The following is a 144,179-nucleotide window of genomic DNA, read 5'->3' on the forward strand; positions in this document are numbered from 1 at the left end:
TCTGTAAAATGGAGAGAATAGTATTTCCCTGCCTCACAGGGATGTTGACAAGAAATGCATTAAAAATTGTGAGGCACTCAGATACCCCCTCCCCTCCTGTTACCACAGTATCTTAAATCAGTGGAAACTAGCACAGCACCACTGTGCTGTAGAGGGTAAGCACATTTCCCAGTCCATCCAGAGAATCAATACTACGACTCCTCTGTTGCCGATGCCAGGGTAGAGTTTCTAATTCCTCCTATCTTGTCAGACCTGTAGAAGGGCCTTTTTGTCCCCATAATCTGATATTGGACGCTATTTACTTTACAACCCCTTACAGGAAAGCCATACTGATAGTTTGGATTCTTAATGTTACCATATGTATCTTCCAATTTACTTTTACCCTGCTTTGGATGAACAATGGAGGCAGTGTGGTCTACATACTAACTGAGTTTGTAAAAGGCAACATAAACTCACCAGGACAGGGTAGAAATGGAGTTATATTCAGCTACTCAGCATTCCATTGGGAACTATTGCCAACTGGAACAATTCAGAGCAGCTCTCGGGCTGCTCTTACCTACTGGACAGAGAATCTGAGAACCATAACCAGCTCCTCCTTCATGCCACCCCTTCCTGCTTTGCCACAATCTCAGCAAACCAGAGAATCAGCTTTGGATCTGGACATAGTTGAGGACAGGGAAATAAACATGGGATCCCAAGCTGTCATTTTTACTAACAGCAGGCACCTCAAGGTCAGCCTGATGTTTGGAAGAACTCAAGTTGGATTCTTTCTACATCCTACATCAGTCTCAAGCAATAAAGGTTTGGAAAGTAGAATATACAGGAAGATAATATGGCCAGGCAGACTAGAACTGATTTTTTTTTTTTTTTTTTTAACTACTACAGCTCTATAGTCTCCACAGTACTGATTGTAGTAAAAAAAACAAATCCTTTTAATCTATCAGCCACCAAAAGAGATGACTCAGAAGACACTTTGGGAGCAGATCTGGACAGTAACAAGGGGCTGTTGTCACAGCGTTAGTTTTCTGAGCATAACTACTCTTTAAATTCTTAACTGGACTGATAGAGTTAGCTGTCACTTTTAACATTAAAGCTGTACTCTGTTTCTTAAAACTGCCTCTCTCTGCACACATACACAACACAATTTCAGGGAGTTCTCCAACTTCTTAGCATTTTTCTGACCCCTGGTGACAAGAAGAGGGCATTACAACACCTAAATGAAAAAACTTTTTTCATAAGAAAGCGAGCTACATTTCTTAGACTTCTATTTTGCTACTCCTATTTACCTTTACAGATGGAGTGAGGAAACATACTAAATCCCAGCACTCAAACAAGTGTTACCTTCACAAACTCTGTTTCTATGATCTCCACAGAAGAGGCCTGACATGAAGCAAAGGCTGAATATGAGAAAAGTCTTCCTAACAGTGGGATCTATTAGATTGCGTTGTGGTCTCCCAAGGGAAGCAGAAGTCTTGTCCAGTTTTAAATGAATCAAATGACATTTTTTCTTCAGTCCAGGGAACAAAGATGAACTATATGACCTAGTGGACGTTTACTCTGGCTTGGCTCATCCTCATAAGATTTCAAAACTAAATTTTCGAGTCTAAGACAGCAACACCCCGGCTAGTCTATGAGCCAGGGTTATCTAGAGGAGGTGGGAGAGGAAGGCAGACTTGTTGATCTCACCAACAGGCATTCCTACACAACTCACTTTACCTTTGGGAAACCCCTAACAGTAGCCAACACCACCTCCACCCACATTCGTATGTTGATCAATGGAGCCCAAAAAGGGGGAAGATGGGGATAATACACCCTGATTTTACAAATATCTTTTGTACAAAACGGAAAGTATACCAAACTGAGAGTGGCATTTTGTGGGCAGCAAAGACTGAATGGAGGGCACCAAATTCATTCTCATGCCAAGTCTTGGAAATGTGGGTGTTCTAGAAAAGACCCATTGAAACATGTTATCCGTGCCCTGCCTGGGTAGGAATGGCCCTTTACGTATAGTCTCAGGTGTGCTGAAATCGTGCTTTCTCCACTTCCTTCGGAAAACTACTCCACCATTGAAAAGCAGTTCCCCTTCTTCACCCTCCCCTCCACCCCCACCAATGTTCAGTCTAGATTCCTTGGCTTCATTTCATCTTCTTACTCTTTATTATATCCCTTTTACAGCCCTAATCAATTCCTCTCCACCCTTGGTGTTAACATCCTCTATGCACTTGCAGCTGTATTCCCCTTTAACACAATATATTAAATCTAGTTTTGCCCAGGGGAAAGACAAATTGATTCTGTGACCCCCTGCACTGCCAAGCCCCCCTGTCTGAAATTAACACTCACATTGTGTGAGTTGACTAGAGAAGTCCCCGTTTGTATGGGTCTCCAAGCTGTTTTATTCATTGCTCTGACCTGAATCCTGAGTCCTCAATGACTTTGGTGAAGTGACTTGACAAAAGAGTGCCTCACAGGGAAAATTAACAATTCATCTCTGTTTATCTGGCCCCTTGGTCAATGTAAAGTTGTCACAACTCCCATAAATCCCCAAAGCTAAAGAAGTCCTCCAATTAAACCTATTATATCCCAGTTACAAATACAAGCAGAGGGGTCAAAGGTAAATGCACCTGGAGACTAAGCTACCCACACCTCTAACAGTAGCCCCTCCAAGTTGGTATTGAGGTATATTAGGGGAAGCTTGTATCTTTGCTGCCCATGCTGTGCCTTAACTCCGATGGCCTTAATTCCATTCTATGGACATTGATTATTTGAAAGGTCCTAATGTAGCAATAACTTTTGAAAATGCATGTGCGCACACATACAGTTCTTGAGACTCTAGAGGTTGTTTATCCCCCTGACTAAAAGCTCTCTTCTCCCCTCAACATGTGAGCTGCAGTCCCTCAAATGGACAAACCAAAAGCAGAATAGAGTCCTAAAAATCAACCCTTTCCTCCCACCCAGAAACGCATTCCCCCTCTGTGCAGAGAATAGCCCCACTGCCCTCACTGCCTCAGCTAGCTCAAGGCCGGTGATTGAAGCAAAGTTATTATTATTCCACCTCACAAAATGGAGGGAATTTGAAGGGGGTTTTGGTAAACAAACACCATCTACTAGGAAAAGAATGATACTGTTCAAACAAGGAGAACAGTTTATTCAAATTTGAACAGCAAAATACTCCATGTGATTCTTAAACCAGGATTACAGATGAAAAGTGGGTAACTGATAATCTTAAATATCGGGACCTTTTTCCTGCAGGAGTCACAAATGTCATTCACCAGGAAGAGAGGTGAGCCAGGCATGTCCATTTTAATTAAAGTATTTGATTTCAAATACAATTTACAGTTCATCCCCAGTAGAAAGTGCATGTCACCTCACCTTGGGAGCTTTCACAATGGGGAGCTAAGCTAAACTAGTATAATGTAAAGTCCTTCCCCTGTTCGGAGCTTCATTGGAATGCAGTGTGAAATATTCAGGGATACTGATGTTCACAATAACTCATTCACCCTTTCAGGTCTGGCAGATGTCAACATCAGTGAGTATGGACCATGTTACAACATCAGAGGAGGGGATCCTGTGGGAAACTGGCAGAAGTTCTATCCCTATAGCAACAGCAGCATCAATTGTATATTACTTACGGTTTGAACTAGTGAAAATTGTTATTTTCATCAGCACTTGGGACTATGTTATGCCAGACAGGGGCAGGCCTGTTGGATGCCAGGGGGAGCTCCGGGAGGCATTGTGCATCAACCTTTCCTTTGGATTTCCAGCCATGAAGGTATTGGTAGATACTAGACAGAATTGTCAGTAATAATGCAGAAGAGGCAGACATGTTCAATAAATATTTCTGTTCTGTATTTGGGAAAAAGGCAAATGTATTCCTATCACGTGATGAAATACTTTCCATTCCAACAGTAACTCAGGGAGATATTAAACAGCAGGTGCAGATAACTTGCTGTCAAAAGTTTTTAAAAAAAACTGACCAAGGAGCTCTCTGGACAACTAGTCCAGATTTTCAGTAAGTCTTGCAATGCTAGGGAAGTTCCAGAGAACTGGACAAAAGCTAATGTTGTACCAATATTTTAAAAGGGTAAGATAGCATGGCCCAGGTAATTATAGACTTGTCAACCTGACATAAAAACCAGGCAAAATGATACTACAGCTGCTATAGGACTCTGTAGGAGTGTAACTCACCTCATAATTGGGCATGATGTAGCCGGCTGTCCTCCAACACCCACTGAGAGCAGCCCTTCCAGCCTTGCAGTGCTCTGCTTCTTCTCATGATGCAGTCCTCCATCCAGGTCACATTCACTCCCACCTCTTCTGAGGTGACAGAGTCCCCTGAATTATAGTCCAGTGATCTTTTCACCAGGTCTTCAGCCCTCAGCTCTGGGCCCAGTCATCATTACACCCCTTGTCTCTGAGCTTTCAGTAGTCCTGACCCCTTGTAACAAGGTGTTTCACACCACCCTCCTCAGTGGCCATTAGGGAAAGCCAAGCCCTCCCTGTACTCAGGTTCCCAGTCCAGGGACGAGTAGCTAAGGTCTGTTTCCTCAGACTCCTTGCTGCTTTGCTGGACTACTTCCTACCTAGCCTTGTCTCTAGGCCCTTTTCCCCAGACCCTTTGTGGGCTCTTGCAGCAAGCACCATTGCCCAGGACTTTCTTCCTGGAGAACCCAGTTCCTGACTTTTTAATCAAGGTTCACCCCCAGGAGCTTACTCTACCCCTATGACTTCTTAGTTTGTTTCCTAAACTTTTACCAGAGTTCCCCCCTTGGGAGAGCATCCCTAACCCTACTCTCCCCTGAACTTCCTGCTTCTTTAAGATAAGGGAAGGGCTTCAAGGCAGAGTTACCCAGCTGGGTCTCATTCTTAGTTGAGCCTGACATGCCCTGTAGTTGCCACCAGGTGCCCTACCTGAGTGCTCCAGCTTCATTTAACCCTTTCAGTGTCAGTGTGGACATGCACCCCATCACAGACTCAATAAGAAGGGTAATATAATTAATCCCATTCAGCATGGATTTATGGCAAATAGGTCTTATCAACCTAACATCCCAACACGATGCTGTGGCCAAAAGAGCTAATGTAATTCCTGGATGTATAAGCAGGGGAACATTGAGTAGGAAGGTTATTTTAGCTCTATATTTGTCACTGGTGTGACCACTACTGGAGTACTGTGTCCAGCTAGGGTGCTGGAACAGGAAGGGGGGCTGGGGGCCATGGTTCCATCCTGTTTTACCTGCCTTAATGGCAAGTGACAGGAGGGAGGGGGCAGAGAGGAGTGGGTGGGGCCTCAGGGAAAGAGGCATGGTGGGGGCAGGACCTGGGGGGGCGGGGGTAGGGGCAGAGTAGGCTCAGGGAAAGAGGCAGAACAGAGGCGGGTCCTTGGGAGGAAGGGGTGGAGTGGGAGGGCAGGGCCCCAGTTCAGGTGATCATGGCCCCTCCCGCTTCTAAGGAGTGTCCAGTTCTGGTGTCCACAATTTGAGAAGAAGCCACACCACAAATTAATGAGCCTCCTGTAAACAGTAAATTGTGCAGGAGAGGGAGGCAGGTGGAAGAGGTGAGAAGGAAGAAGGTTAAATGTAGTCCAGCGTGACTAAATCAGTGTCTGAAGAATGGCTGAGGAGTTGTACGTAGTCCAGAAATGTGCTGAGAGCAGCGGGGGAATAACTGTGTTCCTTGACAGTCTGTATTATCGTGAGTGTTTGTATGTAGACCAGGGTAGGCAAACTACGGCCCACCAGCCGATTTAATCCAGCCCTCGAGCTCCCGTTGGGGAACGGGGTCTGGGGCTTGCCCTGCTCCCACACTCCAGCTGGGTAGCGGGAGCAGGATCCACTCTGTGCGGCTCCTGGAGGAGGTGGCATTTCCTCCCCTCTGGCTCCTACGCATGGGGCAGCCAGAGGGCTCCACACGCTGCCCCCATCCCAAGTGCCACCCGCGCAGTACCCAGTGGCCAGGAACCACAGCCAATTGGAGCTGTGGGGGTGGCGCCTGCGAATAGGGCAGCAAGCAGAGCCTCCTGGCCACACCTCCATGTAGAAGCCGGAGGGGGGATATGCCGCTGCTTCCAGGAGCTGCTTGAGGTAAGCACTGCCCAGAGGCTGCAACCCGAGACCAGCCCCTGCCCCAACTCCCTGCCCCAGCTCTGCTCCCCCTCCTATCCTCCAAATCCCTTGATCCCAGCTGAGAGCCCCCTCCTACATCCCAAGCCCCTCATCCCTAGCCCCACCCCAGAGCCCACATCTCCAGTCAGAGCCCTCCTCACCCCTCCAGCACCCCAACCTCCTACCCCAGCCCGGAGCCCCCTCCTGCACCCTAAATTTCTCATTTCTGGCCCCACCCCAACCCCAATTTCGTGAGCATTCTTGGCCCACCAAACAATTTCCATACCCAGCTGTGGCCCTCAGGCCAAAACATTTACCCACCCCTTACGTAGATGCAGTCAGAGCAGTCTGTGGCAGGAGATGTAGGAAGACAGTAATCCATGCAGACACTAACTCAGCATCCCATTGATTTCCCCATGAATTCTGCCCCACTTCTAGCTGCTGGCAGCCACAAACTTTCCCCATAGAAGGAACTGCAGATCAGGTAAGGGTGTATTTTCCAAGCCCATCTCATAGACTCAGACTTTAAGGCCAGAAGGGACCATCGTCATCATCTAGTCTGACCTCCTGCACACTGCAGGCCACAGAACCTCACCCACCCACTCCTGTAATAGACCCACAACCTCTGGCTGACTTACAAAAGTCCTCAAATCATGATTTAAAGACTTGAAGTTACAGAGAATCTACCATTTACATTAGTTTAAACCTGCAAGTCACCTGTGCCCCATGCTGCAGACTAAGACTAAAAACCCCTATAGGGCAACAGCTCACTCCACTGGCCATAAGTTTGAAAACCTCTGTGGCACATGTGAATGGTGTGCCAGCGGAAACCTGCAGTAAAATATGCCATATCAATTCTAAGGTTCCTGAATGGCCACGTCCTCCAGAATGTGAAATGCCTGAAAATATGGAGAAAGCTTTGGTAATAAGTTTGCCCCTGCCAGAGATTTACCCCTCAGCAAAGCTGGTCTTCAATTTTAAAACAAAGCAATGATACATTTTAAACTTAATATTTTTGTGCATTCTTTTCACTGTGGTTAGCTCAGGTGCATCCACAGAGCTGCTGGGAACTGAAGCATTCCTCTCAGAGTACCCTGAAGCTCAGTTTTATGGTATCATTTTTTTGGCCTTGAGATTCCCCCAAGGCACTTTTGCCTGCAGATGCACAGACCTGTTTTGAAGTAATTGAGACACTAATGCATTGTTTGTTTGATGTCTGCATTTAGGCCTTTTGACCTCAGCAGCATCAGCACACGCCAGCAGGTCCCTCGGATTCAGAACTGTTACGAACCGGTCCTAGTAGAAGTGTTTCCATTATGAACTTCTGGTAGGGTTACCATATTTTGAGTGTCCAAAAAGAGGACACTCCACAGGGGCCCATGCCCCCACCCCAACTCCACCCACTCCCCTGCTTCCCACGAACATTTGATTCGCAGGAAGCCTGAAGCAGGTAAGCGGAGGGAGGAGGTGCGGCCCAGTCTGGGCCCCCCCCAACCGAGCAGCTCCCTCCGGCCCCGCACCCCGGGCCAGCTCCCGGCCGAGCAGCCCTGGCCCAGCACCTCCAGCCCCTGGTCCAGCCCCCGTGCCGGCCCCGGCCCAGCACCTCCCTATTTTCCTGGACATGTTTGGCTTTTTGGGATTTCCCCCCGGACGGGGATTTGAGTCCCAAAAAGCCAGACATGTCCGGGAAAATCTGGCTGTATGGTAACCCTAACTTCTGGGGGACATTCTGGACAGGGCCAACAGGCAGCTGCAATACGAGAGGGAGAAGGATTTGTGGGCCATGGAAAGGCAGAAACAGGCTGCAGAGCAAGACGATGGAAGTGCAGCGCACGAGGGGAGGCTTGTAGTGCAGTTTCTGGAGCAGGAACATTAGTTGAGAGAGGGAGATAAAGCGCAGCAGAAAGATCTGTTTGAGAAGCTGCTTACACTTATGGCCGCCAGAGTTCTGGCTCCTACTGCACCTACACCATGGCCTGACTCCCAACCATGGTATCATGGGCTGCAGCCCAGGAATACTCCGAACAATTCCATGGTTGGGTGGCCTATGCAACTGAGACTTAGCACCTGGACAGGGCAAATATACCCCATGCAGTCCTCCAGCCCAGTGCAGGCCCTCACGCATGTGGAGTGGCACTATTTATAATAAACGTGCAAGGAAGAGAAAGGAGAATGGGGGACACACAAACATTAGGGGATGGATTTGTTGGCACTCTTCAATGTTTGATTTATGCACTTTGTTTTATTAATGGTTTTGATGTTGATTTCTTACTGGTGTTTGGGTGTGGCAATGGTAGCTGGCCTATGTGGCCATGGTTTAATGTTGGGTTTTTTTTTTTAAATATATCCATGTTCACAAATAAAGACTTATTTTATTAAAGATGTTTATCATCATCACATCACAATGTGTATTTCAAATAATAAACATACAGTAAGGGACAACTGGGACGAAATAGCCAAACAATTTCTGAGTACTTTTATCTAAAATCAATAGTGTAAATCCACAGGTTTTGCCACATGTCCTCCTCCCCCCTGCATAAGGGATTGTTATCCACAATGACAATGGATGGTAATAAGCCCCCCTCCATACACATGTTTATAAGTAGTCATATCTATAAGTATAATGCATGGCAGTCAACTCTCCCCACCCATTTTATTGCATGATCTGGCCTCAGTTACTATAAACATTGCAGTAACAATCATAAACATAGTATTCTCCCTCTACTATTGGTCAATGCAACTCCATAATGTGGGAGCACAGAGCATCCCTGATTTATGTTGCCCACGTGTATCCTGCCCCAGCTGTGAGGGGTGCACTTTCTGGCTGAGCGTACTGGTTCAGCAATCCTTTGCTGTCATAGCTCCATTTCAGGGGCAAATGACTCACCTTTGGATTCACAAAGATTGTAAAGAGCACAGCAAGCCACAATAATACAGACGGCATTGATGACACCAACCCAAATGAGTGCATAAACAGCACCATTCTGAACCTACTGTGAGTGTAATTGCACCTCTTGAGATCAGGATATGGTTTTATTAGCCAATATGAAAGGAGGTACATGGGGTCCCTCAGGATAACAATGGGGATAGTAACTCTGTTTATGACAAGGTCCTATGGTGGGACGTGTCCCTGCCTAGGAATGTAGACAAACCATCAGAAAGCCCCTAGCATCATGAACATTTCCAGTGCAGCCCACATTGGTATCCATAAATCAGCCTGTGAATAACAATGGAGTAGTGTCATTTGTGGTTCATGTACTCATGCTCCGATGCAGTTGGAAACCCCATTCTCTCAAAACCAGCAGTTACTTCAAGGCTGTTGTTTATGCCCACCATCTTTGGTGGAATCACACACCTGATTGCCTGAGAAACCTCCCCCACCATCTTACCCTCAGCTGACTTTCCAATGCCAAACTGGTTAGCAAGAGGCTCTTAGCAGTCCGGGGTAGACAATTTCTAGACAACGATAGAAACCCACTTCTGGACCAATATGGCTGCCCTCATGTGTGTCCTGATGCTGGAAAGTCAGGGCAAGCTGGTCACAAAGGTCCAGAAATGTGGCTTTCCTCATGCAAAAGTTTTGGAGCCACTGCTGGTCGCTCCAGGTCCACATGATGATGTGATCCCACCAGTCTGTGCGTGTGGCCCCGCTACAGAAGCACCAGTCTACATCTGGGGCATCAGCAGTTATACCAAGAGTTACAAACAGCATCAGCCAGTTCAAGTCTTCCATGCCTGTATTATCCTCATCCTCTGTCAGGAACCTTTGGTAGATCAGAGAAGGCCACTGGAATGTCCACCAGCATCTCATGGATGATCTGCCCATTTCCTGAAACAGAAGTGGAAAGCCCAAGCAAGAGACGCCCTCAAGTGGTGACTTCTCCACGTTGCTGGCTCTGGTAGCCACAAGCATGCAGACTCAAGAGGGCTCGGCACGATGTGTTGGCAGCTTGCAACAATTTCCTGTAACATGCAGGATGGAGAGTCAAGTTTTCCTACACTGTACCACGAGCCAAGGCCTACTGCGACCACAGCAGGGGAGAATGCTAGGAAGCCTAGGATATGGTAATTTGACTTGGATCTGCATGGGGATGCTGGAGCCCAGGTTTGGGGGCCAGGTCCAGAAACTGTAAACCTTTGGTCACCTATGGGTGGAGATGCTCCAGCCCTAGGCTTACAAACTCAGTCTGCATACTTGAGTCTCACTAACCCTGACATACCCACAGATGCCCCAACTCGTCTTTGTCAGAAGTTCCTTTGCATTTTTCACAAGAGCCAGATTTTAGCTTTGGTCAAATCCATTTTGTTTCAAACTACCATCTAATAGGATATTGTATTCTTTATTTCCTGCCTACATCATCATATAACATTGCTTTATCCAGTCAAACACTTGCAGCATTATACACCAGGAATGACTGCATTTCAGTAGTGGGTGATGTAATGATTAACTCAAGCTCTACTTTTTCCAACACACACACACACACACACACACAAGTTTACTTGGAGGGTAGGGAAGTGTTTTAAGTTGTCCCAGCATGTTGTTTTAGAAAAACTGCGCAGTAAGTATACACAGAGCTGTACATAACACTCCAAGACTGTTATTTTTATTTTTATTTCATTAGAGCCTTTGTGGCGTCAGCAACATTGAGTTAGAATAACTTGCCAAACGAACAGATTGTGAGACTCTTGTGTGTAGATCTGCCAAAACAAGAGCATTTGAGGTTGCCATGAAGGATCTGTTGAGATCACTAGTGGGATGAAGTTGAGTGCATATAATTTCAGTCTCTATTGGTGATAGAAGTGAATGCCTTATGGATGTGTGTTATTCACCCTGCAGACTCTTCCCTTAACTTATTTACATGTTTTTAAAGAGGTTGGGTAGGTTGGCCCCTACTGCCATCTGAACCCTCCCCCCTGAAGTTTTCATGTGTGTTAATTTTCAGAAACTGTATTGTGCAATCCCAGGAGGGAAGGGTAAATAAGATGTTATCACACCATCTCGTGATCAGTCGAACAACCCTCTTATGTAATCAAATGTATCCCCACCAGCAACTGTACATGTAAGCTTTCTATTTTAATCATTATCCTGTTCTTGCTTCAGCAAGGCGCCTGGGATGACAGAAACGGTTAGTCTCCATCTGAGAAAGGAAAGGTGGACACAGACCGTTGATGCTTCTGCATAAAACAGATGCAAATACAGAGCAATTTTAGCATACTTCAATAGACAGCCAATAGGTCCTGCTGTGTCCATGACAGAGTGCGGCAGAAAACAAGCAATCTCTGCCCTTTGATTCTACTATTGGTAAATCATTAGGACCTGGGCAACAGTTACAGCTGTTTGTAGTGGGTGGATTTAAAACACTTGCCACGCCTCCTCTCTCCCCCCTCCCCTCCGCCTTACCATCTGCAAGAAGAGCTCAGACACAAGCTGTGCCTCTGCCTGTTGCTCATCTGGTCTTTTGTATATATACACACATGCATTTGCTGCATCTGAATACCAGTTACTGAGTCCACAGGCAATCTACAGCCATGGTAAGTCACGGCTTCAAAGGCCAGACTTTGCTTTGCAAGTAACAGCTATGCTATTTGGAAAGGCAGAAAGGTTTAAGCCAGCTGCTCTATTGTACAAGAGGAGGGAGAAAAGAACAAAGCTTTAGTCTTTAGTAATGACTAACCCAGGCAAACCTATAGGCAGCTACTCCAGTCCTAAGTGGGTGTTCACCAATGGGAATCTCTCGGGGGGTGTTGTTGGGCTTCCCTTTCTGCAAAGCAGTTACAAATATGAATAGTCCCCATTAACACTCCATCAGAGATGCAACATCCACTGCAATCACTCTATCTTGTGAACCACATTGGTACAAATTTATAACACCGCTTGGTTCACTATATAGTCCCACTGACTCTTGCATCTGGAAAAAAATGCAAAAGGTTTTCTATGCATAGGGCCAGGGCTCTGGTACAGCTAAAGCAGGGATGCTGCAGGTTGGACTTGTATCTTATTAACAGAGCTCCATGGGATCCCAGGCTTAGAATAACAGAAATTGCAGATCAGGGCTAAGGGGAATAGGCAGAGCACAACAATAGCAGAGGATGCTGCATGTCAGGGTTGAGATGCACTGCTTTGGTCACATTGGTCATTTGCAGCCCTGCTTGCAATATATCTACCTCTAGCCAATAATAGCGGCTTCTCACTTTCATAAGCACCAAGCAAACTCTAAAAGGAAATTGCTGGATTTGTGTATGTCGATTTTTTTTTTTTTTATGGTTCAGATGAAATTGCAAAGACTAGTCGAGTTGGTTTCTGTGCACCATTGTGTGGCAAGTCTGCTGTTTCGGACAGGAACAAACAACAACATGGCTGCTGGAAAATCCAGCAAAACATTTTAAGATTTATTAAATTAGCTGTAATGGGAAACATGTTTTAACCAGTGAGAGCATGTGGAAGGCATTAGCTGGCAGTACTGACAAAGAAGCAGCCTTGTGGGGCCAGACTTCAGGACAGAAAACTAGGACACTTCTCTCTAATACTGTCCAAGGGGGAGAGGAGGCTGCACAGGAGCATTTGGGTTTAGAGAACTCAGGCAGCTTTGGTAACTGGGAGGAGGGCAAGTTTGTGTGCCTGTCATGACGGGAGGCAGCAAGAGGATTCAGAAGCTAAAGATTACTGGGACTGACGTAAGGCTATGCCCTATCCTATAGCAAGTTCGAGCCTTGATGAGGGAGACTGGCTTTACTGTTTTGCCTCTTTGCCCAAACCTGCTATGGCCCCTCATGCTGGTTTTGAGCTACTCGGGCATGCAATTGTGTCTGGGGTACTCCCACTTGTGAAGCTGGGATTTAGAAAATCCCATGGCTTCATTACACTCTTAATTCAATAGGGAAGTGAAGCTCCAGTGCAAAAGCAGCTTGAGCCAGAGTCACAGGTGGAGGGAGAACGGCCATGGGAAAGTCAGCCAATCATGTTGGAACAGGACCACGGTTCATTGCAGTATAGGCAGCTAGGACGTACCTGCAGAACTGAGGGCCTGTCATCCTACAGCCACCACAGTGCATTTTATGGTGATGCAGTTTCTGTTACAACAGCTGCTGTTTTGTAAGAGACCGTTGCACAGTGGGGGAGGGGACGCATGGGTGAGGAGACCGTAAGGGTCATGTTCCCATAATAAAGGGGAAAGTACACCTGTCCCCTGCTTAGTCATCACTAGCTTATCTTGTTTTCATCAGTGTCCCTCCCCCCCGTACTGCTTGCCTAGAAGCCTGACGCACTTCCATCGTGACAGAGTGGCTGGACTATTAACCTGTTCAGGCATTCAGGTGGCTCTAGCCATTTTATAGCACACCAAGAGGAAAGCAATAGCCCCATCAGAGCCACACACTGGCCAGACTGTTCTTCCTCTGCTGTTGCAAGTCAATTTGGAGGAATCGTACTTGCACTCTTGCATGGCAGCCTGGAGCCCTAACCTCTAGGTTACCGGGCAGCCAGAAAACATTTCAAAGTGTTGAAATAACCTAAGTGATTCTCCCCCCGCCTCACTCACAAACATGCAGCATATGGGGTGTGTTAACAGCTTTTCCCTTCTAGCTAGTGTCTATGCCGCACAGGAGAAAGTGTCTGGTTCTGATGGCGTTATGGTAAGTAAGCTTCCACCCCGCTTTATCCTGGTTGCTAAGATACCTAGAATAAGCTTATCTAGAGATCACACAAAGGGCATTGGCTGAGGTTTTACTGTGCTGAGCAGTGTTTACACTGCATCTTTAATAAAAAAAAAAATCTCTGCCTCAGATCACACAACAAAGCAGCCTGATGGGGGACAGGGCTGAAGTGAGCAACAGAAATACAGGGATACCATTAAAAAGTAATACTTCTGTGAGCAGGGAGGATGTTTAGAATTAGCTTATTGGTAGACAGGTACAAGGAATGCTTTCACAAAATACACTTTGAATGAATCACACACCTTAAATTATACCTGACATGGATCTGTATCTCAAGAGAAAAATTCAGTAGCATCACATTTAACCTAGTGTTTCATCTTGCATTCTCTCGGATACAGTTTATCCAGAGCCCATCCACTGGTTTTAACTTAAGTTTGGGTGTCACTATAGGGCACACATACCTGTACCTCATCATAACTGGTTAGTGGGTACATTTATGATAAATCCTGTCTAGCAGAGGATTATAGTGTGCCTTTGCCTACAGGTGTAATTATAATCCAGTGTGCTTAAAGATGGGCATTCAGAGTTTCCATACAGAATGGCTTGTGGAGCACAACCCCCACAATCCCCCAAAACACACCCAAAAAGAGAAACCCACAATACTAGAGAAATAGTATCTGCTCAGTGACCAGCCTTTTGGGCTCTGCATCCTCAGACTACCTGAATCAGAGAAAACCATGGTTCTATTTCTTTGTCCAGATGTTTCAGAAAATAAATACTAGTATAACTGACCAAAGACTAAGATGACAGAGGGGAGTTTAGATTGAATAACACGCTCAAAGTAGCACCACACAAAATGCATCGTTTTAAGCAGCTATCAAAAGTTTGAGACTTCCAAGGCATCCTGTCTATTCACCATTTAAGATTCCACATAAGTGTGTGTGTATGCAATTCCAAAAATACATCAACTTCAGCCCCAGTGAAGCTAGGATTTTTAAAAGGCCCATTATAAAACAGAGCGTCATCTAATCTGCAAGGATTTGGGTTGCTGAAATAAGGCTCTGACACCAGCTCACCTATTGCTCCTGCCCTCTTCAATAGGCCCAGGATAGGTGCTATTGGGCAACTCCCACTTATCCAGTTATGCTCATCTTAAACTGAATCATGCTCCAGTTTATCTTGGCTGACTTACTCCACCCAAGCGTGATGTGTTGTAAAACTGAGTCATGAAGAATGGCAGTATTATTCTAAAAAACTATAACAGGAACAGCTCTAGCCAACAATAATGAAAGACAATGCAAAATAATCACTCCTCCCTCTCAATTTTGGGTCACAAATAGCCTCCCTTTATTTAGTGGTTAGATGGAAGAGGTGTTCTGAAACTTCTGCTGTAATGTAGGCGCATAATATGGAAAAGTTTAAGCACTGGTTTAATCTGACCAATCGCAAAATGTTCCTCCCAAGATCCAAAGACATCCAGGGACAGCAAAGTGGGGAAAGCAGTTGCTTAAACATTAACAGAGCAATAAATCTGTTACTATGAAATGGTTTGTCCATTCATGCAACTTTTCCTATACCCTCCTGGAAGGAAAACACTGCAGTTTGGGTAGGATGGCATATTGCAGTCAGCTTTCAAAGTAAATAAATCTTGGTTAATTTGAGGATTCCCTCCCCTAACTTTGAAAGGGGCATTCCGTACCAAAGCTGTAGTCCAGATAGCTCCTTTTGTGGAGAATGCTGGATTGCCCTTTTCTTGCCTTCTGGAAATGTTTCAGTTACACAGAACTCGTAAATATCTATCCCTCTGAATAATTTAGTTTTAGTATTAGCTGAAGTTTAAAGTATACTTGTTTGGGAGCTTCTCAGCAGTACATAGCAGAGATGGTTCACATCATACAGCCATCACTCATTTTAGCCCAGTTTGTAGTACATGGTGAAGGCAAGCACAGCCCTGGAGTGCTGCAGGTTGTGACCAATAAGCATTGGTAACCGTAAAATAGCCTAAGGGGCTTAAGTTACTAGGTGGGTGCTTCAGCTCATGACAGAAGTAAGGAAAGCCTCACTGCATGTATACTTTATCTGTGCCTCACTGATTTGAGCACCCACTTTCTATTTACTCAGAGAAAGGAAGCATTACCTCTGCTCAAGCAAATGTCAACAGCTTGTGTCTTCTTGGTCCATTCTTCTACTTTTTATTTCTCTCCTAGGCAGGAAAAGCCCACAGGTTGAGCACTGATGAGAGGGAGCAACTGCTGCCAAACCTGAAAGCTGTAGGATGGAATGAGGTGGAAGGGAGAGATGCCATCTTCAAAGAGTTCCATTTCAAGGACTTCAGTCGGGTACAGAAACTGACACCTACGTCCATACTGCCAGTGGTCTGCATGTCAGTTTAGGGATCCCACCCAGGAAGTTAATGCTTATTTTAAACAAACTGTTTTCCTCTGTTCATAGATGTTTAGATCAGAAGGGACCATTCTCATCTGTTCTGAATACTTGGATAACACAGGCCATAGAATCTAACCCAGTAACTCCTGCAACCAGTTCATAAGCTTCTGGCTGAGTAAGAGCATCGATTACTGAAGACATCCAACTACTCAACCAGTCAGTCAGTGTTTTTTGTAGAACTTTTCCCACACAGAGAGGTGGACGTCTGTGGAAATCTTAGGCAAAGACAATGTAGTGTTAGGCAAGTTTTGTGTTTGCCTGGATTCCCAAAAAGGAAAGGAAGTTAATTCCATCAAGGACATGCCAACCATAAATAATTGTGAGCCACCATTACAGTTGGCTTACAACTAACTTGTCTTTTGTTCCTTCTGGGCAGGCCTTTGGGTTCATGACCAGAGTCGCTTTGCAGGCAGAAAAACTGGACCACCACCCTGAATGGTTCAACGTTTACAGCAAGGTAAAGGATGGCAGTGGGCGATTAAATCTCATAACATGGAAGGTGCTTCAGGTTTGACAACGGATAAACAGTATAACATTTTCTGTTTGTAGGGCACTTAGGACGATGGGATGCTGGGCCATGACTCAGGCCCTTAGGTGCTATGGCAGTACAAATAGATAACGCTTAGCAGTTCCTTCTGTTAAGAGTGAGGAGGTTGTTTACATGTTGCGAGGCAAGACATTTTTGCACTCTGTCAGACAATTGTATAAATCATGCCTATCCCCATTAATAGTATTGTAGCATCACAATGAAGCTCTAGTAGTGGATCCAACTCACAAAAGTTGGAGTGCCATGAAGTTTGCACCCATCTCTTGTTTCTGCTGTCCCACTATTAGAGATTTTATGGGTACTGCTGGGGGAAAAGTAATGGAAGTACTTAACACTACTTCAGATATATCAACATTGTAAATGGTTGTCTAAGTTTAGAATATGGCTGCTCTTTCCATCAACTGCAAGTATTTTTGTTTTGTTTTAGGTTCACATTATCCTGAGCACACACGAGTGTGCAGGCTTATCCGAGCGGGATATCAATTTGGCCAGTTTCATAGAGCAAGTTGCAGCTTCTCTGTCTTGAACGAGGCTGGGAGTACATAAGCCTGAATTGGCTGAACAGCCACCGTCTCCTCTCTCATTCTTAAAACTGTAGTTAGAACCATTTGCTGGTTCCATGCAGTTCCTGATCCAGGCAGAAGACAATGCTATGCTCGGCTCCTCTTCCACCACAGCTCAAAGTTTCAGAGGGAATAAGCTGCCCTAGCGTAAACATATTTCCTACTTTTCAGTCACCAGGATGAAAGCTGCCTTATTTTTTGGTCCAGTGACTACCAGTGTAAAATTGCTTGACCTCTGGCACTTTTGGTATATCTGGCCTTTAGCGGAAGAGAGTAATATTATACAACTGTCAGTGCAAGCAGTTTGAGTTTATTGTTACCCAGACAGTTGTGTGCTTGCTTCTTACTTTACAATTATACTGTTTTGTCTACAGTGAAGCCTATGTCCCCTGGTCTCTTCTGTTAGCAGACCAGTATCTGTGATGTGCAGTTTGGTTACATTTGTAAGCTTTGTTCAAATAGTATTATATCAGTTACGTGGGATTACCTGTGTTGCAACTGGCCATAATACAGAGCTGGGAGCCAGGAATGTCAGCTGAAAATATCTAAGTGTTTACAATAAAGTTCTCATAACATACCAGTTGTCAGTTTGAAGGGAGCATTCACTGCAGAGTTTTGACTGAACAAACTAAGTTGAAAAAACTAAGCAAAGTTATTCATATTTACTCTCTCCTCCCATTCCTCCTGTAATTCACTCCACATGTCTCCAGGTCATTGCATGGGGAAGCCTTCCTGAGGCATAACTAACTTCTGGAGCAGTTGCATGTGCTTTTAAACGTCTCTACCTCAAAGAGAAGTGGTCAAAAAACAGGGTCCAGAAGGGGACATCCATGAAACGGAGCTGGTAAAGCTAGTAATAATAAATATCCAATAATTCTAAATAGGGAAAGGTATCCTTGGCTCACAGGGTTTGAAGAGTCAGTATTCAAGATTGTACTGTAGGTATGGTAGGACTTTGAAAAACAGGAGAACATGTAAAAGAGCATAGTGCAGTGTTAAGTAGAAAGGCACTCTGCCTTTAAGCCAGAGTATGATGAAAGCAGTTTGACTCTAAGGGTACGTCTACACAGCAGTTAAATCCCGTGGCTGGCCCGGCTCAGCTGACTCAGGCTGGTGGGGCTCTGGCTGCAGGGCTGTAAAACTGCTGTGTAGATGATCGCGTTCAGGTGCTGCTGTCCAAGCTCTGGGACCCTGTGAGTGGGGGAGAGTCTTTTATTCCAGCAGAGACTTCCCCTAAAAGATATTTTGGCACTGTAGTACTGTCACCTCTCATGGATGCAATAACATGGGTATCTGATTTTGTCAGGGCAAAAACCACAAGACCAATATTCTAAGAGGAGCTCTACAAGTGGCTGACTCAGGTCTAACCCTTATATTTGTCCAACGCCAGAATTCACTATAGAAAATCCACAGCTCCTTAATATAGCCTTCCTTTAATACCCTTAAACACCACACGTTAAGAGCAGTCAGAGGCAATGCCCTTATCTGGGCAGCAGGAAGAAAAGCAGTTGAAAAGCTGTAATTCACATTAATGAACAGGAAACCACACCAACGCACAAGCCAGGAGCAGTGGCCTAGGCTACGTACCAGCATTGAAAAGACACCACCTCCCTGCAAAATCATGGCTGGATCACCAAGGATTCCAGCTAGTGGTTTAGAAAACCCTTCTTCAATAAATACAGTGGGCTTGGATAATTAAGTGAACCATTTTAATACAAAAAGGACTCTCCACTACAGCATTTTACCATCTCTTCAATAATTTCAGTCTACAGAGTTTTAACCAGTAATAAGCGAGAGTGAATGTTACAGAATATCACCATCAGAGCAAATCCTGCCCTGGAGGCCCCTTAAAAACAATGGGTGCACATGTAATGTGTGTCATAGTCTCATTATATGCATCTTAATCTTCTTGAAAGCATCAAGAAAGCGCAGATGGAATCAATGGCTCAGCAGTATCCACTGCACCCTGACACTTTACATAGGATATAGTGTTCCATTTGGCAAATAAAGGTCAAACATCTGCAAGCAGCTACCTTCCTTGTGAGCCCTTCACAGGCACATTAATTCCTTTCCACCCTGAAACATTGCCAGTGTTTAAATACCTTGTTTGAAAAACTCTTACAGGAAGATAGAATTTGATATTTTGAGAACCTCCTGCCCCTAGAAAAGTACCATCAAGTTTCAGATTACAATCCACCCTGTAGAGTTTAAAACCCAGTAAATAATGTATTAATGTCACCATTTTTCTAAAAACAGTATGCATGATAAAGCAGATACAGATTCTATATTAAAATGGCAAAGGCAAATAAAAACTGCATACTAGTAACATACAGTGTGCAGAACAGATTACATTTACAGTATAGATCAAATGTACATAAAACATAATCAAAGAGACACAAGCATCAACAGTACATGAAGCCCAGAATGGAGTACACAGAGACAAATACCTCTTCAAGTACATGTAAAAAAAAAAAAAAAAAAAAGTGAATTGAAACACTGATTTGTTAGCCCCATGTAATTCCTGGGGAAGAAGGTAAGGAGAATTGGAGAGGGTTTTTTAGAACTGTTTTTCCCTTTTTTTAGGTCTGGGTTGGAAGTCAACTATCAAAATAGCCAGGAATTTATATAGAAGATCCTTTTCCAAAGCACAGTATACTGTGAGAGATGTAGTGATCCTCAGATGGCAGGATGCGAATGATTAGGTCCAATACATGTTGGCTAAGTCAGCAAGACACAAATGGAGTATCTGGCAATTTGAATTAAATGTTTCAAGAAGAGGGCTGAAAAGAATTCTTTGAGTAAGTAGACATGTGCCCACCTTATCTTACTGAAATCTATAAGATGGCTACGCTGTATTGACTCAGAGTTCAGAATAGTAGATATATTTTAAAAAAGAGAATATCCTCTTCCACAGACTTTGAACCCAGCACTAAGCTTGCTTTAGCAATGGCTCGTAATTCACTCTCACTTTGCATAGCTACTGTGCAAGTGTGCGTTTCAGACATGTTGAGTCACTCAGGAGCAGTCTGGATGCAAGCAAATCCAGTACTGGAGGTGAAGGGGGCCCTCCTTTAAGATTTACAGCATTCCCCCCCCCCTCCAGGAAGCATTGCATAATGCAACCACCTCTTGTGAGAGCTGTTTGCATTTGAAGTGTCTAGTAGTTTGCAGAAATGGATCAAAAGAACGAGTATTGGAAAACGCACTCCACCCTAATTATAAGGCTCTACAGGGCTAACTACACCAATGATTAGCATCAAAAGCTTTTCTAGTTTGTTTAGGGGGCTGCAACCATTTTACAAGTCTACTCAATGCAGTCTGCATAAAGGACAAAGTAAGCTAATTCTTGATAGAGACCCCCCTCCTCAGAACCAAGACCTTCATATTTTCAATATTAATTAGATCCCACCATAACACCTCACGCTCAGCACTATATCAACACCTTTATAACACTGAAAACACTTGGCTCAATAAGACTATTACATTGAGGGTGGAGTGTACTGTACCTGAGTCCAATTTGCTATGGATTATTTTCAACATAGTACCATAAGGAGATGACCATGGCCACATCACAGTCAGCAGCTGATCCATCATACTCTTCCTGACGTCTCAGGAAAAGCTGGAGCAGTGTCAAGGCACACTGGTGAATGCCCTTTGAAAATGTGCCTTAAAAGAGTCAGTGCAAAGAGCAGACAGAAACCACTACTTTCTTTTACAAAAGTCATCTCTTCATATTAAACGACTGTGTAAAAAAAGTTAACTTTGGTGCCATATGTTTGCACAAATCCCAAGCCATTACACAGAGCAAGGCTCAACTGACTTCACTGCAGCATTTTAGGATAGTGCAAAACCTTCAAGTTACATACAATAAAATAATCATTTTGCTCTCCTCCAGAGTTGTGCAAGATACAACAGCATTATGGGTGGTAATGTAAAAGTTCTAGAACAAGAGGCAGGAAAGCAATGATACTGCATAAAGAGTGGTTCTTGCCAAGTACCTTCAGACTCTTTCCCCTATCCTACCCGTTTGGTTTAAAATTAATTTTCTACTTCTATTGCAATTTATACAAAGCTCAGGAAGAGTTGCTTACATTAAGAAAGTCATCCAAAGAAATTACTATCTATAAATTGACAACTGTATCTAACTGGATCTCCATATGTAGAGAATTCAAAGACTGGATTGGTGAATCAATAAAGGAAAGACTATCATGTTCAGAGTTAGCAAGATATAATCCCCCCCATCACACAATTTGTTAAACACGGTTTCCTACAGTAGTTAGCAGTATCGTTGGAGGAGTCACTGAATACTTGTGTTCAATTCACTTTCTACCTCCAACTTCTGGGGAGGTTGCCTCAATGTCTATGTTTCAGACAATTACAGAGAACCCAAATCCTAGTGGGGCATTCACTAAATAAAAGATCCACAGCTTTTCTTCCAGGAAAAAAAAAATAGTACAGAATAAACAAAGACAGAATACCTGAGGAGTTAGGGGGTTGTGGAATGGACATTCAATTGCCATAACAATGCCATTCCACCCAAGACTTTTAGGACTAGTCTTGGTAGCTAACTACGGTGATACAATAGAAAAATTAAAACTAAACCAACTATTGAGAAGTGACAAAGACAGCTGAAATTACTCAAAAGTTGATTTCAGAAAGAGGAATGAGACAAAGAGAAAGGGGAGGAAAGTTCTGTAGATAAAGCTGCCGCCTGCATTTGCAGGATCAAAGACAGTAGCTTAGTATGATCTCCTTCCTCCAGGAATTCAGAATACCACCTCAGAGCTGGCTGGCAAAGTACCAGTTACTACATTCAGGAGTGTCCAGGAGAACCGTTCATGTGTTTGTCACTGGAAGGGATGTCTGTGCTATAGAGGCAGTCCAAGTATGCATGAGAAATCTCTGATACCATGTTCCTGTCTGGGATGGACTGCGCCATTCCATAGATGGCACCCTATGGTTAAAAAATAAATAAGTTATTATGCAGGAAAACTCTATCTCAACAGGGATGTGTGAATTTAGAGATTTAATCATTTCAATACAACTTCACTCTTATTGTACAGGGTCTCCTTACCATGCCGGTGGTCTTGGCTTTAGGGTCCTTCATGATCTCTAAGACACAGTCTCTGACATCCTCCAAGAATTGTTCTGCAATGCCAGGTTTTGTGTGCAACAGCGTAATGCAGAGATGGATGCTACAAGCAAAGGGGAGAGGAAAGATAAGCCATTTCACAATGGAAAGGGCAGAAAACTATTCCTTACATTTTCAGAGTAATTAGGAGGGTTTAAGTCATGCCACTCCCCTTGACTGATGAGGCCCCTTTGAAAATTTAAGATATAACACGTTGGGCCTGCCAGCACCCATATGTAGGTGTTCTAAAGAATAATCAGATTGATTGATTTTCAAAAAGGAAAAGCAGATAACTCACTGCTATTGCCCCTTCAAATACAATAAATCCAGGGAGAATACACATTAAACAGTGTTTCCCAGACATTTGAAAGCGGAGCCCTTCTTTACAGAAATGGCAGTCACACCTCCCTCTGTAACCTCACCACATGTTAAAGACCCACGCATCTTAATACATGTAACTGCAACATCCCACCCTTCTCTAGTTAATCTTTCATCCTTCCCCTCAACACATACACACTTTAGGAAATGCTTGTGTGGATCTTCATAATATACTTCCCTCTACTTTCTTACATGCTTTGAAATATTTTAAAATCTCAACTCTGATAACTATTATTAGTATCTGAGCTAGCACCTATTGAAATGAATGGAGCAGCTCACACCTCAGAGCTATTGTTTCAGCTTCTCTACAAACTCACCTCTACCTTAGCCTCATGTTTTGAAGGTTTTCTTTAAAAGCGATTTTTTTTTTAATTGCAAACTGAGAATCTGGAGAACAAGTGAGAGGTCTGTCCTTGCCTCCCCACTGAGGTACTGCTTCACATCCTTGAGGGGCATGTGCCCCATCCTTTGGGAAATACTCACCAAGTTCTAGCAGATTGTTGTATGTAATCAACTTTTAACACAAGCACCCTCAAATGCTCTGTAATTAGTGTGCATTTTCACTAGGAAGTGTGTACTTACTTTGTGTTGGCCAACACATGTTAACTAACGTGAGATAGAATACTAGCAAGGACAAGGCAGTTTGTAGTTTTCACACATTAGCAGGCTGAGGTGGAGAGTAATAGGAAGCCCAGCGTTTACCTTGACCTAACTCATGTTCAAGCTATGAACTGCCTTGTCTTCCTTAAGATTTTAATGTCCATGCTTTGATGAACAGTGAGGACAAGGCCTAAATGCAAGTTGTTAGCAGATGTGCATAACCAACTCTTGACAAAGCAAGAGGGGCCATTTCATACATAGGACATAAAAAGCAACCATTTTGTTTAGTCAGGCTATGCAGACAGCTCACACACAGTAGGCTAAATGGGAATATTTACATATTGTAGAAACCCACAAAATTTTGCACCATTCTAGGCTTCCAGAAAACTCTAGGAACTAGCATAATTTAGGTTCCCCTCCAACTTTGCACCTCAGTGAGTTTTTTTCTCTGTGTTGTGCAGTTTGTTTGGTTGTGGTTGTTTTTTTATGAACACATTTTAGAAGTCTACTTTCAGAGACGCTTGGCTAAGAACTGTAGACAACTACAATCTCCTGAAAACCAGAGATCTATCTCGACAGATAGTCAACATGGTGTAGAGACACATAGATGTGACTGGGTTTCAGGAACTCAAATTCTAATCCAGACTGCCACCTGACTCACTGTGTGGCCTTGGGTAGCCACATCACCTCTCTGACTTGATTCCCTCCATCTGTAAAGTGAGGGTGCTACTTATCTACCTCCTGCACAGGGATGTTGGGAGAACTGGCTATAAGAAGTGCTGTAAAGTTGCTCTTCCTGGATCTAAAGGCATTTCTTGACCACAGGTGTATTTGTCCATCTGCTAGGCTACAATTGGCCTAAATTAATAGTTCCCATTTTGGCAGTCAACTCACCTTGATGGGTACTGCAGGACATTTAAGTTCCATCCTCTAGTGCTTAACAAATTTGACAGCCGATAGATATCAAAAACATCTGATCCGATAGAGATGACAGACACCTCAGGTTTCCCAAAGATTTGGATGTTGTCAATTTTCCGCAACCTTGAAACAGTTAAGTCATTTATTTTCTCAATAGTAATAGAAGATAACTATTTTGTGGGCCTTCTCAGGCCCAAGGGAGGGAATTCCATAGCACTGGAGCATAGAGTGAAAGATACAGACAGTATCCATGGCACCAAAATCCCTCAAGAATGGGTAACAGTTCAGGGAGTCAGTATGTAACTAGGACACAGCCTGTTAGCCTAAACTTAACCCATGCCCACAAAAGGTAGATTTAGTGATCTACATTATCAAGTGCTCCTAATAAATCCAACAGAATAGAACCAAGATTATCCAAACCCCACTTACCCAAAACAATCATGTTTCCCAAGAGTCTCAGGTACATAAGGATGACGATCTCCCTGCCACTTCTTGTGGGGGAAATGAACTTGTGTATTTACAATGTTTACTGAAGGGCAGACATTTCCTCCCCACCCCGCCCTCAAGCCTTCTTATTGGGGAGCCAATTCACTATGGAAGTTGCATGTTATGGAGAGTCAGGAACAACTTGGTCACTCACGAGACACCCATGGGATGCGTTACTGGTGCAAGACATTAGTTTCTGGAAAATTTAAACCTTTCATTTAAAAAAGAAGTTTAGCTCAAATGGTTAACAGCAACCTGCTGAACAAAGATGCCATGTTATTTTCCTGTTGTAAGTCTACAGACAGCTTTAATGCCTGTGCTTGCTGCTCATCGCGCTGCCAAAAGCATCAGTACAAATCCTATGGTAGCAACAAAACTGTCTAGAATTACACTGCTGCAGCTGCAGCTAACCACTCAGGAAAGCTATGAGACCAACAATCAAGAGTGCTCAGACAAATAGAGGCTGTGAAGAGAGTGAGGTAGCAAAGAGCACAAGCCCTTTGGGGCCAAAAAGCACCAAGGTTGTCTTCAAAGAGAACAGCTGCTCCTTCTTTCAGCCAGTGGAGTGGAAAGTTTCACATTTCATAACCCATTAGCTAGTGGCTGATACAAAATACAACACCCCCAAAGCAAGGTTCAGGGACAGCAGTGTGGTAGAAATTCCTACACCTTTTCCCCTCCCCCCACCCCAAACTGTAAATTGCAGGGAAGGGTTGGGTTTGAACCAAGGCATTATTGCTAACTTCGTGGTCAGAGACCTGGTCCCCTCCTCACCCTCATCCTTTGCACGAACTTATGGCTAGTCGGTGTTTGGATAAGCCCATAGCATATCGAGTAACACTGGACTTTGGGCTCTAGCTTCTTCAGTTTGGAGGGTGGGAGCTAAGGAATTTTGGGAGGGGTTCTATGTTTAAGCTCCAGAAAGGCTCAAGAGGGATGACAAAAATAAAGCCAAAAAACATACCCTGATTCAATGAACCGTGCAGTACTAATGATCTTCTTAGTAGCCTCAACATAACCATCTTCTCCCATGTACATCAGGGTTGCCCAGCAAGCTGCAATGATGCCACCAGGTCTGGAGCCAGCAATGGTGGGGGAGGCATAGATGCCCCCTTGCCAGTCAGGTGCAACAAAGAACTGATAGTGCCTGTATTTCTTGTCACTGTACAATACCACTGAAGAGCCTTTTGGGGCATAGCCATACTGCAAGACAGACACGACGACAGGCAAAGGGTATGTATGAGCACGTACACAGGTAAAAGACTACAGATAAATTGAAGTTCACATTGGATAAGCACTGCTGGCATCCACATTCCCACCCTTTCTCATGTTCTGAAGTATCCAAATATAGAAATAGTTCATTTTAACATCTCCCCTTCCCCTGCCTTTCCTGGATATTAATGCTACTTTATGGTACAGTGGTGGCACCAGAAAAATTTTGACAAGCTCTGGCAGAGATCCAATCACTCAGGCTGCCTGGGGAAAAATGCCAAAGCATAGCAGGAAGGAATCAACTTATTCTCTGAACCATGATGTTGTATATTCCCCTTATTTAGTACATAACTATAGTATTATGGGTCATAAAATTGTCCATTCTCGTTCTACCTGTTGAATTTACAAGATATGACAATATACAAAAATATACTAATTACAAGTACTAGATACATGTATTTTCAGAGGACAAAGAAGAGTTCAAATCCAGCTTCAAACACAAAGTACACCGAATGATGAAAGACTGCATAAAGCAGAATTTCCTCTCTTTATCCTAAATGGACTGCCCTTTATTTTCATTGATAGTTTCTTTTTGTGTAAAGGAACAAGGCTGAAAAGGGGGCTAAATACTTACTGTACCCATCATGAAGCACATATTTTCTGAACTGCAGCAGTGAATCTGAGATGTTCTTACCTGCTTTGGAATTTGGGTCCATAAGAAAAAGGGGACGTTTAAATACATACTGTTGCAACACAGTACGATTGGACCACACCCAGGCAGAAAAATGTTACTCCAGATGCCTAAAATCAACCCCTAATGCCAGCAAGAATACAGAGCACTAAGGTGTTCATTCATGTGCATTGGTTCCCTGGCAGTTCCCACAGCCACACGCAATTTTATTCCTGTTGTATTTCTGCCACATCCTCCTCCTAGCTCAATTCTAGTGGAATGCAATGGAAGCAATACAAAGTGCTATAGGAATGCCAAGGACAGGGTTGACATTAGAACTCTTCCTTGAATGTCCATTATGGCAGGCCTGGCTACTCCACTTTTAAACTGTAACCGACTCTTATAATTTCTTAAAGAAAGTGGATCTGGTGCAAGCAATACCATTTAATTAGATAGATATCCCCAACGGCTTCTCCTTCTCACCTTGTGGGTATCTGCAGAAATGCTAGTCACACCTTCCACACGGAAGTCAAATGGACGCTGTAGCGGAAACCCTGCCTTCTCCATGAAAGCAATGAGGAAGCCACCCAGACAGGCATCCACATGGAAGGGGATTCTATACTTCAGTGCCAGCTAAACAGAGACAAGAGGTCCTAGTTAGTTACTCAAGCAAAACCAAAAAAGTAAGTTTATTAGAGTTCTTGGGACAGCTGAGTTAATTTTGTATTTCACATTTGAGACAACGTTTGGAATCTCCAGAAGGGTCCAAAAAGCATTACTGCATCAATTCTCAAGCAGTGGAGCACTTGGTGGGGGGTCCAGAAGATCTGGCTGATCATATGATGTTGTTTCTTCTTGCTTCTAGATTTAAAAATCCACTATGAGACTGCTAAAAATGTATTATTTGTCCTGTTATTGACATAGGAACGTAACATGACTTTAATGGGAGGAGGTGTCCACGATACACTACTATGGCGTGGTCCATGTTAAGAAAAAAAAAAAAAAAATTAGAGTCCCCCTGATTTGTAACATAAAAAATAAAGTGAAATATAAATCAAAAATGTATCCAATATTCTCTCCTCCCACCACTCCAGTTATGAACCCACATAAAGGTATTTCTAAACCCTTTGATTTTCCCCAAGTAGTTTTCTAATCATATTTGTTTAAATGAAACTGTTCCTCCTCCAACTCCCCACCCTAGCTCAACCTCCTGCTGCTCTCCCCAGACTTGGCCCTGCAGTGAAGAAGTCTAGTGCCAAACAATTGTGAAATAGCCTGACAATAAAGCATCTTCAGCAACAGAAGAAGGAAGATACAAGAGACTGGCAGTGTATTCCACTTTTGAAGACAGAAGCATGCATTTAAAATTTGCCATTTTGCAAGAATCCTCATCAGCATGACATATCACTGTATGAAACAGTTCAAGTTGTCATTTGAAATACTTAAATCTTGCACTATTGGGGCAAATTTTAAACTAATCTGTAATAAATTATACCAAAACCTGAGAATCCTATACTCCCGCCCCCCGACTGCTTCCCAACCTCATCACTGTTGATTAGCAGCTGATCTGCTTCAAAACAGTTGCTCTATTTCCCACTAGCTTGTTCCTCCTTCTACCAGATTCATTCAGCAGTGTCACAATTCTGCATTTACATCCTTTTCTACAAAGGAAACACTTGCCCAGAATATTCAAGTTTTTTTAATCCCTCTTCCCTTCCAACCTCATACTTCAAGGGGCACTCTACCTTTGCCACCTCCTCAATTGGATCCATAACTCCATGGGGGAACTGGGGAGCTGAACAGGTCAGCATCGCAGTGTTCTTTGAAATAGCCCTTTTCATTGCCTGAAGATTTAAAGACAGAAGATAATCACATGCCATTTTCCAATTTCCACCCTGCCAAAAAATGAAGCTACTAGATTTAAGATAAACCAAAACACAAGAGCTTATGAACAGTGTATATAGGAAGACCTTTGTTCACAGGCTGTAGATGGGTGTTCATTTCTACTTTCTGTAAGAACTCTAACTACAGTAGTCTGTATCCTGTCACTTCAATTTCATAGCTGTTGTAATGAAGTAGCACACTCAGCACTTCAATTATAGACATAAGAGACCAATTAAATCCATTAACCCAGCCCCTGTCAGTTCAAGATTATATCCCAGGTTTTCTAATATTTTGTCTGAAACCCAATTGAAAGTGCTTCTGCAATGCCTAGACACAAGGATATATTCAATTCTAAATTAATGTGCTAGGCCAAAGGGAACAGTTTAAATCTAAATTGTTTACAGCATGGCCCAGTGTAGAATGCAACAATTATTTTTGCTACAGTTTTATTTGCTGTTTCTGATAAGCACTAATCATCACCACCATGTCTACCTATCAACCCATCCCTGATGGGCAGACGACTGCTATTTCAGGAACATTATTGAAAGTTTCCCACAGAAGAGGTGTCTAGTGCTGTCTAAGAGCAATACCTGAACATCCACTTGCATGGTCTTGGTCAACGGTATGTGCACAATCTTCAGTCCAAAATAATGAGCTGCTTTATCGAATGCTGCGTGAACACTCATTGGAACCAGTCTGAAAAGAAGGAAAGGCAATACTTCAACCAAGGAATGTTTAGGCTGAATTTGAATACCTATCCAGGTGCAAGCCAAAATTCATACCGCAGGCATTTGTACACCTTATCCCTTGCAGGCAGGATACTCAGCCTATTGGCACGATTTATTTAAAAAAAACAAACAAACAAAAACAAAACAAAACAGGAAATGCGGGCCAAAGCTTATTTTGGGCTCACAGGCCCTGTGCTTTTCTGAACTAAAATATACAATGTTCCACCATTCACTTCAAACTTCAAAGGGATAGTTAGAGGAAACTGCTTCAAAAAGACTATTTCTTTGTATTGACTTATATGAAGTAAATACAAAACTCATCATTCTCCAGCTCTTTAAAATAAAGTTCTCTCATCTCTTCCAAAATGAAGTCCTGTTTATAAAAAAAGTGTTGAAAATTGTGCAATGTCACTGAGGTTTGCTCTGCAGGAGCACATCAGAATACAAACACGTGGGGATGCAAGTACACCAAAGGAAAGTAACATGCAATCTACAGTAAATCCAATAGATGGCAGTGACTGAAGGCTCAGAAAGATTAACCAAAGATGAATTAACTTGGATTCATGATGCTTCACAGTTGTTCAGCAGTCTGCAACAATGTTAGGAAGAGAGCTCCTTCCTTCAGGCTTAGAAATTTGGAATCAGACAAAAGAACACTGTTCTTATCTCTATTATAATATTTCCTCCACAAGCAATTTACCAAAGAAACGCTTACTGTTGCTTCATGAGCTTTAAAAGAGTACACACTGTATGAAGAAGAAATCACTGGAGCTTGATGATGTAGTGCTCAATACAATAGCCTTTCAAACTCCAGCTCAAAATCATATGCAAGAAGTATTTTGGTAATCTTAGTCTAGCCCTCCTATTTGAGCAAATCAAAACTCCAACACATTTTAAACTCTGCTCCAGAGAGGTCCAAAGCTGAAATGGTCTGGGTTTTGTAGGCGAGCATTTAGGTATTGGCAAAGCTTTTGGGGCTTGGAAGTGGAGATGCTTCTCACCTATCTCTAATTTTAGATTCAAGTGTGCCTATGCCCCGAACATATACACTCAAATTCAAATTAGAAGGGATGAATCATGAGCAATGCTGTTCATGTTAATGTCATCTCAGACTGTTGAAAGCCTGCTGTACTATTTTGCATTATTTCTTTCAGTTTGGGTTTTTGTCCTAGGTTTGGCCCTCAAAGTTAACAAATGAATGGAGGGGGACGTAAGAGATTAAGAGAAATGAGAGAAGAATGCAGCACACCACCTGCCCCAAGCCAGGGCTGTGAGGTGATCATTTTTCAGGAACAATAAAATCAGACAAATCATTGAAAGAAAAAACAAGCCATGGAGGTAGTTACATACATTTCTGGGTGCTTGATTCCTCTCTCGTAGGCTAGATCCCTGTAGGCTTTACAGGCCATCAAAATGCTCTCAGTCCCACCAGAGGTCATCTATTGTGAATAGAAGAAACAAATGAAACAAAGTACATTTGCAGAAATAGGGGTGGGAAGGGAAGGGAGGAGTTGAGAGGTTAACATGCCAATGCTCTGAGTGAGGTTTCAGGCCAGAGCGTCATAAGAAAGGCTCAGTTCTACAAGTGAACTGGAAACCAAAGAAAAGATTAAAGTAGCTTTCTAGTGCTTGAGGACCATCACAACACAAAATGTGTATCTAAAACACAAGTTGTCTTCATTCTGAAGACAGGTGGCAGAATAGGTTGCTCATTCACAAGTTGGTAGAGATGGTTTTATCACAAATGAAACTACAAAGGGCAATAGCGCACCTGAGTGGTGCTTTTTCGATCACAATACAGGAAAGCAAAAATCTACAGACTTCTGATCTTCATATCACCAACACCAATGCCACAAAGAGCTTTTTAGAGTGCTTCAGTTATTTACAAAGGAGAAAGAGCTAATCATATGGGAAAAGTGTTTAATACAGACCAGTAATTGTTGTATAACTACAGCTATCTATACAGTTGATTCTGCCTCCATTAACTTTGGAGCATAGAGGCATAGGTATGAGAGAGCAAAAGCATAGACAAAGCTTTAAAGAGAACATTCCAGGGTGCTCTTGTGGGAAAAACTAACCATTTAATTTTCATATTAGTCATCTTAGACTGTAAGCGGTTATTTGCTGATCACCTGCTGCATATAAAGTCACTGCTACCCTGGGTCAGGGGTGGCCTAAAGGTTCCAGTTAACTGGGCTAGATGTTCATAATTAATTTGCCTTTGGAGAGCTTTATATTTGGATCATCAGCCCTGCTTGCCAATCCAAGCACCACTAACATAAGGTAAATCAGAAAAAAGGTAACGGTCAATGTTTTTATGCCTTAAGATGTATTGCTGGTCTGCTACAAAAGCACAAAAAGCAACATCTGCAAAACTAAGTGGAAGTGCGAATGTGTGACAGTGACTAAACACATACAGATATCATGAATAAAGGTCACAAACAAAAAATCCCTCTGTATTTATTCCTACTGCTCTTTGTGCCAAGCAGCAACAGCTGCTTCAGGCCGTATCCACACCAGGGATCTGAAAACAAACTGTGCTCTTCATAATTTGCAAAAGCAGCAACCAAAAGGCTTGAGGTAACAGAGCTTCAAATCGGGAGGGGGAAACCGCTGTATTTATTGTTAAGCAAGCAGGTGGTGGCAGGAATATTATAAACATGTTTTATAAGCCACGCCAGTCATTCCCAAATTCTTCTCCAAGCCCTTAACCTTTTTTTTTTTGTAGGGGGGTGGAGAGGTGGGAGAAGCGGGGACTGCTGACACATTTGGAGACCTCCCTACTTAATGTAGTATAATACTAACAGAATTGTTCCTCTTTATTATTAGTTGGTAGTATTTAAATGAACATGACTTATTTATTGAAACACCTACATTCTGCTACTTATTTACCACAATCTTCCATTTATATTATTAGATGCTAAGTGGTTTACACTACCAGATCCTGGTGCTTCGCTGAGGAACTCCCAATCTTGCTTCAGCCTCTCCTTCACCTTCGGGACAACACCCCCACTGACAAACTGAGCAGATACCTATTTGCTGTGAAGTTTAGCTTGTTGCACCCGATAATGCCAGCCACAAAGTCCTTAAGATTTCTGTCAGCATAGCTAGTCAGATATGGGTGTTAAAGGTTTTCTATGATCCTAACCAACATAGCTATACCAGCAGAAGACCTAGTGTAGATGCAGATATACCAGTGAGAACATCCTTTTGCCAATAAAGCTTATTTTGTTTGGGGAACTGTTATAAACTAAATCAGCAAAAGCACTTTTTTGCTGGTATAAGCTGTGCCTCCACTAGGAGGATATGCCAGTATATAGTTATATTGGCAGACCGTTTCTTGTGTACACAAGACCTGAATCATGTCATAGGATCTCTCTTCCTCTAGTGTCTGCAGTGAGCTAGGCAACTGGCCAATGTAGGGTGATTCAGCACCAGCTCACAGCCTTCTTAGATATTTCTCTCTGCTCCCTTCAAAGGAAAGTCAACAGTAACAGGGAAGTTGAAAGGATTAAAATCAGACACTGCTTTTGCGTTTTTCTTACCCTAGTACTCTAGTTTCAGAAGCCAGTACAGAAAAGCACATGCAAAAATCAAGAACAGGAGTGTGTTTTGGGAAATGGAGGATAAGAAACAACAGAATCCCTCCATTCTTTCTAAAACTGTGTCAGTTGTTTCCTTATGAATTCCCTCAGAACTTCAAAGTACCTCTTTATACATCTGAAGTTAGCATTTAAAAGTGAAAATGTGATGTTTAACCAGAGTTAGATTCTATCCTTGTCTCTTTCTCAAGGGAATGAAAGCTTATGGGTCCTTACAAGTTACTATGAACCACCACCCTAAACATATCCCTTTTCCATTTACCTCTGCATTAAAAAGAAGAAACCCATCCGACCTCTATCTTAATGCCTTTCGCAGAATTGTGGATTCCAGAGTTTAATTGTTGACTAGGAAATAAAACCTTTAGAGATGGGAGACAAAGCTGGCAAAAAATCCTTGATTTTCCAGGTTGTACTAGCCCCATGAATGATATCAACAAATTGTAGTTTGTTGCTGGGGAAGCATGTACACCAAAATCCAGTGCACAGCTATTCCATGGTGGCAGCATCACACAAGGCCGCTACAAGCCAACCTCCTGTCAATCCCACTACTTACACCTCACAAGGTGATCCAGTCTCATCATTGGTAGATAAAACCCACAGACCTGCAAAAGGGCAAGTCTAGGTCCACAAGAATGGTGCTCACATTTCACGTTTAAAAGCCGACTTCCAACGTGAAGCTAGCTACCTGACAAAAGTTCAAAGCACTGGAAATTGGGAGAATGGCAGAAGGAACAAACATGCCAAGTTTTAGAGAAGATACAGGGGTGACTCATTTTCTTTCCTCTTTCTGCCTCATGTACATACTTTAGGCAAATAACTTAAAAAAGACACAGGCAAAGCTTTAAAGAGAAAAAACACCAAGACTTTATGGTAGCAAAAGCATGTGCACACAGAAGTCAGCAAGAGCTCTGAGTTGACTGCTTGTCTCCAGCTGNTTCTGCCTCATGTACATACTTTAGGCAAATAACTTAAAAAAGACACAAGCAAAGCTTTAAAGAGAAAAAACACCAAGACTTTATGGTAGCAAAAGCATGTGCACACAGAAGTCAGCAAGAGCTCTGAGTTGACTGCTTGTCTCCAGCTGAGGACAGGGTGGGCACGAGGAGAAACAGGAATGGAGAGGGTTTTGTTTTGTTTTTTTAAAGTTCCTCATTCTTCCTAAAGACACTGTATTCAAACCAGGGGGTAGTCTTTAAAATGTGATGGGGATTGTGCGGAAAAAGGGGGGGGGGGGGTGAGGAAATTAATTAACTGAAGTTACATGGAAAATCCCCTCTTCACTGGAATTACAGGGGAAATCCATAAACATTCTCAGAAGGATGCCTACAAAAAGAGAAAGCTTGCCGTTGAGAATCCAATTCCACATCATAGGAGAAAGAAATCCCCAGACTATGCAGTGAACATTACATGATTCAGAACTGATTGTAAGCCTCCATCTGGAGTCTCTTGTTACTGCCCCCTAAAATTAAGGGCCGCAAAAAAGAGAACTGATTAAGAAAAAACTGGAAACACGTTTTCCTGTTGGAAAAGACTAGCTTGAAATATTTCCAGAAAGATGAGCATCATCGTAAAAAGTAATTCAGGGGGGAAAAGGTGAGTTGAAAACTCCTACAAGGGATTAGCAATAGTAGTATTTAAACATAAGGGGAACAGTTTTAGGAACGTGTCCAGAATGAAGACAACTCCCATAAATAATGAAAGTTGTGCATCTAATTTAACATTCACTACACTGATAATTTACTCTATTTTGTTTTTACACTCGTCCAAGGCATAAGTATCATTCAAAATGCTGCAAGAAGTCATACATGATTAAGAAATAAGAAATCCTGAGAGAAATCCAGTTCTAGAGTAACAAGGAAATAAATTTGACCTCAGTGGAAAGCAGTTACAGAAACAAAAACCTGTTCCTATATATTCCCCAGCACTCTGGACACTGAATTTTTACTATGTTTATCCAACATGTTCCACCTGCCTTAATAGACCACTGAGGGGGCATTACTGAAATTGTATCAACAGTCCCAATTCAGATTAGTAACAGTGGTCACCTCATCCAGAATGAAAGAAACCAGACAGTAATGTCTCCAGACATGGCCAGACTATATGTCTCAAAAACAGCAGTTATGGCCAACAATTTCAGCAAATGTATATTTTAAACTACAAGATTGTAAGTGGAATAAAAGTAAATCAGAGACTTTATACATTAAAAAGGGACAACAACTTTCAGACTACTCAAATTTGTTTAAAAAGAAAAAATCACAGAAGTAGATTCAAGCACTACAGCTGTCCATGGTCTGCTTCATTTTGTTGCCTCACACACCGCCTCAAATGTTTCTCTTTTAAAGTCTGAAAGTCACACAGAGGAAAAGCTGACTGCCCCATACAATGTCAGCAGTGTCAAATACATGAAAAAACAAAGTGAAGGCACAGATAAAAATGCTTTTTCCCTGGCCCTTCAGAGACAGTGATCTTAGGTGTTAAACTGAACAACAGAAGGTGGGGGGGAAACATGCAAGTCTGAAAAGTCTTCGAAGAAATATTCCTTTAACTGTTTGGCACAACTCTCTGGAATGACTATTTGAGCCATCAGAAATCTTGATGAAATATTTAGGTACAAAACCTTACCTAGAAGTTACTGTTTTGAAATCATGGCCCACTTCTAACCCTTTGAGACAGTCTGTCACACTATGTGCTCAAAACATCTGGCCTCCACATCACCTCTCTGGGGCCTTCCTTTAGCTCTGACACTTCCCCAGGATCGTGAGGCACCAAGAGGTCCCTTAGTCACAAACTGCTAGTTCCATTTTTGAAATCTGCTGTTTCAAAGCACCTGTCTTGTACATTGGGGGAACTCAATACCTGCAAGGCTAGTTTCAGGAAGTTAATTACAGGGTTAGGTCAATTTTATTAGTTTCTGGCTAACCATTTCAACTCTCCCACTGGCCTTGCATATTGGGTAATTATTCAACAAGGTAGTATGTAATTTCCACACCAAATTTAACACTTCCCTGACTGTGGCATGGAACCTTCTGCTTGAACCTCAGCAGGACTTATGCCTTATACCCCAATTTGCAGAGCTTGAGGGAATGCTGCAAGGCCCATTTAATTACTCAGGCTTCAGTGAAGGGGGAAGGACATGTGCTGGTATTTTTATTAGGGGGTATTTGGGGGGCTGTCATTTTTATAATTTATTTTCTAGTTATGAAGAGAGAAGCAGCTGGTGAAATTTTTATTTACCTTATATGTGACTTGTATTTTCATTTAGATAATAGCGCTAGACCGAAAGCTAGACACTTTTTAAAGCTATCACGAACAATTAAACACAAAAAAACCATTTTAACCATTTTAGGTGTTGAGAGTTTGTGAGTGAAGTTCTCCAAACGCGAGAGAAGTGTTGCAAAATTCTGCTAAGTACATGACAACTATTAAATTAGAGACCAATTAAAACCACAATTGTAGAGAGAGATTGGTGTGATCCAAGCTACCCTCCTCAGATAATTTAGTCAGTGTTCTATGCAACTGCAAGTCAGTATTGATAAGAGGTGGGGGTAAATGTCTTTCAGACACAAAGATTTTTTTTTTTTTTTTTTTAACACACACACCTTCAACTGGCCGTATAGTACACCAGCACAGTCACCAGCAGCAATTATGTGGCAGGTTCTGACAACTTAATTCATGATTTGCCACCAGTACCTTGCCCACGATGGAATTAGTTCTCTACAACTTACAAACACAGCCTACTTCTTACTTGTATTGCAGTAGTGCCAAGAGACGTCAATTACTGACTAGATGCCACTGTGCTCGGCACTGCACACACACAACTACAAAAATAAATAAACAAACAGCCCCTGCCCTGAGAAGCTTACAATCTAACTTTGAGACAAGAGGAGTATAAGAAAATACGTGCTGTATTTTTATGGGAAGGATCCATTTCTTAATGCAACAAAAAGTGTGACTGTTTAGAAAGTATGAAATGAGGGACATGGACTAAAACTCGTTTTGCAAGTAACTAATTCAATCAATGCTTTCGAATTGTTAATTTCAGTGCCTGTGAGCTTTAAAACCATGCAAGCTAACTTGTCCAACTTATAAGCTGTCTGCACAAGGATAATATGTACCATACCCTATTGATCAAAGCCATTTAATACCCTCAACTGCTTCTTAGTGGTCTTCAAGCCAACCAGCCGGAATTGTTTGCAATCCTAGTTGTGGCCTGATAGATTTCTAGATTAGAGCAAAATTAAAGAAAACCTACCCGCCCTCAAACACACCACCCCAAGCCAGTTACATTTTAGAGTCGGTTGTGTCCCTTCCCCCATCTAAGGCCTGGTCTACGCTTACAATGTTTTGCCAGTATAGCAATGTCAGAAGACATATGCCCATTAAGACATAGCTATGTGGCTATGCCAGAGTAATTTCTCTCTTTCAGGGAACTGGTATAAAACTATACTGATGAAAGAATTTGCTAGTATAGCTACACTGGTAAAGCCTCCTAATGGAGACTCAGTTTATACTGGCAGAATTCTTTTTAAGTGTAGAAAAAGCTTAACACGATATACAGGAATAATCTTAGCACAACTAGTAGAAAAGGAAGTGTGCGGAGTCAAATTAGGAAAGTTCATATGTTTAAGGCAGGCGCTGATTTAGCTTCTAGATTACTTACTACTCCACAGGAATTAGGTCCCCCATTGAAGAGTGTGCAGGCCATCCTCACCACCTCCGCTTCCATCTTCCTCAGGCCTGGGAATACATCTGGATGAAGGGGATTACTCCATGCAAACTCCTCATAAACCTTCAGAAAGAAACGAGCATGTCTGTCTTGCACTGATATATTGCAGAACAAGATCTGGGTTATTGTTTAACAAGTTCTGCAATGGGAATCAAAGGTGGCAATACAGACAGCATTACAAGTGAGCTAATTCAATGAGCTATTTTCAGCCAGAGTAGCATGGAGCAGCAGCAGCTGCAAGTCTTAGGGAGCCCAAAGCAGTGTTTTGCAGACTTTAGCTGTAGTAGGAGTTTTTACAAGTAATTGAAGCTACAAATGTGACGGAGACACTCACACGGTCTACCCACTGTGGCTAACTCCAGAATTACCCTAGGGCACATTTGGCCCGTGGTACGATTATGCAACAACAACGACATGAGGAATGGCCTATTTCAGTAACAAATGTTGTTTAAATAAGTTATAAGGTGCAAATACACCTGTTCTCAGCTTACCTCTATTAAAAGAGAACAAATGGCTGCTTTACAAGATTAACTTTTACAAGTACCAGTTTTTATTCTTTAAAAAAAAAAAAAGTGACTAAAACTCTCATTAGTACAAGAAGCAGTTGATACGTTTGTTTGAATAATTAACTTTAGAACGAGATCTACAACAGTAACAGACAAGTTTGTGGCCACAGGAGAATTCTGGAGTAACTACAGGCAGATGGTTCAGCTGAGAAAACAAACTCTTAGAAGCAGTAAGACTGTCCACCTGATATGCATCAAAAGTGTTCTCAAAAGCTACCATTTCATACCAAAGTATTTTGCAACCATGGCTTTACATGACAAGCAAAAGCTAGTGCGGGCCTGATTCTGTTCTCCACTCGCCAGAACCAATTCTACTGAAGTCAGTGACAGCGTAATCAGCCAAAATACAGAACAAGTGTCCACCTATCTAGAACCAAAGAATTTAGCAAGATTTCCTGAAGACAAGCTGTGATGGGATTTATACACTCAAGCACCTGAAAGCAAGGAAAATTAACAGGCAATAGGAATCAAACACTGAGTTAAGTACCCAAATGAAGCTCATTTCAATTACTAAAAAGGCTACCCCCAGAAGAGGGCTAACTAAAGGAAGGACGTTCTTTTTTCCTGGGAGAAGAATTTCTGATCTAGGCATCTAAACAGGTCTTTGGGCTGTTTAGAACTCTTTCAACCGTCCCAAGGAGAGAAGTTTCTGGCTACGACACAACAGGGACTTGGATAGAATCATAGAATATCAGGGTTAGAAGGGACCTCAGGAGGTCATCTAGTCCAACCCCCTGCTCAAAGCAGGACCAATTCCCAATTACATCATCCCAGCCAGGGCTTTGTCAAGCCTGACCTTAAAAATCTCTAAAGAAGGAGATTCCACCACCTCCCTAGGTAACCCATTCCAGTGCTTCACCACCCTCCTCATGAAAAAGGATGAAGCAAGCCAGCCTTCTGATTTTACTACCGTCAGAATATTGGCTGCACTATACAATATGTTACAAGTATTCATTTGCCTTGGCTGCAGGGCCCAGCTCAACAGGCTGTCCCAGTCAGAACTTCCACAGAAGCCTAGTCCTGGAATAGGTAGCTGCAGGCCAGATTCAGATTCAGTTTACTCATTCCCTTGTAATTTGTTACTTGTTTTATCATTCCAAATGTTTTACCCAATCTGTTCTTGAATATTTACAGTGACAGTGCTTTGACAGCCACAGCCTTTGGTCATCTATTCCATGGCGCAAATGTTTTGCTAATACTCTCGTTCCTTCAGCCATATCTATCTCAGTCTTTTCCTTTGACTTCAGACCAACGTTCTTTGTTCTACCATCTTCCAAGACAAGATAAATAGGAATTATAAATAGGGAATGAAGGTGTTTATGGATCTTCATCCCACAAACGTATTTGTGTGAATCACATATAAATTATACTTCTTGAACACTTATTTACCTTCACTAGCAGGTGAGTGAGTTTCTCTTCCCCACTGTATACTGTCCCAGAGACTTTCCCATCCTCCCAATGTACTTTACCTGAAAAATAAAAAGCATAAACAGTATACGTTTGCATAAGCAACCATCCTGATATGAAAGCTACCCAAAAGTGCAAAAAATAGCATCTATCCTAGTAGCAATGCATACCACAAGCGTGATTCTCTCAGTTACTGATTAGCACTGAATTTCCTCCATACTACCATTAAAATAACTCAATTACATGAGGAAACTCAACTTTTTAAAATCAAGGCAAAGAAAGTAACTTAACTGGAGTGCCTGACTGACTAGCAACTTCTAAGAATTGGCACGTCCTATGTAGGTTTGTCCACATTTTGCAAATGTTTAGGTCAAGTTCCCCCTGTTGATTATCTATTACTGGCTCATAATGTAAAAGGGCTCTGAAAAAATAAAAAGGCTGTAGTTAGTATGTTACTTCCAGACTATACTTGGGTGGAAGCATTCAGAATGTAAAATGCTAAACCCTTCCTCTAGTATATTTCCTGCTTCCCTGGTATCAGGATGATTAGGGCAAACAAAATGTCATAGTAATAAATTAGAAGCCATAAGTATTCAGTCACATTTTACTGAATGCAATGGCTATAAAAGATGCAATAGTTGAGCAATATGCAACTACAACAGAGTATATGTAGTAAATGTAAACAACTTTGCAATAATTCCCATTCAAGTTCCAAAAACCTGTCCACACTGCTGGATTCTATTCACTGAGGGTGGTAGCTATACCAACAGAACATTGAACAATGTTACAAGATACTTGAAAAACAGTTCAAACCAATCTGTACTGCTAAAATATGCAATGCAACCTCCAGCAACTGTTTTCACCTAAAAGTGCATGCAAATTACTGCAACTTCAGAACATAGCAGGTATGTCTGGCAGAGCTAGGGCTGCGCCCTTACCAATAAGCACCTCCACATGTTGTCCAGCATCCAAGTGTTTTAACTGGGTAACCTTCTATCACTAAAGCAAAGCTGTAATGCAAATGCACCATTTCAGGGAATGTTTTCAATAGGATTTGGTTCCCCGCTTTACCCAATACCATCTTTCTCCTTTTAACGCCCCCCCCAAAAAAAGTTCCTCTTCCACTTGGAAGGGGAAACTTTCATAACTCAGGGGGGGTCAACTTCACTTGCATACATAGAACTCAGGACCAATGCTCTCCCTCCCAAATAGCTTTTGGAGAAAGGAGAAGTGAACAATAAAGGTAAAAACAGACTGGGGGGAGGGGGGGGAAATGGCACTGTAGCAGTAGGATTTTGTGTTTGCATTAATATAATTTAGAATGAAGGATAAAGAATAATAATGTAGCATGTATTAAATGTATTATGTATGATTTGATCATATCCTGCCAGCCATCCTTTTTGAATAACAGAAAGGAATGGCCTAATGGGCCATTGGTAGAGATATATCAGCCAGAATCTGTGTCTGGACATATTTCGAGACAGTGAGACCCTTTTGAGGGTTACCAATTTGTTGTAGGTTTAGCATTTTAAAATAAGTAAAAGAATGCAGTGATTGTTTTTCTTTTGCATTGCAATTTGATGTTCCTGTTCAAAATGTTCTGTGTACATTAATTCTGTTGTGTGTGTGAATGAGAAATATATGTGTTAAGAGATAAGTTTGAAGGCCATCGCTGAACCAGATGTACGAGGGAGGAACCAGAGACAGATGCAAGGGCGCCAGGAGGCTGCAACGCCACTTATTGAAATGTCAGAGGAGGGCAGATTGACAACGCTAAAGATGAGACAGGCACCTATCAATGGGGAAGAGATAGCTGTGATAAAGAATGAGAAGGACAATTTAAGAAAACAAGCTCTCGTCAAACAACAATTGATTACAGCATGACAGAGCAAAACTCATTGGTCCCAATGAAAGAAAAATCACTATATAAACAGGGTGCCTTGCCATGACACTTTGGGTTCGTCCTGCCAAGACTTCCCCAGAGCATCGTGTCACAACCAATGGAACCTGGCTCCTCCCTACCTCGTGATCAACCTAGCTGGCCACTAGGTTGATCTGGACTGGTAACTATAACATCGACTGGCAGGGCAGTGTGCATGGTGTATGTGTGACTGAGAAGCATATGCTAATTGTTGTATCTTCAATAAATGTGGCGTGTTGCTTTCTCCCCTACAAAAGATCAAAGGTGCTGTTATGCTTATACAAAGCACACAAGAGGGAGTCTGAGGAAAAAAGCATTTTGAAAATAGAAAATTGAGGACATAGAAAACAGACACAGAAAAAGAGGGCACAGCAAGCTCTAGAAGAAGTTTGGAGAATAGGAAAATTGTAAGATTGATTTTACTGAAAATTTTCCTACATGCAATATTGTTTATTTCAGATTTAGCAGTGCCAAACTGTTTCGAGAAGAAAGTCCCGAAGCCAGGAATGGTACAATATTAGCCAGTCCTCCTAACCAGACTCTTTTGGAAGCTGTAAACCCCCCTTAAGTTTTCTGATTAGAAGATGGCAGCTACGTTAACGGGAGTAGAGATTTCAGATGACAGAAGCAACTCAGCAGTGAGGTTTCAGATGCTGTCTATGTGGAACCAAGCCAATGAAACACTATGGCATATAACAAACTACAAGTCTCAGTGACGGAGATAAGCAAGAAATTTCATGTAAGCAATGTTTTGTACTTTGCTTTTTGCTTTAAAAAACAAACAAACCATGCTTCTGGCAAAAGCCTCGCATTGGGTTAATTGCTCTGAAGCATATTCAGACCTGACTCCAAAATATTTTCCAAGTTACAAGTGTCAGTCAAGAAGAAACTGTCTTGCTTTTCTGGGCCAAAGACTTAGTGTTAGGACACTGCACAGTTTAAAAAGAGACCTCACTCTTTCAATAAGGGCAGTTAAAGTGTTCCCCCCCCCCCCCATTGCATGCTCACTGATTTGTTGCGGTGGGGTTGCTCATCAGAGCTGGACTACTGCCGCTGATTTATTTCCCTTAGGATTGGAGGTGGAGGAGAAAGGAAGAAAGTGCATTGATGCATCTGTTTTGGAAAAAAGATCCCCAGAAGAGTAGTGGTCAAATTGGCCCATCCCCACCTCAGACAACCAGGAGACTATCCTTTCCTCCTTACTGTGACAGACTGGTCAGTGAAACAGAATAAAGACTTTCCAGTTACCTTTGTAACCATTACCCTCAAACCCAGATTGTCTGCATTATATATCACTACCATGATGGAACAGAATTACTTTTCCATTACCTTCAGCATCAGAACACCGGGCACCTGAGTTTTTTTTATGGGATGCCTGAGTATTAGTTAATAATTGTAGTTAACTAGAAACATGAGGATTGGTATTAGTCATTTACAGGACAGCACCAATTAACATTTGATGAACACCAAGAAAAATATTTAAGCTGAAACTATTTGTAGCAGTCACCAGAGTCCATTTTACCTTCATAGGTGTGTAAACATATAGCATACTTCTAATATTAAGCCTATGAAGTAGACCTGCATACATAGGCGCCAACTCTGTGGGTGCTTAGGGACTGGAGCACGCCCGGAAAAGACAGTGGGTGCTCAGTCCCTGCGATCAGCTCTTCCCCCACCCTCCCAGCGCCTCCCATGGATCAACTGTTCAACGGCATGCAGGAGGCACTAGGGGGTGGGGGGAGGGAGATGAGGAGGAGCAAGGGTGGGACATGCTCAGGGGAGGGATTGGGAAGAGGCAGGGTGGGGGTGGGTGCTTGTGGGAAGGGGTGGAGTAAGGGCGTGGCCTGGGGGGGGGGGTCGAGCACCCCCTGGCAATTGAGAAAGACAGTGCCTCTGCCTGCGTATATACCAGTATATTCTCACTATCATACCCATAGAGCTGTACTCCTTCATCTTCTCTAGTAGTACAGGTTGGCTCATGCCTTGCGCTGGCAATGCTTTGATATAACCCTTTCCGTCATTCAGGAAGTGCAAACCAGAGGCTACATCATCCAAGGCCTTGTTAAACTGCTTCTGTATCTAAAAAGAAAATGAAATGCCTTCAACAATAGGGTGCACACATTTTATGGTACACAGAACATTCAGTGCTAATGACTGGAACAGTGAGCTCAACACTTAACAGTGTTAACTTCTTAAACGGATACTGTCAAATAGTGTGCATGTTAATTTCATCCTTTAATGCCTATTTAGAATCTTGAAAATGATTTTGTTTGTCAAATGTAGCAAAGCAAGATGTTGGGCTCCCCTCCACCCCAGCGTTTTTATGGTGTTCAAGACCATGACAATATAAGTAGCTGTTTTATACCAGTTACAGTTTCAAGATGAATTACTTTATGGACCATCTTGCTTCAGAAATCAGATATACATTTAAAAACTCTGAAAAAAATATCTATGTTGCACAATAACGTAACACAATGAAAGAACACACAGATAAGATTAGGACACTTTCACTTCTCCCCCAATCTACAGTTTGAAGGCCCAGGTCTGCCCTCACAGCAGCACAGATCTCTCTCCCAGAAGCATTATCTAATATAGCTGTTGAGATACCATCAGTAACAGAGACTTTTGAACATTGGAATACCTGGACATCAAGGCCTCTTGTAAGCAACATGATAGGCTTGTGTGTCAGACTCTACTGATCAGTGGACGCACTAGGCAAATGAGACATTAACCCGTTTCTTTGCAATGGGCCAACATCTCAGTAGCCCTATCCTGAAAATGTGGGTCATGTAAAAATAAGGAATAGTTGTAGGGAGCCCAGGACTACTTTGTGTCTCCTTTGCCAATAAGCAAGGAACAGACATAAATGGAATATAATATTAAGTTATAAATTAATCTGCCATAGCTCACTGGTTATGACAACCAGGTCAAACGATGGAATGTTTTGGTCAGGACATCAGCATACAGGGAGATACTTGTAGCTTATAAGAGCTGGATAAAAGCTTTCAAAACTAGTTCCATGCATCAGTAATAATGCCAAGAGAAGATCTGGGAGAGAAAGCATTCTTTATCATGCTAAGCCAGTGGTTTTCAACCTGTGGTCCCCAGCCCCCTGAGCATTCGCAGACTATGTTTAAAATTTCCCAAAGGGGTCTGCACCTCCATTCAAAAAAATTTTAGAGGTCTGCAAATGAGGGGGGGGGGGGAAAAAAAAAAAGGGTTGAAAACCACTGTGCTAAACCATTCGTCTGTTGCATCAAAAGATGAACTTAAGACAAACCTGGCCCCCGAATCCTTCATTTTATTTAGTCTATCTATTGTGACTGATGTCCTCAGGGCAGGAACTGTACCTTGTATGCCACCAAACACAGTATTGTCATTACCAAATACATTTTAAAAGAAGTTATACCCTTCTCGATGGTAAGAATTCATGACAATTGCTGAATCTTGTAGTAAATAGGTTTAAGTTTAAGTAAAAAAAAAAAAACTCCATTGTATTTCTTGTTTTAATGATTACATAGCTTCTGCTCTCTTAAGAGTAGAGTCCAAGCTATTCCTAACACAGATAGGAGTTCTAAACCAATCAAAGACAAGGAGAATAACCTCTTCCTCTTGCATAACACAAGATTCAGTTATCACATTCAGTTAACTACATGTGGAGGACACAAACAGAATGGTAAGTTAGGCAGAGAAATAACCCAGAGTAAACTCTGTGGCCTTCATCCACCACTTAAGGCTATTTTCAGAAAGTCTGATAATATACAGAAAGGAGTTGGGGAAACTCAGCTGCTTGGTATTACTGGCAATGAAAATGTCATCTCCCTTTTCTGAGGCCAATACTGCTACAGAAAGATTACTTGGACTGTAAGCTCTTTGGGGCAGGGACTTCATGTTTGTCCAGCGCCTAGCACAAAGGTCTCCTGGGCATTATTGCAATACAGATTACGACAGACAGAGAGTTGGCTGAATGTTAAGGAAAGCTGTTCAGATACTTACTATGGCGCCAACAAAAGGCAGTTTTCTTAGAGTTTTAAAGAACCATTTTTTACTTCGTGATGTTAAACCTGAGATAAACAAGAAACAAAAATCAAAATTGAGCAACCTGCTCCGAAATAATAAACCAAAAAAACCCTAGAGTTTAGTATGCAAAGGTGATTTAAGATCCTTGTTTAGTCATTAGTAGGCATTTGTCTAACTCACCATATACATATATTCTTGCATTATTTGGCATTCTGGACAGGAAAGCTGTAAGAGGAATACCAGAGGTGAAATTCTGGCTCTATTAAAATCAATGGGAGTTTCTCTCTTGACTCCAGTGGAGTCATAATTTCACCTCAGGTGTCCAGCATGTCTTGGTTGAGACAGGAGGAGAACAAACATGAATAGCACCAGCCTGCAACACCTGTCTGTAGAGTTCTAAATACTGGGGGGAAAGGAGAGAGAGACAGACAGACACCTCATTTCTACGAGGACCATTACTCAGAAGAGAAAGAAGTAGACGCTTATTGAAAGCATTTTTCCATTTCATATGCGGAATATTACTGGCCAGTGATTGCACTCTGACAACACAATCTCTGCTTTTTGTTGCAAATGGTCAAAGCAAGTGGCCAGGTACCAGGAGAATACTGTACATGTGTTCTGGTTAAACTACTACTATCTCCTTTTTGGTGTGGACAAAGTCACCTGATTTGTGCCACACACATCCAATTTTCCATCCGGGTTATGTAGAAATCTCACTGAAATCCAGATTCTGCTTCTGACCTTTGCTGGAGAAGCAATGATAGGGTTAGCTACGCTCAATACCATCTTTGGAAGGCAGTCTCTCGACAGCTATCGGGATTTAATCCAGCAGAGAGATGCCACAGATCCTTTAGCCACAGAAAAGTGACTTGAGGTTAGATCAGAGGAATTAAAGACCCCATACACTACACACACTTAGGTAAACATTGGCAGCTACAGATAACACTTTCATGAAGAAACAACTGAAACTATTTTAAAATCTCACTCTAGAGACTTCATAATCTTTATCTTTGATACTAGTATGACTCCTTTACTTTGCTTCTTTTCTTCATACTATCTATCTTGCAATCTTGAGACACCAACAGGAGAATACAAACTCAGCTAACTTTGCACTAATGTTCTGCAGTAAATACTTAATAGCTTAGACTTTGGAAAGAATTTGTATTACATGCATTGTCGATAATCTGCTTTTTGTTTGTTTGTTCGGTCATTCCTAGGAATGCAAGTTTCTTCAATTTTTACTGTATACTTAGATTAAACATCCTGAATTTTATGTAAGATTTCCCAACACTATGCTAGTATTTAAAAAACAAATATTAAGAAAACTCAGGTACTAGTACTGTTCTAGCTTGAAACTCAGAGCCAAAAAATCTTCTGTTTATTCTTGCTAAAAAGAGTGTTTTTAGCTATTCAAATGTACTTTTCCCTCCCCTGGGAAACTGTGGGAGAAGTATAAAATTAAACATCAAATTAATATGCTGTTACTCCTAATAACAGCCACTAGAAACTACTACATACTCCTATGGGACTCACAGGGCACTACAGCCTCCTCTCTCAGATAGGTCCAGTGATCTTTATCACCACCTTGCCACAATAAAGAAGAATGCACAGCAATAGACCAAGAGATCCAATTTAATTTTTACAGTTCAAACAAGGAAAAAGGCTCAGAACAGATGAAAACATGTGGGTATGTACCTTAAATAACTGACTCTCAGACAGTAAATATGTATGATTAATGGAAAGGAAAGGGAGCCCCCTTCTTCAGCCCAAGATGCGTTCCGGACAATCCTCCACGCCTGATGTTCCGCTATTGTATCATGATTTCCCATCATGAACCTCACCAGAGTCACCTTTGAGTTCTGTGCGATTTCTGACTTTTGAGCCACAGGAGTGACCAGCAAATGAGTGTTGAACCAAAAGTCCAATGGGAGGGGAGGACAGGGCAACTTTTCTGCATCACACAGGCACACTCTAGACTGTCTTCCACCACTCCCTAATATGGAATGGTTTAGCTACTGAAACTTTGCCACATCTTGACCTTAATATGATAACCAGAGATTTTACTGGTACATTCTGGGTTATGTCAGAAGCCTGTTTATAATGTTGTGATGCATGGCCAGAAAGGGTTAAACATCCTTCAGGATGAAGGACTTAAATTCAACCCTTAAAGACATATGGGGAGATAATGTTTGTGTTTTAGTGTATTTTTACATAAATATGGGTAGTGGTCAACAATGTAATCAACAGACCCTGTCTATGCTGTATTCTGATAATTCAGAGATCAAAAGAACATCCTAGCATTTAAATGGATTGTAAACATGGGAGATCACTGTATTCATCTCTTTGAAATGTATAGCAAATCATCTGTGAAAGGTGGAGAAACAGGCCATTGCCTTATGTTAATCTGTGTGAATAATTTAACAATGAGTCTTAGGAAATGGGGGCCTATTGTTCCCCGAGGGACTCCAACTCTGTCAAAGAAGGCCTGAAATTGTATAAAAAAAAATCCTTGGGTCCCAATCCTTTTTATCTCAGATCTGCTTAAGCTTCATCAGGGGAAGTTTGAGTTGCAAGATTGAGGTCCCAGTTCAGCTGGAAACACCCTGAATACAATATTGGACATTGGACTACAGACAGTCCTCGACTTTACGACACAGCACTTATGACGTTTCTGAATTGACACCCTGATTCAACTTACGACAACTGGTTTCGACTTTACGATGCTCTGTCCGCGGATAAAGTGCATTGTGGTTCCGAGTTACGACATTCTGATGCATGACGCAATTTTCAGGAACCAATTGTGTCGTAAGTCCGAGGACTGCCCCTATAACTTATGGACTAAATTCTAAAAGAACTCTTTGTAACTACAAAGCTCACCATCTCTGCTATGTATCTGAACCTCAAGAATTGAACTCGTGTGTATGAATAAATAAATTTTAGTTTAGTTAATAATAATTAGCTGTAAGCGTGTATTTGGGTAAGATCTAGAATATTAATTAACCTGGGAGGTAATGTGTCTGATCCTTTGGGATTGGTAGAACCTTTTCTTTTATATGATGAAATAAGATTTTCAGAAATCTTCATTATATTTTACTTGGGTACCTGGATGGAGGCCTGAGACTGGGTCGCTTTAAGGGAACTGCGTTGTTGGTTTCTGGGCAACCAGTGCGGTAATAAAGACACTGTTTTGTGCTGGCTTGGTAAATCTAAGTATTGAAATATCCACCAGTTTTGGGGATTGTCTGCCCCATTCTTTGCAGGCCACCCCTAATTGAATGACCTCAGCTGGCTCTCACTGGGATCCCAGTCACAAATGTATAAACAGAAGAATATTTACGTGAGAAATAACTGTCCCCACAAGCGTATTAGAAAACCCGACTCCAGAGAGACGTGCCAAGGTACTCACTCTCTGGTTGGAAGAGGATACCGTGCAGCCACACCACCACCAGAGTAGAAGCAAATGTCGAGCCAATCAATTGCCAGGGTTCAATGCCAGCACACTGTCCATTCACAAAGGTCCTTGCTTTTTCTAAATACATGAGGATGATTTCCTTATAAGGAACAAAGGTGTCCTGGGGGGGGAAAAAACAAACAACATATTACAGAAGGTAAGTCCACCCTACACCTTTTCAAATCCTATGAATAAGGGCATTGAAGAGTTGTTCCTAAAATAGATATTGAACTGCCTCCCAGTTAGATAGAGCTCCTACTGAAAAAAAGTGTTGCCAACTCTCAGAATTTTATCATGAGTCTCTTGATAATTATTGTTTTCCTTAAAGCCCCAGCTCCTAGAGTCAAGGGGATACATGATGATTTCAGCCTCCATTCTTAAAGAAAAAGTAAGTTTCTAGCTCTTGTGGCTGTGGAGAAAACTTCAAAATGTGACCCCGGTGCACCCTAAGGCTCAAAAAGAAGGCAAATAAACACCAAATCTAGTATTTTTACATGATCTCATGATTTTAAAGCCCCCCTCATGATTTTAGAACATTTGGGATTGGCAATACTGCGACATACTTCCCACAAGCAGGACAGGCAGGCAGTTGTCATGAGTTGTGTTCCTGATTAGCATAGGAGGAGCAAGTGCTAGAATATGTACTGTATATACTTGTTCATAAGCCGAATATTTTTAGTAAAAAAGGGAAGCACCAGAGAAGGGGGTCGGCTTATGAACAGGTATAGAGAGGGAGAGGTGGGACACAGCCCCTCCGCACAACAGAGGGAGCAAGGAGAGGCAGCAGAGCCAGAAAGGAAGAGGCGGGGCCAGAGTCTCTCCGCTTCTAGCCACGCTGCTCTCCCCCCAGCTCTGGGGCTTGCAGGCTGCAGCCGTGCCGCTCAGCCCCGCCCCCCAGAGCACGCTGTGGCTGAGCTGCCTGGCCCAGCCCACTGGAACATGCTGCGGCCGCGCCGCCCGGTCTGACCCGCCGGATCAGGCTGTGGCCACGCTGCCCAGCCTGCCGGAGCAGCTCCGGCCAGGCCAGACATATCCTTCCCTGGCCCTCCCCAGATAAGGTGGGAAGGGGAAGTGTGGGGGATTCCAGGGGTTACTCCCCTGACTGCCAACTCTCCCCTCCCCTCCCCCCAAAACATTTCCCCACCAGTTGCTGTCCCGGCCCGTCAGGGTAAGCAGCTGGCGCGCTGGGACACTTTGTTTACTTAGGTTTACCTCCGTGCCTGCGGACGCTCGAGATAAACAAACCATCTTGGCCTACCAGCGGCTTATCCTGATGGCCCGGGAGCCAAAGTTTGCTGACCCCTGAATTATAGGGTTGGCTTATGAACAGGTTATAAAAAATTTTCATTTTTCCTTATCCATCTTGGGGGGGGAAGGAGTCAGCTTATATACTCGATCATAAGCAGGTTCGTTTATATGATAGTTTGTTAAGCCTTAAAAAAAAAAAAGAATAATTTTTGGAGCACTCTTCAACAAGAAGTTTTGAGCAGTTCTGACCTGTAAATAGTAAAATTCTGTTTGAGCACTTCCCAATGACTTCAACATTCTGCCTATGGGTATGTATTAGGGACCATGCTTTTTCTACTGTGTTACCTGAAAATCTTACTATTGGGCCCAATAGCAATTAAAATGAAAAAGCTACCCATTCACCACAAAATACCCAATAGCCTCATGATTAGAGTGCTCGGCTGGGATATGGAGACACCCAAATTCAAGTCTTTAGTTTGGTGCCAGACTATTGGCTACTCTGCAGTGGGTGGGGTGGTGCTCTAGCTCTCTATTGTTTTTTATTATTTTTATTATTATTATTATTATTATTATTATTAGGAAAGCTCTCTTTCATTCCAATACAGAACAGGAACATTTTTGAAATCTCAAATTTTCACAGGAAAGGAAACCATTTTCCATCCTGTTCTAGTTGCGAGACTCCCATTGAAGGAAGACAGGATTCCCTGCAAGCAACGTTAGCGTACATTTACCATACTTTGGAAACCTGTGCAGCAAATACAATACCAAATGGATTAGAAATGTTTAATCAGCTCAAACAAAACCATACCATCCCAACAAAAGAATCCACCACAGCTACTTGATGGAATGTGTGGATGCACATGTACTTTCCAGTGTGGGCTGGAGAGAATGTTTTGTTGAATGGTTTCTATTTGCTTCAGAAAAGCTGCATTTAGCTACAAGTAGTGGAATTAACATCTATTTGCTTGACAAAGAACAAACTATAGACATATCAAGAGTCCCTGCAGGGAAACAAGGATGGTAGCTTAAATCATTAGTGATAAAGGCTAGAAGTACTACCATTGGCCTCTTAGAAGGTAGTCACATTTCACATTATCCAAGTTCCTATAAAGTTGTTACTTCACTTAGAGCTAAATCAAGGTGTCCTTTAATCTCATCTTCTGTGCAACTAACAGTGTAAAGGCATAAATCCTTAATTTTTACTTTGCTTGTTCAAATTTCCAAGAAGGCAGTACATCTACTCCTCTTCAGGGATTTTTTAACAGAACAGAAACAAACACTGATGCTTTTGGCTTATTGTCCAGTAGCTGGTGCATGAAAATTGCATAGGTCTGGAACACCATTAAGAGGAGGAGGAAGAGCTGCTAGTGCACTAGTTTCTTGATTGCCATTTTAAACTCTTAACAAAGAGAATACTGGAGTTCCACCAGAAACTAAGTGAGGTTTTAGAACCAAGGATACTCACTAAGTGAATACAGTAATATCAAATTGTATTAAGTGGAATCTAAACAGAATGTTCTCCAATTATGTTAGCTTGCCTGACATCAAGCCTTGAGTTTCCACAATCAGCAGCTTTATTTCTCAGGAGACAAAACATTTTACGATAACGCAGATTGGAGCCAGTAACTACATAAAGCTCTTTGGGGAAAACTCCAGATTACTTTAGTGACTACACATAGAGAACCAGAGCAGTTAAGCCTGCGATGGGAGGAACAATTTCTGGTGGCAAATTCACCTCACACAGACCAAGATTTTCAAAACAGGAGTCTAAAGTTAGACTCCTAATTCCATATTTAGGCACCAACATTAAGTGGCCTAATTTTCAAAAGCATCGAACATCTAGCTACTCCCACTGAAATTACCACATTCTGCAGTACTCTAGAGTTTCAGGGAGCGAGAAGGATTAGAGTTCTCTATTTAAGGCGTTATCTACACTACACAATTAGGTCGACATAAGCTGCCTTACATCAACCTAATTATGTCAGCATACACACTACAGCCTTGTCCTGCCAATGTAAGTGCCCTACTACACCAACATAACTCCACCGTCACAAGAGTTATAGGGCTTACATAGGCGTACGTAGGGCAACGCAGTGTCTGTGTAGACACTATGTTACTTACATCGGCCATTGGCTGTCTTGTCAATTTCACGGCTCCATGCTGGAACTGTGAAATTGGAACTGTAATATAGCATGGAACCATGAAATTGATAAGAAAGCAGGACAGCTAGAGCCTGGCTCCCCACTCCCAGTCGGGTTGCTGCTCTGAGGCTCCCCACTCAGGGAGTCAAGAAACCCGGGTGACTGCCCTCCTTCCCCCACTCCCAGACAGGAGCAGAGAGCCAAGAGCCCGGGGGGCAGCTGGGCTCCCACCCGGGAGCTGAAAGTCCTGGCTCCCAGGACCTCCCCCCAGTCAGGAGAACCGTGAGAAGGGGACAAAAAAAAAACAAAAACAAGGCAGGTGGAGACCAGGATGGGGAGGGAGTGGATATGGAGTAAGTAATTCAAGCATTATTTATTAATTCTGAGCTTCTTGGATGGTAAAGTGTTGAGCATTTTTAACATGTCAACTGATAATATACTGGGCTTCCCTGCCCAAAAGTAATCAGCAAATTAGAATGGATCACTAATTTTAGAGTTTAATAGGATAAAACCAAACAGTATAAAAAAGAAAGATAGAGTCCACACTAATTCATTCCAATTGGCACTGGATTGTTTGTAAGTCAGTGTAGCAATGCTGTTTTCAACCTTACCATAGTTTTACACCCTGTTTCCTAGCAGCAATGCTAGCTAAATAGCTTGATCCACACAGCTCTTTTAACTCCGCAACACTTGGTGAGTCCCACACATTTCTCACTTTCCTCTGAGCAGAGCATACAAGGAGGCAGGTTTGCACAGGTCCTAGACAATGATTCTGTGTCTCTTCCATTCTGTCTTTTATGCAAAACTAAGGTTAAGATTGTGTCATGGTTATTTTTAGTAAAAGTCACAGACAGGTTGCAGGCAATAGACAAAAATTCACAGGAGCCCCTGACTTGTCTGTGACTGTACTAAAAATAACCCGGGGGGGGGGGGGGGGGAAACGGGGGGGGGGGGGGGAGAGACGGCTAGAGTCCGACCACCATGGGGGGGGGGGGGAGCGCACAGCCCTCACTCCAGCAGCCTCAGGGAGAGTGGGAGAGCCTGCACAGACACCCACAGGCCAGGGGCACACGTCCCTGACCCCAGCCCCGGAAGGGAGGGGAGGTGCACAGCTTCAGCCCTAGGTCCAGTTGCTGACAGCCAAAGAAGTCACAAAGGTCTGGTAAAGTCACGGAATCCATGACTGCCATGACCTCCATGACTAAATTGTATCCTCAGCAATAAGTCAAGTTCTACTTTTACTGAGGGTTAAAGTTCAGATACAACTGTACCATTTGCTATTTTCAGGACACTAGCACAGAGACGCACTGATTAAATCCTGCAAACCACAGTCCTCTGCCTGAATACAAGAGATAACAATCCCCTCCCTTGTAATCTTGTTCACAGACTGGTTGCATTTATTGTCTTGCTGCTTCTTCCTCCAGCAACACTGGAACTACTGACCATATGTGCTTAAAGGGAATACATTTCTAGCTTTACAGAAGTCAATCGACCCTCTTCTCCTCCAGCACCCACTCTCCAGGCTGGGTAAGCTTAGTGGCCTGGACAGAATTTAAATCAATCTTTATATAACTATAAAACCTTGTGAAAAAAACAAAAACCTGTTCTACCCAGATGTGCGTGTTGTGGGAGCAACACAAGAGGCCTTATATTTGAGGGTGAGAGTCAGCTTCTGTGATGCATTTATGCCTTAAAAACTCCAAGTCACTCAAAACTCACGAGTACACTGATAAGTTCTTATGTTTCTAATTGACTGAAACAGTCCCCTAAAGGAGAAATTCACCACGAGATCATTTATTCCCTGCCTTCCAGAAGGAATGATCCAAATATTTGATAAAACATTCAATTATTTACATCATTAGGACTTGCAATATTCACATTTTTTTAATGTAAATGCATTCAGAAACCTGGGCTATTGAAGAGCTTTTATCAATAAAGATTGGGAAGACATCCTGATGATCCTGCTTTTTAAAGTCCATTAGTTGGCTGGGTTGGTTCCAGGTGTAGCAGTCATGCCATCACAAACATATTAATATTAACAACTGTTACCATCTTCCACCTCAAAGGGAATTATATTCAGACAGCACAGTAAAAATCCATCAAAAGAAAATCATACATCTGAGCCAAAGCTAACCAGACTGGACATCATAGTTGTGCCAGAAAAGTATTTTCCTGGCAACGAAGTTTAAAACTTCAGTAGGTCCCTGTGCACCAGATGAAGAGATCACACAAGTGATAATGTGGAGAACCTTGCTCTGTGCTGCCACAGTGAATAACTAGAATGTAGGTTTCCATGGGTATCAAAATGACAGCATTTACTAACATTAAATTCACTTATAGGAAGAGCTAAAAATAAGGTCTCTTAAGGAAACAGGATTCCCCCCGGTAGGATCAATAAAATTGTTTGAGGACTAAGACTAGCTTTTTAAGGAAGTATAGATTTATTTTAAGTACCAAGAGAAATTCTGTGCTCATTACATCATTAAGGGTACGTTTAGATCCACTTCTAGAGTCCAAATTGTATATTTTACAGATACCCACATCTCAAAATATGTGACAATATGATAGAATGACAATTTCAGCATTCGGGAGGCACATTTTCTGGCTTGGCATACACAGAATACTTAAGTCATCTCATCTTAGCCCCCATTTATAATTCCTACAATCATCTCAAAATACTGAATAATTTTTCTTCAAAACATTGAAAAACAGGAACTGAATAATATTTTCTGAGGTTTCAATAGACATTATGGCTAACACAGACTTTAGTTAGCTTGCATTCATTTTTGTCTAATGAATATTGTATGAAGCAGTGTTTGTTAAACATTATGCCTTAACTTGATTATGTTACCATGTGTAATACCTAGGACTTTGCGCATACTTTATTTGGTTGGTGTGCTATTATTTTTCAGTTCAATGTCATTGGGCTCCTTGGGGTTAAATTAAAGACAGCAAGTGTAGAAATAGTTTTGGTCATGACAGTTTAAAAAGTTTAAACTATTTACAAACTATGATGTATTCTTCACACGTGACAGGAATGAAAATGCTACTCACCTGTCAACTTGTAAACTCCAATTTAAATGCTCGGAGTGTAGTTTTCAAGTAGGAAAGCCTTGTTTACACATCAAGCTATCTGCTGCTGCCAATGAGTGTCAGCAGCAAACAGAGCTGGATCAATGTTGAAGACCCTGTAGTTATTTCATGAACTGTGGCTAAATGATATTCACTTATTTTTCAAGCTTATATATTAACTGATCAGACATTTCTATGTTTGAGTATTAAGATTTAAGTTGATCACGTTCCTCTTAGTGTCTCACTTTAACAAGCCTTGATTTTTAGACAGACATTGTATCAGATGTGACTACTCCGAATAAGAATTTAAAACATACGGGCCTAAATATCGACCCTACTAGCTAGGTGACCTCTATTTAGAGCTAAAAAATAAGCCCAGGTCTGCATTACAAGTTTTTGTCATCACACCTGTGTTGGTCAGGGGTGTGATTAACTGACCAGCTGTGCCAGCAAAAGCCCCTAGAGTTTAGCCACAGCTTATACTGGCAAAACTGCAGTCATGGTTGATTTTGCCCTGGGGAGGCCTGGAATAAACAATGCTGGCAAAAGATGTAAGCAGCATCCATAGGAGGAATGCTCTGCCAGTACAGTATACCAGTGAAGTGTTGCTAGTCAAGACCTGACCTAACCAGATTTTCAGACTCTCTGCCTCAGACAGCAAGAACTTAACCGTATAAAACTAGAATAATGATTGTTCAATGCAGTCTGCTATTCCAAAGGGAGTTGCACCTGTTACACTGAATTATGCCTGAGTAACAACTGTATTCCTGTGCCTACTCAAGGTCTTTAATGAAATTAAGCAATATCTTAAATATATAAAAACTAATATCCTAACAAAGGTTTAACTAATACTTCTTCAGCAGACTAATTCTGGGCCTACATGTTGTAGGTAAAGCTGGTATGTCAGGCCCCTGCTCCCCAGGAATGAAGCAACTCTGATAGGAAAAGCATGCACACTTCATGCGTACGTGCCACCTAACTCTGAACAGTGTGCCATATGACTGGAAAATAGCTAACACTGTGCCTATATTTAAGATAGAATAATTCAATTCATAGAAGTAAATGGTAAAGGGGGATGCAATGCAACATGGGTTTGCAAAAGATGAGATCAGGCCAGACTAACCTGATTTTTTCTTTGAGAAAACAACTGATTTTTTAAGATAACAAAAATGCAATAGATTAATATCCTTGGACTTCAGTAAAGCATTTGACATGGTGCCACATGGGAAGTTAATAGTTAAATTACGGAAGATGGGGATCAGTACAAGATGTGTAAGGGGAGAAGGCAACAGGTTGTGCTGAAAGGAGAATTATCAGTCTGGAGGGAGTTACCAGTGGAGTTCCTCAAGGATCTGTCTTGGGACCAATCTTATTCAATATTTTTATTAGTGACTTTGGTACAAAAAGTAGGTGTGTGCTACTAAAGTTTGCTGATTATACTAAGCTGGAAGGCATCATCAATACAAAGACAGATTGGAACATCACATAGGAAGATGTGGATGACCTTGAAGACTAGGGTGACAGACATGGGATGAAATTCAATAGTACAAACTGCAAGAACATGCACTTTGGATCTAATAAGAATTTTGCTACAAGCTGGGGGCTAATCAATTGGAAGCAACAGAGGAGGAGAGAGACCTAGTTGTGTGGGTGGATCAGGATTACTATGAGCCACTAACGTGATGCAGCTGTGAAAAAGGAAAATGCGATCCTTGGATGTGTCAGGCGTGGCATTTCCAATCAAGATAGAGAAATATTAATGCCATTATACAAGGCACTGGTAAGATCTCACTTGGAATGCTGTGTACAAGAAAGATGAATTTAAACAGGTGCAGAGAACAACTGCTAGGATGATCAGCAGAATGGAGGAGGCTGGAAGAAGAAGCTTGTTTAGTCTTGCAAAAAGAAGGCTGAGAGGGGATAGGATTGCTCTTTATAAATACATCGGGGGTAAACACTAGGGAGAAGGAAGAGCTATTTACATTAATGGAGAATGCTGGCACAAGAACAAATGGATATAAACTGGCCATGAATACATTCAGGCTGGAAATCAGAAGGTGGTTTCTAACCATCAGGGGAGAGAGATTCTTGAACAGCTTCCCAATAGAAATTGGGGGCAAACAACTTAATTCATTTTGAGAGAGAGGTGGACAAATTTATGAGTGAAACTGTATGACAGGGTTGTTTGTGATGGTAGGGGGCAGGGCTCAACAACTCTGGTCACTTTCAGTTTATGTTACTAAAACTCATGCTTCAAGTTTCCAGCTGGCCACCAGCAGGGGTCAGGAGGGATTTTTCCTGCCTCCACCAATGGATTCTCAGAGGGATGTTTTTGTTTTTTTAAATCTCTTTCCTCTGAAGCATCAGAAGATTGCCAAAGCTGGAGACGGAACATTCAGGGGGTGGGCCAGAGCTCTGAGGTGACAATGAGCATTTCCTCAGGTGCTTGGCTGGCTGGTTCCTGCTCACATGCTCAGAGTCTAACTGATCACCCTAGGTGGGGTTGGGAAGGAATTTTCCCCCAGATCAAATTGACAGTGACCTTGGGAAATATTTCACCTTCCTCTGCAGCATGTTGGTGCAGGTATCTTGCCAGAATTACCTGGGTATATCTCATACTCGTTTCACTGCCATTGTGCGAGACACAGGCCCTGGTGCTCCTCGGTCTCTCCTGTTCTCTGCCTGTGGTACATAATAGTCTAGTCTCCTGTGGGCTGTAATACATTGGTCTTGATTGTTGGGTTTAGTGCAGGGGTGGACAAACTACGGCCCGCAGGCCGTGTCCGGCCCGTCAGAACTTTTAATCTGGCCCTCGAGCTCCTGCCGGGAACTGGAGTTGGGTGCTTTCTGCATGGCTCCCGAAAACAGTGGGATGTCCCCCCTCCAGTTCCTATGTGTAGGGGCAGCCAGGGGGCTGTGCATGCTGCCCCCTGCAGCTCCCATTGGCCGGGAACCGTGGCCCTGGAGCTGTGGGGCACTGCCTGCAGATGGAGCAGCGCGCAGAGCCGCCTGGCCGGGCCTACGCATAGGAGTCGGAGGGGACATACCGCTACTTCCGGGAACTGCTGGAGGTAAGCACCACCCGGAGTCTGCACCCCTGGGCCCCCACCTGCACCCTAACCCCCTGCCCCAGGCCTAATCCCCCTCTCACCCTCCAAACCCCTAGGTCCCAGCCTGGAGCACCCTTCTGCACCCCAAATTCCTCATCCCCCAACCCCACTCCAGAGCCTGCTCCCCCAGCTGGAGCTCTCACCCTCCCTCCACACCCTAACCCCCAATTTTGTGAGCATGCATGGCCTGCCATACAATTCCTATACCCAGATGTGGTCCTCAGCCAAAAAATTTGCCCACCTCTGGTTTAGTGTGTGGGTGCTGGGTGTATTGGGGCCTGTGATATATAGAGGAGGTCAGCCTAGGTGATCTGGTGGTCTCTTCTGATCTTAGATTTTATGACCAACACTTATTCAGTTACGTGAATGTTAAATTTATTCCCAAAACTACTATACTGAAATGAATATAAAAAGCTATCATTTAGAAAGAAAAACTTCTTTGCCAGATTACCTTTAGTCTAGCATAGAATTTAAGGTACAGAAACTGAAAGAACCCCCATATGTACCAACCGTTCCAGCAAATCAGGATGACTGGCTATGCAAAGGCCTATTATAGATCAAGCACAAAAATATATTGAGGAATAAACAGAGCAGTAACTAAGAATAAAACAGAAGAATTCTAAGTTCCACTTTACAAAGGAAAAACAAAACCATTAAAAGCGAGACAGGGGCCCACTTTAAGCACGTCCTAAAGAATGTGTAATTATATGAAGTGCCCAAGGGAACCCAAGAGCAAGACAAAAATAAGTAAAGGCTTAGATTTCACATGCAAAACCAAAGATTTTGATCAAGAAGTCAAACCCCAGAAACCTGTCAGCCCTTACAGTTGTCCCCACTAGAAAGCTGACAAGAGACTAAATACTGACCGCCTTAGGCCTGGTCTACACTACGGGTTTAGGTCGACTTTAGCAGCGTTAAACCGAATTAAGCCTGGACACGTCCACACAACGAGGCCCTTTCTTTCGACTTAAAGGGCCCTTTAAACCGGTTTCTTTACACCACCTCCGACGAGGGGATTAGCGATAAAACCGGCCTTTGCGGGTCGGAATTGGGGTAGTGTGGACGGAATTCGATGTTATTGGCCTCCGGGAGCTATCCCACAGTGCTTCATTGTGACCGCTCTGGACAGCGCTCTCAACTCAGATGCACTGACCAGGTAGACAGGAAAAGACCCGCGAAGGTTTGAATTTCATTTCCTGTTTGCCCAGCGTGGAGAGCACAGGTGACCACGCAGAGCTCATCAGCACAGGTAACCGTCATGGAGTCCTCCCAGGATCGCAAAAGAGCTCCAGCATGGACCGAACGGGAGGTACGAGATCTGCTCGCCATATGGGGAGATGAAGCAGTGATAGCTGAACTCCGTAGCAGTAAAAGAAATGGAAAAGTATTAGAAAAGATCTCCAAGGCCATGAAGGACCGAGGCCATAACAGGGACACACAGCAGTGCCGCGTGAAAATTAAGGAGCTAAGGCAAGCCTACCACAAAGCCAGAGAAGCAAACGGAAGGTCCGGGGCAGAGCCGCAAACTTGCCGCTACTACGCGGAGCTGCATGCGATCCTAGGGGGTGCAGCCACCACTACCCCAACCGTGTGCTATGACTCTCTCACTGGAGAAACACACAGGGAAGACGGTTCGGGGAACGAGGAAGATGACGATGGAGGTACTGTAGGTAGCTCACAGCAGCAAGGAAGCGGAGAAACCGGTTTCCCCAACAGCCAGGATCTGTTTGTTACCCTGGACCTGGAACCAGTAACCTCCGAACTCACCCAAGACCCTCAGGGCACACAGGAGACCTCTGGTGAGTGTACCTTTGTAAATATTTGTAAACATTACACATGGTTTAAAAGCAAGCGTGTTTAATGATTAATTTGCCCTGGCAATCGCGGCCAGTACATCTACTGGAAAAGTCTGTTAACGTGTATGGGGATGGAGCGGAAATCCTCCAGGGACATCTCCAGAAAGCTCTCCCTTATGTACTCCCAAAGCCTTTGCAAAACGTTTCTGGGGAGGGCTGCCTTATCCCGTCCGCCATGGTAGGACACTTTACCACGCCAGGCCAGTAGCACGTAGTCTGGAATCATTGCATAACAAAGCATGGCAGCGTATGGTCCCGGTGTTTGCTGGCATGCAGACAATATCCATTCCTTGTCTCTCTTTGTTATCCTCAGGAGAGTGATATCATTCACGGTCACCTGGTTGAAATGGGGTGATTTTATTAAGGGGACATTCAGAGGCGCCCGTTCCTGCTCTTCTGAACAGAAATGTTCCCCGCTGTTAACCATGCGGTGGAGGGGAGGGGTGAAGTGATCATCCCAGGGAATCGTGTGTGTGTGTGTGGGGGGGGGGTGGTTTACTTGTGTTTGTGCCGCATGTTAACCGGGAAACTGCAGCCCCCTCCTTTTACATTGAAACCCCATTTTAAATGGACAACCCAATTCATCCTTGAGATGGGAAATGCGCTGCTGTTTGCAACCTTTCCCGCATGTTAAGAAGGTTAAATAAGCCAAAACACTGTGGCCTACGATGGCTGCCTGCAAGCCGAAATATGCGACCTTGTAATGAAAGAGTGTACCCATTGTTCCCTAAAATGTGTCTTTTTTAACCACCTCTCCCTTCTCCTCCACCAGCTGCAAATGTTTCTCCTTCGCAGAGGCTCGTGAACATTAGAAAGAGAAAACGTAAGACGAGGGACGAGATGTTCACGGAGCTGCAGATGTCCTCCCACGCTGATAGAGCACAGCAGAATGCGTGGAGGCAGTCAATGTCGGAGATGAGAAAAGTCCAACATGAACGAGAGGAGAGGTGGCGGGCTGAAGACGATAGGTGGAGTCAGCTTGCAGACAGACGGCAAGAGGCAATGCTCCGTCTGCTGGAGCATCAAAGTGATATGCTCGAGCGTATGGTTGAGTTGCAGGAAAGGCAGCAGGAGCAGAGATCGCCGCTACAGCCCCTGTGTAACCAACAGCCCTCCTCCCCAAGTTCCATAGCCTCGTCACCCAGACGCCCAAGAACACGGTGGGGGGGCCTCCGTCCACCCAGTCACTCCACCCCAGATGATCGCCCAAGCATCAGAAGGCTGGGCTTCAATAAGAGTTAAAGTTTTAAAATGCAGTGTGTCCTTTTCCATCCCTCCTCCCCCACCCATCCCTGCTACCTTGGCAATTATCCCCCTACCTCTGTAAGGAACTAATAAAGAATGCATGAATGTGAAAAAACAATGACTTTATTGCCTCTGCAAGCGGGAGGGGAGGGGAGGGGAGGGTGGGGTGGGGTGGTTGGTTTACAGGGAAGTAGAGTGAACCGGGTCGGGGGGGGGGGGTTGGAGGGTTCATCAAGGAGAAACAAACAGAAGTTTCACACAGTAGCCTGGCCAGTCACAAAACTCGTTTTCAAAGCTTCTCTGATGCGCACCGCGCCCTGCTGTGCTCCTCTAACCGCCCTGGTGTCTGGCTGCGCGTAATCAGCGGCCAGGCGAGTTGCCTCAACCTCCCACCCCGCCATAAATGTCTCCCCCTTACTCTCACAGATATTGTGGAGCGCACAGCAAGCAGCAATAACAATGGGGATATTCTTTTCGCTGAGGTCTGAGCGAGTCAGTAAGCTGCGCCAGCGCGCTTTTAAACGTCCAAATGCACATTCCACCACCATTCGGCACTTGCTCAGCCTGTAGTTGAACAGGTCCTGACTCCTGTCCAGGCTGCCTGTGTATGGCTTCATGAGCCATGGCATTAAGGGGTAGGCTGGGTCCCCAAGGATCACGATAGGCATTTCAACATCCCCAATGGTCACTTTCTGGTCCGGGAAGAAAGTCCCTTCCTCCAGCTTTCGAAACAGAGCAGAGTTCCTGAAGACGCGAGCATCATGTACCTTTCCCGGCCATCCCACGTTGATGTTGGTGAAACGTCCCTTGTGATCCACCAGGGCTTGCAGCAGCATTGAAAAGTACCCCTTGCGGTTTATGTAGTCGGTGGCTTGGTGCTCCGGTGACAAGATAGGGATATGGGTTCCGTCTATGGCCCCGCCACAGTTTGGGAATCCCATTTCAGCAAAACCATCCACTATTGACTGCACGTTGCCCAGAGTCACTACCCTTGCTATCACCAGGTCTTTCATTGCCCTGGCAAATTGGATCACAGCAGCCCCCACAGTAGATTTGCCCACTCCAAATTGATTCCCGACTGACCGGTAGCTGTCTGGCGTTGCAAGCTTCCACAGGGCTATTGCCACTCGCTTCTCAACTGTGAGGGCTGCTCTCATCTTGGTATCCTGGCGTTTCAGGGCAGGGGAAAGCAAGTCACAAAGTTCCATGAAAGTGCCCTTACGCATGCGAAAGTTTCGCAGCCACTGGGAATCGTCCCATACCTGCAGCACGATGCGGTCCCACCAGTCTGTGCTTGTTTCCCGGGCCCAGAATCGGCGTTCCACGGTATCAACCTGCCCCAGTAACACCATGATTTCCACATTGCTGGGGCCTGTGCCTTGTGAGAGGTCTATGGCCATGTCAATTTCCTCATCACTCTCGTCGCCGCGCTGCAATCGCCTCCTCGCCTGGTCCGGGTTTCGCCTTGGCATGTTCTGGCTCTGCATGTACTCCAGGACAATGCGCGTGGTGTTCATAGTGCTCATAATTGCCGCGGTGATCTGAGCGGGCTCCATGATCCCAGTGCTAGCTATGGCGCCTGGTCAGAAAAAAGGCGCGAAAGTAGTATCTGATGGACCAGGAGAAGGAGGGCGGGAGGGAGGGAGGGCCGAGTGACGACATGGCGTACAGGTACAGGAACAGGGAGAAACACAAACAACTGTCACACAGAATGGTCCCCCCAAAGATTAAACTGGAAACCCTGGGCTTAGCAGGCCGTTGATTTCACGGAGGAAGGGGAAGCAAATGAACACAGAACAAATCTATTTTTTACATCTTAAGGTGGCAGCCGACGCTGCAGCATGAGTGACAGCCATACCAGTATGACGATGACGGATACCAATCATAATATGCCATCATCTGCCAAAAGGCAAGGGGCTGCTGCTGTGTAGCAATGCAGCCCCACGTCTGCCAGCCCCACGTCCGCCAGCACCCAGCATCGCCCTCGGCCTCTTCTGGGTGCTTAGCAGACAATATTGGGCAATTGGCAGAAAATAGTATATTATGACTGGTAACCGTCATCATCGAAACAGTAGCATGTCTGCCCAGGTGGCCATGATTGACAGCCATACCAGTACGACGACGACGGGTACCAGTCATAATATACCATCGCCTGCAAGGGGCTGGTGCAATGCAGCACTACGGCTGCCAGCCCCACGGCTATCACTCATGCTACACCGTCTACCGCCAAAAGGCAGTTAGCAGCTGCTGCTGTGTAGCAATGCAGTCCCACGTCTGCCGGCACCCAGAGGACATATGGTGACGGTGAGCTCAGCTGAGCTGAGCGGGCTCCATGCTTGCCGTGGTATGTTGTCTGCACAGGTAACCCAGGTAAAAAGGCGCGAATCTATTGTCTGCCGTTGCTGTGACGAGGGGGGAGGGGCCTGACGACATGTACCCAGAACCGCCCGCGACACTGTTTTGCATCATCCGGGCATTGGGATCTCAACCCAGAATTCAAAGAAAAGGCGCGAACCGCTTCTCGGCTCGAGCTGTGGCGCAAACGTAGTATCTGACGGCCTAGGGGAAGGAGGGAGGGGGGCCGAGTGACGACATGGCGTACAGGCACAGGGAATTAAAATAAAGAACGGTGGCTGTGCATCAGGGAGAGACACAAACAACTGTCACAGACTGGTCCCCCCCAAAGATTAAACTGAAAACCCTGTTGACGGAGGGAGGGGGAAGCAAATGAATACAGAGAAAATCTATTTTTTACATCTTAAGACGACGGTGCAGCGTGACTGATAGCCCTCGGCATCTTTCTGGGTGCTTGGCAGCAAATACTGGGCGGTGTATGACGATGGTCTTCAGGCCTATTGCACGAGCTGCTGCTCAGGGAAGACTCTGCTAACGTGCGATGACCCGACTTGTAATAGGCCGGCTAACAGTCATAATACACCATTTACTGCCAAAAGACAAGCCCCACGGCTGCCAGCACCCAGATCGCCGATGAAGGCTACCAGTCTACTGCACCGTCTACCGCCAAAAGGCAGTTAGCAGCTGCTGCTGTGTAGCAATGCAGTCCCACGTCTGCCGGCACCCAGAGGACATATGGTGATCTCAGCTGTGCTGAGCGGGCTCCATGTTGTCTGCACAGGTAACCCAGGTAACCCAGATAAAAAGGCGCGAATCTATTGTCTGCCGTTGCTGTGACGGGGGAGGGAGGGGCCTGACGACATGTACCCAGAACCGCCCGCGACACTGTTTTGCATCATCCGGGCATTGGGATCTCAACCCAGAATTCCAAGGGGCGGCAGAGACTGCGGGAACTGTGGGATAGCTGTGGGATAGCTACCCATAGTGCAATGCTCCGGAAGTCGACGCTAGCCTCGTACTGTGGACGAGGTCTGCCGACTAGAGCACCTAGAGCATTTTATTGTGTGGACATACACAATCGGCTGTATACAACCGATTTCAATAAAACCGGCTTCTATAAATTCGAACTAATTTCGTAGTGTAGACATACCCCTGGATAAACCAGAATTACACTCCAATTCCAAAGTGACAGCATTTACTCTGAATTATCGGCAAATTGCTATGTATGCTAATTTGCTAAAATAAAACTGCATTTACAAAAACATACATTTCTCAGAGGTAAAGTTTTCAAGAGCACCTAAAGGACAGAGCCCAAATTACTTATGAAAATGGGACTCAGCTTCATGTTGATAGGCAATGATTTTCTAGGTGGCACATCCTCTCTCAACAGACTTGGTAACTTTTAAAAACTCCTAATTCACTTTTGAAAAAGGGACATAGGAGCCAAAGTCACTTAGGCAGTTCTGAAAATTTTACCCCCACTCTCTTAAGAAAAAAATTGATGGGTTTCCAGGTGGCAGCTCTTACCAACAGGAGGCTAATTTTCTGGACTGATTTAAGGGCTATTGACTTTGCTCTTCTGTGAACTGGGAGAATGGGTTTACTTTGGGAATCTAGAGGTAGAGACCTGAAAACTCTCCTGATACAGAACACCAGTGTGTTCAGTTTTGGTTTTCTATGACATATCTGTAGAAATCCATTGACTGATTTGGTTTACACTTTGCCTGTTGTGGATCATAATGTACTTTCTCATGCCTCTCTAGAGCATAAAACTCTCTACCATTTATGCAGCACCATGCAAAGGTATCAGCAGCATTAGATACTGAAATCTAGTAGTAGACAATTGTAAAGCAGATTAGACCATTGTAATTGTGCTTTTTTGATGAATTCTAGCACAAGGCCTGGCACAGTTAGCCAATATAGTAGAACCTCAAAGTTACGAACACCTCAGGAATGGAAGTTGTTTGTAACTCTGAACAAAACATGATAGTTCTTTCAAAAATTTACAACTGAATGTTGATGTAATACAGCTTTGAAACTATACTATGCAGAAAAATGCTGCTTTCCCTTGATTTTTTCAGTAGTTTACGTTTAACAAAGAACCGTATTTACTTGGGGGGGGGGGGCGGTCTCTGCTGCTGCCTGATTGTGTACTTCCGGTTCTAAATGAGGTGTGCGGTTGACTAGTCAGTTTGTAACTGTGGTGTTCATAACCCTGAGGCACTACTGTACAGTTACGCAAAACCATTAATATAATCACTAATTGAATGAAACTATTACACATTAAGGATCCACCTTCTCTGTGACAATCACAACATAGAAACCTTCCCTTCTAAATACCGATACTGTCATAATAACAAGAGGTTTTGCAATATACCTCAATGAAGGTGTCATATGCCCTTACTGACATTTTGCATACATGGATCATTCTTGGTCAGCTTGAAGGGACACAGTCTCAAAATGCAAAACTTCCAATTATATTTGCAGGCACAATTTATGAAATAAGAATTTCATTGCTCTTTCACAAACAAACAACAAAAAAACAAGACACTAAAAAAACCTCATGCCAGCTGCCAACAGGCCAGGCCATATGCTGTTCTCAAAAAAACACCCAATTTTTGAGAAGCCTCAATTTCAGTTTCTCTACTCCACAGACTTCATTATAAAACTGAAGAAAGTATAAAAGTGTTGCTTATAGTTCTTTGAGAGAGCCCATTTGAAAGGAAGACCATGAGAGCATTTAGTCTATAGAAAGAGCATCCGGGCCATTAAATACCCTTAAAAAAAAATTTGCCAGTTTTGTTCAAGAGTTTCTTTAATCTCTTAGGAGAAGGGGAAAGAATTAAAATAATGTGAGTATGCTATTATTTACAAAGAGATGGGGAAACACATAAGAATTCAGAGAGATTATGTTGTATACGTTTTTTAATTAAGTTTCCTAAATTAGTCTTACTTCTAAAATGGGCTCTGCAGTATGAGGAAGAGGGAGATGTCTATGCTGATTTCATTAGGTTCTGCAGAACTTCAACAATTTAAAAGATTTTTTTAAGGAACAAAATAATCCTGTGAGAATCACTGCTTTCACCCTGTAATGGCAGAAATAACCAAGGCATTGTACACAGAGCTGTCAACAAAATGTATGTTGATCAAAAAGTGCCATAATTACATCACTATTGCATGTTCACACTATGCTCCCTTGGTGGGCAGAGTGCATCCACAGTTGGTGCTCTAGGATCGGCAATGAGAGCAGTGCTCTGTGGGTAGCTATCCCACTGTGCTACTCGCCATCCTCTGCAGCTAGGACTTGTGGGAAGGTGGAGTGAAACACAGCGCATCATGGGTGTGGGCTCAACATCCCATGATGCATTATTTTCTGTCCCCACATTCCATGGATTTCCAACTGCTTTTCACAGCATTTTTCCAACAGCCCCTGTTTACTGTGCACCCGTCATCTCTGTGCAAAAGGATGGATTCCGCACTGCTCTCTACTGTTGTGGTAACTGTTAACACATCGCGCATGGTCATGCACTATATCGTGAGCTCCCAATATGAATATGAATCAGAGTTGCCTGACTGTTGTGTGCCATGGAAAGAAACAACACCAGATTACTTTTGGCATTCATGGAGCACCTGCACATGGTGAACCATTGCTTTTGGGCTCGGGAAACAAGCATAGAGTGGTGGGATTGCGTCATTATGCAGGTCTGGGATGACGAGCAGAGACTACAGAAATTTCCCATGTGGGAAGCCACCTCCCTGGAACGGTGTGCGGAGCTCGCCCCAGCCCTGCGGTGCAACGACACCAAAATGAAAGCAGCCCTCTAGGTGGAGAAGCACATGGCGATTGCAGCATAGAAGCTAGGAACTCCAGATTGCTACCGGTCAGTTGCAAATCAGTTTGAAGTTGGAAAGTCGAGTGTTGGGGCTTTGTTAACACAAGCGTGCAAGGCCATTAATTGCATCCTGCTACAAAGGACCGTGACTCTCAGCAATGTGCGTGAAATAGTGGATGACTTTGCAGAAATGGGATTCCCTAACCACAGCGGGGCGATAGATGGAATGCATATTCCAATTCTGGCTCTGGACCGTCTTGCGATTGAGTACATCAATGGAAAGGGTACTTCTCCAGGGTATTGCGGGTGCTTGTTGATCACCAGGGGTGTTTCACTGGGGTGGTCCAAGGTGGTGTATGATACACACATTTTCAGGAACACAGGCCTGTACAGAAAATCTAAGCATGGACTTTCTTTCCAAATCAGAAGAGTCCAGTGAGGGATGTTGAAATGCCCAGAGTGATCCCGGGAGACCCAGCATACCCCTTCCTCCCATGGCTCATGAAGCCTTACACAGGAAACCTGGACAGCAGCAAGGAGCACTTCAACAATAGGCTGAGTAGGTGCAGAATGACCATGGAATGTGCGTTTGGCAGATTAAAAGCGCGCTGGCAGTGCCTTTACAGCAGGTTAGATCTAAATGACGAAAACATTCCCATGGTCACAGTAGCCTGCTGCTCGCTCCATAATCTTTTGAGGCTAAAGGTGAAAATTTGCCCCAGAAGTGGAATGCTGAGGCAGGTCCCCTGGCTGCTGATTTTGAGCAGCCTATACAGTGGCTATTAGAGGGGTGCAACGAGGGGGTGGAGGGCAATTCAAATCAGGGAGGCTTTGAGGCAACATTTCGATAATGAGCACCAGTAATGTGACAGAACTCTTCCATGCTTCATTAATTTCATTTATCTTATTTTGCCAAAAACTTGTGATGATTCCTGAGTGGGATTTGTATAAGCAATTGATTAAACTGCATGTATGTTTTACTACCAGCAGCAATCACTATGTGTAGTACACAAATAAAGATTGGTTATCTTTCAGAGAGTTTGTTTTTATTAAACACCAATTAACACACACAAAAGCTTTGGTGGGAAGAGAGGCAACAGTGCAGGGCACTGGAGGCTCTCTTAGCTGTGCATAAGTCCCACTATCATTTTGGAAGCTGTCTGAAGGAATGGAGTGAACTGGATACCGAAATGTTCTGGAAAGTTGCAAGGAATGTGAGAGAGAAGCTTGGGGAGGGAATGGAAAACAATTCTGTATCGCCTGCTGGGAGGGAGGGGAGCAGTGGCAAGCATGCATCTGTTCTGACTGTAGCGTGATTATGGACTTCAACATCTCTGTTTGTTCCTCCACCACTTTTATTATCTGCTCATGGGCATTTAGAATGAGAGCCTCGCTGTCCTTTCTGTCCCGCCTTTTCAAGAGCAAGTTAAGACAAGGTACTCTCAATGCACTCTCAGAAAAAGAGACTAAGATCAAAACAGACTTTGATCATGCAGTGTGGCTTCTAGAACACAAGGCCAGTCTAGATCATCACACCCTGGCCATATTGTGAAGTGTTTATGTAGTTCAAAAAAAAAGTTAGCAGGACAGTTAAATGCTGTTCTGCTATTAGAATGCAAGTTCTGTGGAAGCGAGTCCACGTATTACAAGTTTGAAGAGAGTCAGATGTATGCCCCATCTGTAAGTAATATGCTACACCTAGCAATTTTTCAAGAGATCCTGATTCAAAAGCAGCCTAACCAGTGAAGTTACTTGCTCCATAGCTTTTGGCAAAAGAAAAAATAGGTTCTGTTTCTGTCAAGTGACCTCTTGCACATGCCAGACTTGTGTCAGCCCTCACTATTGCAAAGTTTCCTCAATATAATGTGGTATTGCTCATATCCTATAAATGGATATATAGGCAACACCAGACATTACTTCACTGAAATTCTAACAGTAAACACAAACCACAAGTCACATTCCTCTGCTATGTAGATCCGACCACCAGATCACAAGACGAGGAGAGAGACAGAGAAGAGAATGAACAAGTAGGATCATATCAGCCACCATAACATCTTTTGTTCCAACAAAAGATGTTCCACATTCTGTAATACTCTATATTTGATCTTGAAAGGGCCCGTGGCTAAAAAATAAGAGCATGGTAACCTGATTTAAGATGACCTTTAAATGCATACCCAGGACACTGCTATTGCAAAATACTCTGGTATACATACGGTACAATCAGAACACTAGTACTGAGGGAACAGCTACTGTGTAATGCATTTTTGACAGCTGATTGAATTTTCAAGCACACATAAATGACATGTACTTCTAAATCATTTAGGTGTTTGAAAATCCCACATTGTCTCTCAGTCCCTTTTCCACAATCCTTCAACCTTCGCTAAAAGGTAAGTAGTTTGCATAGCAAGTGCCTTTGCATGCATAGACACATACATCTGAGCTCTTTGCTTTCTGCATATAGTTCCCCATCCCCAATCTACCCAAGGGAATCACTGTACTAAACTCGGCAGAGCATTTTCACTCTCTCAGAAACACTCTTCCTAGAACATTGTAAAACTCACATTTAAGGATGCTGCCCAGCGTAACTGAGGGGAGGTAAAACCAGCCATCCCACTCTTAATGTCAAACAAGTCTGCCAATCACTATATTTATCCTATATACAGAAAAGGAAATCAGAGTCATATAAGAGAGTATGGTCATGGCTACACTGGAAACTTCAAAGCGCTGTCGCGGGAATGCTCCCGCAGCAGCACTCTGAGGTGCAAGTGTGTGGTCACGCGTGAGCGCTGGGAGAGCACTCCTGGTAATCCACTTCCACAAGGGGCTTAGTTCCCAGCGCCAGTAGCCTGTTTACACTAGCGCTTTAAAGCGCTCAGACTTGCTGCGCTCAAGGGGGTGATTTTTCAAACCCGAGCCAGCAAGTTAGAGCGCTATACAATTTAAGTGTAGAGAAGCCCTATGTGAAAATAAGTTGAACTACAACAGAGTAACATTCAAGAAGTAATAGCTGTCTTTGGAAAGATGGGATTTTGAGCTTTAGGACACAGTTCCTGGCAATCAGGTTTATAAACAACCTACATGCTTGTTCTTCAGCCCCAATCCCCAAATTCTAGCCCTGCTTTTAATCTCCTCTGGATATCATCTTAGCTGATCCTCCCCAGGCCACCACACAAAAACCCTTTTGTTTATTGCTATAGAAAAAGTTCATTTTTATAGCAGCAGAACACAGCCCCAAGAGAGCAGTCAGATTGAGAGAGCCTAATATAAAGGAACATTGCGAAATTACACGTTTTAAATAATTAACTACACAAAACACACAACAAGCCATAGAAATGAGCAATGCATGACATGGACAAATGACAGCTGTTTTGGGGATTAGTCCTACTTTGAGCAGGGGTTTGGACTAGATGACCTCCTGAGGTCCCTTCCAACGCTGATATTCTAGGACAGCTTACTATCCCACAACACTTAGTAAATAAAACTAGAATATGAAGAAGGTGCAGGTGTGTCTGAAATAAAGAGGAACCAATCTTCAAAGAGATCAGTTTCACTGATATATATATACTGGTGTGGGGGACAAAAGGGGAACAATGGATGAAAAAGATCAGTTCTCTCTGTGTTAATTGTCTAGATGGGCAAACAATTTTGGGGGAAAACGCTGTGGAAGCAAATCCCTTGGAGACAGAGGAAGATGGCAGGGGTCCCAGCCCAGTTAACTCTAACTCAGGATGTATTCTCTCTGACAGGTCCCCTTCCTTACTAAGCCCACCACTAGAAGTGCTTTGGAGGCAGTAGTTTCACAAAGCATGACTTAATTATTCACACATTTAACAAGCCCCAGAAGTTTCAATGACTTCCCATTCCTGGATCTAAGAACCTAAGAATGGCCATACTGGATCAGACCAAAGGTCCACGTAGCCCATTATCCTGTGACAGGTGCCCCACAGGGAATGATTAGAACAGATAATCATCAAGTGATCCATCGCATGTCCCATTCCCAGCTTCTGGCAAACAGAGGCTAGGAATACCATCCCTGCCCATCCTGGCTAATAGCCATATATGGACCATGAATTGATCTAGTTCTTTTCTGAACCCGGTTATAATCTTGGCCTTCACAACTTCCTCTGGCAAAGAGTTCCACAGGTTGACTGTGCCTTGTGTGAAATATACAAGAATGGTAGTTTGCAAATCCTCATCAGAACGTGAAATCACTCCGTAGCAATAGGACAGGACTGCCTTTGTCCAATATGTTTTACTCTTCTAAGGCCATAGCTACACACAAAGTTGCACTCGTTTAACAAGAGTTGTGAATTTATACTTATGCAACTTCACGGGTAGACATACTTATATTGGTTTAAACCCAGTTTATTTCAAGTGCAAGGTACACCAATACATCCGGTTTTAAAACAATGTAAGAGCGAGCATAGATACACAAAAACTCGCAGCGATTTCACTAAAGCCAGATTTCCACTAAACCAGTACAACTTCTATGTCTAGACAAGATCTCGGCTGGCACAACCTCACTGCATAACCTCTTAGTGTGACCGAGAAACTAAAGACGCCACCACCTTTCAGAAGCCAGGTTAACCCCACGGTCGCCACCAGCTCCCCCCGAGAGCCCCTCTCCCTGGGGCGCGGCACAGCGCTCCGCGGGGGTGTCACACCGCCGGGCCCGCAAGAGACACACGGGCACTTACGACAACCGGGCCGGGGCTGCCCCGCAACCCCCTCTAACGCCCAGGCCCCGGGCCGGCTCACAGCGATCCTCGCCGCCAGCTACCGGGGGAAAGGGCCGGTGCTCACCATCTTCGCCGCCTTCCCGGCTGCTCCGCGCAGGGGCCCTCGGAACGGGTCGGGATTCGCCTCCTCCCCGGGCCCGCCCCACACTCAGCCCACCCGGGCGCTGCGGTGCGGTGCGGTGCGGCTCGGCGGCTGGCCCCGGCTGAGATTGGGAGCAGCGCCACCGCCTGTGCCTGTGCTGCCGGCCCGGAAATGGCCCCATCGCCCGGCCCCGCTGCCTTAGCGCTCAGAGAAAATGGCCCCGCCCGCCCCCAGGGAGGCGGCCGCAGCGCCCCCTGCTGGAGCAGAATTGATCCGACGACACTCCGCCGCAGGGCATCCAATTGACCCCAGGCAGTCCTGCGGGGTTCCCCCCGTTAGCCCCTCGGCCCAAGGCAGGTCAGAACCTACCGCTCCTCAGCCTGGCATTGCTTGAAGGGATGGTGGGTTGGTGTCACCTCTCCCCTGCAACCAGCACCCCAGGCCGGGTTCTCCCTGCACAAGGGCTCCTCAGCTAGCACAGCAGGTCAGAGGCTACCCTTTCTTCCTGCAGCCAGTGCGGAGATGTGCAGGGGACTGGAGGCTAACGGGGGTTGCAGCTGGTTGGAAAAAAAAAAAAAAAAAGTTCAAGTTTTTAGATGACAAACTTAGCCGACTTTCCTCAGGGGTGCTCTGCTCCAGCAGCCGGCACAGCTCCTGGGGGCTACCGGCAGCTGGCCCAGTTTAAAACAGCCCACTTAGACTAATGCACTAAAGCAGTATCAGGAAGGGCACTGGCTTGGTATAGATACACAGGGAGCACAGGGGTTGCTTAAGGCCATTGTGCATACACCATGCCTGGCCTGTACCATGCTTCTCTGTCCAGCTCAGGAGAGGGCCCCATTATCTGCCTCCTCCCCACCCTTCTCAACACCTCTTTTCTGTCTCCCACATTCGTGTTAGTGTCAGTATTGATTCTTCTCTTTATCCAGCCTCTTGTACAATCCTGTCAATACTTTATTTTAACCTAAATCCACCCTTTCCCTATTAGCCTCATTGCTAAAGCTCTTGTTCTAGGTCTAGAGTCTCTCTCACAGCTTGATTAATGTGACCGCCTCTTTTCGAAGCTCCCTGCCTCTCACCTCTTGTTCCCTTAGTATGTCACTATAACAGTGCTGCTAACAATCCTACATGCTGGAGGTGTGAGCAGTCTACACCCAAATGAAAACAAACTAGCCCTCAGTTGTGTGCAATAGAATAGTCTGACAAAAATACCCTTACCTTCACCAGGGTTTTATGATGTGAGATAGCTATAGTACCCTCTTCAGACTTTATCCATCCTCTTTCAAATATTAGCCTAGTCACCCAGGCTTCCACAGTTTACTTCCTTCTTTTGTGCCCAGCTCTTGAGTCTGGTAGAATATGCATGTGCGCCACACTTTTTAGCCCTTTCCTGTCTGTTTCCACATCCCTGCAGAGCTAACAGGAAGATAGACGGTTGAGATGGGGCCAGGGCCAGCTCTAGGATTTTTGCCGTCCCAAGCAAAAACAATTTTGGCTGTCCCCCCCCCCCCCATTTTTTTCTTATCCCACCCCCGGCCCCGCCTCAACTCCGCCCCTTCCCCAAATCCCCAGCCCTGCCTCCTCCCCCCAGGCTCTCAAGCCTAGGAGTGAGGGAGGGAGAAGCAGCGCGTGCGCCGCGGCCACTCGGGGTCTCCCCCTCCCTCCCAGGCTCTCAAACCCGGGAGGGAGGGGGAGATCCCAAGTGGCCGCGGCATGCGAATCAGCTGTTTCGCACTCCGCGGCCACTCGGTATCTCCCCCGCCCTCCTGGGTTTGAGAGTCTGGGAGGGAGGGGGAGCAGCGGTGCACGAGCGGCAGCAGCGGAGGTGAGTTAGGGCGGCCGGGGCACATTTTTAGGGGCGGCATGGCCCGCGCCAGAATGCCGCCCCTAAAAAATGTGCCGCCCCAAGCACCAGCTTGTTTTGCTGGTGCCTAGAGCCGGCCCTGGATGGGGCTACCAATACTCAGACACTTGGGCCCTGAGCCTGCCATGAGCGCTGCACAAATGGACCCTGAACCCACATTAATCTGATAACAGGATGAGGACATTTGGGTGATATTTCAACACTTTAATTCTGGTCATGGATAGGCTTCAGAAGTACAGAAGGATTCCCCCCCCCCCCCAAAAAGGGGGGGGGGACACATTTAGGAGGGGGGTGGAATGATGAAGTTCTTATGTGACCTGAACTGATTTGTCTTTTCAGCCCTACTTTATTTTATTGCTGTTACTAAATCATTGAAAGGAAACTACACCACCAGACATGTTCCTTCACTTTCTAGTTAAATTCATGTAGCTGGGACTACTGTTAGGAGACAGTGGTATCCCAGCTGCAACAAGGTGCTGGATGGATTTAACTATCAAACTCTTGTCATGCACTTGCCCTATGATATCTGGGACACTTCCAGAGGGTCTCCAGGGTTTAGGCTCCTCACAACCACCTGCCCTTAAGGGGAGGAAGCCTTGTTTATACCAGTGGGGTGTCAGCTCCCCAACTTCACCGGCCACCGGCACCACAAGCACTCCTGAATAGGCCTAAGGAGGCCCTGCCATGTCTCTACAGGTTAACAATAAGCATACTCCAAACCCTGAGCATCTCCCTGGAATGTCCAGACACTATTCCACTGGACACTTACAGTATTTAAAGATCTACTGCTTCCAAAGACACAGCACACCCCAGCTTACAAATTCCAATTCAGATCACCATTGTACTTACCACACAGCACTTAGACATGTTTACAGTGAAATCAAAAATAGGTTTCTTTAACAAAGCATAGGGATTCAAAGTAAATGTATTGGAAACAAATGGTTAAATGTAAAATAAAATCATAATTAAGTCTAGGCTCAGAATGCATGTTAACAAGATACTCTCATGACTAATAAAGTTTTTCCTCACAAGCACTTTACAGCCAGGCTGGCTGTGACCCCGCTTTTATGAGACGCAACATGCTGTCATTTTGCCTCCTCGGTGAAGGATCCTGTGTTTCTTTGCATTCCCTGATACACCAGACCAGGGGTCGGCAACCTTTCAGAAGTGGTTGCCGAGTCTTCGTTTATTCACTCTAATTTAAGGTTTCACGTGCCAGTAATACATTTTAACATTTTTAGAAGGTCTCTTTCTATAAGTCTATAATATATAACTAAACTATTGTTGTATGTAAAGTAAATAAGGTTTTAAAAATGTTTCAGACGCTTCCTTTAAAATTAAATTAAAATGTAGAGCCCCCCGGACTGGTGGCCAGGACCCAGGCAGTGAGCGTGCCACTGAAAATCAGCTCACATGCCGCCTTTGGCACACGTGCCATAGGTTGCCTACCTCTGCACTAGACTAATCCTTTAATTTTAGTCATAAAGAGGACGCTCCCCTGATGATTGTGTTTTCCTGTCAATTTTCTCTTGTGGATTTTGCAATCTTTCAACTGGTATCTGGGCCAATATGCAAATAGGCATCCTTGTGAGGCAGACAATACACAATACTCTCAGGGCCAGGCACAGAGGTAAGGATCTGTTGCCTCCTGTCTAAAAGGAACATGTCCAAGGTATGACAGTTCCTGGTGATCTGTCTTAACCTCCAGACCTTAAGAATGTAATTTTTAGTTTAGATATATAATTCCTTAAATATTACCCAAACATACATTTCACTATGATTATGACAACCAGTGAACTATTATGCATATATCTGACCCAGAGGATCCCTTTAAAATCCTGCATTCCCCGTGCCCTCTGCCAGTTGGTAGCAACAGGTTATTGGGTCACAATACCTCCCTCCCTTTTTAGAATGCTGTTATAAGAAGAAAGGTTTAGAAGAAAGATTTTGAAACTGGAAATTTCAGTAACACTTGATCTTTCTACCATTCTTTTGAGATTGTATGTAGGACTTCAGTTTGCTGAAGAATATCATGAAGGTGACATCAAGATCCCATATCAGAGGTAACCTGCTCACTCCAAGGAGAAATAAATCTGTCAAGATAGGAGAAAAAAAGGAAAGAGAAGTGGCAAGCAGTAAGATGTGCAGTTGTTCAATCTATAAGGATGGATTTAAAAAAAAAAGAAGACGACTGTATAGTGGAAAGGGTACTAGACTGGGAATTGGGAGACCCCAGTTCTATTCCTGGCTCTGCCACTGACCTTGGGCAAATCACTTTATTTCTCTGTGTCTGATTCTCCACCACCTTTTAGATGTCTCATCTCTATAGATTGTAAGCTCTTTGGGGCAAGGGTTGTCTCTTATTCTGTGTTTATATAGTGTCTATCATGATAGGGCCCTAATTTTAGCTGGCATCTCTGGCCATTACTGTGATATATAATAAATAGTAATTACTGAGGGCAACATCAGGTCTCACAACAAAGCTATTGGAATTACATCAGTCAAACATCAAATGGTTCAGGCTACAATTAGAAACAAATGTTGGGTTAAAGTCAAATTTAGGATAATTCAAAAACAAAAAACAGTACTGTAGAAAGTTAAATGTTGCTAACCTAAACATAATACCAACTCATTAAAAAATGGGAATCAACAAGTAAGACATCAGTAAACAAAATCCAAGCCTAATTCTCAAAACATAATGCATACTCCTCAGCCCCGTGTTCCCAGTGCTAAACAGCTCCACAATCTGACTACAAACAGGAATTGCAACCTTTACTTCAACTAATGATAGCCTGTAGGAGATGCGAGGAGGAATGTGTTGGCTTTTTAAAATACATTATGAGTGTGTCATATGTTACACCAACCCCATTTCCTTTTAATTTACTCCATATTGCTTGACTAAAATTACAGTGTATGTGGCTCTGGGCGTGATCCACCCCAGTTACAGCCCCTGTGAGCCACTCTGGTAGCACAAAGAATCTGTAAAGTCAGCCGATCTGGACCTCCAAGAATTCCCTGTGTTGGCTAAATTCCTTGCACTAATATTTAAATGAGAAGTCAAGAGTATGTAATTACATCCTTCAGAACTAGGATCATGCAAAAACCCTGGCATAGATGCAGTTAAATAGTTCATACACCCACTTTACAATTGGCACCACACATAATTATTTTGTTTGACTACCACAAGAAAACATTTTAAGTTTAACCTGAGCCAATATTAAAATATATTGCCTCGTAGTGTTGCCTCAGGTGAGGCCTACATATACTCTGAACCTCTTTGACCCATTTTCCTGAGAGAATCAAAGGCCCAGTGACTAGATCTCTCACAAACATATATCCTGTATAACATTTTCACTTATCCAATCAAGGAACAAAAACAATATCATGTGACCAAAGTGCTAATGAACACCTCGGGCAGACAATGTTTGTAAACAATTCATAGGCTGAAATTTATTCACAAAAATCTGCAATATAATTTATATAGTTATTTGAATAATTTCAAGTACTAGATTAAATTTAAAGTGACAAATTCAGGAAAGATAAAGGAACATAATTAATTTGAATGAATTGTGCACTGCAAATGGTTTCTACAGATCTAGAATAGAATGTTCGCAATATGAAGTCAATCCAACTAACCTAACTCAAAACACTGCAATTCTCCTATTATTTACAGTAACTCCCCACTTAACGTCCTCTCTCTTAAGGTTGTTTCGATCTTACGTCCCTGCTCAGTTACAGAACATGCTCCATTTAAAGTTGTGCAATGCTTCGCTATAACGTTGTTTGGCTGCATGCTTAGTCCACAGCTGGCAGCCCCCTCCCCCCCCCATCAGCTCCCCTACACACACACCCCAGCACCTCCCACCCGCCAGCAGACCCCGCGGATCAGCACCTTCCCCTTCCTCCCCGCAGCAATCAGCTGGCTTGTAGTGTTCAGGAGGGAGGAGGGAGGAGCGAGGATTCGGCGGGTTAAGGATGGGTGCTTGGGAGAAGGGGGGCGTGGGCGGGCCAAGGGTTGAGCGCCCCGCCCCTGGTGCTTGCAGAGCAGGGGAAGCTGCCGCTGCACAGTGTGCTTCTCCTAGCCTACAGCACCTTCAGCCTCCTGGCCTGCCTCATTGTCTCCAGTGTCAGTGGGTTGTGCCTGTGTGGGGTAAGGCGGGGGCACCTCCCAACTATATTACTGTACTGTATGGCAAAAAAAAAAAAATTCCCTGGAACCTAACCCCCCCATTTACATTCATTCTTATGAGGAAATTGGATTTGCTTAACATCGTTTCACTTAAAGTCGCATTTTTCAGGAACATAACTACAACGATAAGTGAGGAGTTACTGTAGTTTATTTGTTTTGTCAGTGTGATTATGCAATCTTGGGGAAGACAGGAGGTAGGAGTAATTGATTGAAAGAGCAAGATACACTGGTGCTCTTCTCCTCATTCTCTCCTCCACCCTATGATTCAGATCCTGTGTTGTTATCCTCACAGACTGCCACACTACATGGAACCACGTTGAGGTCAATGGGTCTCTCTGCTGGTGAGTGCACTGTCCATAGGCAACCAGTTGCAGGACTACGGCTTAATTCTTTACACAATTGTTATGCATTCAGATTAAGCAAATATAGGTCCTCCTGATCCTGCAGACACTTATGCTTGTGCCTAAGTTATGTACTGCAAAGTCGAAGGGACTCCTTGCAGCACATAAAGTTAAGTAAATGTGAGAGTCTTTGCATGAGCATGGCCATAGATTAGATAGGACTCATTCTAATTGGACTTCATGAAAATCTATGGCTGATTAACACAACAATGCAAATAACACTCAGTCTGTTTTAACTACAATCTTCCAACTGATTGGTGTTTAATTTATAACTAAAAACAAACAGACCCTTATAGCTATTTTCTTTATTAGCACAGTTTGAATTCCACTTATTTCAGTAACCATATTTGGGGGGTGATTAAAACAGCAATAAATGTGGCTGTTTAAAAGGTTGAGGCTTTCAAGTTCGGTTTTTCCTCCTTGTGCCACTGTTCTGGACTCATGAGTTGCTCAAAGTGCTGAAATGAGATTCATCCAAAAGTGGATTAAAAACCAATACAACATTCAGGTAGATCAAATATTTATATTTAAAGTCCCCAGACATTAAATGGTCATAATAAATGTTAATATTTCCTCAGAATTTAAGACCTGAATTGGTTTAAAGATTATAGTCACGTACCAGGAAAAGACAAAATAGTTGTAAGTTTAATTCCTGATTTAAAAAAATAGCTAAAAAAAAAAAATCTCTGCTCAGTTTCCTAGAGCCACATGCATCTCTTCTCGAAGAAGTTTTCTGCCTTTGGTTTCCAATAGATGACAATCTGACAAGTGCAAAAACACAACAGAAGCAAAGCACTGACAAAGCATTTTAAAATACACACAGTAAAAATTTGCAAAATGATTAAGTGTGGAGATGAAAGTAAAAAGGATTCAACACCTTAAGCTGTCCAGGGTGCTCAGCAACAAGCGTCATTTAATGATATGTCAGCCCTTCATGAGCCATGTAAATTGCAGTAGATCAATGATGGAGAAAATGAATTGGGTTTAGATTTACTCGTCTCTTTGCCATTGTCTCTTTTTCCACTACATGGCTATGCAATTGATGAGAATATTACCACTGTCAACCCCAAGCATTCAAAATTCATGAGTCAGGCCCTCAAAAAAACATGAAGTTTTGTTTTTCAAATAATAGAGTTGGGGATATTTTGTATTTACCTTCTGATTTCCGAGCCTTTAGATTGAACTCACTTCACATTTTCAACTTTTTTCTGCTGATAAAAGCACATCCTCTTCTTGATGGTATTGGAGACATTAACCTCACTGACATGAAAGCACAGGATTCTGGAGACAAACACTGTGATTAGAAACATACACTTAGATTGTTGCAAAAATTGTATTGTGGTTCTGAATTTATAATGATGCCACATTTGTCACTCTCACCTTTTAAAATGCAGCACCGTAACTTTTCCCAGTGATTTCTTCAGAGCTTTGTATCAATAAGAAGCTTTCCCACAATCTCTCAGGACAGAATGGAAACATATATAGATTGTAAACTCTCCAGGTCAGAAACTCTTTATTATGTGTGTTCAGTATATAAAACAATGGGGCCTTGATCCCCCCCAACCAGGTCCTCTAGGCACTACCATAATTAATAACACAGACAAATTATCTTCTCAGCTCCCAGCCTGAGTAACCAGGCCATGAACTGAGAAGGTCATAGATCATTGAGCAACAGCGGAGCCACTCTGTTCTACAAGTGGAACTGCCCATGGATTTTCATTGTCATGGCTCCACCTTCACTGCCCCCCAAAAAGACTTGTACACATTGGGTTGCAAAGATCCCCTGCAAATCTCTGGCTTCTCTGTGTTTGCTCCCCCATGTTCTGGGCACTCGCCCACAATGGAACCACACTGGTCCTGCTGTGATCAGGGTTCTTTGCATCTATGGGAGGTGTAAAGAAAGATCTGACCCTTAGTCAGTTTTTGACATTTATGTCCAGCTTATCCATACAGTATTACCCTTTGTATATTCAAAGTATCAACTGAGGGGGGAAAGGGAGGGGTTCTTAGATAGGTGGATGGGGGTGGACCCTTGGTCGTTTGTTCTAACGCCATAAAGCTCAGAATCTTGTTAATTATGAAGCTCTGACATCTGGGCTCAGATTGTTATAGAATATTGATTGAGAGACTTCTGCCACTGCCATTTATTAAAAATAGTCATCAGTATCAGAATCTCCACTCCATCCCCATGGTTTCTTCAATACTTCTTATCAAAACACTTTTTCTAAAAACTCTCCTGATCACACAATAAAAAGAAAAACTATTAACCCTGGCACTGTAGACTAATTCCAGCCATGATCAGTCATAGTGATAAATTGTCCAGAGAGAAGAAGCCACAAGTGAGCTTTTGGAAGTAATAAGTTAAGCTGATTTTTACAGTGAAAGAGCATCTTACCCAGGTTCCAGGTCATGTGGCTGACATGGCACAGCTGATTTCCACAGCTGTAATTGCCTGTGTGCAGAAATAGGTCAGGTCAGAGTGTTTGGGTTGGTCTCTTGCACCTCTATTATTCATTCTTACAAGTTAACTGAGTGGCCATCCTGTATAGACACCCCCAGCTATAAGTGGCATTTCATTGTGATGAGTATCCAATTCTCATACCCTTCCTGATCTGATGCAATTTGGCATAATTCCACAAATTTCCATGTTCTGAGAAGAGTAAATGCAACAATAGCCTAGGTCAGTTATGTCAACAAATCAGCAGAACCTAAGGACAGCAATCTGCCCTCACCTGCTGGAGGCAGTATTTGGTGCAGGGAGGCTTCATCAGCTGACTAGAAGGAATTATGTGATTGGCTGAGAGGATCATATAATTGGCTAAAATTGGTTTAGAGGCGCTCGCCATCTGTCTTTTACAGAAATGCCAACTAGGAGTTTTATTCCAAAAGTAAGTGGTGGGTCAGGTAGTTTAGATCTCTTTACTCTAGCACAGGAAAATCATTGTCTTGTTTAGAAAGCAAATGAAATTGGATGTGATTTGGTCCTATTATGTCAGTAGCCGACTAGCTGTTTAGTTTTGTCCACAGAATCTACCTCTAACGTACAAAATGCATTCCAACTGCAGGCAAGAGTCATGAGTGTTCACATTTCTAATATTGTGATGTCAGCGATCTGTGGCTTTTTGGGAACAGATTCTCAAATGATCCTGCTTGACTCTCCAAAACACTTGGTTAAACTGGAAAATGTGGTTTCTGATGAGCCTGCCTGCACTAGTAGTAGATACTCAAACCATCATTGCTTCTATCTGTTTGTCTAAGCATGATGGAATGTCTCTAATGTTACACTCAGTGCAACAGTAGGTCAGATTCCAAAGTACAACACTAGGTCTGGCCTAGTTTGGCAATGCCCTGTCACATGAGTGACAAACGAAAAACCTGCCCTCTTCTTCACTCATGGGCTGGGAACACTACAGAGGCAGTACACATTCCTATAAAGTATGGATTGGGTCTTTGCAGCCACATCATAGACTCATAGACTCATAGACATTAAGGTCAGAAGGGACCATTATGATCATCTGGTCTGACCCCCTGCATGCCGCAGGCCGCTAGACCCTTCCCTGTACTCTACCGTTGAAGTCCCCAGTCCTGTGTTTTAGTGACTTCAATCGGCTGAGACCCTCCTGCTAGTGATCCCTGCCCCATGCTGCGGAGGAAGGCGAAAAACCTCCAGAGGCTCGGCCAATCTACCCTGGAGGAAAATTCCTTCCCGACCCCAAATATGGCGATCAGTAATACCCCGAGCATATAGGCAAGAGTCTCTAGCCTGACCCTTGTTGGCCATTATGTTGTTCATGTACCATTGCTTGGTTTTCCTTGACTACTATGTTTTATCATTAAACCATTCCCTCCATAAACTTATCCAACTTAATCTTAAAACCAGACAGGTCCGTCGCCCCCACCGTTTCCCTCGGAAGGCCGTTCCAATATTTTACCCCTCTGACGGTCAGAAACCTTCGTCTAATTTCTAGCCTAAACTTCCCCCCGGCCAGTTTGTATCCATTCGTTCTCGTGTCCACATTAGTACTAAACTGGAATAATTCCTCTCCCTCCCTTGTATTAACCCCTCTGATATATTTAAAGATAGCAATCATATCCCCCCTCAGCCTTCGCTTTGTCAGACTAAACAACCCAAGCTCCTCTAATCTCTTTTCATACGACAGGTTTTCCATTCCTCTGATCATCTTAGTCGCCCTTCTCTGCACCCGTTCCAGTTTGAGTTCATCTTTTTTAAACATTGGAGACCAGAACTGCACACAGTACTCCAAATGAGGTCTCACCAGCGCCTTATACAACGGAAACAGGACCTCCCTATCTCTACTAGATATACCTCGCCTAATACATCCCAAGACCGCATTGGCTTTTTTCACCGCCACGTCACATTGCCGACTCATAGTCATCTTCCCTTCTCATCCTCTGCTAGGAGTGATAGTGGTGGGTGTCAGAGGCAATTTTTGTAAATCAAGGGTTCCGATCAGTTAAAGACAGTAATGATTTTATTGTTTAATCATATTAACCCCAAATTAATTTAGCTTTAAGACCACATTCCTACTGCAGATTATGGAACTTCATTTTTAACACCTAGTTGTACAAGTGTATGAAACTTCTGCTCTAGCTCCCACTGATGTAACTCAAGGACAGCTAACCTCAACTTATTGAGCTCTCTCAGAGGAACATGACATGCCCAACTCTAATTGAGTTAACCTGCAAGAGAGAGGTTTGTAACAGAAATGCTGATAGACACTTAACTCTAGTGGTACTACCAAATTTTAGAATAAGGTGTTTTAAAAAGGAATATGAACAATGAGGACCAAACAATATGTCAAAAAAGTCATCCCTTATTCCATCCTCACACTCAAGCAAAATTGGTAGCTTTATTTTGCTTCAATCTTGTCAAAGATGGGTGGTCACTCAAAGGAACTAGCGCCAAGTGGGATGAGTAACTCTTTTCCTCCCTTGGAAGCCAGATTTTCTAAACTGCCTTTCTAGAGTGTGAAGTCACTTTTAGGAATAAATCTGAGAGCTGAAGTCCCTTGACAGGATTTGGCATCGTAGCAAATCCTAACTGCAGTATTGCACTAAGAGGGTAGCACAGTTTGAAGTGTCATTCTTCACTCAAAGACACTAAATGATGGGATTCTGCCATTACTTCAGGGGCTGTAAGCAACCTACACGGGACCTGGAGAGACCTTTCCCCAACATCAGCCATAGGTGGGCGAGGCTGCTGTAGGTGGACCTATGCTAGCCCCTCCCCCTGCAAACCCAGTGGTCCACTTGTGGGGCAAGTGAAAGTCAAAGATCCTATGGCCTACTCAAGAGTAAGGGAAAAGGGGTTTTAACAGCCAACAATATTTTTAGCTATTACTTTGTGCATAGCAAATAGTATCCTGGCTTACAGTCACTACACTACCACTATTTCATTGCTTAGCTAATTATACACATGGTGTTAATATATTCACTTTAATAGTGTATTTTCAGGAAGCAAGGGGAAACTGTTCAGCATGGAAGTGCTACTTCTCCAGAGCTGAGCTGGCCTGGCAGCAGACAGTTCCAAATTTAAAGTGACAAGAGGAAAAAGAACCATAGATCCCTGCTATTTTGTCCAGCTTTATGTGCAAGACTCATTTTTTCCATAAAAGCTCCATTTCCAGTGAAAGCATTTTGCAGCATCATTGGAGCTAACATGGAAAGCTATATTTCAGAATACCAACAGCAAGAGGCAGCATAGCAATCACTATTCTATTACATAAAGCAATATACTGTGACAAAACAATCCAGCATTTTCTAGACATACCTGGTGTGTGTGGAATATTCTATGCAGAACGTATATGTTTTCATTGCTCCTCAGAAGAGTGAGGAGAATGTTTGCAGTTTTCACTCTGACAGGTAGTGGTCTTTGCAGTTTTTTAGGGTTACATGCTGCTAGGTGGATGGCCAGTGAGGATTGCTGAGATTGAACTTTTTGTTAAGTTCTTGGGTTTTGTTGTAGTTAAGAAAAACTTTAAGAGACTTCGAACTATCAGATGATACTCTTAGAAGAATGTAGTTATAAACCAGCTATCAGGGTTACCCTCATCTTCCTGTGTAGTAACCACACTTTTTACACCTGGTTTAAGGCCCTGATCCTGCAATGAACTCTGCATGGCGACAAGCCCCACTGGAGCCAATGGGGCCAACGGGGGTCCATCCTCGCAGAGCCCCTCTGCAGTATCAGTTCCTTAGACTGCAAGCTCTCTGGGGCAGGAAGCACACCTCTCTATACAACTGTATGGAGGCCACAATCCAAATGGGGACTTCTGGGTGCTAATAAAGCAGCGTGCACTCACCAGCCAGGGATGGAAAAATAAAGTCCCAACTCCAAATCTCTCCACATCACTTTCTTCTGGGCTTCCTTTATTTCCCAAAACCCAAACTAAAAACCAGAATAAATCAACTCCAATTACTAGGTAATAACCAGCCAAGGTCTTGCCACCTGGGAAAAGAGACAACATGCCCTTTCCCTATGGCAGTCGTTCTCAACCTTTCCAGACTACTTTACCCCTTTCAGAAGTCTGATTTGTCTTGCATTCCCCCAAGTTTCACCTCACTTAAAAACTACTTTCTTACAGAAATCAGACATAAAAATACAAAAGAGGGTCCCAGCACACTATTACTGAAAAATTGCTGACTTTCTCATTTTTACCATATAATTATAAAATAAACAATTGGAATATCAATATTGTCCTTACATTTCAATGTGATACTTGAGCCTGTTTTTCACTTGTGAGCCTTGTGTGAAGCCTGAGCCTCAGGCAGTGGGGCTAAAGCATGTAACTTAGCTTCACGGGGCCCCCCGTGGTGTGGAACCCCAGGCCATTTACCTGCTTGGCACCTCCTAATGCCAGCCCTGCACGTGTGACTCCCTATAACCTGTCCTGTGACCCCTTTGAGGACTGCAACCCCCAGGTTAAGAAACACTGACCTAGATGAGTTGAGTACCCCCTGGAAGACCTCTGAGTACCCCAGTGGTATATGTACCCCTGGTTGAAAGTCACTGCCCTATGGTAACTTCCCCTACCCTACCTCCCCTTTTCCTTTTATAACTCTGCCCAGATCAACCATCTGATAGGCAGGAACCTGGTAACTCCTTACATGCCAGAGAGCCTTTACACCTTGTCACAATGCTAATGGAGTAGAAAAACAGGCTCATCCCTATTGTATTTTGAAATTGGAACAATATTTCATAAATACTTAAAAATAATCATCGTTTGTGCCTTACATTTACTTTAGCAGCTCTTATGTCTTAGTGCTTAAAGATGAAATGGCATGTAGTGATGATTAAATACACACTTCACATATTTGAAAATATACATAAAATGCAGTGGGAGTTGGACTGGTGACTCATGCCTCTCATAATTCTTCAGAATATAGGGGAGCAAGAATTTTTGTAACTGCATTTGAAGCTTTTCAAATTTAATTCTCACTGTAAAACAGACCTTTCAGTGGCACAGCTATACCGTTGCAGTTGCAAAAGTGCTAGTGTAGACATAGCCTTAAAATAGCTGCAGGAACTCCCTCTTTTACTCAAAGAGGAAACATGGCACATTATCCTTCATACAAAGGGATAAGTACTTCTACCTAAAACACTCTTACCTCCTGAACTTGGATGTTTAGATAAAACTGTGACCCACATCCAAATCTACCAAGTTTTGCCCATCTCTCAGAAATCACCTGAGCATGTTGCTATTGGAGTGGAAACTCTTACTTCAAAGTAATCGATTCTTTTTTACCCCCAGCTACGCTTCAGCCAATGAGAAGTTCAGACACTAGACATCAGCTGTCAGAGGCTGATGAACCTTTGTGTAAAACACAAGGAATTCAAAGCTTAAAATGATCCCCTGAAGGCTTGAAGATGGCAATATTTACCACAGATAGCAGAGAAGAGTTTTATTATGAAGCTGAAAAGAGAAGAATCTGGAAGGCCTATCTGCCAAGCTAACGCAGCACTTACAAAACTATGTTGCAATCTCTAGAGATCCCAACTGAGACGTGTGTAGGTGCTGTGCACACACAGTAAGGGAGTCCCAGCCTTAGAGAGTTTACAATCTAATAGATAAAAGGTAGGAGAAAAGAAGCTTTGTTATTCCCACTTTACAGATGGGAAATTGAGTCACAGATTAAGTGATTTGTCCTTAATCATACAGGAAATAAATGGCAGAGCCAGAAATTAAACCCATATCTCCTATGACTCAGCCCAGTGCCTTAAACATAATACTATCCTTCCTCTTAAAAAGGTAGAAAGGCTCAGCTGGGTGGAAAATTTTATCTATTGTAAGATCATCTATGGTAACCACTATGCCACCAATTTATCTGAAACAAAGTCATACAGTGTTCTTATTGTGCATCTCTAAACCATCCTATTAAGAAACTTTGTAGATTTATAAAAATAACAAACTTTCACTATGCACCTGCAGCTGACTAAACAATTATTATTTGAAACTTTACTCTTGGGACATTCAATTGAGCTTGGAGTATGAGGAATCAGTTGATGACCATTTCCTTGTTCTACTTTAGAGAGGAAATCTATATCGCCATACAGTACCCTATATTAGTGTGTATACAGTACCATGGAGTATGGACTGAGAGCTGCTAAAGTAGGCTGTTTTTCCATTTGAAGAAGGTAGTCGGGGAGGTGGGAAGGGAACTGTCCAAAGCAGCAGTGAACTTGGGTGGCACGGCTGGAAGTAGATCTCTCCCCTGAATATAGCCTGTCATATATGAGCTTCACTTTCCCCAGCTGTCTGGCGGGGGTCATGAGAAGGCAGTGCCAGCCTGTGGCTCTGCTTTTGATAAGAGAGAGCACTGGCAAATGAAAAATGATTCTGGCACTGACTTCTCTGGCTGTCTTGGCATTTGTTACTGGAGTGTGCATCTGCACACAGTGAGTATAGATTACACTGGTGGATAGAGCATCTTGTATGATTGTTAGGATGTCCTCCCTAGCAAGTAACATTATATCAAGCACAAAGGGGTGATCGATTTTGTGATTAGAGCACAGGCTGTAAACAAATGCAGTGCTGATGGTAGCATGTCAACTGAAAAGTCGGGGTGTAAAAAGAGTAAAACATGCACAGACATGATGGCTTACATGCTCTCCAATTACACCTATCTTCGCATCTAGTTGCCCCAACATGTTGTTAATAGCAGGACTAATGGACTGTCCCAATGACTTCTAGAGTTAAAGGAACAGTGTACACTAGCAAATATGGCACACCAAAATATAAACACAAAAGTCCTTTACTTTGACATTCAAAAAAGCATTTTTCCACGGGCTACACCAAAAACAGTATATTCCTTTAGCTGGTACTTAGAGACTTTCCAAAGTGAATCATGCTATGGGGTGCCCTTTGAAAAAGGCCTGATTTGTTTCAGATGATAGGTGCTCAGTGCTTTCTGAAAGGTGGGTCCCTTGAAGTAGTCTGTATTTGGGCCCCCATAATAAAAAAAAAATGTGATAATCAATGATATAAGTACCTAAAAGAAAAAAAATTGCCCACAAGAAAATCAAGTGGAGAGCAGAATAAATGTAGGTCTTTCATGGGGAAGAGAAACGTCAATCATCCAAAAATACCTCAGAGATAAGGAGGATTGCCCATTATATTTTTAAAATATTCTTTAGGATCCTGAAATATCAATTCTGGTGTCAGTTACACTTACATCCCTTTCTATTCTGCTAAATCCTGCTTATTCAAGTCCTATTTAAAAACACTTTTATTCTCTGTGTTCAGCAGGAGAAGGAGGTTAAACTTGAAAGACCCTTCAATTATATATGAAGAGGCAAATCTGCTGGGGATGAGTAGCTGCATATCTGAGAGCAGGTGAGCACCTCTGCTCTTCCTGCAATTACCTATTTAAAACCCAAAAGGTGCTGTGCAGTAACAGTACTGTACGTGTTAGCTGAGGTTTTAGTTTTTGCTGAAATAAAAAAAAAAATCTACCAATGAAGGTCTGTTCTTCAACACTTCAGTAGGTTTTGCGCATCTATTCAGCAGAGCTTTTCATGTTGTTCCCTACTTCCCTGACAATCCACCATCTGCATCCTCTCTCCTAAGTACTTTGGAGCCTAAGCTTCATTGACCATCAGTTTTACACTGACTTGGCTTTTAAACTGTCTCCAGTCTAGTATTCTACACTTAAAGGAAATCGCATAGTAAGACTTCTCCCTTCCTTGTCCCCTCCTCCCAACCGTACCTTCCCAAGCCAACTGCTAGTCTCTCACCCTTGCAGAAGGGCCTTAACGATCCATTGTAAAGATCTTGTTAAACAGTCTCTTACTAAATCAAGATCTCAAATCAATAGCAAAGAATAGACTGCCTCCTAGCCCCTGCTAGCCCAAAGAGTGAGGGACTGAACCCTGTATCCCATATCATGGAGCCACCACGCTACCAATTCAGCCACCCCCAATACTTATTAATGCATCTATAGCGAAGTATAGATGCAGCAAAGAGTCCTGTGGCACCTTATAGACTAACAGACGTATAGGAGCATGAGCTTTCATGGGTGAATACCCACTTCTTCGGATGCATGTAGTGGAAATTTCCAGGGGCAGGTATAAATATGCAGGCAAGAATCAGTGTAGAGATAACGAGGTTAGTTCAATCAGGGAGGATGAGGCCCTCTTCTAGCAGTTGAGGTGTAAACACCAAGGAAGGAGAAACAGCTTTTGTAGTTGGCTAGCCATTCACAGTCTTTGATTAATCCTGAGTTGATGGTGTCAAATTTGCAGATGAACTGAAGCTCAGCAGTTTCTCTTTGAAGTCTGGTCCTGACGGTTTTTTGCTGCGGGATGGCTACCTTTACATCTGCTATTGTGTGTCCAGGGACCAATCCATGCAACAAACCTCGATGCCAACATATCTACACCAGCGACACCATCACAGGACCTAACCAGATCAGCCACACCATCACCGGTTCATTCACCTGCACGTCCACCAACGTAATATATGCCATCATATGCCAGCAATGCCCCTCTGCTATGTACATCGGCCAAACTGGACAGTCCCTACGTAAAAGGATAAATGGCACAAGTCAGATATTAGGAATGGCAATATACAAAAACCTGTAGGAGAACACTTCAACCTCCCTGGACACACAATAGCAGATGTAAAGATAGCCATCCTGCAGCAAAAAAACGTCAGGACCAGACTTCAAAGAGAAACTGCTGAGCGTCAGTTCATCTGCAAATTTGACACCATCAGCTCAGGATTAAACAAAGACTGAATGGCTAGCCAACTACAGAAGCAATTTCTCCTCCCTTGGTGTTTACACCTCAACTGCTAGAAGAGGGCCTCATCCTCCCTGATTGAACTAATCTCATTATCTCTACACTGATTCTTGCCTGCATATTTATACCTGCCCCTGGAAATTTCCACTACATGCATCCAAAGAAGTGGGTATTCACCCACGACAGCTCATGCTCCTATACGTCTGCTAGTCTATAAGGTGCCACAGGACTCTTTGCTGCTTTTAAAGATCCAGACTAACACGGCTACCCCTTTGGTATAAAATATTGTTACAGATGGAAGATTTTGAATGGTTTGAAATGTAGTGACCTCTGCAGTTCACAAATACTACTCTTTTAAGAGACTATGTCTTCATCCCAAGCTTGCCCCAGTCGCCGCACTGTGTGGTAGATAGGGTGACCAGACAGCAAGTGTGAAAAATCAGGACGGGGTGGGCGGTAATAGGAGCCTGTATAAGAAAAAGACCCAAAAATCGGGACTGTCCCTATAAAATCGGGACATCTGGTCACCCTAGTGATAGAAGAAATGGAGTCTAATGACACAAGTTACAGACATTCTGCTTTTGATTTTGGTGCCTGGTGCCACTTTGTTTTCTGTGTGGCCTGTGTTGGGCTGTTACTGTGATGTCCCAGTTAATACTGTCACCTCTCTAGCTTCACTGGATCACAGAGTTTCCCTGTTGCTGGCTTCTTTTCCCTTCTGTCTGTAATAATAGCAGTCTGTAATAAAAGCCTAATCATAGAATCATAGAATCATAGAATATCAGAGTTGGAAGGGACCTCAAGAGGTCATCTAGTCCAACCCCCTGCTCAAAGCAGGACCAATTCCCAGCTAAATCATCCCAGCCAGGGCTTTGTCAAGCCGGGCCTTAAAAACCTCCAAGGAAGGAGACTCCACCACCTCCCTAGGTAACGCATTCCAGTGTTTCACCACCCTCCTAGTGAAATAGTTTTTCCTGATATCCAACCTGGACCTCCCCCACTGCAACTTGAGACCATTGCTCCTTGTTCTGTCATCTGACACCACTGAGAACAGCCGAGCTCCATCCTCTTTGGAACCCCCCTTCAGGTAGTTGAAGGCTGCTATCAAATCCCCCCTCATTCTTCTCTTCTGGAGACTAAACAATCCCAGTTCTCTCAGCCTCTCATCATAAGTCATGTGCTCCAGACCCCTAATCATTTTTGTTGCCCTCCGCTGGACTCTTTCCAATTTTTCCACATCCTTCTTGTAGTGTGGGGCCCAAAACTGGACACAGTATTCCAGATGAGGCCTCACCAATGTCGAATAAAGGGGAACAATCACGTCCCTCGATCTGTTGGCAATGCCCCTACTTATACAGCCCAAAATGCCGTTAGCCTTCTTGGCAACAAGAGCACACTGTTGACTCATATCCAGCTTCTCGTCCACTGTGACCCCTAGGTCCTTTTCAGCAGAACTGCTACCTAGCCATTTGGTCCCTAGTCTGTAGCAGTGCATGGGATTCTTCCGTCCTAAGTGCAGGACTCTGCACTTGTCCTTGTTGAACCTCATCAGGTTTTTTTCTGCCCAATCCTCTAATTTGTCTAGGTCCCTCTGTATCCGATCCCTACCCTCTAGTGTATCTACCACGCCTCCTAGTTTAGTGTCATCTGCAAACTTGCTGAGAGTGCAGTCCACACCATCCTCCAGATCATTAATAAAGATATTAAACAAAACCGGCCCCAGGACCGACCCTTGGGGCACTCCACTTGAAACCAGCTGCCAACTAGACATGGAGCCATTGATCACTACCCGTTGAGCCCGACGATCTAGCCAGCTTTCTATCCACCTTACAGTCCATTCATCCAGCCCATACTTCTTTAACTTGGTGGCAAGAATACTGTGGGAGACCATATCAAAAGCTTTGCTAAAGTCAAGGAATAACACATCCACTGCTTTCCCCTCATCCACAGAGCCAGTTATCTCATCATAGAAGGCAATTAGGTTAGTCAGGCACGACTTCCCCTTCGTGAATCCATGCTGACTGTTCCTGATCACTTTCCTCTCCTCTAAATGTTTCATAATTGATTCCTTGAGGACCTGCTCCATAATTTTTCCAGGGACTGAGGTGAGGCTGACTGGCCTGTAGTTCCCCGGATCCTCCTTCTTCCCTTTTTTAAAGATGGGCACTATATTAGCTGTACTTTCTACAGCTTCACAGTGCATTACTGAGCCTATGTTTCAAATTGGCAGACTTTAACACAGTGGTAGCATGCAAAATAGATGAATGTCAATACATATTCATGCCATGGGCTAATAATGCAGCAGCAGAAACACAAGAAAGATCAACATTCCATCTAGTTCTGTGTTCTCTCCTTGACAGGAACATCTACTGAATGCTGCAGAAAAAGGTGAAAATGCCCAAATGTGTAGCTGTGTGGTGTGTTTGTGTTGAGTTGGTGGGGAAATTTCTTCCTCATTGCAGCTGATGATCAGCTCATGCACTGAAGCATAAAGATTGGTAACTGATGTAAATCTTATCCTAGCTTGTATAACTGCAGGTAAAGCAGTGGAGCGTATCCACAATTTGTGCAATTTTTGGTCCAATTGATATAGCGTGAGGACATGAAGGAACTTAGCTCGTTGGAACATAATACAATTTTAGGAACAGGAAAAAATATTTTGTCCTAACAAGTCTGCTACATTTTATGTAACTTTCAGCCCATATTCTTGCAGTAAAAGTCTAGATTCTAAATCCTAAATTCATGCCTCGTCTTTGCTGTGATGGCCTCCAATGACAATTTTTGCCATATGTTTAGTACTCACTGAGTGAAAATTTTCTGCTTGAGAATCCTATTTTCTCTCAATCATTAAAAAGTTAGTAAAGATAATTTACTCTTAAACACCTTGTTCAGAGTCTGGAGGGCCTCCCACTAGATCACTTCCAAATCTCTGCCTACTGGAGGCCTTTTATTTCCAGATTTCAGTGTCTTACTGTTTTTCCAATAGGCACCATGAACTTCTCTCTCAGCCAGGTATGCACATATTGGGACTGTTTGGTGAAGGTAAGTATGACTGAATACACACCTCATGCCACATTCTCTTAATGGAATATATACTTCTCTACAGTGGCAGCTGTCCAGGGTAGAATGTGCTTCATCTGTTTAAATATCTGCCTTCCTATTTATATGCAATGTGTATATGCAATAATAATTCCAGAGAAAATGCATTACACTTTGCATCCTTAGGGTTTTTAAATTAGCAGGAAAAGTTCCGGGCCTCAAGAAGTACATTTTGCCCCCATAGAATTGAAGTACTGATTACGCCACTGCTCCCAGAAGAGAAAATTAACAACAGAATGAAAAACAAATCTCATTAGGTATTCAAGTAGCCTAGTCCTTTCTCAAGATTATCTGTCTTACAGGAGGCATATGTGGTTTGGCTGTGAGTCTGTCTGTTTAGATCTATGAGTACTTAGCTTCAGAGGTACAGTGCTGGAACTTGCTTCTACCACTTTGACACACCCAAGCTGATCTTACTTGCCTCTCACATTGAAAGCTTCAAGATGTAACTATGGAGAGCAATTGAGAATAAGATTAGTAAGGTAAAGAGCAAGGGGGGTTATTTGACAGCCCCATTTGGGGTGGAGGAAGAGGGGAAATTGAACACTGGGAGAAGGGGGGGGAGGCTTGGCTGCTGTCACCAAAAGTGTAACCTAGCAACCTGAACACAATCAGGCACAAAGTAAACAGACTTTTTAACAGAAGTGAGGTAACTTTGCACGTCTCCCTCCAGACCGTGGGAGCAAAGGGGACTCATTCCCCAAGCTATGGTAGCAGTGTAAATGGTGAGTAGGTCCTTTATATATATTTAATAACAGGCACATTTCTGGCTTTTACTGCTTTTCTTTGTTCAAATATCACAGTCCCAACTTTCCCTTTGAAACAGCAGCCCTCTGAAATGTAGGAAGCTGGGGCGAGGGAGCTTCTAGCAAGTAGCCCTGATTTATGCAAATATGTACAAACAAGCTATGGTCCCGGGCCACCTGTGTGTGAAAAGAAAGGTACTCTTGCACATAAAATGGCTGGGATGGGCAGGTAGGTAGCTTCATAATTCCCAAAGTCTAAGACTTAGTGCTGCTGCTTTTATAGCCCTCATGTTTGAGTGTCCACACCCCCACATTACCTTGGTTATTACTGTTTGTGTTTTTCTTATCTCATACCTGAGCCTATGAGGTATTCAGGACTCTCAACTCCCATTGGTTTCAGAAGGAGTTGAGAGTGCTCAGCATTTTGCAAGGTCAGGCTAGTTTTGTTTCTTGGCTCTGACTATTTACATGATTAGCAGAGTCTCTGCTGGCATTATTTTATGTATTTATTTGCATTACCATTGATCTTGGTTGGGGTGTCCAGGTACAGAGCCCCATTGTGCTAGTCGCTGTACATAAATGTAGAATGAACCAGTCCCTGCTCTGAATAGCTTACAATCTATGTAAATAGATAAGATAATGGTACTTATCTTCTCCCATCATTTGTTTATCTTCATTTTACAGTGGAGGAATTGAAGCATAGAGAGAGTAAGTGTCTTGCCCCAGGTCACACAAGAGATCTGTGGAACAGTTAGGATTTGAATCTAGCTCTGCTAAATTGCAGTCTACCTTCTGGGCATACTACTGTTAGGAAGGTTTCATCTGAATTAAAATACATTTTTAGGGAGTTTTCAAAGAGCTATAGCAGTGGTTCCCAAACTTGTTCCGCCGCTTGTGCAGGGAAAGCCCCTGGCGGGCCGAGCCAGTTTGTTTACCTGCCGCGTCCACAGGTTTGGCTGATTGCGTCTCCCAGTGGCCACGGTTCGCTGCTCCAGGCCAATGGGAGCTGCTGGAATGGCGGCCAGTATGTCCCTCTGCCTGCGCTGCTTCCAGCAGCTCCCATTGGCCCTGGAGCACCGAACCGCGGCCACTGGGAGCTGCGATCGGCCGAACCTGCGGACGCGGCAGGTAAACAAACCAGCCTGGCCTGCCAGGGGTTTTCCCTGCACAAGCGGCGGAACAAGTTTGGGAACCACTGAGTTATAGAAATGAGGGGTGAAAAGATTGATTAGGTCAATTAAAGTACAAAATATACCAATCCTGTACACCTCAGCTGGGAAACCAACTATATGTATACAGCTCACAATTTTGATTCATATGGTAGATGCATCACAATAGTGAAACTGCCACAAGTCTGTTTCACAAGGGGAAGAACCAGCCCCAAGTTACTGGGGAGATGATTATTTTCAGAGGATTTATTTAAATGAACTTTAATTAAATAACTCACAGTGACTTGTTAAGGTGTCATCTGTCTGATGACTGGTGAGGGCTGGCTGGACTTCTTACGGGCCCCTGTTTACATGTGACTGCATTGCTGGGGTGCTGCTGAATATGAGGTGGGTATCATAATCTCCTCCTAGGCCTGGTCACTGAGATCCACACTACAGGTTTGCAAAATACTTCTTTAAACTTCCTTTGCTTGCTGCCCAGCTGCCTCTTCAGCACCAGGCATTCTTTAGAATTAGCGTGGGGGTGGCAAGGTGGGTGGTTTAGCCTAGGTGGGGCATGGACAAAATAGCTTTCACACAGATACTCAGGCACTGATCTTTAAAAAGATGTAGTTTCTAAGCTCCTAGCTAAAGAAATGCTCAAGCAAACACAGATAAACTGTATGTCAATGATTTCCCCAGTGGGCTCCACTTTAGTTACATTTGAACTGGTGAATTATGAAACAGAGGGTAGAGGGAAATGATAGCACCTAAAGCTTCTTCCTGTGGTTTGTTCTGCTTTTTGTTAGGTTTGTTTCAAACACTCCACCCGTGCTATGTCCATGGGTACTGAGCAATGACTCCCACTAATCCATGCTAAGCACCAACCCACACCCAGAGCCTGTTGTGTGATTTAGGGATTCATTGTGCAGTCACAAGGTGACCAGTGTCATGTGGGTGTTTTTCACAGCCCATTGCTTCCTGAGGGAACCCATTAAAGCCCTGAGGGAGTACGTCTTTGTTTCTATTTGTAAATGCTACTTCAGGAAGCACCTGCCAAAACAGCGTGGTTTAATAATATTCCCCCCTTATAGAATGTTTTATAAACATTCACTAATCCTCACAACACCCCTGTGAGGTAGATATTGTTAGCCCCATTTTACAGGTGAGGAAACGGACACAAAGAGAGGTCAATGGTTTGAGTGTTGTGAGAGCTCAACACCTCTCAAACCATGGTATAAGTGAGTTTAGGACCTGAATGTACCTTAAATTATAGCAATTGTGTGAAGAAAGTTTCTGTCTCCCCACACAATAGATGGAGAGTTTCTCCATAGGTGTATATAGTACATGTACATAGAATCCATGTGTCTGAATTCCAACCTGAACTGTGCAGCTACGGATGCTGGAATAATCACCAACTTTTCTGTATTGTCATAGAATCACTAAAATGGCAACAGAGATAAAGAACTTGGAACCTGTTCTTCAGCAGCTGGAGTAAGTACCCAAGTGCCATTCCCTACATTTGGAAGAAACACCTAAGCAGCAATGCCATGAGTGAGCAGGTGGGAAAGCAGCAACTTGTACCCCTGCAAACAGTAACTGAGCTGATGGGGCTTCTGACTAAAAATGGTCATATGGGGTGGTGATAGGTGTTTCATTGCTGACAGAGGGAAGCCTGCTGGGCCCATCTCCATCAGGCAGACAAAAGAAACATTCTGCTTGGAGTTTGAGTGTTAGCTTTCTAGCTAATAAACCTGCACACACCAGGTTTCCTGTGCAGTGACATAAGCAGAGTTCAAGTTACATTGTGCGGTAACAACACTGAGTGACATACCATTAAAAAGTCTGGTTTTGGTTTTCATTTTGAAACCATGGGTGAATAACTACAGAGGCAGCATCCATTCCCAGAACTAAACCTGGGTGAATTGTTCATAACAAATAATTCACAATGAATTTCACCATGTTTCCTGTTCCCACTTTGTTTGCAAAAAGAGAACATTTTTCTGAACTATATTTGCGGTATGAAATTATTCACTAATTTCTGCTGATAATCCTTGGTCTGTGGCTTGTTTATGAGCAGTTTGTTGGGGATGTTCAGTGCTTTCAGAGTGAGCTGTTTTATTTGGATGTCCAGGGCTAGATTCTCTATATTTGAGCTGGCCCTTTTACACTGTCCTTGAGACAAAGGAGGCATAACAGGATTACTGAGGATTCCCCTTTTGTAGGTGAATTCCAGGCTGGTATAGAAGCCGAATAGCCAGTTGTATGCCACCTCTTCATGCCCTGCTCTAAAGATAGGGGGCACGTCAGGGAGAAAAGGCATGTTGGGGTAATTCTCAGACAGCAGAACAGCCATCTAAGGGGCTATTATAGCTGGGGAAGGTTACAACAACCTTAGGCTGTTCTTATACTTACAGGAGGGGATGAACTGTCCCCTGGCTGCCCCCAGCCTCAGTAGGGTGCAAAGGTGGCTCTAAACCAGGGGTGGGCAAACTTTTAGGGCTGAGGGCCACATCTGGGTGGGGAAATTGTATGCAGGGCTGGGGCAGGTGGTTGGGGTTGGGGTGTGGGAGGGAGTGCAGAATGTGGGAGGGGATGCGGTGTGGAGGAAGGGGCTCAGGGCAAGGGATTGGGGCAGAGGAGGGGTGCTGGGTCTATGAGGGGCCTCAGGGAAGGGGGTTAGGGTGAAGGAAGAGTGCAGAATGCAGGGGGGGCTCAGGGCAGGGGTGCAGGAGGGATGTGGACTGTGGGAGGGGGTGCATAGGGGTGCAGGGTGCAGCAGGGAGCTCAGGGCAGGGGGTTAGGTGCGCAGGGGTGTGGGGCCTATGAGGGGGCTTAGGGCATGGAGTTGGGGTGCAGGAGGGTGCGAGGTGCAGGCAGAGGGCTTAGGGCAGAGGGTGGGGGGCAGCATGCAGGCAGGGTTCGGGCTCCGGCCCGGCACCGCTTACCTAAAGCGGCTCCAGGGTGGCAGCGGCGCACACCAGGGCCAGGGCAGGCTCCCTGCATTCCTGCCCTGTCCTCGGCCCCGCGCTGCTCCAGGAAGCGCTGCGGCCCCTGGGGGAGGGGGGTAGGAGGGTTCCTCATGCGCTGCCCTTGCCGCGCCTCCAGGTACCGCCCCCGAAGCTCCCACTGGCCGCAGTTCCCCGCTCCCAGCCAATGGGAGCTGCGGGGGGGCAGTGCCTGGAGGCGAGGACAATGCACGGAGGCCTCTCCCCCCCACCCCGGGGACCGCAGGGAGTGGTGCCGGCCGCTTCTGAGAGCGGCACGGGGCCCACGGTGCCAGAGTGGGCAATCCTGCGGGCTGGATCCAAAGCCCTGAGGGGTCACATCCGGCTGCTGGCTGTAGTTTGCCCATCCCTGCTCTAAACCACCTTTTTCCCAACACCCCAAGTCTTGCCCATAGTACACAGAGTATGTTTCCGTTCCCTGATTGGATGAGCACAATGCTTAGAATCAGGTTTCTGGTGCTAATACTTATGGTAATGAATTCAAATTCACTTTCTACAAGAGTTGCCTGAAAACATGCCATTTCTACAAACATGGCTGTCAATCAACTTGTATTCATATGTAAAGCAAACACAGAAGGGCTCAATGAATATTCAGGCAAAATTCAGCATTCACTCAGCTCTACTCAGCAGTTAATAGCCCCTGTTTGAAATACTGCCTGGGCCTGCAAATCACTTCCAAAGAAACCTTCCCTGCTCATCATTCTTCTGCTGCAACAGAGAGCATTTTGAAAACTTTGTTCCTGCCAAAGCATAGAGCACTCTGACACTCAGTGGGCTGCCATCGGGAAGTATGTGGGGAGTCCTAAAATGGTCTTTTTTTGTAGCACTTCAAAAGGATCAGAGCTGAGTTAAGATGATCATGGGGAAAAATCAGAACCCACATATTCCTGGGTCTCCTCTGCTTCTGATCTAGGAAACAGAACACTGAGCCAGACACTCCAGTAAAATAAGATGATGTTTTTTTCTAGCTAAGAAATGCAGTGAAGCATGAGCATGATGCTGCAAATGGCTCCTGCTCCTCATATTAGCGTTGATGCTGATAATGCTGGGAGTCATCTGATGAAACGCCAGCTAACGATCCTCTGAGTGGAGGAGTTTTTGTCAGTCTTGAGAATGTGATCTCAGTGCTTTGGTAAAGTTGAACTTCTAACCTGGCTTGTCTCAGCAGATGACAGATTAGGAAGCCATGACTCTGAGTCACCCATCAAAGCTGCCAGCTGGGGAAGTTCTCAGTTGTTTTCATGGGGGTTTCCTCAGAAGGCTCCTTTTTCTGCATGTCAGCAGAAACCCAGGAGTCTGTGTGGGCTTGTTTCTCAGCTTCCATACTCAGGTGAGCTCTTGCTGGCCTGCAGGTAACAACAAAGTGTTCCCATAAATACAGAACGGACCCTGTTCAACACACAGCAAACTTTCCTATCAGCTTCTCTTCACTCAGGTATTTCATTCAAGCTGTTTTTCCTCAGTAAATTTGTCTAGAGCATTAAGAGCATTTCAGGTGGGTACAAAATTCAGATCCAAGATTTCCCTTTCTGTAAATGAAACATTCTAACAAAGTCTGCTCCAATGTCAATATGGGAGAGGATTCCCGCAGTTTGCTGCAATCCCTTGGGATGTGGAGGAAAAGAATAGGTGATGGTGGATCTCTCTGCCTGGTCACAATGGACTTGGGGTGAAATCCCTGAGAGGAAGATAACCTGCACTTGGAATGGACTCTTATTCTGCCTTTCATGAACCGGACTTGTACCTAAGATATAGACATTTTCATAAAATGTGATTGCATGCTGATAAGTGGTTTTCTTCTCTTTTTCTCCAAGAACCAAGTGCATATCTGCTAAGGAGAAGATGGAGATGCTAAGGAGCCCAGTTGCTGGCCCATTCAAAGGAAAAGACATCACAGCATTAGCAGGGAAACTCAAACACGTGGCCCTGAACACGCCACTGCGGTTTAGTATGGAGGCCATGAGACCCCAGTCAAAGAACAACTCTCGCTTTGGCAACCTCAGCCACCATTCCTTCTTCTCACGGCACAACCCCCATCCTCACCGAGTGACCCACATCCAAGGTATGGCCTTAGGATGCGGGGCAGGAAACAGGAATTGAAGGCATTAATGATGTGGCCTTTCTTTGATGAGGAGCAGAGGTCAGATGGGATGGGAGGAAACAGAAAAATCCATGTAATGCTTCAGCACAGGCCTGATTGCAGAGCACAGTGGGATATGAGAAAGTAGTAGAACTCTGACTGCATAATGTTTCTAGAGTAAGGGTTGCCCTGGTGATTCTTCTGAGCAGCAGTGATGATCTGAGACTCCTTAGGTTAATCCCATGCATGTCTTTGCTCCATCCCAGGACCTAGTTCAGAAAATCAGCTACTACATCATCTGGATAAAATAATCCCAGATGTGTATTTGCAGTTTAAGAATTTATCCCATGCTTGGCTTCCTGTTTAAAGTTGATAGAGGCGGTAGTGTAATTCATCCAAATTGTATATTCCCTGACTAAATAGAGATCTATAAACAGAGGTGCTTCAGGAATCCATTCAGTATTATTGGGGCAGGGGAGGAAAATTGATCTATGTATGCCACAGCAGAACTCATGCACCTACAGATTTATTATTCAGGCAGAATGTAACTGTAAATGCTGTGTGTGTTATGCAAGGTGAAAGACACTATTTTCTTGTGTGCTTCTTCCATTGAGTTACTCACTGATATTTGCCTCTTTTCATTTTCTTTTGTAGGCTTAAATGGCGTCCCCATCTGTATGGTTAATGACGGGTGGTCTGTGCTGACCCCTCTGTCACCTCATCCAATGATAAAAGGCCAGCTTTCTACTACCATATTGGGGGTACCAGGGGCTCAGATGCCAATTGGAGATCCACATAGTAATCTGGTCCCCAGGTTAACTGTAGGTTAGTGTGCTGCTCACACACTCAAGTGTGGTAGACTGCTTGATCGGGATGCCCTGTTAGATGGCCTTTTGTCCAATTAAGTGGAATTCCTTAATTAACAGAATTAATCATGCTGTACCTGAAATGGTTCTCAAATGACTTCACTTGTTTTGACTTGCTACAGGACTGGAGGTAGCTCAGGTTTTACTTTAACAAAAGACTCAGCCGGATTATTTTTCCTGCCCCTTTGAGCTGAAGTGGTTTTGAACCAGAGGAACATAATGCCAGGTTTCAGAGACATCATGTATTGCCACACAGCATTGGTGGAAAAACAGCTTTGCCCTGGCAGAAGTCTTCCTGTGGCATACAAAAGCACCATCAGCTTCTCATTTTTACAAGGGCCAGATAGCCCTATTTGAGAACCACTTAATCGCTTGCACGTATCCCAAGCAAGTGGAATTACCATGGCAATTAAGTGATGGATCATGCCATTAAATATCATCATCAGGTTTAAATTGGTTCCCTGCAAACAACCTAATTAACAGTATCTCAAATAAATGGAGTGAGTAATTATTTCCTAATCCTAAAGCCTCTTAGGTTAGAGCAGTGGTTCTCAACCAGGGGTACGCATAGCACTGGGAGTACTCAGAGATCTTCCTCATCTAGATATTTGCCTAGTTTAGGCAACATAAAAAGCACTAGCAAAGTCAGTACAAACTAAAATTTCATACCGACAGTGACTTGTTTATATTGCCCTATGTTCTATACACTGAAATGTAAGTACAATATTTATATTCCAATTGATTTATTTTATAATTATATCGTAAAAATGAGAAAGTCAGCAATTTTTCAGTAATGGTGTGCTGTGATACTTTTGTATTTTTATGTCTGATTTTCTAAGCAAGTAGTTTTTAAGTGAGGTGAAACTTGGTGGTACACAAGACAAATCAGACTCCTGAAAGGGGTACAGTAGGCTGGAAAGGTTGAGAGCCACTGGGTTAGAGGTGCCTGCTTATCCTTTCCCATCTTTCAGAGATATCACTGTCAGCAGAGTGCCCCTTTGTTCTAGACTCCTCCCCATTCTCCAGCAGCTTTATTTCTGGCAATATGAAGCCATGGGTTCTCCCTTCACCTGGAAGGCATCAGACCTCAGACACGCACAATGCTTTGGTGTTGCACCAACCGCCTGATACAACAGAATCCAAGGAGGGGGCAGTGTGTCTGATTCTGAACTGCCCATCTTGAGCAATAGGCTGTGGAGCACAGGGCTCTCACCATGATTTTAGTGGTCTCGTTTTTAGCCTTCTGTACCCCCGCAGCCCTGATCCTCCCTGCAGAGCCCAGAGCCCAAACAGGAGGTTTTAACAGTGGAAAAGATCAGAGATTTGAGAGATTCTCCCCTCTTCCTTCCCCTCCTCATCCTCTCATCCAGCTCTGCAACAACCCTCCCTCCTGTATGAGCCTCTATCTCCTTCCTGTATTATACTATGACGTTTGCACGTGCATGTTTGTGTTACTTCTAGGGCTGTTCATGGTGTGAAATATGGGAACCTTCCTTTTCACTCACTCTCATACAAAGAGTATCACTGCTCAAGATACAGTACATCCCATAATACATTGTAATGTATCCAGTGGTTGTAGCTACCATTTATTTGCATCTATTTCCATCCAAGCTCTGCAGGGGGACTGTTGGCCTCAGGATGAGACCATGCAAATTCCTTTCCACAGTGAAAATAGGAAGTCATGAATGCCTAGGGGGAGGAATTCAAGGTGTGGTCTATGTTCAGACATATGCAGGGTTTATAAGCAGGGCTGCCAAGAGTGGGTTCGGGCCCCGGTGAAAAAAATTTTTCGGGCCCCCCAGCAAGAGCAGACCGGCTAAACAGGGCCGACGAGAGGGGGAGGAAGCCGGGGAAGCTGGGCCCCAGGCCCCCTTCCGGACCGCTGGGCCCTGGTAATTTGTACTGGCTTCCCCCCACTCCAGTCAGCCTTGTTTATAAGTGCTGTAGGAACTAAGTGGTGCTACTGTACTGAGCTTTCTCACATGTCTCCTATCTCTCACAGGCTCGTTGTCAGATGCATGGAGAGAAGAACTGAGGGAACTCGCTGCCAGAGTTAGTGCTTCCTCCTCCACTGAAATAGAGCACAAGGAAGTGGTGGGTTTTTCATACTGCGAGCATGACACTTAGGGCTGCTTTGCTATTGAGTGTCATCTAACCAACACCTGGAATGACATAAAGAAATGGAAGGGAGGGAGCAGAAAAAGAGAGTTTTTCATGAGGCTGCTGTATCACTACTGTAGGTCATGTGGCCCATGTCTGTTGGTGACAGCATCAAGACTTGAAGGGTCATGTGGAAATCTATTTTGTAAAGATAGGTAATTTAAAACTACTTATTCCTAATCTAAACAAGGCAAAATGTGCAATGGAATGTGACCCATGCCCAGATCTGGAGATCCCCAAATTTTGAAGGTTGACCAAAATCTGAACCCAGATCCAAATTTTGCAGATGATTTCTTTGCTTTTATAATGTGCTGGATCATGACTTCTGGATCTCTACTATCCCATTCTCTGTGTTGTTTAATATCTGGAGCCAAAATTTGTAGTTTGAGTCTTTAACAACTACACAGAAGGGACCACACCGAAAGGAGAAGTGGGTCAACACTAGTTTTTCACCTCTTGACACATAGGCTCAAATCTACTTTAGGGTACAGATGAAATTGGTTTCAAACTCTTGTAAAAGCACATCACAAAACAATTGCACAACGGCACAACTGTTAATCTCCAGTGGAGGGAGGATCAGGACCTACAGGATGTTGCAGGTCAAGATTATGGAGCCATGAAAGATCATGGCTGGACACAGCAGAGGTGTTTTAGGTCAGGATCAAAGGACACTGGCAGTGCTGGGGGAGTGGGGGGGAGGGCAAAGCTAGAATACCAATGCATATTACAGATCAGGATTGAGGTGCATATGTAGCACTGTGTACAGGAAGTTTACACAACCTCTGCATGCACTGTATCAGCTCCAGTGAGTGCTATCAGTCACTCACTTTCAAGAGCACCAGATTCGGCACCCTGGTTTAGCATTCTTTAATACTAGGACCAGATAATGTCAGTGTTAACTTATAAATGATTATAGCTGCGTAAGGATAGCTATGGGTTTAGATGCAGTGTTTGGGTTTTGACCATTCAGTTGTCTGTCTCTTCTGACAGCAGTAGGTGGTGCACAAGTTTCAATTTTAAATAAAACATTGTTTGCAAAATCAGTGCACAGTTCACAGCTGGAGAGAAACACAGCTCCCAGGTGAACTTTTAGTACCACACAGTAGCTTCACTTTAACAGCAGCGGGTGCATTCATATTTTTTTGCAACAGCCAAGCACCTCTTTAATGAAGATTTCCCCTTTTGTCACAGCCTTTTTACACTCAGTCTTGTATTAAACATTTTATCTCCTGTGCAACCCCTGTCCCACTCTCAGCCGTCTAATCAGAAAGCATGCGTGCATTTGCATTTTAACAGGCGGAAGAGCCCCGGAGAGCAACACAGTACTCAGCAGAAACTGGGCGCCTCATCCCACCTTCTTCTCGGGCAACAGCCCACCATACATCCCAACAGTTGTGCCGGAATAATGCGAAGAACAAAGGCAAAGATGCTGCCCTGTCTTTCCAGGACCAAGAGCTGGTAGTAAGTAGAACATAATGAGAAAGAGTAGCTACACCTGGTACTTCCTGCTGCTCACTTCCTCTGTGTGACTGTTTTTCCTTTAGGACTGTCGCAGTGTAGGTACACTCCATCCCGTGTGCCAGGTCAGGTATGGAAAAAAACTGTATAGCACCCCATTAGGTCCTGTGTTCATGACTCTGACTATAAAACATGGTACTACAGCCTAGTGGCTGGAGTCAGTAAAGCAGGGCAGCTTGGCCTAATGGCCAGAATCAATAAAGTAACCCACCTCAGTGGGACTGCATGGCCGATTGGCCCGTTGGGGGAGTGGGGCGCCACTTTGGGGTGTGTGATACCTCTCCAGCGTATCATCAAGGATCTACAAACTATCTTGAAGGACGATCCCTCACTCTCCCAGATCTTGGGAGAGGCCAGTCCTCTCTTACAGATTTGCTTCAGGTTGCCCCAACCTGAAGCAAATACTCACCAGCAACCACCCACCACACAACAAAAACACTACCCCAGGAACCTATCCTTGCAACAAAGCCCGTTGCCAACTCTGTCCACATATCTATTCAAGGACACCATCATAAGACCTAATCACATCAGCCACACCATCCGGGGTTCATTCACCTGCACATTTACCAATGTGATATATGCCAGCAATGTCCCCTGCCATGTAAATTGGCTAAAGTGGACAGTCTCTATGCAAAAGAGTAAATGGACACAAATCAGACGTCAAGAATTATAACATTCAAAAACCAATCGGAGAACACTTCAACCTCCTGGACACTCAATTACAGACCTAAAAGTCGCAATTCTTCAACAACAAAAACTTCAAAAACAGACTCTAACGAGAAACTGCAGAACTGGAATTAATCTGCAAACTGGACACCATTAAATTAGGCTTGCAGAAAGACTAGGAGTGGATGGGTCATTATACAAACTAAAAACTATTTCTCCATGCTAATTTTCCCCCTCCTGTTACTCACATCTTCTTGTCAACTGTTTGAAATGGGCCACCCTGATTATCACTACAAAATTTTTTTCTCCTGCTGATAATAGCCCACCTTAACTGATTAGTTAGAGTTGGTATGGCAACTCACATTTTTTCATGTTCTGTGTGTGTGTGTGTGTGTATATATATATATATATATATATATAATCTTCCTACTGTATTTTCCACTGCATGCATCTGATGAAGTGGGTTTTAGCCCACAAAAGCTTATGCCCAAATAAATTTGATAGTCTCTAAGGTGCCACAAGTACTCCTCGTTCCTTTTACTGTTAAAACTATGTGCCTTATTTCTAACTTGAATTGGTCTGGCTTCAACTTCTAGCCCTTGATTCTTGTTCTGCCTTTCTCTGTTATATTAAAATACCACTTAGTCCCTGGTGTTTTCTCCCCATGAAGGTACTTGTACATTGTAATCAAGTCATTGCTCAATAGTCTTTTAGATAAACTAAACAGATTGAGCTCTTAGAGATATTTTCCCTAACGTTCAAATAATTTTGTGGGTCTTTTCTGCACCCGCTTGAATTTTTCAACATCTTTTTAAAAATGTGGCCACCATAACTGGATGCAGTATTCTAATATCAGTCTTACCAATGTCATATGCAGAGGTAAAAATCACTTCCCTAGTCCTACTCACTATTCCCCTGTTTATACATCCAAAGACCATATTAGCCATTCTTTTGTTCCTAGATGTATGACTTCATCTTTGGCTGAAAAAAATTGATATTTACTTCGAGATCATTAATAAAAATGTTGACTGATGACGGGCTGTAGTGGGCAGGGAATAGAGGACTGACATGTAAACAATGGGAAGGGAATAAATACTGCTCTTGTAGGAGTCATTTCCTTCCTCCCTCCCTCCCGGATACAAGTTTATTAACTAGAAGTCGGTTTGTTTCCCACATCTTGGATTTGATATTGTTTTGTTTTTAAAGGGTGAAGTGACAGTAGACAGCACCAGGTTAATTCAGCTGCCTTCAGAAAGGCAGCTGAAAGGGGTACTAAGAAGAGATATTCATGAGAATCTGCAGCAGTGCCCAAGAAACATTTTGAAATTCATCTCCTCTGTAGGCTGGGAGGAGAATGAGAAGTTCCAGTTTAGCATGTATAGCAAGTGTGACTCGGCCTGCCCCTGATTTGCTAACTATAGGCACAATAGATAGAGGGAAACAAGAGATGGTGAAAAAACACAACACAGAACATGGAGACATCAGTTCACTCCCAACTGATAGTGTACTCTTATGTGGTGCGTTTGAGTTCCTGTATACAGGGACACTGGTCAGGAAGGGGTGAGATGCAGTGCAACAGAAGATCCAATGTCCTAACAAGTTTAATCCAATTTAAACACTGACTCAGTGATCAGGGCCTTACCCTAGTCTCTGTTGGGGTGGAGAGGGAGATATCTACCCTTGCACAGTAGGCTTTGATAGATCATCCTCTACTTCTATTATATTTTCAAATGTGTAGGTTAGACCCTGGGCAGGGAACAGTAACTCATAAAACTGAAAGACAAAGTCCATACCTGTACGGTGTCTAGATAAGCAAGGTGCCTGTGTATTCATACCCTAATGACCTCCTGTTTGTCTGTTCCAGGTACAATCGGTGTCACTCTGACCTGATCATGCTGTCACTTTCTACTTTGCTCTTCTGCCAACAGATTTTGGAGCTGCTGTGTCAGATCCTGCAGACAGATTCTTTGTCGGCTATTCAGCAATGGCTGCTCACAGCTGGTCAGAGGGGTGAGGAGAACCTGGAACCTCAACTTGGTGCCTGGACAAGAGGAATAGACACCCACTTCTATTCTCAGAGTTTGGCACCCTGATTATCTCTATTTCAGCAACCACAAGTTTATTCCCAATACACACTTTACAGCCTTTCAGATCAACCTGAGTTTGTGGAGTACACATTTTTCTATGAGGGAAAAGTTGCTTCTGGAGGAAAGATTCCTTCGTATAGGATCTGTTAATTCTTCACCAGTTACTGCAAACCAGGTCATTAGAAAACCCTAAGGATATGAATTTTGCTTGGTGTTCAAGGACTCAGAGGCTCCGGTGATGGGATTGGTATAGAATCTGGACAGATGGATGGCGTACATGGCTTTCTAAAAATTGTCTCTCTCTAGTCTCAGTTTTTTCTTCATTCTATCTTTCCTGCCAGTGATTATCTTTTGGGTGTCACTGACTGTTATTAAATATGGCCCAGCATTAGAGTAAAGGACTGTTTCTATGTAAAAGCTGTAGGCCAAAATTTTCAAAGTAAGGCTTCTAAATCAATGACCTGATTTCCACACGTGCTGAGGACCATTGACCTCAATGGGGGCTTCAGGTGCTTAGTACCAGTGAAAGTCAAATCACTTATTTATCTGCTTAAATATGACTTTAGAGGCCTAGCTTCAGGCTTTTATGTTTGGATGTTTTGCTTCTGTGTTACAGGCTGCAGCTGAAGGTGCTGCTGCTGCTGAATTCAGGCTTCACTATTGAGTTCCAATATAAAAATGCAGCTGTAGGAAGATAAAAATTGTTGGTCAGATTGTATTTATTGTATTCGTTTTAAGGGTATTTGCTCTGGGTGTGTTCCAGTTGAGTTGGGGAAATCCCTATTTCCACAAAAAGGGAATAGTGGGAGCTAGAGTGGCTCTTCTATCTTAGGTAGCACTGTAGTTCGTTTCTCCATGGACCTGTATTGCAGCAAGAGACCATTACACATACCACTCGCCCAAGAACAGGATATCACTGGAGTCTTGCTGTACTTCTGATTGATCAACTTCTCTCTGCTCTGCTTGAGTACATGCAGAAAGTGACAGAATCCAGGGCATAGGGAAATCATTTTACGACATTCACATGTTTCCAGATTGGAATCTCTCTCTCTCTCTCTCTCGTAACAGGTGAGATATTGTTTCTTCTGCTGCCTACTTGTCTTCCTCTCATTACAGAAAAGGATCTTGTTATGAAGATGTTGCAGACTGCAACTGCCAACCTACAACTGGAGCCCCAATCCTTGAGCACAAGCATGGACAAGAGGCTTCAGTCCCAGATGTCCCAGACTGCAGTGGGCCTGTCCTCCAGAGGGCAACACTTGGGAAGGAATCATCCAGCCAGGTTCTTTCACAAAAACTATTAAATTGGATGTTCACAGTGTGACAGAACTGAAACATTTCACTTACTGAGGGCTGGAGACATGTTGGATACATTAGTTTGCATATACAGCAGCAAGAAGAGAGAGAGATTCATCAAACAAGCAATAAAACTGATTTTGTCCACCTACTTAGCTCCCCTCTCCCCATTTCAACTGGTTTAACTGAGGGCCTGATCCAAAGCCCATTTAAGTCAATGGCATGGCTTGCAGACGTTGTTCAATGGGAGCCCATTGTTTCAGTAGCACATGGGTCAGAGATTAAGGTGAACTGGTAAAATTGTGCAGAGGCTTGGATTTCAGTACCTGTATGTGGACTTCCAGTCAATAGCATGAGCAGAGTAACTAGAAAATAAAAATACACATAAACACAGGAAGTGAATGGCAAAGTGGCAGACTAATGCAACCTTTCATTTTCATGACTACCAGGTTTATTCAACATTTAGAATTTTAGATTTAGAAAAATACTTAGTTTTCTCTGCATTTCTTTATAACAGATTGTCTCAGAGTCAGAAGCAAGAACCCATTCCAGCGGAAGATAAGCCAGGTAAAAATATTATATTAAATAAATACTTTGTATTTATTACATACTCCCTTTGAATCCAAGGGTCTTAAGACATTTTATAAACATTAATTAATTAAGCAGCAATAGACCTTTGAGGTAGGGAAGTATTTTACCCATTTTATGGGTGATGCCTTAGAGGAGTTAAGTGATTTCCCAAGAGTCACACAGTGAGCTACTGGCAGAGCTAAGAATAGAAACAAAGAGGTCCTGGCCCCGAGGCCAATGCTCTAACCACTTGATCAGACTTTCTGAACATTCACACCTTACTATGAGAGTAAGAATATACTACAGATAGACAAATAAATGACAGCAAATTCCTTGCAGGCCATATTTTGGTAACACAGAGCAGGAGTTCAGATAGCCTTTTTGTGGTTGCCTCTGAGTGAACAGTAATGCATGCACTGTGAAAGAATCATAGAATATTAGGGTTGGAAGGGACCTCAGGAGGTCATCTAGTCCAACCCCTGCTCAAAGCAGGACCAATCTCCAACTAAATCATCCCAGCCAGGGCTTTGTCAAGCCTGACCTTAAAAACCTCTAAGGAAGGAGATTCCACCACCTCCCTAGGTAACCCATTCCAGTGCTTCACCACCCTCCTAGTGAGAAAGTTTTTCCTAATATCCAACCTAAACCTCCCCCATTGCAACTTGAGACCATTACTCCTTGTTCTGTCATCTGGTACCACTGAGAACAATCTATATCCATCCTCTTTGGAACCCCCTTTCAGGTAGTTGAAAGCAGCTATCAAATCCCCCCTCATTCTTCTCTTCTGCAGACTAAACAATCCCAGTTGCCTCAGCCTCTCCTCATAAATCATGTGCTCCAGCCCCCTAATCATTTTTGTTGCCCTCCTCTGGACTCTTTCCAATTTTTCCACATCCTTCTTGTAGTGTGGGGCCCAAAACTGATAGTACTCCAGATGAGGCCTCACCAATGTCAAATAGAGGGGAATGATCACGTCCCTTGATCTGCTGGCAATGCCCCTACTTATACAGCCCAAAATGCCATTAGCACACTGTCGACTCATAACCAGTTTCTTGTCCACTGTAGCCCCTAGATCCTTTTCTGCAGAACTGCTGCCTAGCCATTTGGTCCCTAGTCTGTAGCAGTGCATGGGATTCTTCCATCCTAAGTGCAGGACTCTGCACTGGTCCTTGTTGAACCTCATCAGATTTCTTTTGGCCCAATCTTCTAATTTGCCTAGGTCCCTCTGTATCCTATCCCTACCCTCCAGCATATCTACCACTCCTCCCAGTTTAATATCATCTGCAAACTTGTTGAGGGTGCAGTCCACACCATCTTCCAGATCATTAATGAAAGTTTTCAGTCTGGCTGGGATTTGGGCATGGGATCAGGATAGAATTTCATCCTTAGCAGAATTTTCACAGAAAAACTAAGTGAATAAAAAGATTTTGCCCAATCATAAATCCCTGCCAGTAGAAATAAGTAAACTAGATTTTTAAAGAGTAATATATGTTGCGACTTGCCATTCTCCTGAGCTCCAGTTTTCAAAAAACAAAATACTGTATTCAAATCCAAATAAGCAAACCTGGCACTTCCTCCACAGTTCAGTTGTTCCAAGTCTTGGCGTTTATCGAAATGAACTCTGCTATGAGCAATTTTTGTCTGTCTTTTCTAGCTAAATAAAGTGTATTGTTATAACCACCCAAAACAGTGGGAAACATTTTCAAAAACTCTTGAGACTTACAAGCCTATATCCCATTTTCAAAAGTGATTTAGGCACTTAGACACAGACTACATCTCTTAGATCCAGATTTTTATAGGTATTTAGATGCTTTAAGATGCAAATAAGCACCCCGTTGGAATTTTAAAAGTTACTAAGTACCTAACTCCCATTGATTTCAATTGGAGATAGGTGTGTAGGGGCTTTTGAAAATCCTACTAGGTGCCTATCTACTTTTGTAGGTGCCTAAAATCTTTAAAAATCTGGCCTTTGGGCTCTGAAAATGTTATCCATATGGGTGAGGAGTTAGCTACTCTGTGTGATTATAACTGGTGTTGACCCACATCGACATAGGCGCCGACTCCATGGGTGCTCTGGGGCTGGAACACCCATGGGGAAAAATTAGTGGGTGGTTAGCACCCACAGGCAGCCAAGCTCCTCTCACCCCCCGCCCCACCTCCTCCTCCTCCCAGTGTGCTGCGTTCCCACTCCTCCACCACCTACCTCCCAGTGCTTCCCACCCAGCCACCACCAAACAGCTGTTTGGCAGTGTTAACAAGCTCCTGGAGGGAGAGGAGCGGGAATGTGGCACACTCAGGGGAGGAGGTGCGGAAGAGGCGGGTCCAGGGCGTGGATTTGGGGAAGGGGTTGGAATGGGGGCGGGGAAGGACATGACAGGGGCAGGGCCTCATGGAAGGGGTGGAGGGGTAGTCGAGCACCCACAGGAAAGAGGGGAAGTCGGCGCCTATGTACATTGACCCATCCCAAATTATTTTTCATTTTCAGTGCATATGGGTACTGCAGAAGTTCTCCAGTTCAATTTATCCCAGGATGGAAAGCAGAACCAGCCAGATCCACCCAATTAACATGGAATCTTCTCTCATTCCTGATGGAAGAACCTCAAGCACATTTCCTGCTATAGCTGCAGTGTTTTACTCTCATTACTCACCTAGTGAAAAAGTGTTCTGTAGAGTACATGAAAAGGCATGCAATATCCAGTATCACCTAATCTCTCTCTTCACTTTGACATCGTATGTTGAGAAATTTAAACAGAATTTGTTTAATGACTGTGCCATAGACATTAAGTCATACTGTAAAATGGGTCTCTGTGAAATTCTGAACATCCCCATAGCTGTAGATGCTTAAAGTACTGCTTCTGCGATGATCTGGCTGGGTATTCGGTTCAATATGCAGAATCACAAAGAGAATGTGGCTGTTTTTTTTTCAGTGATCTCAGATGCAGGAGGTGCATGGCCCATGGGCTGGGTTGACTCGCTGATTGAAAGATTGGCCATTAAACATTTCAGTCCTTCCTCTTAGATCTTATGGGTAGCGTTGAGCAATTGCTCACCATTCCAAAGGACTCAAATCAGTCCTATCAGTGCTTCTTTAAAGCCACTGGAGGAGACAGAGCCATTCTGGGTGGTAGAGTCATTGATATACTAGTGATTCTCAGCTCTTTGGCTCCTTTTCACTGAACACAGCTGCTGCCTCATTACTTTCCCACTACATGCCAGGAGGTAGCAATCTGGATGAAGAAGAACTGGTTGGAATTCAATCCAAATAAGAGAGAAGTGATGTTTGTTCATAGAGGCATTTAAAGGATTGGGTGGAAACACCACCTATGGAGGGTGCATGTTTGCATTCTGGCAAAATAGCTCACAGCTGCTTGATCTTATTAGATCCATCACTGCTGCTCTTGATTTCTCAGGTAGCAGTGGTGGCCTGCAATTCCTTTTGTCATATATGGCTGTATGATTTTTCTTCTAATGTGGACCTTAGAATAATCTTCCATGTCTTTGTCTCCACCAGGCTTGGTTACTGAAATGTGCAGATTTCTTTGGTAAAGACATCATTGCATATCAATTACTTGTATAAAGAATGTATGACTCCTAATATTTGCCTGTGGTCCCTTTAGGAATAAACTATCTGCTTGTGTAGCCAGCTGATCTCCGTGACTCCTGCCACTCTGTGATCAGTTTAAAGCATGTGGAAGAAGCAGAGCAGAGTACAGCACTGCAGACTGACTGCAGTGGCCCTAGCGCTGTTACAGAGCAGAAACTGGAGATGTTGAGAGGCTTAATTAGGGTTTCTGAAGTGCTTTGGTGAAAGGTGCCATAACACAGTAATGTTGTATTCCCATTTCATGTTGCCACTGAGATTTCAAATTACTGAAAGCATTTGCACCAGAATATCATGGAAATTGGAGGTTCTTGCCACAGAGCTTCTGTCCAGTGGGCCACAGAACCAAACAAGAAAGTAAGCTGGGTCTGGTACTTTATGCACATGCAGAGAATTCAATAGCAAGCTGCTCATTAACAAGTTGAAGTGCTTTATGGTGTCCACACATCTCTTCAATGCAACTCTATTTCTTAATAAAAGTAGCGTTCCAAATCAGAATAACGTTAAGTTGGCTTTTCTGGAGACAGAAGAGCAAATCTATAAAGGAATACAGTAGTACTGCATGTAACACCTACACAATACCAACTCAATCTAGTGCCCAGTACTATAAAGGTATGAGATATTGAACTTCTACGGTCCAAAGCCCATAGACCAAATCATTAGAATCCTCTGCGCCACAAGCCAGTAAGTCCAGTCTCCAACCACATTGTTCATGTGGGTGCGTGTATGCACCAAAGTGATTGCTGGTCTGTAATACGTTTTCTTGCCTCAAACACAGGTTACGTGGAAATGAATGAATGAACAGGCATCCCACACCTGGCTGTGTGCTAAAACAGCTTCTGAGTGCACTAAGTGACTCCAAACTTGGTGCAGAAAAGGACAATGCTTCTGAGAGGAATGGGGGCTGATGGGAGATGAGACAATTGCATGACCATCCATTCCATGAAGCAAGCTAAGCTCCATTACACCTTACTGTGAAAGATCTGAATTGGGATTTTAACGATCTCTTGTTATTTAAAAGTGGTTTGCTAGCAGGGCTAGGCATAAGCAGACTAAGCAATTGCTCGGGGCCCTGAGCGGCTCAAGGGGAACCTTGTATTCACTTTTTAGTATGTGTTGGGGGGCAAAATATTCCTGCTTAGGGCCCCTAATGGGCTAGCACCACCTCTGTAATAATTGCCAGACTTGTTACTTTGCGCATAGATGTCACCTTCCTGAGGAGCTCAAAGTGCTCTGCAAAACTTCAAAACACCCTTGTGAGATGGGTGAGTTTTATGCCATTTTACAGGAAGGGAAACTCTGTCTCACAGAGATTAAGACCTTCTGCACACTGAGCTTTTAGCCAGTTTCAAAACCAGAGTAAGCTGCAAATTGCATTGCACCAATGTAAACTGTGCATGCACTATGGATTTGCACTAGTGTGGCTACACCAATGGCTAAAGTCCCAATATAGACAAGGCCTAAATCACTAGCTCAGTGAGTCAGTGGCAGAGCCAGGAATAATGCCATGGAGCAGGATTCAGTAGGACTAAAGTCCTATTTTGTATATGGGCAATCTGTGGGGAAATGGGCATGACCAGTTCATCACCCCATATCCCAGGGGTCTCAAACTCAAATGACCACGAGGGCCACATGAGTATTAGTGCATTGGCCCAAGGGCCGCATCACTGAAACCCCCCCTCACTGCCTCCAGCCCTGCCCCCACTCCACGCCTTCCATGAGGCCCCGCCCCTGCCCCGTCTCTTCTCCATCTCCTTCCCTGAGCACGCGGATCCCTGCTCCTCCCCCTTCCCCTCCCTCCTGGAAAGTGCTAAGCACCACCAACAGTAATGCACCTCACTCAAAGGACAAAACACGCATTTAGTTAGATTTACTTCTATTAAAGCCCCCCCACACTGCACTACCACTCCACACCTGCTCCGCCTCTTCCAGGGGTAGCAGGTTTGTAGAAATTTTGGTGGTGCCCAGAACCTCCCCCCCTCAAACTCCACCCCCACCCGCCTAAGGCTCTGGGAGGGAGTTTGGGTGGGGGAGGGGGTCTGGGGTGCAGGCTCTGACATGAAGTTTAGGGATAGGAGGGGGTGCAGGGGTGAGGGCTGTGGGGGCTGGGGATGAGGGGTTTGGGGCATTGGAGAGGCTCAGGACTAGGGCAGAAGGGCAGGGGAAGGGCAGCCTGCCCTGGCCATAGTGCATGGGGGCACTAGGACCCTGCGGCAGCAGGTGATGCCGGAAGCCAGCAGAGTGGAGTGGAGTCAGCACGAGCTGCAGGCTCCAGGGCAGTGAAGGGGCAGCAAGTGAGCCCCGGGGACACTCGGGGGAGACGCGTGGGGGTTGCAGACGGGGCCGAGACCCGGCCCCAAACATTGGGGAGCAGGTTGCTTAACTGCCACATAAAATAACTCGGGGGGGGGGGAGAGGCGGAGAGCTTGGTGGGCTGGCCCACAGGCCGCGTGTTTGTAAATAAATTAGGTCAAACCTTTCTTCACAAAAATCCTGTTAGAGCTCTTGTTTTCCCTCCTTTCCCTGGCTGCACCACACTTCCTTCCCCTGCCAACACATTTGTCTGAAATGTAAGACCCTGTGAAATGCGAGGCACACAGCACTTGGTATAGTCAGACACAGGCTCCTGAGGGAGAGGGCAAGTGGGACAGCAGGAGCAATGGGGCTGGTAAGTGAGTGTCCTTTGATCTCAAGCCAAATCCCTAACACACTGCAAGATGCATTCTTTAGTTATCTTTCCTCTCCAGAGGTCATTACTCTCTCTACATACAAATCTCTCCCAAAAACCCATTTCAGTTGTGACTCAGAGATGCAAACTGATTAAGGCCCCTCTGAATTGGGTGCTTGGAGATTAGACATCATACAAAAATATTTCATTGTGTTATTAAAACATTATGGGTGGAATTTTCATAGGAGATCTAAGGGACTTAGACACCCAATTTCTACTGACTTAGGCTCATTTTACATCACAGCATTTGTAATCTAGCATGGCCAGTTACCTTACAACCTCTCATATGTTGTCGATCACAGTTCCCCAGCCTTTTGATTATGTGTTTGTCTATTATAAGCTCTTCCTGGCGAAGGACATTCCTCCTTCTGTGCTTGGAGAGCACCTAGCACAGGGGTAGGCAACCTCTGGCACACGTGCCGAAGGTGGCACGCGAGCTGATTTTCAGTGGCACTCACACTGCCCGGGTCCTGGCCACCGGTCTGGGGGACTCTGCATTTTAATTTAATTTTAAATGAAGCTTCTTAAACATTTTAAAAACCTTAATTACTTTACATACAACAATAGTTTAGTTATATATTATAGACTTATAGAAAGAGACCTTCTGAAAACATTAAAATGTATTACTGGCATGCGAAACTTTAAATTAGAGTGAATAAATGAAGAATCAGCACACCACTTCTGACAGGTACTGTTCTCCTAACCCTAATGCCCTGCTTTTCCGAATTATTTCCTTCTGAAACAGATTACAATTCTGATAATCTTTCACGGACACTTGGTGAAGTGCTGTGATAGAGGCCTGAGATTAATTGAAAGCTTGCATTCCTCTGTGTGTGCATGTGTGTGTGCGTGTGCGTGTGTCTGTGTTTTCTATTCAATAAGCTTCATTCACAGAACCAGCTTTCTTATTCCTCTCCAGCCTGGCCCTTTAAGTAACCTGATCCTAGAGGCGGGAACTCCTCAGCCCCTGAAAAGGGAAGGAAGAGGGATGATTCTGCTGCTGCTTTTTTGGCCACTTTCTTGTCAATTTTCCTTCCTTTCTTTCCCTTTTCTTTCTGGTACAGAGGGGGGAGTGGCTAGGAGCCGAGAGCGGGTATGTTTCAGGGGACAGAGCTACTCTTCTGAACCCCCAGGCAGATTCAGCAGGGCAGACTCCAGACTGTTGCCTTTTCTCCACCCAGAAATCAATTTTGCAGGTTTTGTTGATTTCCTTGTTGCAGGCTTTGGCAAATCCAAATGATTTCCAAACCTTTTATTTCTTTTGCTGCTGTGGCTGCTGCTGCTGGGGGTTGGAGCAAGGGATTAATGATTTGCTTCTCCTTCAATGTGTAATTCAGGGATAGGGAGAACGTCAGGCCTGGTCATCTGACATTGTGAATCCTGTCAATTCTGGCCACTCTGGAGGGGGGTTATTGTATTTTCCTCCTGCCCCGCTTCCTGCCCTGTCTTTTCTTTAGCCTTCTCCTCCTTCCCTAGCACTCTGTTTTGCTCACAAACAATCCCCACCATGAATTCACAAGCAGCTTCAGGACATATATGGCTGATTTTCTTTTTCTTTACCAGCTCAGCAAAAGGTAAGTGACTTTGCACTTCAGCTTCTGAAATAACATGAAATGGGAAAGTATCCTGTGGACCTGAGAAACAGGATGCTTGTCACACCTTACACAAAACTCTGTATAATGCCTAGTGCTTACTGGAATTCTAGATCTCAAAATTATAGTCCCACAGTCAAAGAAGGGAAGTAGAAGGAAAGCTCTGAAAATGCTCAGATTTCTAATCTCTTTATGAAAATTTATTAGCATAGCAAGTAACAACAGCTTGTGCATCTCCAGAATTCAGGGACAGGTGGCTGGCTATAACTTAGTTTCAGGCTTTGTGATTAGAAGCTTCTCTCTGGGTGCCTGGAAATACAGGAATACTGGCCTTTCAAGATTCAACTTCATGTAAAAGAGCCAGCACCAGTTACCTCTGATACACAGAGAATGGTTTAAAGAATTCAGCTAGATTTACACCTATGTATCCCTGGATCTACTATGGAGTTTTCCTTTCATGGAGACTTTGGCATCCTTTGGGGAGAGTTTTAAAACCTGTTTTCCTGGTCATTATAAAGGATCAGATGACAGAATTCCAAAACATTTCAGTAACCTACTACATTCACAATGAATTGGAAGAATAGTAGGTCCTTTTGAGAATTTCAAACACAACTGTATCTTTAGATAATGGATTGAACGGATTATTCCTCAGGGCAAAAGCAAACACAAAAATCAGAGTCAATCTTTAAGTATATACAAAGTATAAAATACACAAAAAGATTGATCTCAGATAATTCTAGACATAGTACGTAAAATGAAAAATTAAAGAATACTAAGGCTGAGGTAGAAAAACAAAGACATTCTGAGGCAAGGCCTCTCCAGCATCTTTATCCTAGCCTGCTGTGGTTAGGTAAATGATTAAGTTAGGGACAGGGGGTTATGACTTAGCTACACTTCTCATCACTGCTACTTTAAAACAGGCATAACTGTGGATGAAAGGGGGAGTATGTCATCTCTTCCCTCACCATCAAATATTCTAAGTTGTCCAAGGTAGGATGGAATGAATGGTCATCTCTGTAAGAATTCTTCAAACTTTGCTGAGCATGAACATATCCATGGAACTGTGCTATAGGACTAGAATTCAGTCCCTGGAAAGAAACCTCTGGCACCGGCAGCAGTGGACAGGAGTAGGAAATGAAAAAGAGACTGACGTCTTCTGTTGAGAGCTAATCTCCAAGGTCCCATCTGAGGTCTTGAAGTCCCACGGCAGGGTTCCCGTTTTTATTTACCTTTCAGCAGAATTGTGCAAGCTAATCCTTAATGGACCAATGAATCAACCACTATCAACCCTATCAATCAAAAGATCTCCTGACACTCAAATATTACAGCGATGGGCGTGTTACAAGAACTTACACAGAATAACATAGAAAAAAACTGCAGCAAATTAAGAAAGTTTTTACAGGTTTCCACTGGTTGACAATAGCAAATGTTATTGTATTAGGATACCAGCAATCTGTAATTCAACAGTTTGTAAGGGATTAAGAAATAGAATGAAGGTTCCCTGTAAATTATGAGTGGATGGAGTTTACATACAGCACTACTCAAAGGTGAATGATAGGGCTACTTAGTAATTTTACCCAAGATCTCAGAGACCACAGCAGAGAGTGGAAGAAGATCCTCATCTGATATAATTTGTCATAGCTCCATTGTTATAATTCCATTGACTTCAGTAGAGTTATAACAACTTAAACCAGTTGAGGATTTGCTCCAGGCTGTGTATTCAAACTGGTGGTGAGACACTACAGTGCACATAATTAATTTTAATAGGCCCACATTTGGCTGCTAAACTTGCTATGGACCTGTGCTGGGTAATTACATAGACCATTGAACCCTTCCATGCAGTGGTTTTGTTAACAAAGGTATCTTACTAAATTTTCATCCTTAGTCCTTGATAAACCCCAGATATATGAGTGATAAGATGGGGAAGGTGGGATCAGGGAATCCATTCATTTATTTTCTCATTTAAACAAAAACACTTTCCCACAACCAAGGAAAGAAAACCAGTACCACTGGGCAAACAGACTTTTGTGCATTTGCTGGAAATGTATATCCATTCCTGAAAAATATAGTGAGTATATTGGTAGTGTAGTAGTGCCCTACTTGTATTGGTTGAAGAGGGGGACTGGGGAATTAAGCATTTTCTAACAAAGACTCATTGTATCCACCTATCAGTATTGGTGCAATATTGTCTATTTCAAAAAGCAAAGCAATACAATTCAGAAGTATTTTCATGGGCCCAAGGGGTAAGTCATCGCTGGCAGAGAAGGGAGCGAACTCCATCAGAGTTTGTGAAATCAATCCCAATTCACCCTTCAAGCTGATGATGGAACTGTATCAAGGAGCTTTTGATCAGCCTTTTACATTCCCTCCCTGCATCCATTAGAGCCAAGGGGAGTTCCCTGCCCCTCTTCCCAGCTGAATCTGTAGAAGCTGGGTTGATCTTCTCACCTGAAAGTCACCCTGTTCACATCAATTCAGCAGCATCCAAATATACGTTTGAGGCTAGAACATCAGCAGGTGTAAATTGGGATAGCTTCGTTGAAGTTTGGGCTAATTTACACTAATTGAGGATCCAGGCCTTGAAATTCAATTTTCTGGGTTAGATACAATACATATTGCTAATTCACTCTCAGTTTTAGAAGTGATTCCATTTATTTTTCGGCTCTGTTGTTGATACACTGTAAAATGGAAGACACAGGCAGATAAAGCAAATAGTTTTGTTGTTGTAACATAAAAATGTTCTTTCCCCTGCCAGTCACTGGGTTAGGCTTTAGTGCAAATGACCCAATGCAACTTTTTAAGGTGATATATATATATAATCTTTCAAGCTTTCAGAGTCAGTGGAGTTGGACAGAGAGAAATCCAAACGACTGTCAGACATGGAAGTAGTTTCATCCCTAGTGTCACTCCACTGGCTTCATCTGCAAATGTACATTGCCGGTATTATCATGGACATTAGAAATAGAAAAGCCTTTTTAGGTCACTTGGCCAGTGCTGGCCAACCCTGTTCTGTACATTGTTTCTAATGCTTTGTGAAGTCTAATTCTAAATGTCTCCCTGGATGGCAATTCTACCATTTGGGTGATTATGCCACAGGCTACGAATCTTGAGATCAGGAAGCATTTCTTAGTATTTAGCCTGATTTTTCTCTTTTTAAATTTTAATTCATGGTGCAAGACCCATTACTGGGCTAAAGCTCTCATAATGTCATAAATCACTGGTAGTTTTTGCAGGGTTCCACCTAAAGGCTCTTTGTACAAATCACAGTCTTTGAAACATCTACATCTGTGAGGGGTGAGTCTGTTATTGGCACTTAGTGGGGAAAAGCAGAGCAGAGACACAAGCTCTCAGAAAGCTCAGTCAAATCTAAGGGTGTGGACAAGGTCCTTTCTAATCTTTACTCCTAATTGTACCCCTTTTTTGAAAGGCCCAGGAATAGGAGTTACTAAAGGCAGGATAAGTGGAGGTTCTTTCTACCAACCCAGGCCTCAGCAGCAGGACCAGGGAGAGTAAGAAAACATATGTATTTCTCTCAGACAGGTTCTGATCTAAAGCCCATTGAGGTCAATGGGATTCTTTTCATTGCCGCTTAACCTATATGCTGAGATAAATTTGAATCCAAGCCATCATGGGTACTGAAGAATGTGAAAGTGTGTGCGTGGCTTCAGTTCTGGTCTCCTTTCATAGGGAACTTAGAGACACCATCTTTCCAGCCTGGAATCCTCTATCAATACCGCTACTCACTGGAGGTGCAGCTAGATTATGTTTCAAGGTTGTCCTTGCAAGGAAGTCGGATGCGGGCTGAAGCTTTGGTTCAGGTGCACCTGCTCTGGAGAAATCCTGCAGGGGAGCAGCTTCTCCAGATCCAGGTATGTGATGGTTTTGTCCCCTAGTACCTGCAAGCCTGAGAATAGCTATTGGTGCTTCTAGTACCAACAGGGTATGAGGATTTCCTTTTAGTTCAAGTGGTAGAGCTACTACTGCTGGATCATCTTGGGCTCCATCAGCAACTGGTTCCTCCCATGTAAGCAGATGAAGTTTTTACTCAGGCATGCTGACTGGAGAAACTGGCCAGTGGCTTGTCCTTACCCAAACATTAATAAGCCAGTTTAGGGCCAAAGCGCTTGCCTGAGAGTTTCTTCACTGAATAAACACATAGCAATGCTAACTTCAGTTGGTGGGCACAGGGGACATTCAATCCCAACCATCTTCTGTTTCCGACATAAGTGGTGTCTGTGAAGAGTCTATGAGATATGTTAAAAATAGGGCTGTCAAGCGATTTAAAAAAATAATTAACAGCGTGATTAAAAAAATTAATCGTCATAAAAAAATTAATCACATGATTAATCGCACTATTAAACAATAATAGAATACAATTTATTTAAATATTTTTGGATGTTTTCTACATTTTCAAATATATTGATTTCAATTACAACACAGAATACAAAGTGTAGAGTGCTCACTTTATATTTATTTTTATTACAAATATTTGCACTGTAAAAAAAACAAAAGAAATTTTATTTTTCAATTCACCTAATACAATGTAGTGCAATCTCTTTGTCATGAAAGTTGAACTTACAAATGTAGAATTATGTACACAAATAACTGCACTCAAAAACAAAACAATGTAAAACTTTAGAGTCTACAAGTCCATTCAGTCCTACTTCTTGTTCAGCCAATCCCTCAGACAAACAAGGTTGTTTATATTTACGGGAGATAATGCTGCCCGATTCTTGTTTACAATGTCACTTGAAAGTGAGAACAGTTGCTCACATGGCATTGTTGTCGCTGGTGTTGCAAGATATTTACGTGTCAGATGCGCTAAATATTCATATGTCCGTTTATGTTTGAACCACCATTCTAGAGGACATCTGTCTATGCTGATGATGGGTTCTGCTTGACAACGATCAAAAGCAGTGTGGACCAACACATGTTCATTTTCATCATCTGAGTCAGATGCCACCAGCAGAAGGTTGGGGTTGTTGTTTTTTTGGTGGTTCGGGTTCTGTAGTTTCCGCATCAGAGTGTTGCTCCACATCTTGTCCCTCTCGGATTTTGGACGGCACTTCAGATTCTTAAACCTTGGATCCAGTGCTGTAGCTATCTTTAGAAATCTCACATTGGTACCTTCTTTGTGTTTTGTCATATCTGCAGTGAAAGTGTTCTTGAAACGAACTATGTACCGAGTCATCATCTGAGACTGCTATAACATGAAATATATGGCAGAATGTGGGTAACACAGAGCAGTTATGTAACAAAAAAAATCTACTGTAAATTGCACTTTCACGATAAAGAGATCGCACTACAGTACTTGTATGGTGAATTCAAAAATACTATTTCTTTTGTTTATTACTTTTACAGTGCAAATATTTGTAATAAAAAATAATATAAAGTGAGCACTGTACACTTTGTATTCTGCATTGTAATTGAAATCAATATATTTGAAAATATAGAAGAACATCCAACAATAGTTAATAATTTTCAATTGTTTAGCAGTGTGATTAAAACTACGATTAATCATGATTAAATTTTTTTAATCGTGATTAATTTTTTTGAATTAATCGCGCAAGTTAACTGCGATTAATAGACAGCCCTAGTTAAAAATGAACTCTGTGGCTCCCCTCAAGTAAAATGGCCAGAGGTGCTGGGAAGTGGGACACACACACGCTCTGTGACCCATACCCTCATACCTTCCATCTGTCTTTTGTGGTTTTAGATCCAAGACCTAAAAGTCTACCATGATTCAAAACACAAGAAGATTCAGAATGTTACCGGAGACCCATCCACTGAGGTTGTGCTGGGCAAAGAGGACACCGAAGAGCTTCAGCTGCCAGTTTTCCTCCACTGGAATAATGGGAAGGTGTGTTAATTGTACCGTACCCACAGACACACAAAAAGCACCTCCCATCCCTATTCAAACCCTGAGGAGTCCCTCATTTTCCCTGCTTTACATTCTTGCCACTCTCAGTATGTGTCAAGCTCCACTCCTCTGGCCATGGACCCCAAGATGAAACTCTCCTCAGATGCTATCAGTGCTGCTGTTTAACTGGCTAGTGGGAGAGACTGTTGAGTAGCAGAAGGCATTCCCTTTCTGGGAATAAGTGCCCTACCCCAGCCTTTCAGTGTCTAAACACCTGCCAGCCCAGACAGTTAGTCACTTCACTTCATGCACTAATGGAAGGCACTCCAATATTATAGTGAGGAAGATGCTATGAGCACCTCTATAGAACAGAATAGAGCAAATGAAAGAATTTGGAAGTAGATCTCCTGCACAGCTGTGGGACTATAGAGTCAGCCAGTGGGCTCCAGGTGTGATAGTTCTGTTGAAATAGAATAGTCTTGAGCAGTCTGGGTTAGCAGTGGTGACTCTAGGTCAAATTTTTAGGTGGGAGAGTATTGCTTATTACTGCATAGAAGCTGATTACTTAAGAGAACTCTTGAAAGCTCTTCTACACCGCCCACCCTACTCAGACAGTCTCGCCTCTGCTGTGACTTGTAGGTTGTTCAGGGAGGTACCGACACTCTTTCTGAAGTCCTGCTATTGCTACAAAGCCGCCTGCTCTGTTGTACATTACACAATTGGGTAGTCTACAGGAGCTGCCCCTGCACTGGTCCTACATTTCACTGTTCAGTTAACAGCTGTGGATGCCTCATAGGATTCGGATGAAGATAAAAGAATGTTATTTCGACTCAGTAGAGCAGTGTTCCAGGTACCCACAGGTGGAACTGCCACTGCTTTAAGGTTTGTACAAAGTGCAGAGGCCTCACTTTTTAAAAAGACTTTGTGGTCATAAATGTATTGTGAAATTAAGCCCGTGCTAGTCAGGGATATCAAGGTGGTTTTTTTTAAGCCTTTCAAAGCAGTGTAATCGTCACCTAGTTCTAGTACAGTGTCAGCACAATGAATAGAGTCCCATGCCTGAGGTTCTCCCTACTGCCCCCTCATCTGAAATTTTTCTCCACCTTGAACTGCAAGATCAGTCTAGAAAACCCTTCTGAGAGCCTGGGAAGAGGGCAATTCTCTCATTATCATGCTATCTCCATGCCTTCATGCTGAGTTCTTGTCCCTTTCTCAGCAGAGTCTGGGATTCTCTCCCATAAATCAAATTTCTTCTCATAGGTAGAAGGCATCTACGGAGATAAAGGAAGAAGGTCCCAGACCTTGAATCTGAAACAGGGCCTCATCAGTCTCCTCCAATTCCAGCCACATTCTGGGACAGCAACTGAGGTAGGAGCAGAATATAGTTTTTTGGTTTTTTTTTTTTGTTTTTTTTTTTTTTCAAAGAAAAAGATGCAGGAACTTAGTGCATCAATAAAACCATCCCTGGAGTGAGAGGGTGTTTCCCTCTCCAAACGTATTCTTCTTTTCTGCAATTGCTAATTAATGCCAGTTACAATAATGTTTTTCATAATTTCTGTCATTATATTCATGCTCTTTTTGTGTTTACTTGCTATAATGACTTAAATGTCATACACCCATTTGGGTGTGCAGTTGCCTGATTTTATACACTCAGTTTGTTGCAGTAACTATGCTAACTGAAATAGGCATGTGGTTTTTGAGCCTCATTTTCAAAATATGGCCCTTTATCTGGTTCTGTGCAGATTTTCTACATAATCTTTTCAAATTGGATTGAATTATTTTTGTGTATAGTGAACTGTATTTTATTCTGCCACAAGTTCTACTCACACTTTGTCATTTCATGACATGATTTCTTATATTTGTTTGGCTTCAGGAGGATGTTTCTGGGAGCTGTCAAGTCACATATGTTGTTTCCGAGGATTCCATTGTAAAGACAAAAGATCTGCAAAGCTGCACAAGGCCAAAGTTTGGATTCACCTCCGTTAACAAAGCAAGTCCATTCCTACATTGGTGGCGGTGGGTTAGAATGTTCCTGCCCCAGTCACACCCCTTTTAAATGTACTACACTTCTCCAGATCTTACCTTAGGGTCAGTAACTTCAGGGAGGTCCCAGAGTGAACAGTCTCAGGTGTATTATGATCATTTCATGCTAGGGCTTAAAGAAAGCTTTGAAAAGAAAGAAAAGTTCATTTTTGAAGCCTCCTTGGGGTCTCTTCTGCCAAAGCTTGGTGGCTACTGAAAAATTAAGGCAGAATCAGATTCAATGATCATTCTGAGCCTCATGCTCAAAAGGAGCAAAGAAGACTGAATATCCAGAAATATTTGCTAATAGTGAAATCAATTGGATTGTGGAAGTGGAAGAGTATGACAAGGGAAATGGCAGAAGCCCCAATGGCTGGTTTCAGGCATTCAGACCTGGTAAAATTAGGTACAATTCTAATGATGCTAGTGGCCTTACATCTGCCTATGCCAAGAGTGATTTGACTCATATCTTAGATTTCACTGAAAGCACTAGAGAATAAACTATAGGGAACGAACCTGCACTATAGGTGACCTAATAGGAATATTTATATAAAAAAAGCCATTTAAATGTAAACATGGCACATTTCCCACAGAAAATAATGGAATTTCTACCAGGACCAAATTCATGAGGACACAGGTTTGTCCAGGGTGGATGTGTGTGTGAGGATAAGGTTGAAGGCAGTGGTAGAACTTTAGGATTCAATCTAATAATTCCCATTGAGTTAATGGAAGTCCTGATCAGGATCAGGACACTAGTGCCTTCACTGGGCTGAGAGACAACACGGTCAAGTGAACTGAGTGCTTGGCTAGAACTCAGGAGACCGGAATTCCGTTCCTGACTCTCCCACAGGCCTGTAGTATGACCTCTCTGAACCTCAGTTTTCCCATCTGTAAAACAAAGCTAATGATACTGACCCACCATTGTACAGTGCTTTGAAATCCACAGATGTAAAGCACTATATAGGAGCCGGGTATTATTACTCCTATAATTCACTATGTAAACTGGGTCACTGTATCTCATGTACAAACATTCACAAAGCAAACCTGGTAGTTTCCTGCAGCTCTATTCTTCCCCTGTGACTTCCCCATTCATAAAGAATCCTCCAGATAATGGGGGTGTCATCATCATGCTCAGATAATGTCTCCTGAAGTTATCCGAGGTCTCTGAGTGAAGTTGAGGGCAGCAGAGAGGTGATGGTGAAGTCCGGCAAGTGCGTCATTTCTTTGGAAAGCAAAAGAATCTCGTGCAAGGTCACTCTGCAGCACAGCAAGGGAGCCAAGCATTTTTGGCTTGGGTTCACTTTTGATAATTTGTGTTTTTTCTCTCTTTTTTACTTTGTGAATGGCCTTGTGAATAAGCACACTAACCCAGGAGGCTTTCCCTTTCTGTGCTTTCCTTTTTCACAGGAGATTAAGGGGTGGGGGTAAGGGTATTGCTGGTGAAATTTGCTGGCTTGACACTGCTGCAGAATGAAGCTTCTCTTTATCCACAAAAGATCCCCTCACATTGCCCCTTTAATATGATTTGGTCACACTCTGTATTAGGAATCTATTTACACATTGTTTATAAGGGGTTACTAAACAAATAATAGATGTTACAAATGTGAGTTGTTTGCATTATAGATGGTTATAAGCACAACAGTAGAAGATGTTATAGATATTTATGAGCCATGGTTATAGCGACCTGCTAGTCTTTATAACAATCTATAACATCTGTTACTAATTCCCTGAACCATAATTCCCTCCAATTAAGAGTATCCCTTAATTGTAAGGATATTGAGGGTATGGATGGGAGTTGTCTCTCTAGATTGTCTGAATGTTTGTGACCAGAATGAGTGTGATACGAGACAAAGGCAATAGGGAGTTACCTAGAAAGAGAGCTGAAGATAGTCAGACCTGTAGTGCTGTCAACAGAGGCTGATGGAACACCATTCAGAATCTATTGCTATTGCCGTGTGAGGCATTCATTTCACATTTGTTTAGCTAGTTTTGCACAGAGCACTGTGTATCTCTTGATGACTAAAAGAAACAGCCAAGGCACCCAAAGCATAAGAGTTGCCCTGTGTTAATACATTTTGTTATTCATCTCTGGAGACCAGGGCTCAAATATGGAGTAAGTCAAAAGTGAAATGTGTTTGGTGAGCTCAATATAGTCCCTGGGACATGTGCCCATGGCACAAAACCACTTCACAAAATTATGTATCAAAACCCATCTTCAATGCCTTTTCCTGGGCCACTACTTGTGCAGTCCTGTGCTGTACATGAGTGATTAGAGGCTGGCTGACCCCAGACATCCCCTAGTCCAAAATCCCTTCCTGCTACTTTCACCCTGAGAAAGCGTCACTATTTTTCCCTTTAGCTAAGGCTTTAGGAATGACAATTTGTAATACATGGAACGTTCCACTGGGTGTCACTGTTCCTCCACACTAATCTCCGCTATAGCGTGGGAACCTGACAGGAAACATCTCTCTTTAGTTTAAGTGCTCTGGTGCTGAAGATGGCGCCAGATGTATCTTGGAAGACCCACTCCTCCCATGCAGGCTGGATGTTCCTCTTAGAGCCTGATGTTCCACTTACAGAAAATTGCTGGTGGGAGTTATGCACGTTCTGGCAGCAGTGAAGGGACTAGCAAGATCCTACTGGTGCCCAGAGAATGCCCTAAGAGTAACAATTAATGTTGTGCTCTACAGTTAGATATAGAAAATAGAGTAGGCATTTCTTTATTTTTCCTTACATACATTTTAAGATGAATCTGGTGTTCATGAAAGGGTAGGATTGAGTTAACAACCTTTCTCCGCAGCCCCCAGCCTTGTTGAAGATGGCCCTACTCAGCTCTGCCAGCCCACAGTTCAGGAACTGAACTAGACTGTTCCATTCTTGGGCCCTACCCCATACAGTTATTCCAATGCACTTGAGCTCTCAGATAAAGCGTCTCCAACTGTCCTACTCCTGTCCTCTCACAGCTCAGTCAGCCTTCCTCATTCCTTTTCTAGCTATTCAAAGCCTGTGCCACCTCCCAGCTCTTCAGTGCACTTAGCTGTAACCTGAAGCAGTCCCCCATAGTCTACTACTAGATCCCAGCTCAGTTTAGCAAATAGACACCAGTCTTAACCTGCAACAACCATTGATATCCCTGCCTTGGATTCCTAAATAGCTCTGTCTCTGTACTTCACTTCTGATCTGACCCACCCTCTGCTGAACCACCTCTTAGTTCTGCTATTGCATCTCAATCCCAAGTTACAGTATGCCTTGTCATTATAGTCCTGGACTCCACACAATAATGCCAATATATGCGATGCAGGATCTCCTACTATTATAGTCATAGATCTGTCCGGGCACCCACAAACAACATCCCCTCCTAAAAAGCAACAGAGGGTCCTGTGGCACCTTTGAGACTAACAGAAGTATTGGGAGCATAAGCTTTCGTGGGTAAGAACCTCACTTCTTCAGATGCAAGATCCGCTCCTAGTTCAGTCCTGGGCATCTTCCCTAATGACCAGAAATAGACAAAGCTGCCAAATTGTGTGGTGGTTCTGTCATGAGGTGGTTCTTTCATCCAGTAGGCTCCAGGGTAAGACTATCAAATGCATAGACACAACTTTTGTTAGAAATAAAAAGGAGAGCAAACACTGAAAGGAGAACAAGAAAGGAATAGATTGGCAAAAAGATAATGTGTTCGTTCCATTCTTTTGCAGATTTTTGGAGTTCTGTGGCAACCCACCAGCAGAAGCTTTTACTCTGTACAAGGAAGTCTCATCCAGTCAGTGCTGTCGGAGGAAAGCCACGTGGTCTCTCCAACCTTGAAGTCCTCCATTGGCACCAAGATCATGTCAAGGTTAGTGCTGTGCTGGTTCCAGGGGTTTGCATACACTGAGTAGGCTGGATTGGGATCAATGTCTGCCTATCAGAGATACACTCCTCCCGTGTGGGCTTGATGTCCTTGTTGTGTCTTGATGTGGGCCGTGGAGAGATGGTGTGAGATAAAAATTGGGCATACTGAAAAAATCATCCCAGAAGATTTATATTTTCTGGCTCCTACATAAGCCCAGGGCAGGCTACAGGAGTACAAAATACACCCCAAAATTAGCTACCTTGAAGGCTCCTCCTCCTCTTCATTTTCCCCTTGCGCCCTCTGAAATACTAAATGCCTTTCATTTACCACTAGATCCATTTCACTTCACCATAGGATACACCAGTTGTTCTCAAACTTTTGTACTGGTGACTCCTTTCACACAGCAAACCCCTGAGTGCGATTCCCCCTTATAAATTAAAAACACTTCTTTATATATTTAATACCATTATAAATGCTGGAGGTGAAACGGGGCTTGGGGTGGAGGCTGACAGCTTACGACCCCCCACGTAATAACCTCGTGACCCCCTGAGGAATCCCCACCCCCAGTTTGAGAACCCCTGGGATAGACCATACTGATACCAGCACATGTCCTGACCAACCCCTAAGCAAAGGGAGGTTTAAAAGATGAAATCCTTCTCAACAGCCTCTTTTCTCTCATCAGACAGCAGCTCGAACTTGTGTCTTCTTCGATGCCTGGCCCTGCAGAGACTCCTGGACAAAGCCTTCAGGAAGCTCTGGCTGGCATACTGGAAAAGCACCAGCCTATAAGCACAATTAGCGAGCCCTTCAAGAGGACCTGCATACAGTGCCCATCAGTGAGTAGCACCAAATGCTTGCAGAAGAATTCTCTTTCTAATGTGACACTTGGAAATGTAAAACAAAGTGAGATCTAGCTGGAGAAGGCCAAAGGGCCTGAGAAGTTTAAATAGAAAATCAGTACACACTGTGATGGCAAGGAAGGGCCAACAGCAGCTACACAGCCAGTATCTATCACTGTGAGAATAAAAACAATGGCTCAAAAGAATTCCCTGGCTAACTTTGACCCGGGCAGTAGGTAGGGAGATTGTCCACCAAAGTCTCATGATCACAAGGGCTGCTTCATCTCATAAAGTAATGAAGTACTAGTGTAAAGACACTTTTTCTAGTGTGCCCACAGGGAGAAAAGCAACTAGAAATTCTTCCTCCAGGCAACACTTACGTCAGGTATTCTTATAGTTTTCCATAGTTCCTCAGTCTGATTGGAATGTTATGCAGGGTCCCCCAAAGTGCCGCATAAGTTTTCAAAATGTTATTGTTCATCTGCAGCACTGGAATAAAGGGCTCTCTGAGTAAACCCATGGAGTGTGGTAAGCCGGTCTGCTGTTGTATACTCTGAAATAATACACACTCAACAATGGACATTAAAACTATTGTACTGAGAGAGGAAATATTGCCCAGGATACTGGGGCTACACTCCATTGTTTTTGGAAGTGTGATGGGTTCTTTAATAGCACCTGAACAGTAGCCACCAGAGATGGAAAGAAGGAACCGTGGGTGAAAGTTTCATACCAAGGACAGCATCCCTAACAATGCCCATGTTAAACATTCTTTGTATTCTAGTGGTGCCCAGGGACCCCAGCTGAGATGGAGACCCCCTTTGTTCAAAGCCCAGTAAAAAAGATAGTAAGAGACAGCCTCTGCCCCAAACAGCTTATAGTCGAAATAGACAAGACAGAAGAGAAACAGAAGCATGAAGTCACTTGCCCAAGGTCACACGGCAGTGTAGTGGCACAGTCAGGATCAAAATCCAGGTCTTCTGACTCCCAGTCCAGTGCACTGTCCACTGGACCATGCCTTGTACAGGTTCTCTCATTAAAGTGGTCAGACCCTTGATAGAGTTTCAAGCCCTCATTGTACCAGTTGGGGCAATTAAATTGTCACTGCACAGCATGTTTCCCCACTCATGTCTGTTCTTCAACAGACCAGCCCATTTAAATGCATTTTCTCTGGTTTTGTGATTTTGTGGATGGAACAGTTGACTTTAGCCATCAAAGTTTTCAATTTCATCTCAGGTTGCATGCCAAAGGCATAGCCCTCTGCTCCATTATGAACCCACTTTCCTGATTGGTCAGAGGTACTGTCTAGTTTTTTGTCAGGTGTTTGGCCTCAGTAACTAGTCCTGGAGGTTCACTGCTCACATGCTTTTCTTTAAGAGCTTTGATGATTGAAGGTCAGGCATTGAAATTATTAGCTTTTCAAGGCTGGTGCTTTAACTCCCCTGCTTGATCTTTTTGAAAGGGTGATGAGAAAACTACAGCAGGAGGACACCTGGTGTCTGAGACTCCTGAGAGCTGAGTAGGAGTAACTTGCCTTGCAAATAGAGAGGCCAAGATTCAGCTCCCACTTCTCATTCTTCACACTGTAGTTCTTCGCTTTGTAGTTTCTGCATGTCCAAAGTTGTCAAGTCCACCCATGTTCCCTGTGAGGGAGCAGAGGTGTTTAGTAGCCTGGAGCCACACTTCTGTGAATTTGTCAGCCCACATAATATAAGTGGAGTTGAAATGGGTCAATACAAGGCACTACAGAAGGAAGGAATGCGGTTGATGCAGAAGATAGTACTCTTCCCTCTGAGTCACTATTTAATCAGTGTCCCAGTCTGGTATTGCAAGGGGAGGGGGGGAAATGATGGAGAATTTGCAGCTGGCAACTGAGATCTTGATTGTCTCTGGTCATTGAATATCTCATGGACTTTTTACAAGAATAAAGATATTAGTCCTGGCCAAATTCCAGCTGGATCATAATATTCTGCCTACCAAAATTCCCCTTACAGTGACATGCTATTCTTTATTTCTGTCCTAAATATTTGGATCTAATGTTGTTGCTAGCTGTGGAAAGGCTGCCAATGTCCATGCCAGAGATGGCTGCATTTAAGGGATGGGTGAAATAATCCCTGTCTTTATACTGTGTGCATTTTGTCCCATGCTATGGAATCTGTATAAAATTGCCTTTATTGATAATATGAGCGTTTGTTTTCAGCTCAAAACATATTTGAAGACTCTTGGTAACAGGAGAGTCAAAATGGATGTCTCCAAGGTGTCGACAACCTGGCAATTCCACAGGTTCATCCAGATGCTGCGTGGTGCCAAGAAGAGGGATGTCCTCCAGCTGCTGAGGAAAGCTCCGGAGAAGACGGTGTAAGTAAATTCCTCAGTGACTGTCCAGAAAAGGCGTCAGCCATTCTTACAGACACCTGTGCATAGGGCAGTTTCTGGACTCATTTTAATGTTTAACCACATTTCATTCAGGCAGACGCAAAAAGGGCACATTATCATTCCCAGTGTCTCAAATGACCAGGCTGAAGAAGTTCGAGGGCCACTTTTTTTAAGGACTTGGCCTTTTCTTACAAGGTACCATAAGTTAATTGGATGTGTTGCAGATTCAGCACATTTTAGAGTAAATGCTCTGGTGAACCTTTCAGAGACACGCGCCCCATATAAACGCAGATCCCTGCTCTACATGTCCCATTCAGTAATTCCAGGACAATGTCATTTTTCACTTCCTATGCTGAACTGTTGCATGGTGTTACTGTGCGCTTTTAAAGGCTGCTGTCTTCCACCCAAGAGGTGGTTGCATTTCAGTGCTAGGTGAAATCCATATGTGATTATATATGGTTCCAGTTCAGCAACTGCTGTAAATTAGCTCATTTATGGATGAAAGCTTCTCTAGAAATGGCAGCTAATTACTTATTTTTATAATTTATCCAATTGAAACTGCAAAGGGTGTTTATATAGGTAGAATGTAAGTTGAGCTGGAATTACCCTGCACACTTTTGAAAAGCCTCTGGACCAAATTTAGCCCTGATGTAAGTGGGTGCAGTTTCATTGACTTCAATCTAGGACTGAATTTACTTCCTTATCTGGAACCGGGGGAAACAGAAACAAGGGATCATATACTCAGCTGGTATATATCAGTGTGGGTTCATTTGACTTTAATGGTCCTGTGCCAGTTTACACCAGTTGAGGATCTGGCCCCAAGTGCGTCCATCCTCTCCATGTTCAGCGGTACCTGGTGCACATAATTCGCTTTCTCCTCTCATTCCAGTACCTTCTTCATTGATGCTGCAGTTGCTGCCCAGTCAACAGCTTCCTTGGCAGCTCTTTCTGAATTTCTGGATTTTAGCAACAAAGGGCAAGTGCCCCTGCTAGAGCAGTTTCTCTATGCTGCAGCCTTCTCTCCTCGGCCCTCAAAAGAACTTCTGCGCCTGGTGCTAGTAAGTCAGAGGCATGTCCTCACTCCCCTTCTGATCTTTGGCGATACGACTACTGGATTTGGGCTTCATTCTGCTCCCATTAAGTTAAGGAGAAACTCTCAGTGACTTCAGTGGAGCAAGATCAAGCCCTCACAAAGGAGAAAGATAAAATGCTAAGTATGTCCTTTGTCCATCCTAGCATTTAATGAAGGGACTTCAGCAGCAATTCTCATGATTTTGGACAAAATGCTGCCCTGTATTAAAGGGAGCAAGTTACCTAGGTGTATTGACTAGAACTGGTTGAAATTTTTTCAAATAAGATGGGTTTTTTCCCCCATCAAAAATGGTTTGTTTGGGAAATGAAATTTTACATGAAAAACGGACTCTTTTTCATTATTTTTCAATTAAAATTTTATCAAAATCATGGAAATGGTTATTAACATATTAAACTTACTGAAAAACAGATTTGATAGTCAACAAAAAATCACTAATGCTGTTAATTAACATGTCAATAACAATTGAAAAAAAACATTCAGACAATGAATGAGTTCATTTTGATCTCAAAGTGGAAATAATTCTGAAATTGCAACATTTTTTACAAATCTCTTTTCTCCAGCCAGCGTTGATGTTGACATCTCAATAACTGTACTTACACAAGGCCACAGGGAGTGAGGAGGGAGGAAAGGGAAATGAGGAATTCTGTGAAGCAACCCCTAAAACCACGGTTAGCTCGTGCAGTCTGAGATCAGAGGGGCACTGAGAATGATCTCCTGCCGCCATGTTATTATGTAGGAAGGCAAACCTAAGATGAAGTTGGAGTTCCTTTTTACATTTCTGGAGTAACCAGTGGGCCAGTAGGAGTGTTCCAGGCTGGCCTCAGGACAGAGCACAGCCTGATACCGTCCACACTAGTGGAGCCTATGAGAGCTTGGAGGGAAGGTGTTTTTACACCTCTGTTGACAAAGAGACTTCCTTTGCTCAACAGTAATCCAATTATGGCCCAGGGTTGGCCTTCAAAGGGAAGCCTGTGCAGCCCTCCTCAGCTAGATTTCTGAGACCGCATAAAGTAAAAGAATGGTTTATACTGGAGGGAAAAGCTGGCCAGGATCTTTAGGACTCCATCCAAGACACGCAAAATCCCGCCAAAGGGATTAAGGTGGGAGAGGAAAATTCATTTCTGTGTAAAATCCCTCTATTTAAGCTATTATTGTACATGAATACTTGAAATGGGAATAAGCATTCTGAGGAAATAGGTGGCATGGCTTTAGATCAGTGAGCTGATATAGACAATAAAAGCTTAATTGCCTGTTATGGAAACCTGAATATTGTGGGACTAGGCCACGAATTGCCCGCCCCCCCCCGGGCAGATGAAAGCAAGACTAGAGAGACTCTCTCAATAAACCCTTTGGGGTAATAACTAAAACATATTCTCTCTCCCCCCCCCATGTCCTGCCTTCATTTCGTTACACCCACTCTCCCAGGACAAGCTGAATGGAAAGGAGTTAGACCCTGCCATCTGGGAAACAGGGATAATTGTCATTGGCTCGCTAGTTGGCAAGCTGTGCCGGATGAAGCTGTGTGGATTGCAGGTGGGTTTCCTGACAGGATTGCTTCAGTTATTCTTTTTAGCCCTCCCCTTTTTTCCCCACAGCTGCCTGAAAATTGTGTCATGCTTCTTTTTCACCCTGCTCTGTTTCTCCCTCCTCCAAATAAACAGGAAGTAGGACTTGGAATGGAAACTGTTCTGAGAAGATTAAGAGACACCAAGGAGAATTCTGAGATAATCATTTACCTGTTGTCCCTGCAGAATGCTCTGCTCCCAGAAACCATTCCTACTCTCCTGCATTATGCAGAGGAAGGGTCTGCAGGGGTCTCAGGTACAGCAGTATCTGCCCTACAAAGGTTCTCCTCTCAGCATATCACTGGTGAGGTATGGAACGAGCCTACTTAGAATAAGAGCTTTTCCTTATGAGTTTAAAACACCCTTCCATGAAGCAGCCAAGGTATCTGCGTCCCAGGAAGTGTATGGGATATCATTCTCACCACGTCACTTTGTAACTACCAGCATTCTTCATCTTTCGCATCTGGGAGATAATGCTTCCTTAAATTTTCGCTGCTATTCCCAGAAGTTCCTCTGGCCTGCACTGAGAAGGAAATAAGTGGTGTGCTTGCCCCATGGTGCTTAGATGGATGTATCCAATTAGCAGAGTCTCTGTGTGATGACTGGACTTGCTGAGACTTGTTCTGCACATTACTGGAGCTGAAATTAACTGGGAGCTTTGTGGCTTATAGGCATTAGCCATACCTGGGGAGCCAGAATGGAGACTCCCTTTACCCAAGTCAGTAGGAAATGTGATAATTCCCTAGATCTCAGCCTGTCTTTCTAACACCTAGAGGTCTCTCAACTTTCCTTTCCGAGAGAGCATTCTCCATGCCTTGCCACCACTAGGAGAGATGCCATCTAGATTAGGAACAGGAGGCAGCTCTGCAGAGCATTGGTGATGACTATACTTCTGGGGTTTTTCCTGGAGTTGTAAATAGTAGATCTTCTGTTCAAAGCCCAAAGTGTAGTGTGAGATGCCATAATTATATATTTGGTGTTGGGAATGGTGAGAAGTAAAGTTTTAACTATATTGTGGCATTAGGTGAAAAAGGCAATGAGGAGGATTTTCCATCAGAAAAGCAGAAACTATGAAAAAACCTCTCGACTAGCTGCTGCTGAAATTCTGTTGGATAATGAGCCTTTGCCCATGGACCTCACCAATATCCTGCTGGCCACCAGAGACCTGGAAGCAGAAATGTCAAAATTTTTACTTTCGAAAATCCAGACTAGTTTACATTCTCACCATCACCCAGCCAGGTGAGTATGGAGACTGGAAAGCATTAATTGTCACTCTAAGACCCAAATCCCTTTTCCCCTTGTTCTTCCTTTTCCTCTCTTTCATTCTCTCCAACAGTCTCTCTCTTCACTCTCATCTGTTAATCTTTCCTTTTGTGTTGTTTTTTCCCTTAAGCAAACTAATTTGATTTAAGTTCCCAGATTTGTTGCCTCAATCCAGTGGTATTCCATGTGTGGTTGCCAGTTCCAGGCAGTAAACAATATAATACGGAACACCAAAATGACAGTGTAAAAACTGTAGAAGTGTTTGGAAGCTAAACCCCGGGTTGCAAGATATCTATAAAGTATGAGCAATGATATTAGTCTCTCCAGATTCTCAAAAAAAGCCCAACCCAACACCTGACTGAAATGCAAAAGTTTTTGAGCTAGGCAAATAGTGATAGACTCGAGGAGCTCAATCTATTTAGCTTAACAAGACAGAAGGTTAAGGGGTGACGTGATCACAGTCTGTACGTACTTACATGAGCAACAAATATTTGATAATGGGCTTTTTAATTTAGCAGACAAAGGATAACAAGACCCAATGGCTGGAAGCTGAAGCTGGACAAATTCACACTGGAAATAAGATGTAAATTTTTAACAGGAGAGTAATTAACCACTATTTAAGGCATGTAGGGAGTGATTCTCCCTCAGTGGCATTTTTTAAATCAAAATTGGATGTTTATGTTAAAGATACACTGTAGTTCAAACAGGAATTATTTTGGGGGAATTCTATGGCTTGTTGTATACAAGAGGTCAGACTAGATGATTATAGTGGTCCCTTCTGCCCTTAGAATCTATGACATATCGCACCAATGTATTTTAATACATTTATTCAGGTAAAAAAGTGAATCCAGTTCAAAAGTATTCACGGCCTCTTCATTCATTTTCTGCAAACATTCATAACAAGCAACTTTTCATTCACAAAAATATACGCAGAAAGGGGAAGTGTTGTAATGCTCCAATGAACAGATATTCACAGGAGTGTTCACATAACCATCTTAAAAGCTCTTTGGGGATTTGGAAGTCATCCAGTCAAGAAAGAAACAATACCATGGTCACCTACATTACAATCACATGCTTGAATAGTAAATTAGAAATAGCCATTAATCAAAGCAGTGCTCATGGTAAATCGTTTGTAAGCAATTCACAGGCCAGGATATGTTTGCACAAACCAGTTCTTAAATCATTCTGAACAACAGACTAAATAATAATAATAAAAAAAAAAATCAGTCAGTTTGCAGATAATCCACCAATAGAAGAAGATTACATTTACTGACCACATTGGCCAATGTGAATATCTCAGCCATCTCTAGCACATCACATTCTATTCTTGTAGGACTAAAACTACACCCAGGCCAAGGAAACCCTGAGCTAGGAAAGGCTTTTATACCATTTCACAACTCCACTCTGCTCCACCCTCTCTCCCTCATTTTCTTTTTCTGTCCCTCTCGTGCTGTAGAATCATTAATTACAACCACCACTAAGGCTCAAACTTATGCATGTCATGAATAGTTGCTCGTGCCATAGGGGATATTGCTGAGCTATTTTCTCCCTCCTTTGGGAGATACAAAAGAAGAGAAAGATTATAAAGGAGCTTGTTTAAGTAAAGCTGTTTTATGCCATTTAAATTGTTCTCAACGTGTTGTTAAATATAAACCTTCCAAAATGGCAGCTGCCTTTTCTGGGTTTCTATTTAGATTCAGACAATAGATTTTCCTCTTTTTCTGCCCCACCCATACACACCTTTTCCTATTTTTTTTTTTCTAGGAAAGCAATGAAAGAAATTCTGAAAGATCCACAGATCAATAATTACAACTACCTCTCCAAAGCTGGCAGTTCCTCTTCTTTCTCAGGACCCTTGGCAGGTGACAGCATGGACAAGATTATGTTTAAGTTCATCTCAAAAGACCAAGTGAAAGTACCTGTAGGCAGAGCCTACTTGTGGAATCCATTGTCAAGGGGCACTGGGAGTTACAAGGGATCTCTAACTTGTGTGACTTGTCCCAAATTTAACACGAGGTGGCAAGAGTCCTCTGTATGTGTCCTGAGATGTCTAAGCACATTGGTTATTTCTCCATTAGCTCTAGTTGCATGTACTTTAAAAGCAGTGGGGAAGGACAGGCAATGGAAGGATATGTGAGGGAAAGAAACTGTAGGGCCACCACAATCCTAAAGCTGGCTCTACATGTAGAGAGTAAAATGACTCCTTTATGGAATGAGGCACAAAATCAGTCAGACATGGTCACACATTAGCAGAGCCATTGTTCTTGATTCTTTACAAAGCGTATCAGTGCCACTCTGAAGCTGGCTGTGTGGAGTGATGTCAGACACACACCACATCATCCAAATACATCTGTTTCTGACATACTGTTTGTCAAAGGGCACCCCCACCCTGGAGCACCCTCCTGTAACAGCCACAACATGCCAAGAATGCCTGTCTCAGTTTCCCCTTTCAGAGGCCCCAGTAACTCCACTTCAGGTTCGCTTAAATAATACCCCTACCACACCCCGGGTATATAGTCCTTAACACCCCATTCTTCCCAGCAGGCCACTTCCCACACCACTTTCTTTGTTGGGAGTCTTTCCATACTCCAGTGTTTTCCACCACACCTAGGCTCCTTGTCAGGCCTTTTCTGTCTCTCTGCCAGGATACCCACACCAGCCCTTCCAGCTAGAGTGGAACCCCACCTCTTCCCAGTAGGAACCCCCACAGCCTTTGTGCTGAGAGGTCATCCTCACCAGGGGAGAATCCCTCACTCCCCCATCCCTCTCACTGTTCTGCTAGATCTAGGTCTCCAGGATGGAAGTGCCAGTAGATAATCCCCTCCACTGCTCCCTAGCCTTCAGCCCTCTCCAGCCCTGAGTTGCAGCTCTCCAGCTTAGAGCCAGCAGGCACTTCCCTCAGCTGCTCTCTGGCTTTCAGCTCTCTCCAGCCTTTCAGCTCCATTGCTCTGGTTTGGGGAAATCAGTCAGCAAAACCACTCTTGTTGCGCTCCTGCCTTTAGCCTTCCCCCAGGAACCACCTACAGCTTTCTTCCAAGACTTTTCCACAACCCCCTGGTCTCTGGCAGCTCTCACCTATTCTTTTCCTGATTGACTTGGCCAACTCTAACTCACCAAGTTGGTTGGGGTTGGGGTCAGGGTCAGGGTCAGGATCAGAGATGCTCGCTCGCTCCCTCCCTCCCTCCCCCTTCCACCACCATCCCATGCCATATCTAGGGCCCAGCCAGGTACCTTCTTTTAAGCCCAACTTGGGGAGTCAGCTGACCAATCACAGGTGCATTGGCCTCTTCCTCTTAAAGGACCAGTGCCACCATGTGGTACGTCTTCCCACACACTTTGTACAAACACTGATCATGCCAGTATCACAGTTCTCCCAGAATCTGCTAGCACAAGAGATGAGCCAAATCTAGGACCTAAACCTGTGGTAGATCGCTTGTGTGATAGAACACTGCTGCTAGTGCTAGGCCAAGAGACTAGCTCTATTCCTGATTATTTCTTAATTCATTAGAGTATTTTAATAAGCTTTTCAAAGGGGCAGATCCTTAGCTGATGGCTGTGACAATTTACACAACCTTTATGATCTGCCCAAATATTTTTATCCCCACCCTCCAGCTCTCATTTTTGTCCCCATTCATAGCATTTCACCCTTTTACCTTTTAATTGTCTTCCTTTGTATAATCCCAAAGGATATTCTGGGCATGCAGAGGCAAACTAAATGGGAGTCAGGAACATTTTAGGGCTAATCCTTTGATTATTATAAGTTTGGACGGAGATGAAATTCCCTCATATTTCAGCTTCTTGGTCAGACTGTTAATTGTTAGTGTATGGGACTGTGCTGTTCATCTACCATAGCCTGGAAGGGAAGAGCTATTGAATATAATAATATGATCTGAATGGGGTTAGTACTTACCAAAAGACCTCTAGCCTCTTGTCTGATTTACCCAGAAACCCAACAGGTTATATAGCAACATAATGTTTCCTGCACCCCCATCAGAGCTCTTCTGTACTTTGAGTTATAATTCCACTGAAATTGACTCCTTGAACACAGAAGACCACACTGGAGTTCTCTGCATTCCCATGGCAGAATCCTCAGATCTTCCCATTATATTACATGGGAGGCCGCCAAGCTCTTTATTTTCCAGTGAGATAGTTGCAAAGTGTCCCTCCCCTCAGCCATTATTGGAATGTTTTAAAAATGGATGTGTAACATTTTGCCAGTGATGACTGCTGTGCAGCTCTGCTTGTTGGTGTCTCTTTCTGTCTTTCAGTCACTGATGACATGCTGTCCACTTTCAGTCTGGAGCTGCTATTCACTGAGAGTGGTCTCCTGAGGAAGAGTGTCTCAGGTTTCATGCTGCGAAGCCATGGCCACCAGCTTCAGGCAGCTCAGGTCTGATATCAGGTTTTGTCCCTAGATATGAAACTTTAGATGACTGAACAACAGATACACATGTGGGAACCCAGGACTCCTGCATTGTGCCAGCAGACATTGAATAGCTCCTCTTTAACCTTCCTTGTAGGCCTGGGGGTTCCTAATATTTGACTTGGGATCGGTTTTGTTCAATATCTTCATTAATGATCTGGAGGATGCCGTGGATTGCACCCTCAGCAAGTTTGCAGATGAAACTAAACTGGGAGGAGTGGTAGATATGCTGGAGGGTAGGGATAGGATACAGAGGGACCTAGACAAATTAGAGGATTGGGCCAAAACAAATCTGATGAGGTTCAACAAGGACAAGTGGAGCGTCCTGCACTTAGGAAGGAAGAATCCCATGCACTGCTACAGACTAGGGACCGAGTGGCTAGGCAGCAGTTCTGCAGAAAAGGACCTAGGGGTTACAGTGGACAAGAAGCTGGATACAAATCAACAGTGTGCCCTTGTTGCCAAGAAGGCTAATGGCATTTTGGGCTGTATAAGTAGGAGCATTTCCAGCAGTTCCAGGGACGTGATCATTCCGCTCTATTTGGCATTGGTGAGGCTTCATCGGGAGTACTGTGTCCAGTTTTGGGCCCCACTCTACAAGAAGGATGTGGAAAAATTGGGGAAAGAGTCCAGCGGAGGGCAACAAAAATGATTAGGGGGCTGGAGCACATGACTTATGAGGAGAGGCTGAGGGAACTAGGATTATTTAGTCTGCAGAAGAGAAGAATGAGGAGGAATTTGATAGCTGCTTTCAACTACCTGAAAGGGGGTTCCAAAGAGGATGGATCTAGACTGTTCTCAGTGGTACCAGATGATAGAACAAGGAGTAATGGTCTCAAGTTGCAGTGGAGGAGGTTTAGGTTGAATATTAGGAAAAACTTTTCACTAGGAGGGTGGTGAAGCACTGGAATGGGTTACCGAGGGAGGTGGTGGAATCTCCTTTCTTAGAGGTTTTTAAGGTCAGGCTTGACAAAGCCCTGGCTGGGATGATTTAGTTGGGGTTTAGGTCCTGCTTTGAGAAGGGGGCTGGGCTAGATGACCTCCTGAGGTCCCTTCCAACCCTAATATTCTATGATTCTATGACTTCATGTACCCATTCAGAAGCCCTCAGAACAGAGAACATCTGCTGCATCTAGCCACACATAGGAAGGCTTAATACCTTAGCTGCTTGTTATTCACTGTTCTGAAGTGAGAACCAGGGCAAACCTGCTGTTTTAAGAGTGCCTGCACTGAAAGTTGCTCACCTTGGGTAAATGTCCCACATACGTCAATATTTTCCTGACATTTGTATTCATCATCTATCTATGGATATATGGGCCCATATCCTCAGCTGGTGTAAATCAATCTCATTCCATTGACTTCAGTGAAGTTGCACCTATTTATGCCAGCTGAAGATCTAGCCCATGGCATCTTCAAACAGACTTGAACAGAAACACTCAGGGCCGGCTCTGGCTTTCTGGCCACCCCAAGCAAAAAAAAAAAAAAACCTGTGGCGCGGCCAGAGCCAGGGTGCAGGGGGACTCCCTGCCCTGCAGATGTGCCCCGACTAGTGGGGGTGGGGGGAGGGAGCGGGGGGAGAGAGAGAAGGGGGACGGCCAGGGCTTCAGTGGGGCGCTGCCACGCGGCCCCTCCTGCCATGCCCCCTGCCGGGAGGGCTCCGCACCACTCCAATCAGCTGGGAGGGAAGGATGCGGGCTTCCCTGCTGGGCTTGCTGCAGGGCGCTCCCGTCCTCCACGCCGCTGCCCCCTACAGGGCGGCTGGAGCGGAACACACAAAAAAAAAAAGCGTCCGTGCCGCCCTAGGATTGGGCGGAATGCCGCCTCCTACAAGCTGCTGCCCCAAGCACCAGCTTGCTCGGCTGGTGCCTGGAGCCAGCCCTGGAGACACTGCTGTTATACTGATGTTTTTAAATTTACTACTACAAAGACTGAGTGAAATCCTGGCCCCTAAAGTCAATGGGAGTTTTGCCATGAATTGGTCCAGGGTTTCATCCCAAAAGTCATTAGATAATAACTGGTTTTAGAGTGGTAGCCGTGTTAGTCTGTATCAGCAAAAACAACGAGGAGTCCTTGTGGCACCTTAGAGACTAACAAATTTATTTGGGTATAAGCTTTTGTGGGCTAAAACTCATAGAGACTGTTCAGTTTGGCCAATGTACATGGCAGAGGGGCATTGCTGGCATATGATGGCATATATCACATTCTATTCAAGGGACACCATCACAGGACCTAACCACATCAGCCACACCATCAGGGGCTCGTTCACCTGCACATCTACCAATGTGATATATGCCATCATATGCCATCCCTCTGCAATGTACATTGGTCAAACCGGACAGTCTCTATGCAAAAGAATAAATGGACACAAATCAGACATTAAGAATTGTAACATTCAAAAAACAGTAGGAGAACACTTCAGTCTCCCTGGTCACTCAATAACAGACTTAAAAGTGGCAATTCTTCAACAAAAAAATTTCAGAAACAAACTCCAATGAGAAACTGCAGAACTGGAATTAATTTCTGGACACCATCAAATTAAGCCTGAATAAAGGCTGGGAGTGGATGGGTCACTACAAAAAGTAATTTTCCCTCTGCTGATACTCACACCTTCTTGTCAACTGTTGGAAATGGGCTTGCTTAAAGTCACATTTTTCAGGAACATAACTACAACTTAAGCGGGGAGTTACTGTAATAACTGTTATCCTGAATGTCCAAGTCGAGGTTGGGTGAAATCTGGAAGCTGCTAAATGCCCCCATATTTTGAGAAACTTTCCTCGCACATTCATGCTTAGTGTGAGACACAATTTTACATCATGGTCTGATCCACATTTGACACAGTGCAAGGAGATCTGAAACCCCTCTAAGATTTCTATGGTGCTAATCACTCTGTAGGGTTGATTGCAAATGGAATCTTTGTTCTATCTATCTATCATACTTATATGACCCCCATCACTGTAGTATCTTAGCATCTCACCATCTTTAATGTATTTATCCCACAACACCCCAGTGAATTAGGGAGTTGCTATTATGCCCATTTTACAGATGGGGAACTGAAGCACAGAGAGCTCAGAGACATGCCCAAGAACACTGTGATGGAGCAGAAAACTAAACCCAGTCACCCAAGTCCCCAGCTGGTGTCCTAACCACTGGACAGCCTTCCTCTCTACTTTAATTAACATCCTTAAAATAAACAATATCAAATACTAGAACCTGATTCTCCACTGCTTTGCCACCTGTGTTATTATTTACACTCATCCAAAATAATACCAAATCAGATCAATAGTGTTTTGCAATCACTTTGTTCAACTTAAATGACTGCTCAAAGGATAGGCCAGTGTTGTAT

General features: G+C 43.6%; 4 protein-coding genes across 6 annotated transcripts in view; 3 read left to right on the forward strand and 1 right to left on the reverse strand.

Annotated features, from left to right (window-relative positions):
- The first annotated feature begins 11,472 nt into the window (after positions 1-11,472).
- PCBD1 (pterin-4 alpha-carbinolamine dehydratase 1) lies at positions 11,473-17,893 on the forward strand. Its single transcript, XM_034775296.1, has 4 exons — positions 11,473-11,630; positions 15,959-16,090; positions 16,573-16,653; positions 17,171-17,893. Exons 1-4 carry the CDS (start codon positions 11,628-11,630, stop codon positions 17,267-17,269), a joined length of 315 nt encoding a protein of 104 aa, XP_034631187.1. The 5' UTR covers positions 11,473-11,627; the 3' UTR covers positions 17,270-17,893.
- Positions 17,894-18,998: 1,105 nt separating this feature from the next.
- SGPL1 (sphingosine-1-phosphate lyase 1) lies at positions 18,999-72,803 on the reverse strand. The gene is made up of 14 exons (XM_034775295.1): positions 72,670-72,803; positions 48,962-49,127; positions 45,532-45,599; positions 43,467-43,614; positions 39,597-39,676; positions 37,576-37,704; positions 30,664-30,752; positions 29,176-29,281; positions 28,447-28,545; positions 27,185-27,334; positions 25,784-26,022; positions 24,310-24,456; positions 22,381-22,501; positions 18,999-22,260 (listed from the first exon to the last, which is right to left on the reverse strand). The coding sequence occupies exons 1-14, from the start codon at positions 72,670-72,672 to the stop codon at positions 22,120-22,122; spliced, it is 1,686 nt and encodes a 561-aa protein (XP_034631186.1). The 5' UTR covers positions 72,673-72,803; the 3' UTR covers positions 18,999-22,119.
- Positions 72,804-93,392: 20,589 nt separating this feature from the next.
- Positions 93,393-113,286, forward strand: TBATA (thymus, brain and testes associated). Of its 3 annotated transcripts, none has more exons than XM_034777748.1 (10): positions 93,393-93,443; positions 96,832-96,888; positions 100,217-100,464; positions 101,137-101,307; positions 103,351-103,442; positions 104,805-104,969; positions 107,621-107,771; positions 108,896-109,061; positions 109,593-109,642; positions 112,131-113,286. In XM_034777748.1, exons 2-10 carry the CDS (start codon positions 96,842-96,844, stop codon positions 112,208-112,210), a joined length of 1,170 nt encoding a protein of 389 aa, XP_034633639.1. In that variant the 5' UTR covers positions 93,393-93,443; positions 96,832-96,841; the 3' UTR covers positions 112,211-113,286. The 3 variants fall into 3 exon arrangements, with proteins under 3 accessions (XP_034633639.1, XP_034633638.1, XP_034633640.1); XM_034777747.1 differs by lacking the exon at positions 93,393-93,443 and adding an exon at positions 94,136-94,225; XM_034777749.1 differs by lacking the exon at positions 93,393-93,443 and adding an exon at positions 94,136-94,225 and having other exon boundaries at positions 107,621-107,702.
- A 3,662-nt stretch (positions 113,287-116,948) lies between these two features.
- Positions 116,949-144,179, forward strand: part of LOC117880660 (microsomal triglyceride transfer protein-like) — a 31,013-nt gene continuing 3,782 nt past the window's right edge. The window contains exons 1-14 of the mRNA XM_034777023.1: positions 116,949-117,548; positions 121,254-121,435; positions 123,283-123,426; positions 124,687-124,794; positions 125,300-125,416; positions 129,144-129,283; positions 129,963-130,116; positions 132,317-132,474; positions 133,382-133,550; positions 135,011-135,118; positions 135,247-135,459; positions 136,175-136,389; positions 138,178-138,275; positions 140,682-140,803. Of these exons, the coding sequence (XP_034632914.1) occupies positions 117,482-117,548; positions 121,254-121,435; positions 123,283-123,426; positions 124,687-124,794; positions 125,300-125,416; positions 129,144-129,283; positions 129,963-130,116; positions 132,317-132,474; positions 133,382-133,550; positions 135,011-135,118; positions 135,247-135,459; positions 136,175-136,389; positions 138,178-138,275; positions 140,682-140,803 (1,995 nt within the window). The 5' untranslated portion in view covers positions 116,949-117,481. The remainder of the gene's footprint in view (positions 117,549-121,253; positions 121,436-123,282; positions 123,427-124,686; positions 124,795-125,299; positions 125,417-129,143; positions 129,284-129,962; positions 130,117-132,316; positions 132,475-133,381; positions 133,551-135,010; positions 135,119-135,246; positions 135,460-136,174; positions 136,390-138,177; positions 138,276-140,681; positions 140,804-144,179) is intronic.

Source organism: Trachemys scripta, chromosome 7 (assembly GCF_013100865.1).
Source record: "Trachemys scripta elegans isolate TJP31775 chromosome 7, CAS_Tse_1.0, whole genome shotgun sequence".
In the NCBI taxonomy this organism is placed as follows: domain Eukaryota; kingdom Metazoa; phylum Chordata; order Testudines; family Emydidae; genus Trachemys; species Trachemys scripta.

Excerpts from the sequence above, each read along its gene's own strand:
- PCBD1 (XM_034775296.1), top strand. Across the intron at positions 16,091-16,572 it reads ATTTCAAGGACTTCAGTCGG|GCCTTTGGGTTCATGACCAG; the intron begins GTACAGAAACTG and ends CCTTCTGGGCAG. Across the intron at positions 16,654-17,170 it reads GGTTCAACGTTTACAGCAAG|GTTCACATTATCCTGAGCAC; the intron begins GTAAAGGATGGC and ends GTTTTGTTTTAG.
- TBATA (XM_034777748.1), top strand. The coding sequence starts at position 96,842 with ATGGCAACAGAGATAAAGAACTTGGAACCTGTTCTTCAGCAGCTGGA. Across the intron at positions 101,308-103,350 it reads GGTCCCCAGGTTAACTGTAG|GCTCGTTGTCAGATGCATGG; the intron begins GTTAGTGTGCTG and ends TATCTCTCACAG. Across the intron at positions 107,772-108,895 it reads CACCCACTTCTATTCTCAGA|AAAAGGATCTTGTTATGAAG; the intron begins GTTTGGCACCCT and ends CTCTCATTACAG.
- SGPL1 (XM_034775295.1), bottom strand. Across the intron at positions 39,677-43,466 it reads GAAGGAGTACAGCTCTATGG|GTAAAGTACATTGGGAGGAT; the intron begins GTATGATAGTGA and ends TTTATTTTTCAG. Across the intron at positions 27,335-28,446 it reads CAATTGAGGAGGTGGCAAAG|CTGGCACTGAAGTATAGAAT; the intron begins GTAGAGTGCCCC and ends GTCTCTGTTTAG.